This window comes from Neodiprion fabricii, chromosome 1 (assembly GCF_021155785.1).
Source record: "Neodiprion fabricii isolate iyNeoFabr1 chromosome 1, iyNeoFabr1.1, whole genome shotgun sequence".
Lineage (NCBI taxonomy): Eukaryota > Metazoa > Arthropoda > Insecta > Hymenoptera > Diprionidae > Neodiprion > Neodiprion fabricii.
The window spans coordinates 20,728,706-20,872,884 of NC_060239.1; the positions used below are offsets into that span (position 1 = coordinate 20,728,706).

Genomic DNA, 144,179 nt, shown 5'->3' on the forward strand with positions numbered 1-144,179 from the left:
AGCTACTACCTAACAGTGGATCATGTGTTTCATGATATGTATTCATTGATGAGAGCACGAACTCTTGCATCGTTTCTAGACCCGTGTTTAGGCTCTCATTGAGACGGCGAAGATCTCGCAGGTGTGAGCACTGATCTATTTTTTGTTGCTTTTGCATTTGTTGTACTATGTCCATTATTGATTGTAACGTGATGTTTTCTGTATCTACTGGAGAAGGGGAACCTGATACCTGAGAACGAGGACCGACGTTTGTTCTCCGCGGGTGTCGATCGTTCGCGAGTGTGGCATCGTTCCTTTCTCTGTTGCGGAGTGGCTCGATATTGCTCTCGTCGCATACCGCATCGTTGGTTTGATTATGGCTATCTATCTCGATCACTGGTTCGAGCGATGTAAGAACTGACGGCCCTATTGTTGACATGTTTTCAAAATTTTCGAAACACGCGTTATTGATATTTTGATACTTCGCAAGGTTGTCGTGTGATCATCGACGACCCTTTTTTTTTGCTTTTGGTACTGTTATCGTTTCTTATCTCGGGTTTTACCTTGAGAGGTACTTTGTTCATTTTTTTTCTCGAGAAGAATATTCTCGTTTTAACGGGAAAATTCTCCAGCCTAAACTCTCGCGGGTCCTGTCACGGTCGCCAATTGAAACGTTTCGAGTTTGTTCGCGGGCTTTATTTCGTCAGAACTTCATACGTGATGTGTGCTGTTTAGCGCAAACTCGAATGTAATATTAATTTTAATAGTCTCCTGTCTCTGGGATAGAGCTGCAGGATTAGGTCTCTGGACCCGGAAGGAAGGTGGAGAATGATTACTTGTCGATCGTATGATCAACTCCTGGAAAAGCTTGAACTGTTTGACCGTGTCACGTGCGGAGCGGTCTCGCACGCGACGACTTAACCCTCTAGGTATCTAGGTAGAGGTTTATATTTATTTTTTATGTGGGTTAGGAGGTGAACGTCCTCTACATGGCGTTCCCGGAAATAGGGTTGGAGGATTTCAATTTATCGAACCAAAATGTTTATGATGGAAAGCTAAATGAAAATGTTTAATAAAATCAAATGAAGTAAAAGCAGAGAATTTTGAGACAATGAAGCCTACAATATTCTTTATCTTAATGTTACTCTCTCTCTCTCTCTCTCTCTCTCTCTCACTTACTTTTCGGTGGTTCGCCTTCGAACTCGCTGAACAGCTCACACCTTCACACTCACATTCGCTTACAACTGCACTGTTCTAAGGAGTTCGTGGCTTGAAGTTCTGCACTTATTACTAGCTTCACAAGACTTAAATCGCGACGCGAGAAGCCTCTCCGGCCGTGTGTAGAATTAGAGTACTACACTCTAATCGTCGGTGTCGGAAAAAGGACTTATAGCTCTACACGCGGTAGCTTAGAAGGAGCCGGGTTCCGTTGATGTCGTTTATTAAGCGGTCTCAAACGGGACTTACCTCGCTTGCTCGTCCGACACCCCTTGGAACGTCGGGCGGCGAGCGAGGTTTTTGCTGAGTTTGCAATTTTGGAACAAAGGCTCGCCTCGCGACGGTCATCCTCGAAGCGCGTGATCTCGCGCTCGACTCATCCCGGTGTTGATTACACCCGGGATCTGGCGGGCTGACGCTGACGTTGCTGGCCGTCCAACTACGCCGTTGCGCTCGGTTGTTCCACGATGTTCGCTATTTGTTGTTAGCTAGTAGTTTGACCGAGCCGCGTGGAAGGAGTGGGTCGCTGTAGTCAAAGATGAGTTTTTGGTTTTATTATATGTACATCTTATTTATTAACTATTTTATTTACATATATACAAGATTTAACATAATGGTTGCCACGCGAGGGAAGGAGTGGTCTTCGTCCGGTTGTACCGCGGTGGAGGCGCGGCGATTCTCAGGCTCGGTGGTCTTTTTCGGAGACTCCCACTCGCTATCCGACTGGGTCGTCTGGGTGGCCGTCGAGACGTAGGAGCGCTGTGGTTCGGGGAACGGAGAGACCGCTGCCGGAATGCGGCGGAAGTAGCTAGGTGACATCGCTCTCGCTCTCCTCACGTCCCACAATGAGAGTAGCACCGCCGGGGGTCTGGTGAGAGGCTGTTGGGATTATGGATGTTGGTGTGATTAATTTTATTAAATAATTAAAGATTTATTATAGGAAGATTGTTACTTTATTCAAAATAGAGTATTGGAGGTATGTCTTGACAAACTGAAGGATCAGAGTGAACTGACTCCTTGGAGCCACATTACTGCAGCTGTATTGCTAAAAATATATTTAAGGGTCTATACCATGCCCAAAATTATACCTAGTTTTTATGACTCTATTCGAGTACTCTTATCCTTACTTCTAGAAAACTATAAAAGCAATCGCTACAGGGTTGACAATGTGTTCACCGGATTTTGCAAGAAAATGAAAACTTTCACTTTTAAAATAAATCAAAATAAAACTTAAATATGAGAAATATAATATCTCAAAAGAGAGAAACTTTTGTAGACGAACTCAATATTTCAACACGCCCCCTCAAAAGTTAATCTCTTTTACGATTTACAATAATAATGAAAATTATAATATATATATGATAACTTAAAATAAAAGTTGAATACAATACTTTTTAATAATGATCGACATACCTTCCGTTTACTCTTTGTCTGGGACGGTTGTTACTAACCGTGTACATAATGATCCGACATCTGTCTTTACGATAAGGGAAACCCAGAAAAACCTTATCAGATCATAAAACGGCACCCGCGACCCTCCTCTAGGAACGAATATTTTTAATAGCGCGCACCCGAGCTCCGCTTTCTCTGCGACGGCGGGACGCGGTCGCGAATTCGAATGCTCCCCGTGAGACTGCTCGCGACCTACACGAGAACGGAGGCTGTATCGGATGAAGTAAAATGACCCCGTGTAACGGATTTTAGTTACACTCAAACTCGAGGCAATAATGTCTCGGCTCAACCCGTGACTCGACTCGATCTCCTCGATTCCCCGAAATTAACGCTACTTCCTTACGCGTAAGTCAGGCTACGGTCACCAAGCAAATGTATCGGCTAAAGAATCTCGAGTACAGTCGTTAACGCTAATCCTCACTGGCTATCCGTCCTCGGCAAGCCTTTACTAATGATCCCTCGAGATTCCCTCGCAAGAAGGTTAACAGCGCTTACCGCTCCACATCCACGCGACAAAAGGGCCAACTCCCTCGTGGTCCCTTGCTGCCATTTTCCTCGCGATCACTCTCTTTCCTCTAAACTCTCAGAACCAAAAAAAAAACGCACGATCGCTGTGTTCGATAGTCCTCGTTAACTGCCAGAACTAGAGTGATCTCGAATGGTCGCAACGCGGATCTCGTCACGCTAATCCTTCGTGACGTCATCACCCTAAGAATGCGCAAAAATCGATCGGTCATCGATTTTGGGGATTGCGCAACTTGCCGCGCACCTGTCGTCGCTACGCGGCGCAGAACTTAAGGCTAGATCGCGATGTCGTCTCCCGCGCAGCTCTACGGAGTCCTGGGGTTGGGCGGGGTGGTGCTCCCTCGTCGCTAGCTGGTCTCTCGCGGTTGCCTTGGTTGGGCGTAGGCGGGGTGAGCGGGGAGGCTGCGGTGCGCCGGCCGCCAGCGGGAATCGCGTCCGCCTTGGATTCCCGCGCTGCAGGAATCTGCGTTGCCTCCCCCTCCGCAGCCTCGGTGTCCTTCCCGCGAGATCTCCGCGGTTTCGCCTTGCCTCGAAAGATGTTCGGCGTCGGAGTTGGTCGCTGGAGGGTAGCCGGTGAACTCACAAAAAAATAAAAAAAACCAAAGCTTGTCATATCTTGGTCGCAATGCGCTATTCCGTCCCTGTTGAAGCTCGGGTGCGTGACTCCAGTTCTGGCGCTCTCTAAGATTATTCCGCGACTCGATTTTCTAAACCCTGATTCCAGGATATCGACCAGGGTTCAGGGAGTCTCTTGTAACGGGCAGGCCTAACCGAACTGCCACGTTACAATGCATACTATGTATTACTATAGAGCCCAGTATGCGCAGTAGAGGTAAGGCGCATACGGCGCGTATTGGTATTAGTGAGATCGAGAATCGATGAGAGAGTCGGTACTGCCACTGCTCCTTGCTCGTCGTCGACTCTCGTGACAGAATGTAGTCGTTATTAAGTAAGTTTACAGTCAAAGCTATTGACTAATTAAATTCTTTGTTAATAATAATATGTAAAAGAGAGTATTTATTTACTAACCGATGCTGAAAATCTAACAATTGCTTTCTGCCATTGTTTAGCATCATTCCTATTCTTAATTTCCTCATATGAATTAGGAACAGGACATACAATGGATTGTGCACACAGCAAATAATCAAAAGACGTATCTTCATTATATGAGGTTTGGCTACGACCCTTGAGTCTATTACTCCGCCTAAGTTCTACACTGTCTTGAGATGAAGAATTATCGGTTTGTTTTTCAATACTGTCTGTCTGTGTGTCATTAAGTTCAGGTACTGTATTGTGTGAATTTTCAATACTACTATTACTATCCGTCTTATTGTTGTCAAATCTGGTACTTGGGTCGTCTACTGAGTTTAAGGGATCGTCTCAGTGTGACACTCCGAAAAATCACTGATTTTCGCGAATTTTTTTTTTAATGTTTACATAAACTAATCGGTCCGGTTTTTTTTTCATAAATAAATACGTTTATGAAGAATGCAAAATGATTTTTTTAAAGTTTATTTATTGAGTGCATCATTGTTGTACAAATTGTTGTAATTTCACGTGAAAAAAAAAGGTGCTGCATGGTTTCCACGATGACGGCCGCAATTTTGATCTGAAAAAAAAATTTCAAAAAGATTATTGATCTGTAGGAAAGTCGCTATCGCGCTATGGAGGGTTTTTTTTTTTTTTTCAAATTTGACAAAATGGCGGCGGTTTGAACAAAAAGTGTCGAATGTGGCCCTTTTTTTCGACAGTTTTTCGTAAAAAAAATAGGAAGTTTTCAAAAAAAAAAGAAAAGCTTCCATAGCGCGATAAAGAATGACGTTTAAAATGTTCTCCCGAAATTGGAACTAGATATCTTTAAAACTCTTCCTTTGAGAGTGGAAACCGTTTTGAAAAACACCATTCTGAGAAAAACGCGTTTAAAGATTGAAGTTGGAAAAGTTTATATAAATCGTTTACTTACGATCAATCGGCGATGCCAGGTCTTGATTTTTTTCTTGGGGGTTTCTCTCGTACGTCTATCCGTGGTGGATGTCAAAACGAACTGAAATGCTTGGACAGTTTATTCTGCAAGGTTATAGAACCTAAGCACCTTGGTACTCGCGCAGGTAGAAAACCCGTTCCCTTTCTACAAGAAACGCTGTAGCGACCGTAATAATTTGAATTTCGATTTAAAAATTTGAGAGAATGTTTAGAACAGTGTATACTATACGATAATGAAAAAAAAAAAAAAAATTTTTTTTGAAAATTTCACACTGAGACGATCCCTTAACGCGTCGTTAGGGACTACAGTTTTTCTACCTGAATCGACCTCACCAAGTACTTTTATTTTGGGTCTTGACTCAATAAGTTTTGTCTCATCTACAATTACATCTCTTACTACCACATATTTATCGTTCTCCACTTCATACACTCTATACCCATTTGGTTCGTAACCTACCAGTATTCCCTTTGATGACTTTTCATCAAATTTATTTTTACTGGTTTTAACATGCGCATAAACGGTTAAACCAAAAACCTTTAGGTATTTTAACTGTCATTTCTTATTATACCACATTTCATATGGTGTTTTATTCGCATTCAATGATTTTGTTGGTGTCATATTAATTAGATAAGATGCAGTTAAAACTGCATCACCCCAAAATACTTTATCTAATTTTGCACCAGATATCATTGTTCGCGCTTTCTCTGTGATGGTCCTGACCATCCTCTCAGATACACCATTTAATTGTGGAGTTCGTGGTACTGTGAGATGATAACTGATACCTTTTTGTATACAATAATCCTTCATCTCATTAGATAAATACTCTCTACCATTATCAGTATATAGATTTACTGTTTTTAAATTAAACCTAGATTCACTCTTTGCTACATAATCTTTAAACATCGTAAATACATCAGATTTATTTTTCATTAAATAAGTTACACAATAATGAGTGAATTCATCAACAAACAATACAAAATGATTTTTATTATTTATCGCAGATGGCGTAATAGGACCACAAACATCTGAATGTATATTAAATAATGGTCTTTCTATGTAATCTTTGTTCTTAAATTTATTAAATGACAGTCGCGCTTGTTTACCGTTAATACAAGCTTCACATAAATAATCGTCAGGTATTATTTTACTTACTCGTTCTACGTCATCTACTAATTGCTTATTTCTTATTTTATTAAACTTATCTTTTCCTATATGGCCTAATCGCCGATGCCATAATTTGTATTCGGAATTAGACGCATCATTTGAATAATTGATAAAGCTTTTACTTACAGAAAATTCTAGAGTAAATAGATTGTTCTTCGGCTTACCAGTCATTAATCCCCTCTTACCATTTCGGCTTACTATCACTCCAGGTTTACTGAAATTGACTGAGTATCCTACTTGCTGCATCTTGTATACTGATAACAAATTATACGGTACATCAGGACTGTACAGTACATTCTCGAGTTTCTCTCGAACTCCCATATTGCTTGTCACTACGATGGTTACCATCTTAGTTGCGGTGATGAAGGCTCCATTCTTCGCAATAGAAATTTTGATGGGTGTCTGTAAGTGAGCAAAGGTGTCGGCTAGGTCCTCTAGATTTATCAGATGGTCAGAGGCACCTGAATCCAGTAGGAAAGAAATTTTATTTCTTTCATTTAGTAACTGAAAGTTTCCAGCCATAAATGCAAATCCGTCTCCATTCAGTGGGTCAGCTTGGATGGACTGAACTGTCCTTGGTCTTTCTGCATTGGGTTTAGACTTTAAACTCTGCAGGTAGTAACGACATTCATTTTTATAATGTCCTCTCCTTCCGCAATGGTGACACTTAACATGCTTCTTATTATTTGCACCATTGTGCTTAGGCTTGACGATCCCACGATGATTTTTCCACGGCTTTCTGAACTCCTTATTATATCGTTTGACGTCATTGGTTTTCTGCTCCACATGGAGAACCTTTTTACTCATATCAAGATTTTCATTTACGAGTTTAACTTCATGATCTAGTAATCTGGTTTTCACGAAACTTAACGTGATATTATCTTCTGATAAAGTCTCGATGGCTGTTATAACACCATTGTACGAGGGTGGTAAAGTAAGTAATAATTGAGTCACTTTATCAACCTCCGAGATGGTTGCCCCGGCTGATGCTAACTCCAATATCAAAGAATCGAACTGCATAAAGTGTTTACATAAATCTGTATCACCTTCTAATTTTAAACTAAATAATTTCTTTCGAGCTCCTAGTTGTTTTGCCATACTTTTCCGTTCGAAGATATTGTCTAGTGCAGCAAAAATTTGTTTTGTCGACGATTCCGGTTTCACGTAACTCAAATACGAATCGGACAAATACTCGATTAGCGCATTTTTCGCGGTTGATTCCGATTTCTTCCACTTGCTGTCAGGATTCGCCGGTTCCGGTTTATCGATGACATGAATCACTTCAAGTTCATTGAAAAGACTACGGATTCTAAACTTCCATATATTATAATTTTCACCGTTGAAAGGTTGAATGTTTCTTTTAGATTTTATGTTTTCCATATTGTTTATTAAATAATAAACCATTTTGGTATTTGGAAATAATTGCTTTATTTACACTACGAAACACTAAACCACTTAGTTTTAGTTTACACTCACTAACTTTCAATCGCACTTTAAATGTTATTTTCTTCCTTTTAATAAAATTTGAATTTTGTTAATTTTAATTAATCAACAACGTAGCCTGGGCCCATAACCTGTTGGGATTATGGATGTTGGTGTGATTAATTTTATTAAATAATTAAAGATTTATTATAGGAAGATGGTTACTTTATTCAAAATAGAGTATCGGAGGTATGTCTTGACAAACTGAAAGATCAGAGTGAACCGACTCCGTGGAGCTATATTACTGTAGCTGTACTGTTAAAAATATATATTTAAGGGTCTATACTATGCTAAAATTATACCTAGTTTTTATGACTCTGTTCGAGTACTCTTATCCTTACTTCTGGAAAACTATAAAAGCAATCGCTACAGGGTTGACAATGTGTTTACCAGATGTTGCAAGAAAATGAAAACTTTCACTTTTAAAATAAATAAAATAAAACTTAAATATGAGAAATATAATATCTCAAAACAGAGAAACTTTTGTAGACGAACTCAATATTTCAACACTTCTCAGTTGTTTCGATTATCCTTAAAATTCATGATCGGGTGACTAACAAAATACGTATATCAACTACAAGCGATCATGGAGAAATCAGGAGTAATCATCCATTTGGCCGAATATAGACCCGTAACTCATAATATCATATTGAATTCGGTATGACTTGACCAAGAAAAGTGCTAGTTTGATTTTTCCGTACTGTTTCCAAATATTTAGCTGTGGAAAAAATCGTTGATATTCATGCTTTTTTTGACTGGGAAAATTTCTTTAAAGTTTTTTAACCTTTGGGTAATTTTTATTGCTATTTTTGGCTATTACATTGTATTTTTTTTATTTTATCTTTGTAAATGGTGGAGCAAAGGTACGGTTTTCTATTTGGGTTACGGAGAACGTCATCAGGATGGCGTGACGTATGGTGTTGGCTAGATTAATCTAAAACTAAATAAACAAAGATTTTTCTTTCAATAACATTGAGATGCAGAATATTAATCTATAAAAAGTGAGAAATCTTGAAAATTGATAAAATGTTACGTTTTGAAATAAGAGTGTTGAATTATTCTGACAAAAATGGCCTTATTTTCCAATAAAATAATACTTTTTTTTTAACTAATCTCACAAATGTTAAGGTTCATATTTCAGATAATAAAGTTAGAAAAATGTACACCAACTTTCATCAATATCAGTATATTATTTTTTTTAGCTAAGTGTCACACCAGTCTTTAAAATGGAGTTTCGAGCAAACGAAATCACGCGGCTACACTGACAGTTGCTACCAAGAACTGAACGATGTGAAGTATGCTCGTAAGCAAGGCCAAACATACTAGCTTAAAAACATATATTGCCCAACTTCGATGTTGTTTTTTCGTTTCCGTGGCAATTTAGATACCACGAAATCATCCCACTAATATACATACCCGTGATACATACGTACCTGTCAATACGATGAAAGATAGCGGTGGTGCGCTATTGTTAATGCGTCGGGCTATTGGCTTTTAATATTAGAAAGACTTCACATTTATTTATGGGCTTTGGAATTTACATTCCTGAGATGTTACACTAACATTTTATGGAATAAATAAATTTTAGATTTTTTGAAGCTGCTAAATATATCTACCTCTTTAGTATAAATTGCTGAGCAATTATAAGAAATCGGTACATCATTCGTTCCGTTGAAATAAAAGTTTCAATGTGCAAAAATTTAAATATCCCCGTCTCAAACCGAAAGAAGTACTCCATTGATATCGATCCTACTTGTACATCACGTGGTGTTCGCTTTCGTAAATGTAAACCTTTCTTCTCGGAAATGAACTCCCTGCAAAACCATCTTCGTAGCACTACGTGTAAAATTACTTTTCCTAATATGTGTCTTTTATTGTCTTTTTATTCCTGAAGAATTCAACTTCAATAACAAATAAAATAATTTACTAATCTCAACATTACGTTTCACATAATCAAATCAGAGGTTTATAAAACATCAACTGTATGAGGTATCTTCAACAGTATAATTATATGTATAAACGCTTCAACCAACCTGTCAGCGTCATTGATAACACCGATTCGTCTGCTCTGCTGGTACTAAAAGATAAGTGAATAATTGTTAACAAGATAATTGAAGACATTAAAACGACAAAGCTTCAATGAAACAAATATGAATTAAAGTGAAAGACTATTTGAAATGAATGAAGAAAAAGAGAATATTTAAAAAGAAATAAAGAAAAGTTGGAGAAACAATTTTAGTGAAAGAAAGACAATTTATATTTACAATTTTAATCTGTTTCATCTGTTGATCGATAATTTATGTACTTTGTGAGTGAGTAATTGAATGGATGAATAAATGAATATATAACATGTTTTTCGGCTATTGCTCTAAATTTATAGAAATAAAAATAAAAGGAATATTTACAATTTTCACATTCTATAACATAATATCTTTTTATAATTTATTTTGAAGTTTTAAACCTATATTTACAAATATGACGCTATTCGACTTCTAAAAAAGGATATTCAGTTTTAACTAATCTTTCTCGAAAACAATAAACGAGACATCAATAGTAATAACGGAACAATTGAGTCAATTAAGGAGTTATTATTTTGTACCACATGATTGCAAAATTTCGAAAGTTGCGCGCCATTTTTACATGGGTATGTTCTGCCCGTTTTTTCATGTGTACCGAAAAGATGGAGAATCTCCTATTATCAACCGGACACCACAGCAACGTCTTTGCTTACCGACGAACACTGCGAAGGAAAAATTGACGATGAACACTTAGTCCACTTGGCCTGCTGAAGCGGCAAGAAATGTTGCCCTTAGGGTATGGTTACTCGATAAAGTCCAAAAAATCTGCTCATCGAGTTACACAGTAACACGGGGCAGTAACCAGTAGAGAACAAGGGTGACAGAACACTAAAATAGTTCTTTCTATTTTCTACGTAGACGTTACTTGCTTCAAAAATTATTACAGAGCAAACTCTATACCGTTTAAACTACTCTGACTTCCATAATACTCGGAGATCCGAAGTTTGCAATACATAGTGCTGAGTGGCCTTACATAGAAATAAAATCAGGTGCTCTCCTGTAAAATGTTCTACTTAGTACATCGATCATATCAATAGTTTCAAATTTGTTACAACATTCTTATCATAAGTTTTTAATAATTTTATATGTATATTAAAACATCAATCTCAATAGGATTCGGCGAACTTCATCTCATGCGCAGTCTCTTCAATTTACCGGTGCCATCTCAGAAAAGGTAATATGTCTAGAACAAAAAAAATTACAGTTTATTCCAATGAATACATATATTGCACTTATGATATACCTATTACACACATTTCATACACAGGAAACGTGCTGTAAAAATATATTTAACACCCTGCGTAGTTTTGGTACACGAGTAACTTGATCCCAAGTACAAATGAAATGATACCCTAAAATTCATAATTCACTCAATTTATACTGTGTATGCGCTAAAATTAGTTTATCAATCACCTTTTGTGTACCAAGTTACTCTTATGTCAACTGAAATATTTTTTTGTACCGTATTACACGTATGTGTACCAAATTGTCATTAATTATTTATCAAGGTGTACGACTACACTGTATGCTTTGCGCATCCTTTCTGAAAATCTTCGATATATCCAGAGGTTTTGGCAAAATTCGCCACTCAACGTTAGCAGGTCCGCAAGTAAAACTACATTTTGAATTGCTCCGTTTTGAGAATGTAGCTAGGGATCTCTATCTGCTAATCTTGAGTGGCGAGTTGTACCTGAAAATTCCTAGTATGGACCAGACATTTTGGAACGAAAATTTCATATTGCAAACACGTGCTTGGTGCACAAGTTAGATATTAAAACTAAATATAAGTTTTATACAGAAACAGAACATTAGCCATTTCACGTAATACAACATTCCACGCAATAGGTGAATTACCATTTATCAGATATTTCTTCATATTTTAAGGTCAAAAAATTTCTCAAACTATGCAAAATTCATTTCAATAAGCAGTATTTCACGTGAAGTGTGGTATTTTTTTGAGTGATCATCTTCGATTTTGATCTGAACCAGGTATTTATACTAGTAATAGGGAGTTCCAAATACTTAACCATTCATTATCACCCAAATGAGTTGTTTTTTTTTTGTAAATCGCAGTTGGTCGTTTCTTAGTATGTGATAATGAGTTCTCGACGTTCGATAGTCTATAGTTTGGTCGGTAAAACAAATTCAGATAGGGAATTCAAGTGATGTTAGCCCTTCACGATTGTATTTTGGGGTTGAATTGACTTCTACTTGTGCGAAATCGGTTGTTGGTCATTCGTTGGTGTTTACTACTGCATGACCAACTTTTAATCCACGACGGGTCTGAAGCATGCTTGAACGACGAAAAAAAAGCGCAAACATTTTTTTTGCAGATTCATATTTTTTCAACCAAAACAAGTCGAAATTACGCATTTCAGCCTATTCCCTTGAGACGTTTTTGAGAAAATCCAATTTTAAGTTTGAAAATATCCAAAAGTCGATATCGGGATCGTATATCTAGTATCGATTTTTATGCAACGTGCATGAGAAATACTACTTCTCGGGCTTGCAGAGACTGGCGTCAGTGACGTTTTACACACAGAAATAGAATAAAAATGTCGCGCATACACAGATTGGCTCGATTTTACCTCTCGCACTAGTGCTTTTTTCTCGTTGACTTCTCGCACTAGTGCTTTTCACTTCTCGCACGCCCCTCTCGTATGCCCCCTTCGCGTGTCACGCTTGCGTACCTCGCAACAGTGTTGTTCAGCTTTCTACTTCTCCCGCGCTCTCTCACCCATCCCTCTCGTGCCTATCGCTCGCACGCTGTCACGTCAGTATTATAACCTTCAAAAGGTTGAATCATTTTTATACGTTTCCAACTTTGTGGGAAAATAGAATGTTGTTGTTTTCTTGTCGTTTTTGGGCTTTTTTTGGCTTCGCTCTCCAAACTCCCCAGCGGGATTGCATGATTGCTTCAATTGGTACACGCACTTAAGTGCATTTCTCATGCATTTGTTACAAAAAACAGTATGTAACACTCATGCAAGAGGCCGCTCATACGCATGCTGTGTGAAGTTGCTCGCCTTCTCGCACTTGTAACACAAAGTACTATTATGGGATTTTGTGTGGAAATTTTTAGGTTTGGGATGATTATGTTTGTTTTTCTAGGATATGAATCAAATGTATGTATACAATGCATATACATGTTCGTATATGTATTGTGACGTGGATTTTTCCCGCTCCTCGGTCACTCGGAGAAAATGACCGAGAACTTACCACTTGCACAATAATTTGGCGTCCACGATGTACCCTTGATCTAAAACAATATCGCAAAGTTTTTGTTGGGCGCCTGGCGTGATTAACACGCCTCGAAATCATTAATACGCTATTCCTCGGGCATATGCTCGATAGCTCAGTACCGCGGAGAGGGGAGGGGTAATTTTTGGAGAGAGAGAGAGACACTCGAAATATACATGCTATTTAACAAAAGTAAAATAAAATCTTATATTTCACAATAGCGGTGATACAAAACAAAAAAAAAAAAATATAATTCAAAAATCGCTCATCGCGAGTCTAAAACTAAATAGAAAATTACACGTAACCTACTCTATTTCTTACTCTAATGAGCTCGCGGCTCCCTAACTAAAACGTCACTCGACGATCGCAACATCCTCATACGCAATTCTCAATTCGCAAATTCGCCATTCGTTCTCCATGGCGATGATTGCTCGAAACGAAACTAAAACTAATTATTCGACGGTGCGCCGTCAGTTCTCGCAACTTAAAACACCATGCTCAAACTTCTCGTCTCAACTGCTACGCAACGCAACGGCAATTTCGACTATACATCGCCTAACCTCGACTAAACACTATCTTGACTAAACGTAAACTTAACTAAGCGCAAGCACCACTGCATTTAACTTCAACTATACACAAGCTCAAAGTAACTCAACTCAACCTACATTATCTTCACTAACGGGTACGGAACTCAATGCAGGCGCAACTAAACGTAACCTAAACTATACGCAATCGCAACGCATACGAGCTTAATTTTTTTCAAAATCCTCCAAAACGTTACCCGCTAATCCGAGCACTCCAATTCGGTGCTTCCCGACCTACTCGAGAGGTGACACAAAAAGAAAACGATAACGCGGCTCGACCCGGTACGGCGAAATTCGGCTATACTTGGTTTCAATAACGAGAAAGATTCAACTCAAACCCGTGACTCTACTCAACTTTTTCAGAAACTCAAAATTTACTTTACTCTAACTCGCGTACTCAGGCTACGGTCATCAAGCAGGAGAATCGGCAAAAGAATTTCGAGTACTTTTCTACAACGCAAATCCAAAACGGCTATCCGCTACTCGGCAAGCCTTTTCGCAATTATGCTCGAAATTCAATCGCGGGTATAGAAGCAGCGCTTACCTTCTACATCCTTGCCACCCCCTTTCCATTCCCCTCGCGATTTTTGGGCGACTCCATTGCTTCGCGGAACTCCCCCCAAAACGTGACTACTAATCACGACCGCCAGAACTAGAGTGGTTTCAAAAACCTACCACCTGCCGCAACACGGACCTCGATACGCCATCCCACACGTGACGTCATACCCCCAAGAATACGCAATAATCGATCCGTCATCGATTTCGTCGATCGCGCAACTCGACGCGCACCTTCGATCGCATCGCTGCGCAGAACTTAAAGCTAGCTCGCAATCTCGTCCTCCGCGCAGCTCCATGACGTCTTGGCGGTGAGCGTGGTGCTCCCTCGTCGCTAGTCGGTCCGTCGCAAGTTCGCCGGTCAATTGTTGACGGGGTGAAGGGGGAGAGGCTGCGGCGCGCCGGCCGCCAGCGGGAATCGCGTCCACCTTGGATTCCCGCGATGCGGGGATCTGCGTCGGTTCCCCCTCCGCAGCCTCGACATCCTTCCTTCGCAATTGTCGCTAGTCCGCCACTTCGCACTTTCCTCGAATTCGGTGTCGACTTCTTGCCTGATGCCGTTGTAGCTCGAAAAATAAAAAAAACAAAAAAACTGAAATATCTTAAGCTGGTCGCTAAAGTGTCCCCTCTGGTAGTTTCGGATGCGTGACTCTAGTCCTGGCGCTCTTTTCCAAAAACTTCGCGACTCAATTTCGAAAATTCCTAAATTTTTGGTATTATAACCATATATTCCGCCCAGGGTTCAAGGAGCCCCTTGTAACGGGCATCAAAAATGCCACGTTACAGTATATGTATGTATTGTAACGCAAAGGTGCGAAAACAAAGTAAGACCGAGTCCGCGAACCCCCGAAGACAAGGGAGCCGAGGTGGGGGAGACGGCCGTCGAGCCTTTTGCCGACGGGCCGTGACGTCAGTCAGCCAATCGGGCCAATTCGAAGTGGTGAATAGTCGAGTGTGTGGATAATAGTGTGAGTGTGCGCCAGCAAAGGAAGAAACGAAGGTCGGACCCCCCTGCAGAGCCTGCAGCAAACATGTAAAGGCAATAAATCAGTTGATAACCGTAACATCTCCGGCGTTCAGTTTATCTAATTCCTTCTGCTTCTCCTCGCGCCCGCCCCCCTTGAGATTATCCACCAGAACCTCGCTCGGTAGCCGTGCTCCAGTCCTAATCGCACGGCCCTCGGGCCACCGATTGCAGCTAGCAAGGTAAGCTGTCCTAGTTTGGTTCGGAGCTAGGAAAGAAAATTCTAATCCGACCTGGCGCTCAACAGGGAGAGGCAAGGTGAGAAAAAGCTTCGTGCCGGCGAGCCGTGGATCGCCGGTGCACGAGAAATCGGCCCGTTTGTGCCCCTGGACACATTCGGACATTTGCAGTCCGTTTGTCACTCTACCAGTTCTTGTGAGTATCTGAGCCTAGCCAGCCATACAACGGGTTCTCCAATTATCGATATCGTATCGTGTATTTATTTATAAATTGAGGTTGAAGCGTCTGGGGTCCAACAAATATTGTTTTATTATTGTTTGATAAATTTAGAGTAATCAGAGGGTCACTCCAAAGTGTGAACGGTAAGTCCTCTTCTGAGGGTAACAGAAATTAGCGTTACACTGCATATGAATTCATCCTTTTATAGAACGATCGTTAGTTGCTGCTCGACTCAGAAGACGTGCACTGATTAGTGAATTCACATGTCAGACGTGGCGGAGATTGTCAAGTAAAATCATAAATTATCTCCCCGTTGAATTGCACGTGCCTGGGTATCAGTATTGCGGACCGGGAACGAAAATGACAGGGAGGTTTGTTCGCGGTGATCCAGGTATCAATCTGCTGGACGCTGCATGTAAAGACCACGACATTGCATACGCAAAGAATCAAGATATTGTAGCGCGAAATCTGACTGACAAAGTGCTTGTTGAGAAAGCGTGGAATTAAGTCTTGGCCAAAGATGCTAGGGTGGGTGAAAAATCCGTAACCTGGGGATTCATCAACACATAAAAGCTAAATCTGAATTTGGAATGGGTATGGCTAGGCATCTGTCGAACTTGGAGCGGGTTAGACGACAGTAAAGAAATCCACAAAGGGTGGGAAAACTAAACTGCGGAAGAGGATAATAAATCTCAAATCCATCATCTGAGCTGCAAAAGCCTCCATGCAACCGGCTCATGAAACTATTGAGTCGGCGATGGTAGGTCAATGTACAGCTGCGCGTGGGGGAAGAACGTTCGAGTGCAACGCGTTATACCTGTACCTGATAAAATTAGCGGTACCATACCACTTCTCATTGCAATTCTGCTGGATCTAAGCGCTACTGGAGCTCCAGCAGGAGTTGCCGCAGGTATAGCTAATGCGGTCAACAAGGCGAGCGCCAATTAACAAACATCAGTTGAGCGAAACCAGACGACACAATACAACAATGCAAGCGATTGCTCTTAGCAAGGGATTATACCTCAAACCCTACTGCAGATGCATGGGTCTTTATATACGACTGGCAAAAAGCTAACATAGTTACCATGCTGAATTCTCACCAACATTGATTTACGCAAATGCGCTGAAGATATGAAAATTTCACATTTTCGTGGGGTTGTCATGCGGAATGATCTACCGAAATCTGGGCCGAAGATGCGAGAATCTGCAATTCATCTTGATGATAAAAATGGTTCGGGAACACGTTGGGTTGCATACATTAAAAATGGTGATCATGTTGTGTTCGGTCGAACGAATAGTCAGAGGTGCCCAGGCACAAACGGTCGCTCGCGCGTGTATACGAACACATGCGTCGTGCGGCCGACTATCTCTGTTTTGTCTTTGCATGTGCTTGGACGAGCATCAAGGTGGCGGGAATAGCGCGGGTCAGGCCGCGTCAGTCAAGTAGTCGGGCGACTCGGGGTCAGTCGTTCACTCTTTTTGGTTTTCTTTTCTCTGTGCGTTTCCGGAGAGATGGATAAGTCTAAGGGGTCTCACTGCAATTCGATCGGTACACGGATCTTGTGGTATCTTGTATCTTCAAATCCTTCCTGATTGTTGCATGCTGGGGAGCCGGAATAACCTCGTAAGTACACTAACAACAAGCGCGGTACGTCCCGCCAGGCACACTGGTGCAGCCCGGTTGTACCAATCAGCAAGTGCAATGCTTGACGCAAGTAATTTACGGATTGCTTGTATATACTTGGATTCACACAAGGTAATCCTTCCGGTACACCGAATCAAGCGGTGATGCCTGAGCACAAGCGCAATGCTTATACGGAGTCGCCAGCGACTTCATTTATCACAATTATACTGCACGAAATAGTCAAGACGCCCAGCGCAACTATGTATAAATATAGAGATTCAATTCGGATGTTTCAAACGAAACCAGCAACCAATACAACCACATATATATGTATATAATGTCTTCTAATCGTAGATTTCACCTCCTAAATAATTCATTGTGTGAAATATATTTGATATAATAAATATCCTATGCACGTTGTAAATCAACATTTGCGAGGGGTTTTTTCTCTGAGGTTCATACCTCAAAGATTTTCCTCTCTGAGCCATAATAAAATATGGAACTGATGGCTAAAAATACGTATTCATTTCATTTATTCCTATCCCTCAGATCCTTGTTTTCTAGAGTTGGAAATCGTGACCAAATTAAAAAATACGCGGTCTCTTTTTTGTTATAGAGGACGCGCCCCACGAAACATGTTGTGTATTTCGACAGTATCGGTGATTTGCAACCACCTAAGGATTGGAAGAAGTATCTTGGTGTTGGTAGCGTAAAATACAATCAGAAGGGGTATCGGGAATATGATACTCTGATTTGTGGCCACTTGTGTCTCAAATTTCTCAGCGGGTAGCTATAAAAAGAATAATGCCACATGCGCATGCATTAGTCACGACGGAATCATTGACGTTGACACTATCGGGCATATCCTTTGTGCTGGAGGTACAATATTTCTCCCCAATCGAGTTATCGTCGAAGAAAAACTGTTCTCGGATTCTTCGAGATTCTGACATTCAATTCAATACCCAATATTTAAGAGGGGTGTAATACATTTTACCTGGAGTGACCGGATAATAGTAGAGAAATCATCACGATACCTATGGTAAGCTATGAAATTGAGGATATTGAAAGTCTTCTGTATAAAGAGCTACTCTCCTACATCAGCCTCAGTCTGTGAGCCAATAAAAACGAGCTGAACAGTGAAATCACGTGCAATCAGGTAGTAGACTCCAAACCCGAGGATTCCATTGGCCGATTATTGAGACTTAAATCGGTTAAGCCAGTACGAGACGTTACTCAGAAATCTGAATCAACGTTAGCCATACTAAAGGTTAATACATGACGCATTGAGTGCAACATAACAACACGGGCGTACATAAACGAGCGTCGAGCTCACACGATTCATCAATTTTTCCCTACCGTACCATCAGGATATGAAATTGTTGAAGTGCCTGTCAACGTCATTTACCTCCCAATTGCCATACACTGGATACATCATATGCAGCTGAGAATATTTGACCAATTCAACGAGTTGATTAATTTTCGTTGAGAAACGATAATTGTCCGTTTACATATGAAATCTCTCAAATAATAGGGATTGTGTTTAAGGCGAAAAAGTCGGGCAAAATTTATAAAAGTGAGACGTCACGGCCTGAAATCATCAGTCGCTTAGCATTTCTGACAAACCTTACATCTCCGACGGCGCTGATACCTCTGAACGTTTGGTTTTTTTTAGAGGCTACGTCTTCGATTACGTGGAAATTTTGGGAAGAGAAAAATTTGCTGTATCCTGTGCATGTTACCATGGGAGAAATAATAAGAATACAGAAACCCGTAACATTCGACGGATCGATTACGCACTCTGAGATTCACGCTCGTCAACCGTTTGCGTCATCAACTTTCGGGGACAACGATGAAATTCGTATTTCTGTTCAAAATCAGAACAAGTGCATGCTACTGATGAAAAGCTCCCTATACATTCACGGGAAAGTGACGAAAGACGCTTATTCGATGGTAGCTGCTACGAAAGTGGTCAACTTGGCTGTTTGCCATATGTTTAAGGAAATACGTTACAAGTTGAACGGTGTGGAAATTGATCGGCATAAAAATGTGGGCATCACCAGCGTTATGAAGGGCTACTCATTCTTCACCCCCGGATAGCAGCATGGTTCGGAGAACACTGGTTGGTTAAGCGATGCCGATATCAACTTTACCGATGATGCTCGAAATTTTGATGTTGTTTTACCGCTGTATTATCTACTAGAATTTGCAGAGAATTATTGTCGAGTACTCGTTAACGCCAAACATGAATTGATTCTCACATGCACTAACATCGATTTAATTGCTGTAATTCAGACTAACTCTACCGAGAAGTTTAAAATTAGTCTGAAAAAATGTCGAGTGGCTGTTGCCCTGCATCAAACTAACCGTTAAGTCAAGAACTTAGTTACTCAACAACATCGCCAAGGTCCCCACCATATCTATTAGTTTTCGTTCTTGGGAAACGTATGTTTATTCGATGCTTCCGTCAACGCCTCGACATGCTGGGTGGTCAAGATATTGACGCAGCTAGAGAAGCCTAGATACGTCATAATGGAATTCCATACTGCAAAGAAAAACGATGCATTGAAAATGCTAGTGAATTTAATCAACGTAGAATAAGGCATATCAAACTCTTTCTCAACTCCGGTGTTCCTCCTATGGAAATTCAAATATAGATATTTACAATAATCAATATGGCATTCTCTACGATATATATGTAAAGTTTCAAAAATCCTACGACGACAAAGAACCCGAATCTTTGCTGCCGAAAAGCGAATTTATTAACCACACGCCCCTCTTCATTATCAATTGCTCAAAGAGAATGAATAGTTGAAAACCGGACCAGTGGATATTTGATTGGAATTTGAAGCGAGTATAGAATTTCCTTCAAACACATCAGCCTATTGCATGATGTTGAACGATCGTATTGTCGAGTACAGTCCGAGTAGTGGCACGGTGAAGAAATTAGTGTAAGTCAATTTTGGAACAAGATGTTCAATTAGGAATGTGCGGATATAGAAAATATGTATAGCGTTATTTGTCCAATTTAGAATAAGTGGTCTATTATTATTAGTACGTATAAACCGAAAACTGAATGTAAGTGCTGATGAATCTATGATATATCTATTTAAAGCATCCAACCGTTATTTTCAAACATTATATTTCTCCCACCACTACCACCATCACCACCCAATAAAATTGTTGATGTATGTACTATACATTTATGTATATTGTACACACATATATCTATACTTTGTATTGTATACTGACATTGAGGAAACAGAATTCAACCTACACGTATGTATCCTAATACCGAGTGAGTGTGTGAGAACCAAGAATGTTTTTCTGTACAGAGTCGAGTTCAGTCGAAAACAAGATCGCAGGCAAAGCGCCACGAATGTCTGGTATTGTCCTAAATAATCAATTATTAACTCTTAATGTATTTCTATACAATAAATGTAGCAACAGAATTATTGGAGCCTCATTTTTCCCAACCATTCTAACAAAAATAATATCCGTCTTGCGATGAATATTGGAAACGAGGCAGAGTCAATCAATATCGATAGAACAACGAATTATTGATAAAGAGGGCGCTATCTGTGGTACCAACTGCCGCTAAGGATGGGCGGTAACATTATCTTGCGATGTAAATTGGAAACAAAACAGGGCAGACCGATAGAACAGTGACCGATCGGTAAGGGGGATGCCATCGGTGATAACACTTCCATCGGTCAAATGTTTTGCCACCTGGCGATAAAAATTGAAAATGTTTGCTCAATTGACAGCACAGATTCTCATTATCGAACTCCCTGGCGGTAAAATCGAGTGGAAATACACGTCTTACCATCTGTGGTAAGTTTCTTGGCGGTAACACCTCCGCCCGTAAAGCAGGCATTCTTACCCTTCGAGGATAATACTGACTGTCGGTAATGTGGGTATCAGGGCTGATTCTGTCAATACGCTACTATTGTGATCCAGAACTCTCGTATCCTATCCACCTAGACCAGGAAGCTCTTCGTGGATGGCCTTATAGGAAACACAGCCAAGAATGTATAGCGGGAAATCGGGTATGGTGAGCCACCCGAGCCTTCGTTGAAAGTCGGAAATGTGCACAAGCCGCATGTGTTGAGAAACAGCGCACACAATTGTTAATCCGTTTCGGCAAAGTAACGATGCATAAGTTGAAACAAAAGTATTTGAAATCATCTTCACCTATGTTATCACACTCGCTTCTAATGTTTACCTGTCCGTCTCTACTTGAAATCTAGCCGCTTGCCCGTGTCGGGACTCAAAATAAATCTGCTCTGTATCTATGTCCTATTCTTTACACTGTTGCGAAATCATATCTCTATATCATCAATGTGCATTTCCGCTTGTAAGCGTCAGTTATCGTTCTCTTTTCTCGCAATACATATCGCATCACCTGTGTATCTTTCTCAAATAAAGAATCTTTACTTAACAATCAATTATTCTTATCATCCCGCTTCTTCGCTATAACCATCCAACAATAATTTGCGGATCCCACATCAACGATCCAGTATCTATTGTCATCTCTTCATAGATTAACGCTACAAAAATTTTACGATCCAGGACCTCAGAAATGTTAGTGAACACTCCCGCACAGTAGTCAGTTATTGATAAAACAAGGGACACAACTAGGCTCTTTTTAAGCGCAACATCCACATAATAGGTTGTCATTCTCAATCGATATAGAGTAGACGCCTTGCGCTTACACACTTCAGCAATGTGTTCGGTCCATGACAGTGTTCGATCTATTATAACCCCAAGATATCTGAGACTGGTTACAAAGATAATAGAATGATCCCTCAGACAAAGCGGAGGAAGCTGCACATCACAGACCGCGGTGACATATTTAGAACTGTCAATAACAATAGCTGTATTTTCATCCACATTAAGACTAAGACGGTTCCTTGCATTCCACAACCAAATACTCTCAATATCAGCGTTACCCAAGGCTTTATTCACATTAGACGACAACTGAGATAGCTCGCGAGGTCATCTGCGTAAAGCCAAATGCGATACCGCGCGAGGCACTGGGGGAGAAAACACAAAATCAGCGGCATCAGTAAATCTTTCAAAAGCCTGTATCGGAAGGTTATCGGCACCACATCCTTGAGTAGTAATCCATGTCAACACACTGTTGACACGTCTGTTCGTGATTGGTTAGAAGCTAAAGGATTGTATGTGCCTTTTGGCAGGATTCTGAATCGCTGGACTCCAGCGAGCAAAGCAGCCGGTAGCCTTTCACACTTGGCAAGAGCAAGGTTTTCCATCTCACGTTAAAAATATCGCGTATCACCACAAGTATTAAACCGCTCCGCTGTTTTATGTAAGCAGTCTTGGCGTTATGTCGCTACCATACGTGACATATTAGGCAAAAACTTTTGCTCTGCGAGATCTCTTGAAGGACCGATAGCAGGCGTTGCGATTTTTCATCAGATGTCTGATATCCAGCGATATTCAAGCCGCAGGTGAACGCCACACAGTAAATTCCGGTTCAGGCATGGCGCAATCCAGTGCATCCTTCATGAGGTTATAGAAGACTGATATCCGTTCATCGACCGAAGGCAGCGACGAAAGCTGCGAAAAGTCAAACGTAGATAGGGCAGCACAAGTAGCATCGAAATTGGCACGATCCTACGGTCGGTATCGAATAACGCGCAGCTCCTGCCTAAGTACACCATACCTTATAACAGTATACATGAGATCATGCTCTATGAGAAACGGCAGCGATGATTGCCCCAGGACTCTAGGAGATTAGTGTTGTTGACAGCACGTATATCGAGCCAGGTATCAGAAGTAGCCGTGTGAGGAATAGGTTACATTGACACGATATCATAACCCTGTGATGCAAAAAATTCACTGAGATGAACTTACAATGAGTCGTAAGCTGTAGATGACAAACCTGCATTGAAGTCATCGAGAACACCCGAGAACTTGCAGCGGAATTGCTGCCGAACAAGTTCATTCTCGAATACAGCGAGAAGATCAACTTTAGGAATACACGATCGCGAAGAAAATGTTCATTCCAGCATCAGCGCTGGCTTCTAACAGATTGGTATTCAGGATATCCATCCACTGGAAGAACACCGGACATAGCAACCGTTACAGAACAAAGCTCCTGGCGTACGAAGAAGGTAAGGCCATCTCTATGTCACCCTCGACGGTCAACTCTGTGCAGCCTGTAAGATGGCAACATCACCTGTACGTTCAATACTCGTTTGTTGAGGCAGGTTTCGGAAACATCAATCACGTAGTATGTATTTAGGCGAAAGAACTCGCGAAATTAATTAATATGGAAAGGCAGTGACTGAGTATTAAGATAGTAAACATTGGGGAATGCCGGGCGGATCAGTGAGCGCACGGATCTCGCGGCAGTCGCAGGCAAGAGTCATTGCAAGGCTTGGGTTAAGTTTTACAAGTCAGAAGAAGGCAGCAGGCACCACGATTTGATCCCCGGCCCAGGTCGAACATACAGCGCAGCATCAGTTATCCACGCTGATCTCGGGCTCAGTGAAGGATTCTTCTTCAAGATCTGACTCCAATATAAGTGTACCTGCACGGGGTGCCTTTTGTTAATGTAATCCTTTCGGTCCGAAAAAGCAGTATCGATATCTACTGCTCGGAGCTGAGGCTTGAGCTTCTTAGCTGCAATCACGCGATCGCACGAAGCATGAGACTTGAGGACTAATAAAAGAGGGTGCATCAGTGGCAAATCAGCATAGTTTTCCATCAACGTGCAATCAGAAACGGACTAAGAAAAAAGAAAATGAATCCAACCTCGTTTTTATTTGGCATCTTTGTTGAATAATCGTTTTTTTGAGGTTTAAATGCTCTGACGCAGAATTGATTCCTCAGGTACGATATTTAAAGATAGTTCGATGACGGAAATTTTGGTTCCGTACGGCGCAGATACTGATCTGAGTAGAAGAGATATTTAAAGACAAAGATAGCGCCGTTGAGCGTCAGACGTAGTAGCTTCAGTTTTGAGATACTTAGGATAGAGAAAAGAAAAGAAAAGATAACATCAATGGTAGAGGGGAGGGGTCGTATCCAGTAGATGAAACACAAGAAATGTAAGATGGTAATAATATACAGTGTATTAATAAAAAGCGTGAAAATAGTTACACTCAAGTAATTCAGAGAAATTTAGGTACAATTAAACAATTCAAGAAATTCAACTACAGCCAGAAAATTCAGTCTGTCAGGGAAGTAAATACAGTCAGAGAAAAAGGTAAAAGTGAAAATTAACAAATTAGCGAGACAGATATCGTGTGATAAGCGATGGATAGGTGTATGTATTCGCGATACTATTACTCGGAGCAACCATCAGCAAGGTTGACAATAGTCAGTTGTAAGGTAGTCTAGCATGCAATGCACAATCTAATATCCTCAAAGTAAACGTTAACAATTCAAGTGAAAGCAGAATAATATAGGGAAAGAATAGTATCATTACAATGCAGATAATTGGCAATGTAATATGCAAGTAAAACAGAAAGGAATTGGAATTAATACAGTAAGCAAGAAATACAAGGAAAAGGTAATAATGGAATTCAGGCAGCAATTTACAGAAATAAGATACTTAAAGAAATATTCAGAAAATGGATATTAAGATAAAAATTATAAAGAAAATACATAGTGTCTAGTTTACGATACATACGGTAAAAAAGAAGTAGCCAGAAGAAATAGAAAAGAAAATATAGATATTCTTAATGTATTAAGAAAAGAGAAAAGAGAATAGAGAAAATCCAACGCGATATATTAGAAACTAGACGGACTACGAACAAACTACGTAACATCTTACAGCGGCGCAATACTCCAAAGTCAAAGAACGACGAGTTATACCGCGTAGCAATATAAAATTCCGCACGCCGGTAGCTCAAGATATTAATTACTCAAAAAATATTAAGTAAGAAAGCAAGTTATAATCAAATTATAAAAGATACAGAAGAGATAAGTAAAACATATTAAGAGACAAAGGTAAATGGTGAGAATTTATGAGCTAATTAATTTGCCAATCGCTGCAGAGAAACAATGAATTATCAAATTCAAGTAAAGCAAGGTAATTAAAGATATTCTAATCAAACGTAAGCGAAGAAATAGTAAAATGCTGCTATTTAGCGATATCAGATAATTCATAAATTAAAATGAAACGAGATCGAGAAAATAGGCAATAGTCACTAAAAATTAAATAAGTAAGTGCTAACTAGTCGTGAAGTTACTTGCGGTATTAGATACGAAAAAGGAAAGATACGAGCCCACGTGGCTCACGCAGAGCAAACTACGAGAAAAGGTAAGAGAGAAAAGAAAGAACATACAGACAAGATATGATACACGTAACTTCGTGGCTTGACAAAATAATAAAAAAAATCTCACTTGCGTGGATACAAAAGAAGGTAGAGGGCAAATAGAAGAAACAGATATCGATAGGTCATAGAAAGTCAAGTTAATAAATGCGTAAGAGAACTACTGAACGGAAACACGTCTACAGGTGATATTAGCGAATTAACGAAGAGTATGTCGGGTCTACTGGTGCTACTGAGCTGTCACGTGATTCTCTCCTTATCTTGTATGATCGCTAATTGGGCCAGCAGGTCACGTGAGACGGGTTAACAGGTAAAACGGGCGGTAGTCTGTTGAGGCAAGTCTTCGCATTTGATGCGAACGCGGTGCGAGGAGGGCCGAGTGTAGCCGAGCGCCTTCGAGTCTCGAGCGAGGCAAGCGACGTACTAGAGGGAGTTAGTTGTAAGCAAACTGTCGTCAGAAAAGCATGCAGCGTATAATTAATGAAGAAATATTATTACGTTTCCAAAGATTAAACAAAGGTTATTATTCTACCGCGTCGTTTACCTCTCCTTTCCTCAAACCACCTACGGTCCTTAGCCTTAACATAGTCCATCTTTACTCGTATTCGCCTCTTTCGTTGACATACCTATATTATGCGATATGTGGAGGGGTTACAGTCAGCTGTTTCGTGCTATGCCTAAGAGGGAAAGGTTCACGGTATTGCGGTATCGATGTGTGAGTAGATTTTGCTGATAGACGACGATAATTGAAGACATAACGATCGTACTCAATATTGCGGTATCAATATCGAAAAAGTATAGATCCTGTGCCGACTCCTTGCTATGCTTGTACTCTCCGTGATGACGATTTCTCGGTGCTGCACTTCCGTACTCTTGCATGAGGGCCCTGATACCGAGACGTCCTGGTGGCGAGGGCCTCGCACCGGATCCCCATATTGCATTCTCTAGGTCAACGTGGTCCGCCGCTCTGTGTTTGTCCTCGCGCCGCAGCCCTGGATAAAACGTATGCATCAGGCAAACACGTTCTTCCTTAACAGTTGACGGCATCGTAGGCGGTATGGTCGGTTCAGCTTCAGGCTCATAAGAGTCGTCCACAGGAGGCTTCGTTGTGGTTTTGACGCATAGTCTTGTACGCCATCGGCGATGCATCTGAGCGGCATTAGCTTTATTCGATGATGCGGCTTCTGGTCGAGAAGTCTAAATAATTGGAGGCCTTCGTTGTACACTACGCACAGCTTTGTACGCAATTTAGGTAGGTATTCATCTGGAGTCGGATCGGCGGTATGCTGCGCTCACTGACTCCTCGTCTGACGCTATCGACCCGGTCCGTAACCTCTACGTTGCAATATCCGGTTCTGTCGAAGCGATGGTCTTCATAGTGGCTCTCGTAGTGTGGTACAAAAGGTAGAAAATAGACAGGTATTAGCTTAATACATAAATCTCATTTAACATTATCTAGTCTTTTTTTGGAGTATTGGCTTCAAATGTGCTTTCGTCGTGTTTCGCGTTATTCTTTGGATAAAGGAGTGCTTTATTATAGCCCATATGACGTAGTATAAAATACCACGTTACAGTACATATTTCTTATTTACTGTAGAAAATTTTTCAAAACACGTTGACTTTTATGTAGAGTAATCTTTTGCATTCTGAAGCTTTATTACTTTCCCTGGGGAAATTAATACTTGTTTTGGAGAAGCAGGAGATAATTTTGCTTTTCGGAGAATATCGAGAAAATTTCGCATCGTACATCGCGTCATGTTTTTGTCCTGATAGGGGCCTTGTCTACAACAAACGCATGTTGTTATTCTGATTTTCAACGTGTGTACTTACATGTCATCCAATCATCACAACACACAATTTTTTACAATCTTTGATCTCTTACTTCATAATGCTCCAAAATGTCAGCGTCGAGCTTTCCCGAAGTACCATCATATTTAAATTCAGACGACGCTTTTTCCCCCCCTGAAAGATGATTTCATACTTAAACAATATCTTACCAGTAATATTAGTTTAAAATTTGCAAGTATATACGATGTGTAACGTGGTGTTTTAGAACGACTCGGCACAACGGCACTCAATTGCAGGGAAATGCCGGAAAACGCGTCCCTGGACGGGTACTGCAAGCAAACTCTATACAAGTTAGCCGACAAACTACTAGAAACTAATTTTTTTTTTTTAAACTGTGTATTTCGCATTTCAGTGCAAGCAAACACAGTACCAGGACGATAATGATTCCTACTACTAAAAGACCATCATCTACTGATCACTATGAACTATTCTCCCGATTACCTCATCTGCCGACTGCCTGATGTGGCTGCCCCTGTTGTGCCTCAGAATGCGTCTGGGCTAGGATTTACCGTCTATCTGACCCTCTCTTACAACTTCGACTGTCAGCGTACAGGATGTAAAATCCTTTCGACAGATGAGTGATCACTTTTCCAGATGGAGCCAGCCGACCGCTTTTCCGGATGCCGTGGAGACGGCATACATGGATACGCGAGGAGCGCACTTTACTACCTCCCGGCTAGGCGCCAGACCAATCTTCAAGTACTACCATCCCAGTGGTTGTTATCGCCGTAGAGAGTATCTTTGAGACTCGATGCCAGATTCCTGTCAGTTAGGATCATAGTCATATCGTAGGCAGATGTACACTGCCAATACGACGCGAACGGTGGAAACGACTCTGACTTGCGGTAATACCGTTACTCTTCAGCCGAAAAACTTTGGTCGGGAGGCACCCTGCGTGTGCCTTTGCCGAAGGGTTCTCAACGATAGGTAACAAATTTGGGCAGTAAGATGCAGCGACTGTCAACATATGGAGTAGAAGGACACAAATCTCCGCCATATTTTACTAACAGAAATTTGTCCCATTTTTCGGGAACTAAGGTGGCGCTATTAACAGTGTGGATCCGCTGTTTTCCGGCTAGCGGGAAAATATAAATATATCGACTGCTACTCATCCATTTTTACGATTGTTGTAAAAAAAAGTTTCTTATTACGAAGCACACAAATTTATGCATGACCATCGTAAAATTTGTTATAATACGAGTAACATGCAACCGGTGTCACGTAAATTAGGAGCTAGCTGCAATGTGGATTTACTTTTTTTGGTGATACTCTGTGGGCTGTGGCACAAAATAAATAATGTGGCAAATGAAAATAAAGTTTTGATCAGAAAAATTAATTTACTTTACTATCGACAAATAAAAATATACTTGTGACAAAAGTATACGTTATTAGAGTATGCAATATGCTTTACTTTATATTTATATGCTAGGTGAGTCTGGACTGTTTTCGTAACATTCTGGCTTTTGCTTTCTTTATGTTGTGAATAGCATTAAAATAGTATCGGCCAATCAAACACATTTTACTCATTGTTTATTTTATTGGCAAAAAGTTTCGTTTATTAACACTTCATACCCAACTACGATGCTACCTTGTTTAGTGCCATTTAGTGCGGTTATGTTGCTCCGAGATAAGTATAGTTCGCGTAAGTGTAATGACTATAGTCAACTTGATTTGATTTTTTTAATCATGTGATCATCTTTTCTTACGTTGCATTTACAAGTGTGGATAACAATTACTTTCAGGCTTCTCTTTGCGAAGCGTTTTTCAGTCTTGTCACAGTAATAGTCTTGTTTGCTTCGTTTAGAAGACTCTCCACGTCTTTGTATTTTAAATGGACAATGGATCCAGTTCGAATTCTTGCATTCAAAGCAGACTTCAATTCTTTCCAGTTTACTCGATTGCTTCCTTTTTGCTTGCGCGTACTTTCACTTGTTTTTTGAAGCCATTTCAATTTTGTCGCCAGCAGAGTCTGATCGTTGTGATAATTCTTGTTTTTTCTCCGATGCCTTTCGTAAATTTTTTTTCCAGAGACCGGATACTTTGAGTTCCAAATTTAATCTATTTTCAAATTTAATCTATTTTCAAACATTGACGGTGACTTACCCAAGATTTAGTACGCAGGTTCTACAATGTTTATCAATTTTAAACATTTCTCGGATTTCACCTTTAGCTTTCTTCTTCTCATATACGTTTAACAAGTTGAAACTTGAATGATTGTTTGCCATTGTGAGAATCATTTTTAGAGGGCAAATCGTATGTGTCTGTGTGTGTGTCAATGCGTATGTTCCGACCTTGCATCCTATTGACTGTATACTACCTCAGCTGCTAGTCAACCTCGCGCTCTGTCCTCGACTGAGCCCACTCCAGCTTCATTGAATAGTTTACATTACAATTGCGACGTTCAAACGCAGCTTGACAATCATCATATTTTCTCGTTGATGTTCAGAATAACACTCTCATCAATATTTCTTAGATTTAAAACTCAATCAGAAGTTGAATAGATGTTTCACCTCTTCACTATTCTTTATCAAAAGTTCCAGTCGTTTTTTAACATCACGTTGTTGGGAAGTACTTTTCATGTGTAGGAAGAACAGCTTCAGACTGACGCTAAAATTTTCAGTTCTAACTATCATTTAAAGTATTTGATATCACACCGGCATCCGGGTTGACGAAAACAATTCACGGAACGATTAATCGTGGAATGTAGGGTGTTTCATATCACTTCGAAGCCAACAGTTTTCACAACTAATCATAAGGTACAGAATATCAAGACAAGGACAAGAATGTGGTGTAGTTCATTGTAGAACATTTCTCAGATTGGCAGGTTGATTGCACGATGAACGTTCCAGAGAGAAGGATTTGCGTCTCTTCTATACTTCGATTATCGGTAGGGGATGAGAATGATATTGTTGATAACCCAGCATGATTTTCACCTTCGGTTGATAAAATTGTTGGTAAGACAGCTTGGTTTTAACCTTCGGTAGATAAAATTGCTGGTATAGCCGCGCAATTTTGGCCTTCGGGTCGGTACAGCAAGAGTCGATAGCGGTGACGTCATCGTGGAGATAGGTTTGAGTCTGGGTATGATATCGCTAAGTGTCGGTAGTAGGAATCTGGACCCAGAACTCTCCTTGCATTAGTACTGAGACTGTTCCCTGGTGGTGATCCACAGTTCGAGTCCTACGCCGGAGCACGACTTGTGTGCTCTAAGGCTTCTCGTTATTGACAATTGTATAATTAGAGTATTAACGAAAGATGTCTCATTGTTATTTCCACACATCCTAGGTATCCTAATTTAATTTAGTGTATATAGTATCGGCGGTTTGTCTTAATTATTGATGAAAAATTTGGCTTATTAAGAGAGAGACTTTCAGGTGGAGCCGCTTATACCTAGCTCAGGGTTTCTCAGTTTGGTTCTTGGTGCTGGCTAATCTGATCGTTTATAAACCCTAATATTCGGAACTGTACATGACTTTACTAGAGAAATATGCTTGCTTGTATTAAGTGAAATAGAAATTCGAAGAAGGTACGGTACGTTGGAGCGTAACAGCGGTACGAGTTTTATCAGGGACCGCGAAGTTTCAAGCCCGAAAAACATGGTAAATTCTCTCGAATCGACAAAAAAGTGAAATTGTCTAAGTTAAGAGATGTGGCAAATAACTCGAAAAATTGTAAAAAATGTTAAAAATTCGGAAATGTTACTTTTTTTACCCCGAAAATAATTGTATAAGTTTCATCAGGGAACGCAAGAATATGCCTGTGAACAGCTGTGTTTAGTACTTCTGATACTCGAAGACCGCTAAATAGTCGTTGTTTCCCGGGAGCTCGTAAATGTCTTCCGTATATTTTCACCAATTTCTATATCTATTCGAGTATTGACACTACTTTACGTATGCTAGAACGTGAGAGTTGAAAATTTTAGGTCGGGGGCCCCAGGCCTCTATTCGTGTCTGGATTTCAGCATTTTACGTCTGAATCCTGCGGCTAACTTCAGCGTCAATATAATTCTGATTATATCATGCCAAAACGATTCCGCGCTAAAAAATTTCGTCGCGTTGAAATGTCTTCGCGCCAAGACATCTGCACGCCGAAACGCCGCCATGCCCAAAAGCCGTGCACCAAAATGTCCTCGCACCAATATGGCCGCACCAAAAAGTCCTGCGCCGAAACGTAGTGCACCCGTATTTTAAATATTGACGTCACTTCCGAATAGTTAGAATAACTTTAGCGTCTCTTTGTTGAATGTGTGACGGAGCTACAACATACTCATCCCCTATGAACAACCTGGTAGGTTACCATGGCACCCCGAATACTGAAAAAAATTCGGTTACCTATTTTCACAGGCATAACCGTAACCATTACACATTATCTCGTACGAACAACGCGAAAGTTGTATAATTTGCGCTGTAATTGCTTTTTCCCGGGATATGAATTGCATTGAATTGCTTCAAATTGATTCAAACTTACCCTTGGAGATCTTTCCGCATAGCATTTGTTGAATGTGTAGGCATACTGACAATTGTCACCACCGGCTGAAACAATTTATTTACACAAAATTCAACAAGTTGCCGAGCTGTGATAATTGTAAAAGAAAAACAGAGAAATAACGACACCCAAGATACCAAAGTATTTACCGATCCTCTTGCACTCGCGGATAGCTCTTTGAACTTCTGCCCGATACGCTGGCATTCGTTGGAAAAAAGTTAGCATTCCGTTCAAGCTGAGTTCTCGTTTGTCATCCACCAAGCCAAACTGCTCCCAAAGGCAGTACATGTAACACTGGAAAAAAATTTGGAATCTACATGATTCAATACTCTTTTTCAAGAGAGACATGAGCGTTTAAACAAGAATCATTTCATATATATCTAATGAATTCGACTCAACTATGCGGTGTCTTCTTTTGCGACAGTGGTGACTAATCAAATTGAATAGGATTACTTTCATACGCGATGGGGCCGCTAAAGAATATAAGAAGCAGGAAATAATTGTCCAGATGTTTGGAAGAAGAGCTTTGAAAAATTGAAAACTCTCAAATGACAGAAAAAACTGCAGCGCTGTTAAGGATTAATCGTAAATTTCTAAGAGTTCGCAAAGACAAAGAAAAGTCCATTATTGCAAATTTGAGGACGGTAGGAATACAAAAGGCAAATCATTAAAGGATAACGAAGTAGAGTATAATGGAGCCACTAAAATTAATCGTAATGGATAAAAAAAAAAAAATTACAGAATGAATTTTCTGAAAGCAAGGAAAATACAAATGATGGGATAGTGGCCAAACAAGAGGTAAAAAGAGGGAGAATAATAGGAAAGTAAAAAGGAAAAAGTGTCGTGAGATTCAGAAGCATGAAAAAACAAATCAAAAATGACGGGGCTAGGGGTGTGAAAGCTAGGCTAGGATAGAAAATTGGGCATTTGAAGAAGAAAATACATCAGTTAAATATAAATACAACGAATGCAGGATCTTGGAAAAGGGCTAGAGCAAATGAATTCAAAATTCAAAATTAACGAGAAAAAAGGAAGCGAAATAATTTGTTTGTAAGACGATCACGACTCGTTGGAATTAAGGCAACTAAAAAAAGGAAAGATATTCTTGTGGAAACGATGGTAGCGATGTAGAACACATAAAATACAAGGAAAAGAGGAGTAGGGGCAAAAATTATTTGGGTAGAAGAAAAGACTGAAAGTTGGAACGGAAAACTACGTCAAAATTATATTTCATTAAATATGGATAGCAGGCACACCACATTCTTATTACGGTGAGTACGCAAAATTCAGGTTTGATGGAAGATGGATAACACAAACAGTACATTAGAACAAGTAAACAGAATAACCAATAAAACAAATTTGCCCGGATTATATGAATATCAGTGCTAATCGGCGTGAGAAAAAAGGGAAATGCAATAGAAAAGACGTTAAACAGTCAGATATAGGTTGATAAAAAAGAAAAAAGTGAGAACCCTTAATAAGTCAAACAGAAAATCAGACTTAGCGAAAGGGGCTGGAGAATATTTACTGTATAATTACGTATAATATAACTAATATGGTACGGAAAGAGGTTAAGGTCAAAGTAAATGACATTGAAAAAGAGATACTAATTATAAAAGATGATTTTAACCCGACCGGAAAAATAAAAGGAAAGATCTTGCAACGGAGAGTTGATGCAAGGAAAAGCAAAAAGTGTCCAGAGATAAAGTAAGTTACAGAAACGGGGATCTCTTGATAAGGCTAGTTAAAGAACGGTGTTTGAATATTCTCAATGGTAATTGGAAAGATAATGAAGAAATTCCACGTATCTTGGACAAAAATGTACAATAATTATAGACTACACAAGTACCCTGTGTACGGAAGTATATAAAGTTATAATACAAGCCCCATTGAAAAGAAAAGTGTGGAGGAGGGGATATGAAATAAACATGGGCGGAAAATCTGAAAAAAACTACTAAACAAGTTTTACAAGAAAAGCGAGAGCCGAAAGATTCGAATTACGGGCCAGGGTAATGAACAGTTTGAATTAAAATAATTCTGTAGTTCATGAAAGAATATGGATCATGTTCAGAACGACGTACATGATAAAGATTGCAGTTGTTGGTACTATAGGTTGGCATGTTTAAAGAAAAAAAAATTATGTATAAAAAATTTCGTCTCTTCAAGCACCGTGTATATATAGGACTTTAATGTGTAGATGGTGTGTTTACCCTTTTGAATCCTTGCTTCGTGATGGGAAGCCACGTAAGACAAGCGAAGCCGTCTAATTAATGATTTTGAATTAATGATGAAAATTTGGTGATTTCGAAAAATTAACACAGTCAGGGCGGCTAGGTGGTCTAGAGGAGTAAGGCTCTGTTCAAGCATCTTTAGACGCCAGGTTCGATTCCTGGCTCCGTCGTTAATTTTTCGAAATCACCAAATTTTCGAATTTACACTCCTTCAAAAAAAAAAAAAAAATAGTACCGAATACGGCAATTTGTTCACACTGCGGATATCATGAGCGCAAACGCTACCAGAACAACTACCGGTAGAACAAAAATGTGAAGAATCAGTTTAGTAGAGCACAAAATTTTCAAACAAGACAGTCCGTAACGACACTTACCTATTTTCAACAGTTTAGCCGTGAGAACTATTCGAAAAAAACAGTACTCGGTGTTAAACTGATTTGAATCCGTCAATGTTGACGAAAAAAATCGCAAATATTTACGGTGCAATAAAACGTACGGAAAAAGAGGTTTGATACCTCATAAAGTTTTTATTTCAAGATTTCGAAATAAGCCGACCATTTGTTGTCCTTTTTTGTATAACATTTTTCCGCAGAGCTGCTGTAACTTTTGATCTAATAATCAAAACACGCTCGATGGTTTGCAATCACTTTTATTTTAGAAATGCCTCAGAAATTCGATCTTCTGATGTTTAGCACACATGTAAATGGATCGCCACTATTTGATAGTAAACAAATCAAAAAACTCTCGCGCAAATTTTTCATCAAAACTAAGAAAGTTGTTTTACTAAATTAAAAAACTCTTTTCTTTCATATGTTCTATCACACAAAAATGTTCATGATTTTTTTCATTAACATTGACACACTCAAAATGAATCTTACAATTAAAGCTGATTTTCGGGGATTTCGTAAATCCCAGCGTTTTCGAGGTTTTCTTTTCGGACCGCTCTCGCAGCCACACTATTGAAGACATAAAGGTGTCGTTAGTGACTATTTTTTTTTTTAATTTTGCTCTTTACGAGATTAATTCTGGGCATTTTTGCTCTGTCTATACCCGATCTCATAGTACTAGCGCTCAAAGTATTCGCGGTACGAAAAAATGGCCATTTTTTGGTGTTTTAATTTATTCATTTCTCGATGACATGCCAAACTGCAGTCCTAACCATCAAGATCATTATCGTGTATCTCGTTACAAACATGATGCATATTTGTTCAATAATTATCGAATTATTCCGATATGAGGCCCTAAATATCGCTTATCTGACTGGCTGCACAGCTGAACATCCTTATTGGAGGCAGGCCGTTTTGGCACTGCTGTCTCGGTGACACCATTTTAGTGGCAGGACTTTTCGGCGAGAGAACGTTTTGACACCAGGACGTTTCGGAGTTATCATTTTGAAGCAAGCTATTTCCGCGCTGGTACGTTTTAGAGAAACCCCTGTTGGCTCAGGATAAAACCTGACAGTGGATTCTTTCATTCAACGGTGTCATAATTAAATTTATAATACATCGTAACATGTGCGGTTGTTCTCGATGCCTGGGCTTGTGAGAACACTACGTTATTGTGAATGTCTTTGCCTAATTTGTGCTGTAATTAGAAAACAATAAGAAACATCAATAGGATTTCCTCTGGTGTGCTAAATGTTGGACCAGTCTCGTCGACCCGAAAACACCCTGATTAGTCTAAAGGCTTTCATTGGCTCGGGAATAACCGGCGCTGTCTTGATCGTAGACAAGGATTTTTCACCGTTGCTCCTATAGATAGACAAGGGCAATACAGCCGATACTTTCCTCCCGGAGACAAGGGTTTTTGATCGTTGCTACCTGATCGAAGACACGGGCAAAGACCAGTGCTTCGTTCCAACTACAGATTCAAGAAATTCAGAGCCCCGCTCTCGTCAGACTTGAACACAGAAGCCGAAGCTGATAAATCTTGATTAATTAAATCAACAGTTAAACTGCAGAGCAGGGCTGTAGCCGTCAGGCTGCGTTTTACCAAGTGTAGACTGTGGGCACGGCTATGCACTACCGTCCAACTACCCAAGATGAATGCACGCCGTCTGTTAATTCTATCCGATATCGATCTACCTGCAATGATAACGAACTAAAAGAAACAGATTTGTTGAAGTTTAACTATAACGATTCAGTTACACATAAAATGATCATCAAATTACAGAAATCATATGAAAAAAAATCATACAAATCAAAGTAAACTAAAGATAACATAAAATATTATAGAAATAAAATAATACAGAAATAAACTTTTTTGTTTTAAGGCTTTTTGATAATGATAGTGATAATTGACTAAAGGGATGGCCCTAGAACAAAAAAGTTGATTTTGTTGGAAATAATTACAAATTCTAACCCAGCCAAAAAGATATTTATTTTGATAATTTTAATCGTTCTCAGGCTTATCAATTGGGCATAAGTACCATAAAAGCGTTTACCAAATATGAGCGTCATTGGTCAAATAGTTTCTGAGTAATCGTGTACACCAATTTTCAACGTATGTAAAAAAAAAGTTTAGAGATAACCACGTTCAAAGTTTCGGCAAGGGCACCTTTCGGCACGTTTGATTCTGTAACTTACCAACTAGTTAGCTATTTCAGCACCATATAACAGTCCTTCATATTTCTCGTAATACCAATTTTGCCGATCCATCTTCTTTCTGTGTGACTTACGGGCCTCTTGTCACTATGAAGCTGCGCTTCTCTTGTCGTTCGATTCGTTGCCGATCGGAGTTTAACCCGTTGAGGACACATGGGGTCCAACGGACCCCAGACAAATTTCAATGCAATTTTAAATCTACAAAGACCCTTAGGAATTAGATATATAGCACCATTTGTTGTTGTTTGAAGTCTCCACAACAAGTTTTGACACGTTACGAAGGTCTCTTTGGCATTAGTCATCCTGCAGAGACATATTAGTGCGCACGTGTTTTTTTTTTGGGGTTCTGTAGACCCCGTGTGGCCGTACTGTGGCAAAATCTTGAAAAAATTCAATTTTTTTTTTATCGTTGATTGATGTTATATTGTTTCTGTAAACGTAAGTATTTATGCATGAATTGAATTTTTTTTTTTCAGCAATAAATAATGGTTATTAATTAAATATATATGTGTGTATATATACAGATGTCTTATAAGCTTCGACCTCGAACTATCGCCAACCGTCTAATGGAATAAAATTAAAGTTTCGCACCGGTTTTAAGTCGATACATAGCGTGAAACACAAATGAGAACTGTTTTTCTGCGTGGGGTGCGCTGGACCCCGTGTGTCCTCAACGTTATTTTTTCGATGTGTGTCCTCAACGGGTTAAAGGATCTGAATACGTCATTTTTGAGAATTCACCAAAATCACTAACTGCATCGTATTCTACAGGTTTTAAACTATAAACTTGAGCAATACAAAAAAAAAATGCATTTTTTGAAGGCTCTATAGTGAGTGGCCGTCTTAAGGGGGTATTCTAGTCTAGAGGCCCGAATTTCGAGCATTTTTTGACGGTGAATAAAATAAAAGCTATTGATATTTTTACCATCCATTTTTTTATCATTTATTTATTTATATATTAAGAGCACACAAAATGAATTTAAAAACAAAAAAATAAATTTTCATGGAATTATGCGTCCTTGAAGTGGAAGGGGAAAACAAAAGGCAGTATCCTCGTCGCCACGATTTCTACCCTTGTGGTCATCAGAAAAAAAAAAAAAAAAGATTATTAATCTACATAAATGCAGCTATCGTACTAACCAAAAAAAAGTCGAAAAAAAATTTTTTTTTGCCAAATTACGGCTGTCCGAAAAAAATAATACGTTTTTTTTTGACTTTTTTGGACGTTTCTGAATTTTTTAAAAATAGTAAAAATTATTATTTCGTTATAATAATGGTTCGTGCGATAGAGACATGTATTGAGAAGATTCTCACCAAATTTCAAGTAAATCGGTTCAATAGAACTTGAGAAATCATGGCAACCGTTTTGAAAAATGTAGTTTTGAGAAAAACGCGTTTAAAATATTCGTTCCAGCCGAGCCAGTATTGAAGACGTGTCACTAAAATAGCTATATCTCTGAAAATAATTGAAATTTTGACTTGTCCTTTCAAGGACACATTCTTAAAAGGTTAAGCTTTGAAAATATAAAAAAAAAAAAAAAATCGATTTTTTCAAATTTCTACACTAGAATACCCCCTTAATTCGTAATCCTACTAAACCGTAACTCTTACACTCTACTGAAACCGCACGTAATCGTAATCGCAATTCCGTATCGTAACAAATTAGTAAACTAAACCCGTAACCGAAACCCAACCAAATCGTAATCATACTCGTAACTCCTTTAAACACAGCGTAATCGTAGCCATAACTTGTATTCTCAAAACATAATCGTAAACGTAATCACAAAGTCCATAACGCTAAACGTAGTCGTTATAGCGAATTGTAGTAATCGTAATCGCAACCGTAACAAAATTCAACAACGTAATATAAATTATAACGTAAATCTAGCAAGTTGTAAACGCAATTCATCCAAAACTTGTAATTCTGTGAATTTAATCATAAACTCATCCGTAATTCGTAACATCAACCGTCATATCAAAACAACACAGACGCTACTTCGACCTCTCACACATGACTATCCGTGACACTATTCGAAAATCGACCTACCCAACGTACAGACGCGATTCGACCCAGAACAACCGAATTTTGGGTGTACGCAATTGACAGCAAATCAGAGGTTCACCAAAATCATAACTCCAGTCGTAATCTTTTGCAAACGAAATCAAATCAATTCTCTAACAGGCAGCTCAAGCTTCGGTCATCAAGCACAGAGATTGGCAAACGAATTTCGCGCACTTGCCGTAATCGTAATTGAAACGCTAACTGTTACTCAGCAAGCCGCTAATATTCGAAATACGAAATTCAATCGCAATAAGCAATACCTACCCTCCGAATATAGCCAACACAGAAAAGCTCCAACGCGACTGTAGCTTTTTCGGTCCAACAGAAATAATCATCTATTGCGCAAAAAAGTTAAAACAAAACTGGAAACTAGCGAAACTTTTTACAGCACGAAACGCCAAGACGACAGTGATTCAAAATCTATCGATCTCCCTCAACGTGAGATCTCTTTTCACCCCCTGTTACGTGATGTCATGTCTTACAGGAATTGATAACAATCGATTTCAAATCAATTTTGCTTATTGCGCAATCTGACGCGCACCCGACAGAACCTGAACACCGCGGAATTTTGTGATGGGCAACGTGCGAGAGGAAAGGCGGAGAGGCTGCAGCTCGTCGACCACTAGCAGGATTCTCTTCTGCCTTGGGCTCCCTATAGCTGCGGGGATCTATGTTGGCTCTCTTGCTGCGGCCTCGACAACCTTTGTTCGAAATTCGCGCCACACCGCTACTCCGTAACTTCTTCGAAATCGTCAGCAACTCCTTGCTTGATGCCGCCGAAACTCGACCAACACAAAGACATAAAAAGCCTGAAATAAATCTTATCCGATATCACGTGAACTGTCCCTTCACGGAACTTCGGATGCGTCACCACTGTTCTGGCGCTCTTTTCGAAATTTATCGTAATTAATTTCGCGAAAATGATAATTTTGCGTTCCGTTTAAGGTTCAGGAAGGTTCTTGTAATGTGCTTTCGAAATTCCACGTTACAATATATGTTACGGAGCTAGTGAACAGCCAATGAACGCGAGCCGTGATATCACTACAGCGTTAGAAAGAGTTAGGCCTCCAAAGTCGGGTGGAAAAAGTTTGGCCACCGGTAAAATTTTTTCAGATCCATCTGCGGATGCCGCTGCGGCGGACGTCACATTTAGTGGGTGTTGATGCCTGAAATTTAACCCTAAACGTGCGCACTTTGGTGCACATTTTGGAACGACAATTCAACACCGTAGTGTCACATTGTCTGGACGTTGAAACATCCTTACGCCGAAACGTTCCCGCGCCAAAACGTCGGACGCCCAAAGGTCCTCGCGCCGAATCGACTTCACATCGAAATGGTAGGGCCAAAACGTAACACACTTATCATTGTGAGTATTATAGAAAATGTAACAGAGAAAAACTAATCTGAGGTAAAATAGACTAGAACCAGTAAACGAAAAGCAATATACGGAAATGGTCAAAGATGATTATTAAAAGTATTGAAAGAGCTATAAAGCTTAAACTATATAAAAAAAAAAGAAAGTGCGAGAAGCATTGTGCAAGAAGAAAAAATAGGGAGAAGAAATAAAAGAAGTTGAAAAATTGATGGACCTAAAAGACCAGTCTTGGGACCTTCTGTTCTCCCATTATTCGCGGGAAATACCAATTTTCGACGAGAAGATTTTGGTTCTACCAAGAAAGACACTCGTAGCTGCTCGGTCGATTTTGTTCAAAATCTAATGAGTACTAATTGCAAGTATAACATAGCCAAATCAGTGGACTAGATTTTACACAAAACCGTTCAACTATTCTAGAATTTACTGGTCGAAAAATTTTGCGTTTCTGCAAATAACTCAGGTAACAGATTATTTCCTGCCAGTTGAATTCAAGTTTCACTTTCGAAATTGGGAGTTAATAATTTTTGTGATTTTTAACTTTGTTTCTATGACTATTTTTTTCATCAGACTTTATGCTTCATACATTACCTGATAAGACAATACCAGAAGGTTCGGGAAAGACTTCGGGAGAACGAAAGTGAAACGAGATAAGCGAAGCTTGGGTCTTGTAAGGAGAAAGAGGGCCAAAGGAAATGCTACTTACAACCATAGGTTCGAAAATTGTCATTAGACGTAAAAATGGAGATTGAGGAAAAAGGTTGAAATACTCAGAGTTAGATACAGTCCGCTCTCGTAATAGTGCCACTCCTAATAGTGCTGGTTCCCCTAATTCTCGCTCGAACGTAACCCCCACCACGAGCTCACTTCGGGTTTTATAATCGTCTCTCCCAACAGTGCCAAACGCTGGCTAAATCGCGTATAATTCTCTGCTTTAAATTCAAATTATAGTCATTATTTTTTTAATAATGTTATTTCGTCACAAAATTCATAATATAGTAATAATATCATTATAAATTTCGATTATTATCATTAAAATAATAATCGATTTTATTCAAAGAAATAGAGATCATATACATTTGATGATTTTACTATATCAAAGTGTATTTTTAACACATTTCGTGGAATAAATGGGAATACGTGTGAAAAGTTTTCGTTAAATAACGAAGTTCAGAAAAAGAAATTGAATTTCGAAAATCGAAATAATCCATGTTTATATGATAAGGAAAATGAATATAAATATACACGAGTAGTCATAGTTTACCCACTGCGGCGGCACTATTACGAGAGAGAGACGATAAATCCGACGGCGTGCACGCGCGTCAGTGGTGGGGGTACCTGAGTTCCAAGAAAAATACTCCCTACTCCCCCATCACCGGTACTATTATGAGAGCGGACTGTACGAAGCGTTGTGAACGAAATTCATTTTTGTCACCAAAAGGCAAAATGTAGAAATAAAATACGCATACATTATCTCTATGAAGAGTCATTGCAGAGTCAAAAGAAGACACTAATTATATCAAGGAGGAGAATGATGTACAATTTCGTACAACATTCGATCATTAAAAGTTGATTACCATTAAAGGCCTGCCTTCCAGCCACTGTCCATTTCTTACAGCTTCGATGTCAGCTGAAATGATATAATTAATCTTGATGAATGTGGGCTATGGCATTTTTGTTATGAGATTTTTTCAATTGCAGTTGTAAAATAATCATATAAAAAAAAAAAAAAAATCGCTTATGAACGTTTATAAGTGAAACACAATTTACTCCTGTTTTGTGTTACAAATCAAGTCCATAGCATGAAATGATTTTCAATAAAATTAACGTACGAAACATTTCAAATGTCGTTAGACACTGCGTTAATAGAATGTTTTGGCACACCCCAAGATTTGATGTAGGACTAAGGTGGTGTCCAGAGATTATGTCATCGAATTGTTAGGGTTTGTGACCCCCCCCCCCTCTCCAGCGCCGTCGTCATCCACTGTTAAATTTAAAGATCCCGCCTCCCTTCAAATGATATAAGTAAAAGTTAACGACCCCCCCGCCTCGCCTACTATTCCTATTTAGGTGTGTAATATAATTTGTCGGTGGCAAATTTTTTAAAACGAACATAATCAAAGGAAGCATAATATGCATTATAGAAACTTTATCTAATGCTCGAAATGTTCGTACAGAAAAATAATTTTTTTGTTATCGGGAATTACATAGATCTAAGCATAGCATAGTTAATTAAAACAGTATATTTTCTTCCTATAAATATTATATTTTTTCTATTATATTCTTTAACTATTTCTTTGGAAAATCTTGTAATGGAGATTCAAGCTATTTATATGCATATAGAATAATTACATGTATCAGGTCCAAGGTCTTCTACACATTACGAATAGGAAGTGGTGCTATTTTATAGTTTGGACGCCAAAGGGATTGATTTTTGATAAAATAAAACGTGACGATAAATTCTGGACCGAAAAAATGTAAAATTTTTTTTTAGCCTCCTTTTGGCAAAATTCAACTCCGACCAATTTTGAAATTAGTGACGTTGTAGCGTGAGAGTATGCATGTCGATTCAAAATCGCTTAATCGAAAAATCGATTATTTTGAATAATATAATCAATTCTTCAGATCGATTTTGAACCCTACATCGATTCAATGAATCGATCCATAAACCTCCCGAATCGGACCCATCAATTAATTTTTTGCTGTTATCGGACGCAAAAGCAACCGGTAGTACTTGGTCGATAAATTAAACGCATCATAGAGTACATTTTTATGAACACTCCCAGAGGTCGCGTTACTTGCGTTAACAAAACGCAACGTTAACAAAAAAAAAACATTTTATTTTTCCGGGCGCGTCTCTAAACGTCCAATACTCAAACCTAACCTAACTATTCTAACTAACCTATTCTTGTGAGTGAGTTTATTTATCAAAAATATACTATAAATAAATATTATTTTTACTATAAAAATTTATAGTAATGGAATAAATAGTACCGTGATCGTGTTCATATAGCATTCATTTTATGAGTAAGAATTTCTTCTCTGCATGCACGATGTAAGGAGACTGTAGTGTGTAGATGTTTATGTTTACCCTTTTCAATCCTTTGCTTCCGATGAGAAGCCCGTAAGACGGCAATGCCGTCTAATAAATGAAATGCGGGTGTGCAAATCATTAATCTACGAGAGAATTTTGTTGAGAATACTTGAGAATATGTAAATTTGAACAACTGGTGAATTTGAAAAATTAACGACGGAGCCAGGAATCGAACCTGGAATCTAGCGATGCTTTACCGGAGACTTACTCCACTAGACCACCTAGCCGCCCTGACTCTGTTGTCTTTAATTTCTCTCATAACCAGTGAGTTCAAATTTCTCTCGCAGATTAATGATTTGCACACCCGCATCTCATTTATTAGACGGCATTGTCGTCTTACGGGCTTCTCATCGGAAGCAAAGGAGAAGGGTAAACATAAACATCTACACACTACAGTCTCCTCACATCGTGCATGCAGAGAAGAAATTCTTACTCATACAAATCGGGCACATGAAAACAAATTTGAACTCACTGGTTATGAGAGAAATTAAAGACAACAGAGTCAGGGCGGCTAGGTGGTCTAGTGGAGTAAGTCTCCGGTAAAGCATCGCTAGATTCCAGGTTCGATTCCTGGCTCCGTCGCTAATTTTTCAAATTCACCAGTTGTTCAAATTTACATATTCTCAGCATTCATTTTAATTTGAAAAATAGTAAGTGATTAGATTGAAATTCATTTATCGAGGAACGTGCGTTGCAGTTTGCATTTTTGTTAAAGTATTGTTATTTTTTGTTAGCCTGAAATGTCAACTAAAAGTGATACATGGTATCACTTTGTAAAAAAGGGATCAAGTAGCGTATGCAAGTATTGTCATATCGAAGTCAAAACATGCGGGAATACAACAAACTTACGCAACCATTTATTACGAAGGCATCCATGTATTAAGTCCGTAAGTTAACGGAAACTGGTGGTGGCAACTGATGGTTCTGGTGTTGGTGTTAACAAAAAAGAAACTGGAGTGTCTACTGTGTGTACCTGCACCTTTTCCTTACAATATAACATATGCCTTTGCCTTTTTTTTAATGCATGCTTGTTTGAAAATGTACAATAGTATACAAAAACGTAATTCTTTTCAGACAAATGACGATATTGCTACTACGTCGACATCTCAGCAAAAATTTGGCATAAATGATGTTTTGAGTTTGACCAGTTCAAAAGAGTACTATGATTCTGACTTAGAAAGTACAGCGTCATCATCAGGATCAGTGAAAAAATCAAAACTTAATCAACTAACTATGGATTCATGTGTTAATAATATTAAAGCATTCAATGGTAAGATTTTTTGTTATCTACCTAATAAATTACTTACTTTGTTTATTATGGTCATTGTACATTTATGGGCGGTGATAATGTATGTCTTCAATTTTTTTTTTTTCAGTAAACGGACAGAAGTATGGACAACTGAGTAATGCTATCATGTTAATGATTTGCAAGGATACATTGCCATTAAATACAGTTGAAAAAGAAGGTTTCACATACTTAATGAAAACAGCAGTGCCTTTATATAAACTTCCTTCACGGTAGACAATTATACAAATGATAGATGACAAATATAATGTTCTTTCTTTGCAATTCAAAGAAAAGCTTTTAGAAGTAGAGTCAATATGTTTAACTACGGACATCTGGACAGATACACATAATACTATAAGCTACATGGGTTTACCTGGACATTTTATATGTGGAAATGAACTAATCAGTATAAATTTTGGTGTCTCCTATTTAACTGACAATCAGCCCCATAATGCTGAGTATTTATATCAAGTATTAATAAAAATGACTACAAAATGGGGTATAACTTCAGAAAAAGTTGCAGCAGTTGTTACTGATAATGGTGCGAATATCGTCATGGCCGTAACAATTGCTTTTGGCAAACAAAAACACTTATGGTGTTTTACCCACACTTTGAATATAACAGCTCAAAAACCTTTTGAAGAAAAAGGTCGTATTGAAAGTGCCGAACAGTTACTAAATACTGTAAAAGATATAACTAGATACTGTAAACAAAATGTAAATGTAGCTGATGTTCTTCGTGAAGCGCAAAATGATATAACAGTACCACTCAAATTAATTCAGTCAGTTTGCACACGCTGGAATTCAATTTACTATCAGCTAGTTCAGTTTGTAAGGTTATCGGAACTACTTGCCCCCATATTACTCAATTATCCGAAAGATCCACCTATGTTAACAGCCAGTCAACTAGATGGTATCAACGATCTTATAAATATTTTAAAACCTATGGAAGCTGTGACAAAAGAAGTATCCGTAGAGAAATTTGTAAAGTCAAGCAAAATTATACCAATAGTTTCCTGTCTTTTGAAAACATACAGTACAATGAAAACAGAAACAGATGTCGGCGCTGTGATCAAAAATTTAATATCGGAATAATTAAAGAAGAGATTTGGTATAGTGGAACAAGTACATGTGTTAGCTATCACCACACTGCTGGATCCAAGATTCAAGAAAATTCATTTTTCTGATAGAATAGCATGCGTCAGAGCTATTGATAAAATTAATAGTATGATTTTTAAATTAATAGTACTAACACATCTAAGCTGAGCACGTGCGTGAGTAGCCAAGCCAAAAGCGAGGCTTGGAAAAAAATGAAACTAGCGCGAAGCCTGAGAAACTCGCATATGACGTCACGCGACGAATTTTTTTTTTATGTTTTCAGGTTTTTTGCAGCAAAATAATTTATAATTAAATAATTTTAAGCATGAATATTAATAATTAATAATTATTATTATGGTAATTAAAAAGCCTTAAGCGCAACTTAAATATAAGATTACTTGATAATGTCTAAACTAGTCCCGATGGACGAGTAGTTAAATTTTTCCTCGCTTTTGGCTTGGCTACTCACGCACGTGCTCAGCTTAGATGTGTTAGTACACATGCTGGCCGGTCGACGGGAGAATATTAACGCGTGAGGAGAAGCGATCTTCGGCCGCTCTCGACTATTTTCGAGTAGCGTCGGCACCGCCTGTTCACGGACACACTAGTTGTGATTGTGTGCGCTGTGGGTAGAGAGTCGGAGAGGTGGTAACTTCTACTCACGATCTGGCTGCACTGTCTTGTACATGTATTAGGTAGGTGTAAAAATAGGCGCGATTAATCGGATATCAATCTTTTAATGCGCGATTTGAGCAAGAATTGATTCTAGTATGCTCGATTCGAATCGAACAGAAGATCGATTTTTTTAGAGAGAATCGACATGCCTACGTAACAGCCGGTGAGACCGAGTCCCCGAATGGGTGATTTCGTCGGCCTTCTATACCAGCTGTGGCTCGAACTTGCTTGCGAGAAACTCGGGGAGCCGGTAGTTCGTGGTTCTCCGCGGGAGGCGCGTGTGGCTGCGGTGGTGGCGCGTGTGACGTAATTGGTGACGCTCGCGGCGTCGCGCTGCTGGAGAACAAGCTCCGGAGCGGACGTATAAGTTTGCGGGCCGTGCGCAAGCCAAAGCCGAAGTTGTAAGGGATTCACGAGTTTGTCGTGAACTCTTGGATTATTCAAGATGACTCCGTGTATCACAGTGAATACTATTTAATAGCTACTAACATGCTCATTATGGCTAGCTACTTTACCACATTTTTTCTCCAGCACAATTACCGATCTGGTACAATTGCATCATCAGTCTGATAAATTTATAAGTCACACAACAGAACACTTATGTACCACCCATTTTGAACGTCAGTTAAGGAGTGCCGTAGACGATTTCGACGTCGACGTATTTATCTTCAAGTATCGAAATCCACGTATCTCAAACGCAAAAACGACGCAACAGCTCAATTCCTTATGTGATTCTGAACAAAAACATTTCATTTTACACAGAAGTAAAGAAATGGTATGAATTCTGCGAATTCATCTTTATTTGTATCTTGCGATTTCTTAGAATCCACCAAATTTCTTTATTTATGCCTCAAATAAAAATTTATTGAAATTTTTTGATCAGAATTGGGTGTAGAATGCGGATGTTATGCTTCTTTTGCGTTTTCACATATGTGGCCTTCGATATTTGAAGATATATACGTTAATTTCGAAATTGACCAGCGACCCCATTGAGGCGGTAAAAGACTATTCGGCGTCAATGAATTCATGAACCTGATGAATTGTTACAATTTGAAGAATGCATATTGTGACCATCAACTTCCCCTTCCTCCCGAAGTTTTGGGCGGCAGCAGCGAGAAGTTCTCACGATATTAATACAGTTAGCTTATTAATCCTCAAAAGGCGCACTATTGCGTTGCCCGATTCAGGAGCACATGATGGGTATGTCATACCCGTATATCATCATTTATATCTGACGATTAAATGAATCGATTTAAACGGTTTTTTTCCACTCGAAACCTCAGATGTTGTAAAAAAAGGTAGTGTTTGCGGAATCATTACGAAAAAAAGTATTCTTCACATAACAGAAAGAATAAAAAAACAATTCATTAAAAATTGTCAAAATATGACTTCACCCCTGAATATCTCACACCCAGTGCGCCTCTTATGGGTTAATAATATTTTTCATTCCTATGGTATTATTTTTGTGTACCCATGTCTCGCCCAACCTAACCTATTCTCAAGCGGGCAGCGAGAAGCTTACGTAGCCGACGAGGTCAACAGAAGAGAGGTCAAAAACATTATCGACATATGGGCACTCTACTGCCACAAGATTGCCACACTTGAATATTGCTAATTTGTACCGTCTAATAGTGAATCGCTACCCAAGCAGCAACGTTTGGCGATTTTCACTTTCCTATCAAATGCTACAACGTCTAACAGGAGTACCTGTGGGTGTCATGAATTCTAGATCATCTTTCCCTGTTATCTAGAGTACCGCTACCGTTTAATGCCAAACTTCGTAGTTCCTTTAGTACTCAACTGACCCGGTACTATTCAAATCACCAGCTGGGTAACTGGGATAATGAAATAGGCCAAGGCCTTACGTAATTTATTCAGTAGTCTCCTGTGAAGTCTCCGGTAAAGCATCTCTAGATACCAGGTTCGATTCCTGGCTCCGCCGTTAATTTTTCAACTCACCTGAAAATTTTGAAGTTGTTCTCTTCAATTAGCAAATTTTTCTTGCAAAATGGTTGCAAAATGGTATTTCATATCAACAAAAATGAACGGCCCGCCGCGCCGTTCAAAAATAGCTACATTAATGTAATTTCACATTAATAGCCACATACAAACGTCACATGTGTGCACATGTCAACAAGTTTCACACACAAAGTCAAAATATGTGCTATCGCGACGAACTTCAAAATATCTAATTGTTTCAGTGAACGTCACTTCTGGCAAAATGAACCATCAAAAAACACACCTTCTGTCAGGCCCATCGTGTCGCTCTATTGGTTGACGACGGGCCCAACTTCCACTTTGGAGAACCATGAGCTTAGCTTCATCTATAATACCTGCAACAGCGGACACAGAGATATTATAAATAAAGTAGGCAAGTGAACCATACAGGCGTTCAGGCGACAAAGAGAGAGAGAGAGTAAATCTAATGCTACGCTATTTTGTTTTATGAAGCATGCGCATGTTACTGCTGCTCTACCTCTCCGCAGTAACAGTCATTAGATTTTTTCTCTCTTTCTGTGCGTCCGACCTTTCCACTTAGCCTAACCCCTATACAATGCCTACTCTATGATATCTCTATGACAGCGGATAACCAGTCCTGCGTCAACGACACTCAACCGGGCGGCGTACGAAAGCTTCCGTTGATTTCTTGCCAACTCTATCTGGCTTTTATGGGTCTTTCACTTCATTTGTATTTGTTTTATTTTTGATCTAATATCGTGAGCTTTTGTTTAAATATCCAATAACTACAATTTTTTTTTATAAGGTGAGCGTCATGCCCACTCACGCGCGCGCGCGCGCGCGTGTGTGTGTGTGTTACATTCCAGCTTTATGTTTCCGTGCTGTATCATATAATTACTATTTTTTTGAGTTATTATTCTCACTATTATTCGCTTCCATAAATTTTCATTGGAAAATCTGCTGCACTATTTTTGTATTATGTTCTTCGTTTATACAAATTTTTAGTCGATTCTGCTCGTTTTTGCCTCTTTCTCTAGCAACCTTCTGCGACGCTGACCACCTGGCACTTCTGTAATCGGCATTACCCACTTTGCGAGGCATCATATTCGAAATTTGAATTATCCATATTGAAATGAATATCTTTTAAATTTATCTTTCAAATGTCTCTCGTCTTTTGTTTTTGCTTTTCTCTGGACCCTCGCATCATGTATTCTGTACAATTATCTTTCTTTCTCAATTCTAATAGAAATTTATTGGAATTAAAAATAATTGCGAAGAAAGAAAAAACAATCAATCTAACATTGTTTTGTCAATTTTGTTACGGAATTAAGATTCTTGTATTCCTCCAAATTTTTATTATCAAAGGTTCCATAAATTTTGAGATAATATTTTTGTTTGTGTGTGCTTTTTTTTACTGTTGGCAAATTTTGTATAATGAAACGTTTCTGAGGCCATTTCTACGTGACGTAATGTCATCGAGATCTGTCTTATCAGCTTCACATAAATTTCGTTTTGTTTCATCTGATTTCGTTCGTTCCGTTTTCATTTATTTTTTGTGTATCTTTTACTTCGTCTTCTACGTTTCCTTCTACCAAATCTATCCTACTACCCAGAATATTCTTGTTACGTGCTTAGTCCGTTTGCTCACTCATAGCTCATTCTTCGTCCCTCTTACCTAGAAGCCTCTTCATTACAATAGACTAAACAATCTCTCCCACTTCCTGTGCACACCTGACTATCTTCTCTGAGTTCTAGAATCCTGATCATGAACTCTGTTTTCTGCACTCATTTACCTTTCGTTCTGCTCATTCCAAGACACTTCATCTTTACCTCCCGACCTATGCCCTACTCACCTACCCCTCTGAACTACACTCTTCGTTTCTACCGTTTTATCAACTGCTTCACAGTAAACATATAACTGATATTCTAAACATACTTAAAGTTATTAAACCCTCATTCTAACCTCCAGTTATCCTATAATGTAAAAGCGAAGCCGAACCAGATTCCTTACCACTCGGAAATAAATGATCTTCAGGCCATTACACTCTTGATTTCAATATCGAGTTTTAATTTTTTTTTATTGTATTTCGTTTTGTTAATTTTATCTCATTATTGTTGGCACCTTGTGCCTATCGTTGAAAGCTATTTGTCCGTGTATTTTTCTTTATTTCTTCCATTCCTATTTGTGTTGTATTAGCATCTTACTTATAACTTCGGGTGTTTGATGGCATTCCTTGTCCGGGCCATAAGTCCCCGTAAGAGCGGCCACTATCAGATATATCATTGATATCTGCATTATCCAGCTTTTTAGGCGAATGAATATTTAGATACTGCATACCGATATCTCTAGGGTTGTCAAAATATCTTTAATAAATGCGATACCGTTAGTATGTTTTTACTCTACGGATGCGTAAAGTAAGATTCTAGGGTCTGTTTTGCCGGTGTAAGATGCTGTTTAACACAACGGTATGTCTAAAATGAAAAAGGACTTAAATTCTTCAAATTGTTATTTGTCGCACTCAAAGTGGAGGTTAGGTTGATTCATTGTAGTTCATTGGAATTTTTGAAAAATTCTGTTCGTTTGTTTGTTCAGGTGTATACCTTTCTGTGGCGAAACAACCAATTTATATTATCATCACTTCTAATAAACATGAATATTTTTTAACTATAAAGTATTGTTGCTCATTTGGGAGGGGGGGGGGCTCCACCTCCAACCCCCCGGACCCCTTCCATGCCCATGTACGCAACCTTCTTCTTCCTGCCTTTTTTTGCAATTTTGGTAGAATGTTTTCCAAATTGACGGCTCGTAGAGCAACAAATATTGTTCGCGTCACGAGCGTAACATTTTATACTTTCGTGCGATCTCTACGAGCACTCTGAGTGTGAATCCATGTTTCACGCTTTAGATACGAACTACTATTCTAGGCTCATATATGAGATGGCTGTGGATTAGTGTTGTGTACAACACGAAATCATCCGTCTAGGAGATTTAGAGGCAATGAAAACAGCGAGGTGTCAACGACGCGCGAAATTTGACGAATACAATTACACCATTAGTTGATATTAGTTTTAGGGAAGACTTATAAATAGGAAAAAATAAATCGAGTTCCGAAATACATATTACTTTATTTTGCTACTGATGAACAAATTATTTAATTTGTTTTTATTAACCCTATATTTCATGCCCACGTTTTATTGAGAGCACGTCATATGAATACTCTGTGTTTATTTGCGAAAGTGAAAAACTAACCTCTTCTCCCTGGGTGACTTCAATTGAAATTGCAACTATTTTGTCTCGCTTTTCTTACGCTTTTTGTTTCACGAATTTTCCTTTCATCTTTCCATGAGAGTTTCGCACATTGTTGCTTATCATATTGTATATTTTTTCAATAATTCTGCCGAAGTCACTTGACTAAAATTTCCGCGGTGTAAACAATACAGAGGTCCGACAATCAAAGTGAGATGCAAGATGGCAACATTGCCACAGTTGTCACGTCACAGTAACGTAAAAACTCCTCAAATATAAGACAATTTATCAGATTTCATTTAATTGAGCGTTTTTACAGCAATATTATTCATATCAATCCTATGATTTCATATACATTTAGTTTCCGTAGGAATTATTCGGTTGTTCGCAATTTCACGTAGAGCCCTAGCTTGGCACACATCCAATACGATACTTAGGTGGAGAACCACTTTAAGTGAAGTTCGATCGTGATTATGCTGGTCTTCTTGTGCGAATAGACGAATAGGTACTAACACCAGTTTTTCAATCCGCGACAGATTTTCGAATACTTTAAAACCAAATGCGCCTCTGCCCCTCGGGGCAGGGCAGATCCTCAACAACGCCATTAAATTTGAAAGCAAATTGCATGACCAATAATCACAGAGAGGTGGGAATAAAACTGTGGATTGGATCCATTCGGACAAGACGACACCATAATCACGATCAAATTTCATTTAAGGTAAGTTTGTTTGATCGTACACTCACGCTGCACCGTCTTGTCTTCTAGATCAATAGGTAGTTGGTCAAAGTTGAATGCAATTTTTATGTGGTACGGGCTTAATATTGACACCGCAGCTTCTACAATTTCAACCATTTTTAAACACCTGTTTTTAAGAAACATTCAAGACATATTTTGTCTTTTAGCAAACACTTAATACGCTAAATTGATAATAGACATATCTACACTAGCATTTTCGATTATAATTGGGTTATTGAGAGAACTTAATAAAAAAAATATATATACATAATTGGGTTATAAATACGAGCAAACATGCTCGATTTTGACTTCCAGCCTGCAGCTTTACGGATCGCCTCAATATCCACACCTCTACGATATGCTGCTGAAGTAGCAGCGTGTCTTGTACTATGGGATCCAAAAGTTGTAACATCGATGCCACTTTCGGTCGTTACACTTTTCAACTATCTACCAATTATTTGTGTTGACGCAACTTGATGCTGTTTTTTTGAACGTTAACAATAAAATGTCCTCGTTCTGAGGCCGTACTACTTTCAGGTGTTTAATATAATAGTCAAAATCCGTTGCGACACACAATCTCGGTTGTTTATGAAAAAACGTAGTTTTAACAACGGTTGATGTCTTCCCGGTCCGGAAGTTTTTTTACAATCTACTATCTTGATACTAATATCCGTTTCAGTCTTCTTAATATTACTTATTCCTATCTTAGACACAGCTTGAAGTTTGGGGATCGTAACTAGCGCTAATAACATGACTACTTTTAAGTAACTCGAACGACACAATTCATGAGGCTAAAGTGTTTTCAGATAACCGAATACTGGCTCAGGGTCCCAGATCTCTTCATATTCCGATGATTGGGGACGTAAGTGAGCCACACCCCGAAACAAAACCTCTTCATAAAAGGATGTTGTCCGATATTTTGTGTAACTATTAATGCCAGAGCTGGTCGGTACGAGTTTAATGTCCCGTACGTGTTTACGTATCGTAAGCAACTAGTTAAAAACTCGAAAACACTTGCGACGGGAGCTTCAAACGGACCGATTTTTTTTGCTCAACAAAACCTCCACCATAAATTTAACGGTTTTCGATACTGTTTGATCGTTCCCTTCAACAACGATGTCATCATTACTGATGTAGATTCTCGAGGAAAGCCCTTCAACTCAAACGCTTGCTCGATAATTTTCCGGCAACCAGAGAAAGTGACTCACGCAGTGGACAGTGTCGCCTATAATTATTAATTAAGAAATAATTTTCAGGTGAGAATTGAATTGGCTCAGTTACGAGTAATTTTCGAAATAAGGGATACCGTGACTGTGCAGACGAGAAAGGTACGATTAAAACGCCTTTTACCTGTTAAGAAATTATTTTTCGAATCGTTCTCAAGATCATGGCAAAAGGTGCAAAGCGTAGAAATAGAAACTCGTCCACGAAACGGTAAACGCGTCTATCGCCCAAGTCTGCGGGTTTTTGTGCTAAGAGACTAATTTGCTATACATCGCATTTACATTTATTGCAACCAAATCAATGTCGAAAATCCCAAAGGATAACTTCTTCCTTATATGCTCATTTGACTAACTCCCACTCGATTTCACTCTGTCTGACTCTTGATTCTTCGTCAGCTTCATTATTATCGCGAGAACTAATGTATGATGCAAAAATCCGCAGCTTGTGGACTTCGCACCACTGCAAAATTGCTTTTGCTAGTCTTGATAACTTCAGGAACTGAATACTATCCATACGGTTAACACACGATACTGCAGTAGTATTGTCAATGTGTAGTAATATTTCACACGAGTGTTTATCTTCACCAAAACATTTTAGCCCATGAAATACCGTTTTCAATTCTAGAAGGTTGATATGCTCATCGCGTTCGTAGCTACTCCAGAACCCCACGTGACCGGCTTCCGTCACAGGCTATTACCCAGCCAGTTGAAGATGCGTCGCTAAAGATTTCCATTTCAAAGCGATCTACTCGTATTGGGTTAACACGTGTCGTTACGTTGTATGTACACCAGTCCAAATCCGAGAAAACTTTTACAGAAATTGTCATTTTCATATCATAATTAGCATTTGTATTTTCGAGAGCTGAAAATTTTTCTTTTTCGAAATTTTTTGTGCACACAGTCCCATATCTCGTCGCTGGGTATACGGCTACCCATACGCCGATAAATTCAGTGAGAGTGTTCTGATTTGACAACAATGAATATTTATGAATTTTCTGGCGAGATTGTAAGTCTGCCTCCTTTTTTCTATTGTTAACGCGAGACAAAAATTCTTTTGAGTCGAAAAGGAATCCGAGAAATTTTATTTCTTCAGAAGGCTTGAGCTTGCATTTGTCTAAATTTAATATCAATATTACAGACCCTAGCAACTTTCTAGTTTCTCGAACATTTTTTCGACACTCTTGTGCTATATATCCAAACAAAACAATATCGTCCATATAAAATACTGATCGGAAATTTTTTGCTCTCAAAAACTGAGCTATCGGCTTCGTTAACTTAGTAAATACAAACGGTGCTGTATACAGACCAGACAACATAATTTGTCCAGGGACGGGTCTCCCATGGAAACCTCACGTGTCTGAGGACTCCTCGATGATTCTCTAGATGATGAACTCATTATGCATTTAGCAAATGCTGAAAAGCCCTAAAAGGATATTTTTCACCGCAATTTATTTATTTCGTAAAACGCGACTGTTACGGATCGCATAGCAAAGCGTAATGGCTTTGTTGGAGATCGACCCTGCCCTTGGGGTGGAGGCGCACTCGTTTTCAAAATATTTGAAAATCTATGATGGATTGAGCAACTGGCGTTACTACCTATTGATCTATTCGGACAAGACGACGCAGCATAATTAAAAGATAAAAAAGTCAGCTTATTGTAAATGGAAATAGTAACACTTCCGAGGTACAAGGTACAAGGTGAGCAAGATGTGCTGTAACGTGACATTTCGGATGCGTGTTTCAAACGGCTCCCTGAACCCTAGATGGAACTCGAAATTAGGGATCCCGCGGATCAGACCGCTAATCATTTCGGAAAAGAGCGCCAGGACAAAGGTCACGCATCCTAGGCTCTGAGAGGGGACCATTTTCGGTCAGCGAATACGACTTTTTCAAGATTTTTGTTTATTTTTTTTTGTTTCGAGTAAATGCGACATCGTACACAGGAGATCGGCGGCAAATTCGAAAAGGATTATCGGATCTCAGTCGCGACGGATCGCGACGAAAGGAGGGCCTCTCACGAGGCTACGGAGAGAGCGTCAACGTAGAGCTCTGCCGCGAGGGAACCCAAGGCGGACGAGATTCCCGTTGGTGGCCGGCGAGCCGTAGCCTCCCCTCACCTCGCTGACGTCACGCAACCTCGCGAAGTCGTCACCACGCCACTGTCAAACTACGGGATATCGGAGACTGGACAGCCAATCAGCACCTCTCCACAGCGGGATCCAACTATAGCGATAAGTTAGGCTATAAGAATTTCGGAAAGAAAACACTAATGAGAGCAGGAGAGTTTTTCACGACGGATAGCGCCTGTGTTCGAGGCATGTTCGAATTGCGGCTCCGAGTATAGCGGAGCTCGATATTTGAGTCCTGGCGACAGTTCGCGGTAGTCAAAATTTGCCAAGAAAGAAAAAGTTAATTAATTGTGTGTGTCATGGCCGAGACCGGGGTAGGCGACTTCTTGGTGTGGCTGCGAAGCGGTAAGCGCTATTAATTCCTTGCGAACGCATTTCGAGTGCAATTTAGATCGGCGCACCGGTCAACGGTTGGCCAGTTTCTCGTTGAGTTAGAGTAGCACTCGAAATTTGTTTGCCGATCTCCTTGTTGATGGCCGTAGCCTGAGTTCTAGCGATAACGCGGAGAGTCGCTTTTGTTACAAATTGAGTGCAGCCAAACTCCGCTGCATGGGTTCAAGTTGAGTCAGCTTAGGTAAAAGTGTCACCTCTCGTGTAGGTCGCGTATCATCGTGCGTGGACGCTCGGATTAGCGGGGCGGTTTGTGAACTTTTCGGGAATTGCGAGTACGAATTGAGTTCGGATGCGTTTCAATAAGAGCCATACGATTACCGTGGGTACTGGCGTAATTAAAAAGAACAGCTAGAGATGCGATTAGCGTGTCGAATCAGGATTGGCTGTGATTATTGCTCTTGTGGATGAGCATAGAAGCCTGGTAATTAACGCTTTATTTTGTAGAGGACGATAGCGGATAGCGCATCGAGTATGATTTTGGACCTACTTTTTTTGATCTAGTGGTTTATTGTTAAGCGGCGATTAGCGCTGTAAATAGTAGAGGACGGTCGCGGTTAGCGCGTCGGGTCAAATTCTGTTTTCGGTTTTTGAGTTATTGTTTATTGTTAAGGCAGCGGCTAGCGCACGTAGGCATTAGACGCCGTCTAGACTTAGTCATTTTTTTTCTCTTTCTGTTTTATTATTTTTTTTTTTTGTTAAATCTAAGTATTTGATTTTGAACTGCGAACAGCGAATTGTGAATTATTATTACTATTGTTTTGCATTTTGAATCGCGAAGAGTGACGGGTGAAATATTATTTTTTTATTTTTCTTTTGTATTATCGTTGGCTGGAAATATATTATTTTGATTCTATCACAGCTTGGTAAAATAACGTGTTGGTGTTGCACATCTCGCGTTCTCTCTCACTACCCAAAAATTACCCCTCCCTTCTCCGCGGTACTGAGCTACCGAGAATATTTTCGCATAGCGCGTTGACGATTTCGAGGTGTGTTTATCACGCCAGGCGCCCAACAAAATTTTGCTGTATTGTTTTATAGATCCAGGTAACATCGTGGACGCCAAATTATTGTGCACGCGGTAAGTTCTTGGTCATCGTCTCTGAGTGGCCGAGGTGCGGGAAAAGTACACGTCACAGTGCATATTCAGAGGTTGTGTTTACATCTCAGATAAATTTTATGGTATACTAATTAGGTATATATGTATATGTTATTCTGCCAATGTTTATTTTCAGACCTTACAATTTTGCGCTACGTCCTAGAAAATATCACTTTTTAAACTAAAGGTTATTTAAAGAAAAAATGATATACTCAAAACGGTTCAATGTAAAAACACTAAAAAAAAAAAAATCAGAGACTTCTTGTGGGCTAATAGAATTTTGAAACATATTAAGAACTGAATTTGAACAGATACGGCCGAAGGTCGGTCGATTTCAGCTGGAATACCTCATATGTAGGCCGCTCAACTAACAAATATACTACATCACTCTCAAATACTTGAATGAAAATGCTTAAGCTATAGTTTTTGAATTTTTTTTTCACTCCCAAAACTTAGTAATTAAGAATAAATTGTGATAAACTATCCATGATTGACAATGAATTATTAAAGCCCTATGTGTATAAGATTGGTGGCGCTTTGTTAACATGCAATTGTAATTTTAAAAAAAAGTGCCGATTGATTGATAATTTAAAAAATTGTTAGTTTTAAAACCAAAGCTCTAGGTAAATTTGTCTTGGTCTGGAAAATTCTGTTTTCTAATTCAGAATCTTTTGTCAAAATGGGATCCGAATCAGTTACGGTATTCCTGAGAAAGTTTTGATTGAGAACAGTTAGAAAGGTTGATTGGGCGAGAAAATTGCTTTTTATCTCATTCCTCCGCAAACTACCAACGAATATAGATATTTTCATAGTAATAAGTTCATGACATTTGAATTTCACATCCATTAGTGACGAATATTTGAAAAATTAAAGATTTAGGTAAATGATACTGTTTATAAAACCACATTTTTGCAGTTTTTCGAATAAAGAGTTAAAATTCACGGAGAACCTTTCTTTGCTAATACTGTGACATAATAAATTGAAAAATAAATGATGGCATAAGTTCCTTCAACTGGTTGAAATTAGCCGGAATGCCCCATAAGTGTAATACTTGGCGCGCGACGCTACTATGTCGCTTGAATACCCTATACAGGAACTAAAGAGTTGGCCGTTTACGTTTGACATAGTGAATTGGCATGAGTAGGGCGTACTTCGCTTGCTTAGTAGTAGATAATGTGCTTTAGCTGTAATTATTATTAATACCTGTGCCGTGAATAATTGTCAAATCGGACCCTAGGTGCAAAAACGAAGGCAAGTATAGCATGCGGCTTAGAATGACCTGCATCACCAGACAATATGCAGATGAAATTCGTCATGTTATTGTATGCGATCCATTTTACCAAAACTAATTACTCTGAAATTTCACTATTTCCTGAAGTTCAGTAAGCCATAATACAGCATTTACACACTTACATGTTACAGGATAATATTTTTTTTCCCAATCTTAGCTTCATCAAATATTCAAATAAAACACCTGAAGATGAGAAAAGTATTACAAATATTTAATGAAGAGGGGAAAAAATGAAAAAATGATTATAAACTAGCAAAACTACCACATTCATTCGCTGTAGAGTAACAAGTACGCTTTTTATGCATAACTACGTAAAGTGTGATTTCAATAAATATTTCGAAAAAATTGATGTCAGTATTTATGTTGCCAGTATATGATGTGATTTAAGTTAATGTATTGCTCTGGTCGGTTTTGACGTTGCCGTATATACTTATCACTATAGATCTAATAAATCGCAATATTATATTCCTAGAAAAAATGCCATTTTTTTATTTTGGCGTCAAATGAAAATGTGTTGGAACGTTTTTATTCAGAATGTCAAACCATTTTCACGTTTGCGATACGTGGACAATAGACATTTGGAGATATATACGTTAACGTCAAAATCGACTACGGCACCTTTTTAACATTAGTAAAATTTGATCAAAACTATCCAACTAAAATATTATATCACTCATCTGCATATTCTTTTTAGGAAATAACATAATACGCAAGTATATTGTGATATTAAATGATCACACTGTAACATTCTATATAGGTTCTTACTCGATCTATAACAAATTGAGTATACAAGTATTGATAAATTACGTACTGGTAGTCACTCCTGTCTGTGTTTGACAAGCGTTCACGACACTAGACGCCTTCGCTATCATGTCATCAGAGACAAAGCTCGGCCGCGTCTGCAAAGTATTGATTAATAATGTTTATTAACCTCCGTTAGCCTCTGTATGCGTGCCTCCCTCGACACAGACGCAGATTTACTTTTGCATTTAGCTTGCATGACAATTACGGGATCAAAAGAATTGCAAAAGTAGCGATAGAACACAATGTAATACGGTATAAAACATTTTTACTATTCAACCTATCTAGATACAAATTAGACTTAATCCTCTGGGTTTTTATTTAATGTTTTTACTACAAATAATCAATATTTTATACGCATGATTGTTTAATACAAATAATTTATCCAATTGAATATACAGTTGGATAAATTGTACCGTGAATTCAAACATAAATGAATTTAAAGAGAAGTAATACAAAAAAAATATTAAGAATTCCATATTCTTGAAATTCGCTTGGTTTGTATATGATGTGATTTTTTTTTGTGAAATTGTTCGCAAAAAGTAAATTCTAAGAAGCAACTATTCTAACTACAATAAAAATGTTCGAAACTCATAGTAAATGATGACAGAGGATTCAAAACTGCGCAAGGTATTCAGTGCCTTTACACACCGGATAAAATCATCCCTCATCTTTGGATTATATAAGGTCCATTTACCCCTTCGTACAATGGATACTATTGTCTTTAACATGTCAAATAAAAGGATCATATAAGACTTTAAGAGCTTACCCCCGCATCAACTGCAATCGTTGCCGAAAGCAAAATCACCGTCACCATTTCCATCGTTAAATGCTTCATCTTGTAATTTGTACGACGTCAGCAAAATTGAATTTATATGTAAAGAATTCAAACAGTTTTAAAAACTCGAGGGTCACCGTAGAATGACAGATTATAGATGTCACAATCGTCCTCGTCTTCAACTACTAGTAACGAGTAGTTACTAAGAAAATATTTCTATCTCAACTTGTTATGATACACAATTTGTGTCGTACGTATGTAGCTCACTAACTTTGGGCGGTCGATTGGTCCGTACTCTCAGTCGCGCAGGGTGCGACTAACGTCGATCCAGTTGAACGCATGGACTCAGCCAACACCTAACCCCCTGACCTAGCCTCCCGGGCAAAGCCGAGACATCGCGAGCAGATGCAGGAATGACAGAACAAGAGTAGGTAAGAAATAAATTTTGTCACAGTATACAGCTTAGAATCTTTTTCCTTCTGGTGTTGTTGGCTTCCCTAAAAATCTGAATGAAAATGTCTAGCGAATCTAACAATGACTTCGGATGGAGAATAATCAGCGCTAACTGATTCGATCATATATCAATGATATTTAATCATTGTAAAATAAATTTTTGGAGTAATCGTTTGAATAAGATCTGAAGTCGAATGCCCAAATTCCTCGGACAAAATATGTTTTATAGAAAAAACTTTTGGGACAAAAGATTAACAGCTTAAAGGAAGATGAAAGATGACGTTATTTTCAATGTTTTGAGTGACTACGGTAAGGAGAGGTCGAGGTGATTATCTTAGATTACTTGACAGATGTTTTGCAGTTTTTATATATTAAAAAAGTTTCTTTAACGGATAATACCACTTTGGCACTCGGAAAAATAAGTATTAAAATAATTTGTTTTTTCCGACGCCTATTTGATACATTAAATAATTTATATTTTTCACTAATACATTATAGTTTCATGAATAAATCATTAAAAAAAAAATCAATAATAAAAAAGCGGACAAGTGCGAGTAGAACTCACGCCCTGAGTGTTCCGTACAAAGGGCATAGCCGGATAAGCAGGTCGAATCGGCCCCCGCTGAATTTTTTGTCGGTACTTCAGGGATCAATTTGGACCCAAATGAAAATAATTCAGTGAAAATTTCAGCTATTAATCTTAAACGGTTTCCGGGTAATTGAAAAAAAACCTATTTTTTAGTATTTATTTTTTTTTTAATAGTAAAATTAAAAATTTTTTTTTGCTGATTTTTTTTTAAATACTTACGAGTAAAAGCTGTGAAGAAATTTTTTTTTTATGATTTCTAGACTAATAGCCGATTTTTAAACTAAAAAACAAAATTACAATTATTTTTTTTTATGCCTATTTTAAAACATGCAATCACCAAATTTGGACAGAATACGTCTTTTATACCCCTCTGTACTCAGGAATTTTTTCAATTTTTTTGGTTTGGTGCAACGTCATGAAAAAAATTAAAAACCAATTTTTTGTTAATTATTTTATATTTCAACTGCTTAGAACACTACTTACAACTAATTATAAAATGTATTTATTCATAAAAATATTCATCAAAAACGTAAGTGGTCATCAAAATATTTGTTAATATTTTCGTCAATCTTCATCACTGTCTTCATTAATAACTACACAGCGCCCGGTATTATTGAAAATGCGACTTAAAAGGATCATACCAGCTTTCTCAAGCAGTGTCATACTTAGCTGAGATGATGAATGAAGATAATAATGTAAGCCTTCAGTACGTAAGATCGGCTGAAAACATTCTTAGATTTCAAGTAAGATCTCGGCATATTAATGCAAAAACATATCGCTGCTTCATTGAGTATCATCGTGGCAAAAATGGAGTTAACGGAATTTCTCGATATTGCTGTGATTGTGCCAACAGTCGGCGTACAGTTGGTTGTTGTTCGCATGTAGCAGCTATTATTTATTACCTATCACATGCTAGATATTTATCGAGAATTGTAAGACCAGCAGAAATTTTAAGTCGCATTTTCAATAATACCGGGCGCTGTGTAGTTATTAATGAAGACAGTGATGAAGATTGACGAAAATATTAACAAATATTTTGATGACCACTTATGTTTTTGATAAATATTTTTATGAATAAATACATTTTATAATTAGTTGTAAGTAGTGTTCTAAGCAGTTGAATATAAAATAATTAACAAAAAATTAGTTTTTAATTTTTTTCATGACGTTGCACCAAACCAAAAAAATTGAAAAAATTCCTGAGTACAGAGGGGTATAAAAGGCGTATTCTGTCCAAATTTGGTGATTGCATGTTTTGAAATAGGCATAAAAAAAAATAATTGTAATTTTGTTTTTTAGTTTAAAAATCGGCTATTAGTCTAGAAATCATAAAAAAAATTTTTTTTCACAGCTTTTACTCGTAAGTATTCAAAAAAAAAATCAGCAAAAAAAAATTTTTAATTTTACTGTTAAAAAAAAAATAAATACTAAAAAATAGGTTTTTTTTCAATTACTCGGAAACCGTTTAAGATTAATAGCTGAAATTTTCACTAAATTATTTTCATTTGGGTCCAAATTGATCCCTGAAGTACCGTCAAAAAATTCAGCGGGGGCCGATTCGACCTGCTTATCCGGCTATGCCCTTTATCTATGTTTTTGTGTGATTTAATTGTTAAATGAACTATTTTCGGGCTTTCTCCGTTACTTGTGTTGTGAGACCTTACTTCTCTCCAAAGTGTACAGTCATAAAAATCCATATGGCTGATCGATTTCTAATGAAATAAAAAAATATCCTGAAAACTTCAGCGTCTAGAGCCAAAGCTTTACAACATAATAAAAAAAAAATGCATTTTTCAGTATTTATTTTATTGTAACTATTCTACTGAATATTTTTTAACAACACATTTTTTGGCAAGAATAACCGATAAAAACGATGAAACGTAATTCTTTGTAAGTGTCTAAAAATCTCTTTTTTTTTCGTGAAAAAAGTTTTAGTCGTTTTATTTAAATATGTTCCTTTTGAGTATCACTCACAAGTTTTTCACAGAAAACTCTTTTCTTACTTTTTTTTAGATGGTAAAATTTTCAACTTCATCCATTTGGTGCAACATAGTAAAAAGAAAAGATGGATTTTTTTTCATATTTTCTTCGAATATTATTCTCTATTTACTTGTTAATTTGTAATTTCGTATACTCATATATTTTGACTCTTAAATCATGAATATGACAGTAAAAATACCCGCAATTTTGATTTTCAAGCTCAAAACTCACGAAAACTGAATTTTAAAGAGTTTTTTAAATTTTATTTTGATAAGCGTTGATCTTAGAGAAAAGTGTTATTCAGAAAAACTTTATCCCATAAGAAGACTTATCTTTTATGGACTGCGCAGTTTTTATCTAAAATAATTTTTTTTTTTGACAAGAATGGAATAATACTCCAATAATTTTACCTATTACCTTTTTGCCAAAACTTCATGAATTTTGATATTGTCTACTTACGCAATTTACCGCAGAAAGGTCGAAGTTAGGTCAGCATTATGGATTTTTAAAAATCGCTGGTGGCAGGTTTTATATGGTTATCTGGCTATACCCTTTCACGATTCTACGTTAACGGGAAGTACTCTATAGGTTTTGATGAGTGTGGTTGCAAGTAACAAAATATTTGACATAAATGACCATATCTTTTGATTGCGATGACTTAGAAGTCTCAATTTCTTATATCTCCAAGGAATTGAAGGTCTTAATATTTGATATCAATTTCAACTTGATACCTCTATCCGTTTCTGAGAAAATGGATCTTGACAGACGGAAAGACAGACATATAGACAGACAGACAACGAAGTGATCTTATAAGGGTTCCGTTTTTTTCCTTTTGCGGTACGAAACTCTAAAAATGAACAAATAGCGGAGATATAAGTCGTATAGTAGAAGCCTCTTTTGAAAATCTTTGTCTATGGTGGAATTTTTTCATCTGTCAAGCATCATCGAAAAACAGTAAAAAAAATTTCCTGTAAAAAAAGATAATTGCTGAAGTGTAGCGTATCTGTTACGAGGTGGATGATTGTGATCACGACGAGCGGCTTTCGATGACCGCATTCTCACCTAGCCATGATGTTATTACGGCATATTTTGGGTTCGCAACCCACCAACAACGCGGACGTGCGAAGGATAAGGGGAAATGAAAAGATATGGAGAGTAGAATGAGAAGATTGAGTGAAGGAAGAAAAAGGGGAGAGAAGTGAATTTAAATGTTAGCCGAACGAAAGATGACCCGAGAGTGAATATACGAGAGGAAGGGTGCAACGGGGTAAGGTAACTGTAAGAGTATGGGAAGAAGATTTAAATAAATTTTTTGTAGAAATGACAGGTGTTGGAAAAAAGGTTTGATTATTACCAAAATTTCGAGATTTAAAAATTATTGAAAAATAAATGCCGCATCCAATCAAAAATCTTGTACTACATCCTAAATAATATCATAAAGAATACGTAGTATAAATTTCATCAAAATCGAGTAGATCTCGAGATATTTTGTTCCCTAGTTTGAAAAAAGTAGTTTCAAGCAAAACGCAAGGCTACCTGAGATGCGAGCCTTACTCTGTACCGCGCTCAATTGGAATTTTCACGTGTTTAAGGGCTTCAAATATTCCCAAAAGTATAAATAATAAATCTAACCAAAACAATTGTTTTGTCGAAATCTCAAGGTGGTGTAATCTTTCAACTTGGTAACACGTTTCATCATTCTCATAACCGTTTTTTAGTATTTTTTAACTTGCACGCGCATACGGAAAATGTGATCCTGAACTCTGGAAAACCGCTCTATTAATTGAAAAGACGAATAACAAAAGGCTGTAAGTGCCATTTAAAATAAAAAAAATTTGTTGAGAAATCAAGTATGAGCAAAGGCTAATGTTTTCTTAAAGAAATGTTTTTTTGTAAAAATAAAGGTACTTGCAGTCTTTTTCCACCCTTGTCTTCAATTTGGATAAGATTTAAGCGAAAACTCAAGTACTGGGCAGAGATAATCCATAAAACTTTCACAGCTTTTGCTACATCCAATTCAATATATCCGGGTTAAGAGAAACAAAAAATAGCTTGATCGATGCATATAAAATTTGGAAATAAAATCTAATATTATGAAAAAAAATATCTTTCGACTTGTGGTGGTAGTCCGAATTCAGAAAGGAACGTCATTTTTAGAATTCTCTGCCAGTTTTTGTACAGTTTATATTCTCTGAATGAGTCATTTCATGTCTAACCAAACAGTCTTGATACATTACTATTTTTGATTTGCCCGAAATTTATATTCATGTGTTCTACGAACGAAAATAAGAGATATTTGTTTGAGAAAAAAATTAGTATCCATATTTTCAATTCTAGAATGTAATTTCAGATTTCGTATAAGGCGCACGCACTCTCCTTCTGGTGGTTACATCTTCAAAAATAGAAAATATAATTAAACAAACAAGGAGGCATCGGAAAGGGTATGAAATATCTTTTAATCTGATGTCATTCATCATTTGTTTTTATATATAATCATTTGGCCAAGAATTTCATTGGTTGAATATTTTGCCATCGACTACCAATTTGATATCCTGAAAAATGTAGTTGTATTCGTTTGATAATTGTACAATAACCCAAAAATTCCTAAAATGTGTCGATGATGGAGTATAAAAAAAATAAAAAATGAACTTGCATTATGACGGTATGTACCGAGGTATAAGGTTCTTTTTTAAATTATTGTTCTGCAAATATTGAAAGATATGTATAGGTTTTCGTGATGTGATCCAATTTACGGGGAAAGGATTTGTTCGGTGCTGAAGGTTCAAATAATTGCAAATGAAATTTGGAGAAAATATTTATTATTATAAAGAACAAATGTCTAACTTCTTCAAATAATTTGAACTTTCGAGATCAAAACAATCGTTTTCCGTACTTATAGGTATATGAGTCCTTCCATGTCAAGTCAAACACTTTGCAGGTAAAAAATCGATCAAGGATTTCAATTTGAAGAAGAATTCAATTACTCGAATTTATTCGAATTTCAGTAGGGCTTTGCATTTTTATTGTGGAATTTGGGAATTTCACCGTTATTTACAAAATTTGGGAAAAAATTAATGTACTCGAGTACTTGTTATTACTTTCCTCTATTCGTGATTTTGGGGACAATAATGTGCGTGGGCGAGGTACTTTCCACGATGCTCGAAAAAATTAAGAGTATAATGATTGATCACAGCACTATTTTCATGCAATATTTGCGCTAGGAAAAGCTAAAGAAGAAAAGGAAAAGAAAACTACGGTTCCTGATAATTTTCGATAAAAAAAAAAACCCATTGCAGCCGGGAGACGGTGAATTTTGAGTTGGCAAGTGTCACGTGATAAGAAAACAAAACAAACAAATAAGGTACATACTTTGTGTTGTGATATCGAAGTGGTACGTGAGGAAAGGGTTATTAATTGGCATGTACAACGTGCTTGTGCTATGCGCCAGACACGAGTGCGTCTCTCACCGTCGCCCGCCCGCTTCCACCGTGAGACGTGGCGCTGCCTGTCGTCAAGCTCACTCAACACTATGACTTTCCATATTATAGGTATAGACCATGCGGTCTACAATCCATGTTCACAGAACTCAGGTTCATAAACCTCACTGACCGAACGCAAGGAACGTGAGAAAAGAAAAGAGAAGCAGTTCACAAAATATCACTCGGAATTCAAAAATGCATTTCTTCATCTAACTATCTTGTCAGTACTGAACCGATTGGCCTCTTCAATACCAATCGTCTTGCACTGACGTAGCTAAAGTGCAATCACAAGTCTTTCCAAGACTCCCACCTTTCAAACCAAACTGATGCAACAGAGAATTATAATCAGAACTACATTGAACATCAAAGAATACAGAACTAATGCAAGCTTTGAACCGTATAAATCATTCTTAATCACTAAACGCTTATATTCAGAACCTCCGAACTTTAGTGTAACGAAATGAGTGAACAACGTCATTGTGAAACCAAATTTCCAAATCGATTACAAGAACATCTGATTGTTAATAAATGTGTATTTAAATTAAAGTGTTGTGTACGAATAATTATTTCAATCACGCATAGTAATAGATGGTACGACTCACAACACAATTTTAGATCATGGTAAGCTGAACGAGAAATCTATACGAGCAGATCGTCGAAGTCCGTGGACCTGAGCATCACAAGGTTTGTGAATCCAGCTTGAGCCGACAAATACGCAGTAAATTAAAAATTTCTCGCGACGTTCTTTCCAGAACGTGACAGTCAAAAAAACTGTTTTCTTAATTTGCTCAAATTTTGAAAAATTAAAAAAAATTTTTTTCGAAAAGGTGAAAATATTTTACATAATATGCATCATTTTCGAGATAGCTTCTCCATAAACACACGGGAAATGAATCGATGAAAAAGAATGGAAGAAAATTTTCGAATCATTTTATGCTTTCAATAATTTTGTTTTTCCTTCTTTTGCCCTATTCACTCTCTTTTTCGCTCGAGAAATGACAAAAAGAACGGAAATTGAACGAAATTTCAAACTCATTTCATATGTTTTATGTTATAATGTAAAAATTATAAGAATTAGTTTAAAAAACTGTAGTTATTGAAGATAGTTTTATTTTTAATTCTAAATATTCAGTGTTTTCAACGAATTCGAAGTGAATATTCCGCAACGATTTCTTCGCTCATTGAAATAAATTATTTGGTGTGAGAAACTGAGCATTGGTTTTCATTTGTAGCGCGGATTTTCTAGCTAATCTTTAAAACTGAAAGTGGCACTGGACAGATGATCGGGTCTCTCAATCAAGAACATTCAAAAGGACTAAATGCAGATTTAATCCCAATCAGAAAAGTGTCTACTCCCCTATTATCTTCAGTAACTAAAGCTTTTTATTCTAATTCTCATACTTTTTACATTTATAACATAAAACATATGACATACGTTTGAAATTTTCTTCAATTTGTGTCCTTTTTTCAGTTCTCGAGCGGAAAAGAAAGTAGAAAGGAAAAAGAAGGGAAAAAAATAATTATTGAATGCATAAAGTGAAACAAAAATTTTCTTCAAAGTTTTGATTTTTAATTGATTTCTCGTGTGTTTATGGACAACTCATCTCGAAAATGACTTAACTTACGTAAAATTTTATCAACTTTTTGAACGAAATATTTTTAAAAATTTCCAGAATTGGGCAATGGCAAAAAAACAGATTCTTCGACTTCAAGCTCTATTTCGAGAGCGTTTCACAAGCATAAACAAAAAAAAAAATATAGTTTCTCGAAAATCAGAGTCTTTTTTACACAAATAACTTACTTAGAAAAAATTTTTTATATTGGCAAAGAAATGCAAAAAAATTAATAAACGAAAAATTGAAAAACTCTACCCTGTACAATAACTTCCAAAAAAGGAAGAAAATCTGAAATTTGGGTCATCGAGTCTTAATCGAGACTTGCAGCTCAAAAAATTGTAAGAAGACTGTGGAGATCAGGCTGAATCCTAACGTCTAGAAGTGATGGTCACGTTCATGGATTAAAGAGCACTGAATACACTCTCATGGTGCGTCAAAATATCATTAGGTGACCAAGGGATTATCTACGATGAATATCCCCTTAGAACTGGATAATTCATTGCATAAATTTGCTTACCTTATGCTTTGAAACACACTCCGAAAAACTAGTGCGCAGATGATTGGTGGGAATGTTTTTTGTTTGATTCAGGTTAATAATTCAACGAAAATGACATGGAAACAAGATAATGTCAGTATCGTAACCTACGAATTCTTCTTGGTTTCGCGTCATTTTCTATACTTATTTACCCATTTATTTTTATGAATAAATTCGCTACGATTTCATTAAGATCAGTTTGAAATAATATGTTTAAATTTTTTTAGTCAGCGCTAGACTGAAATGTACGGATTCGTTCCATTTTGACAGTTAAATTATCACTTAAAGTTTTGGGGATTTCAAGTCTACAGTTATTTTGAATCAATCTCGTTATGGAAGATCACGAAATACAACAGTGGACGTGTGGTAAACAGATAAATACAAAATTTTATAAAAAATGAATTTTTATAACATTTGTTTTGCCATACTTCACCACTATTTTCAAGTCCTTCTCATTTCACATTCATTACGTTATATCATTTTATAATATTATATATTATTGATATTATATCAAATGATTGATGAATTTCCACACAGCTAACTACTCACCATCAGTTGGATGCAATATCGGCTACCAGACTGATGTAAAGATACCTGGGCGCCGTCTAGATACAAGATTAACAGGTTATTTAGTTTTAAGATACATACCTACTACAAATACGTACTAGAAATGCATTTCTTGTTGTTGTCAAATCTCAGTTTATGGACGCAACGATGGTTTCATTCTGCAAGGAAATTTGAGTACTTGCCTGCAATTATTTGGTAAACCGTATTCTTCTGAATATAAGCCGAGGTTTTTTATCGTTGACAGCACCCGCCAAAATTGTCCACGTCTGCTACGTGTCTACCCGTCTTATGTGCGGGTAATTAAGAAAAATACCCTGAAATACTATCTCAGAATTGGGATTCGTCTTATATGTGGGGTCGGCTTATACTTTGAACAATACGGTATAACACAAAAAATCAATTCTCAATTTGAGAACTATTACATTTGTTGTACAAATAATGTTTTGCCTTAGATATTAATTATGTTATGGATCATATTGTCTCCATAGGTGATATGGACCGTCGAATATGTAACTTAAGTGAAATTATTTCGGTTCAAATTATATCGTATCGAATGAGAATTTTCTAATTTTATCATTTGGGAAACATCAATTTCTAAGTTATTATTCAAAATGAGTATCAGCATTACAAGATTATACCATACCTTTGAGCAGAAAACCTACCTCCCCACGCCCCTTGGAAACTCCCTTGCATACAAGTATCTTTGTATATCAGGGTGTCCCTTATTTTCCAAGCTCCCATACTTCAGGAGTGCCGGGCGGAAATCTTCCTCATTTGACTTAACCTTTCGAGGGCCGGCAGTTTTTCTGTGAAATTCGATATTTTTCAGAGGTATTTAGTTATTTATTAATTCCCATTGTTTATATAGTACACTACAAAAGAAAGTATATACCAGTAAACCGTGCAAAGATATAAAAATACCTGTACGTAGGATTGGGATGCTATAACTAAATTATATGCTAAGAAAAGAAAGAAAACATAGCTTGCTTCAATTTTATTGATCTTAAACATTCCTAAGAAAGCTATACGAGGGATTCTCCGTCAACTCGGCCACTTTTTTTTCGACCATCTCAAATCTGCCCCATAATTGGTATTATCAAAGTACTACTAAAAGGTACTCTATGTGAATTTTTTCAGATTTTTTAATTCACTATTTGAGAAATTGCCGTTTTTTTCAAATGAATATATTGTTACGGGGTAGATTGCGTAGGCTCCGATGAGCGGTAATCGGAGCTTACTCCACGCCCAGCCAAGGTGTTATTTGGCTATTGTAGGGTCCGTTTACGTCGACTATGCACTCGCGTGCTACTACTCCCAATGCAGAAAATGAATGGAATAGAAAGGGATCGGTATTAAGGGAAGGTAAACGATTTAAAGTATATGATTGTTTATTAGTGGTCAATGCAACAGAGTCGGTCGAGGGAAAAAGGTATGGTCTTGGTTTAGAGGGATAGGTGTCTTGCTTGAGCGCTGGGATAGATCTGCCCTGTTTTGCGGGATGTAGGAGGCAAGCTAGGCGCGAGTTACAGAAGAATCTGCGAACGATAAGAGTAGACTTGTGAATATACAGTGTTCTTCCTCTTCGAGCACAACTGTAAGAATGTCTGTAAGTGTGTTTACATTTTGGAATCTTACGCTTCTGATGCGAAGCCCGTAAGACAGTCAATGACCGTCTAATAATTGAAATGCGGATATGCATTATCAATATTAACATTAATCACGAGACCTTTTCATTGTTGAAGATATAAATTTGAAAAACTGGTAAATTCGAAAAATTAACGACGGAGCCAGGAATCGAACTTGGTATCTAGCGATGCTTTACCGGAGCCTTACTCCACTAGACCACCTAGCCGCCCTGACTCTGATGTCGTTAATTCCTCTCATCACCAGTAAGTTCAAATTTGTTTTCTTGTGCTGTTGTATGTGTGAATATAAAGTGTTTTTCCTCTTCGAGCACAACTGTAAGAATGTCTGTAAGTGTGTTTACATTTTGGAATCTTACGCTTCTGATGCGAAGCCCGTAAGACAGTCAATGACCGTCTAATAATTGAAATGCGGATATGCATTATCAATATTAACATTAATCACGAGGCCTTTTCATTGCTGAAGATATAAATTTGAAAAACCCTAGAACCTCGATCCGTGGCACTCTGGCGATTTTTTGGCGATATTTTCACACATATTGGAAGACTCCATAATTTTTGCAGCAAAAAAAAGGGTCCTTTTTGAATAAAAAAAAAAATTTCATCCTTTTCTTGGTAAAAAATCAGCGTTACCGGAACGTAAATTTTTTTTCAAAAATTCTCCTCGAAAGCTAACAAAAAACTACAACTTTTATGTAGAGTAATTTTTTTTCAGTTACTTCAAGTTTCCGAGATATATTCATTTGAAAAAAAACCGCAATTTCTCAAATAATGAATTGAAAAATCTGAAAAAATTCACATAGAGTACCTTTTAGTAGTACTTTGATGCAACCAATTATGGGGCAGATCTGAGATGGTCCAAAAAAAGTGGCCGAGTTGACGGAGAATCCCTCATATACGATTTAACAACAGAAATATATAAAATTTTGAAATGATAACCATATAGATTTCTTATACAATACGAGACTAGAGATTTCTGAAGAACTGTTCGATAAAAAACATTTTTTCAATTTAGTTTTCTCAGATTTAACCCTAAATAGTGTTTTTAAGGACGTTGCCTACCGAGCTCGCGCGGGAACTTTGGCTTCCCGCGCGACTCAAGCTAGGCGGCCAAGGGAAAGAGTGGGCGGGACTTAAGTCTATGCCCCTCGCGTGCTATGGCCCCCCACTCTGCACTCCGTGCGAGGAATATACCTGGAAGTCCGCATGAGTTTCGCGTGGTTGATGAGATTAGGATACGTTTATCCAAAGAGAGGTTGGCACGTATACATAGTATGCTGAGCTGAGTATTCTTCATTCCGGAATATGTGATATTTTTATTAAAAAAATAGTATACTCTTGATCCGAGAAATAGAATATTCTTGAATCAAGAATAGTTTTCTGTGTGTGACATTATTGTGAAATAGTTATAAATGAAAGGAAAAATATAGAAATATGTAGAAACGTCTGTATAGTTACTCATTAGTACTGTCGGTTGTCGTTTTCTTTTTCTTACGAGTGGTAATTAGTCGTTGAGTGTTTTGATTTGACCGCAGAATTTCTAGCTTCAATTATTTGAGGCGGGTCGCGAATCGGAAGTTGTCGAGCACGTCTGGAGTCTACTATTGCTGGCAAAAGGCAGAACTTTACGCTGCAACAATGTCTTCGATAGCACGTCATGTTTTCAATTCATTAGTGTATTCTGCATTGACCTTGGCAAGGAGATGTCAAATATCACAATCAAATAGTCGGTTAGGTAGATCAGTGCCTTCAAAATGCTTCTAATAGAAGTTCGATATCTTTATAAATGACGGAGAAAACTTGCATCGCGTGAACGTCTGCAAGCAGCAGTTCCGCCGGGAGTAGGCAACATCCTTAAATTATTGGGAAGAATATTATAGAGATTGATTGCTTTTAAATAACTGTTTTTACCGCCCTAAGCCTTACATATCTGAGGAAGTAAAATATTTTTCGTTCCATTCGCCCGCAAATTCGGCATTACGCGTCTGTTTTCAGACCAGATAAGGTTTGTTTTTAAGTGCCAGCTCAGAAACCTTATCCGGTCTGAAAACAGACGCGTAATGCCGAATTTGCGGGCAAATGGAACGAAAAATAGAATACGCGGTTCGCGTCGTAAAAAGGTCGAGCAGGACTTGCGTTTTATCGGGCTCGCCTTCGGCTCGCCTGGTAAAATCGCATGCTCTGCAACGACCTCTTTTCGGCGCTTGCCACGTAATATACTATACCTGTACATACAACGTAGATTTCTGAACGTTTATAATTTCTACTTATACTCGAATTAAACTACCGTTACGTATATTTGACGTATCATATACCACCGTGTGTTTATTGGGGAGTGTTCGGGTTAGGTTGGGGATAGATTATACCGGGACAATCTCTTGAAACTATACATATAATGCGCATGCGCGAGTTTTATCGGCTGCTCGGACAGGCTGGCCACTCCGAGTTTCAGCTGTCAAACTCTGTTTCTGGCGGCGATGTAGTTCATACGAATTTTTAAGGTTAGAATCTCAAACAGTCGAGGTAGTGACTCGGAAAGTTGATGCTAATGCTCTTTGAAAATTGGCTTTATTCGACTGAAATGAGAAATCTTTTTAAATGTTGGGTGCTTGGAAGAAACGCAGCAGGTAGGTGTGAACATTTTATTTGATCACTTTTATTATTTCGTACGTTAGAAATAACAATGAAATTTTTTTCTATCAACAAGTGATACGGCCAAAATAATTACATCTCTAATATTTACTATTATCTGCCTATTCAATTTATCACACGTACAAAGATCATCGCCACTTTCAAGCAACTAAGCAACTTTCTCACTCTCTTGTGATTTCAGGTGGTAATATTGAATTTTATCACTTTTGAAAATAAGACATTAAACCGAGCGTTCAAGAAATTTAAATATCTCACTATCTGTAACAGAATGGTGAATCTTTTTTTTTCTCGAAAATAGTTGAACAAAATTTACAAATAGTCGATAGTCAATGTATTTTTTCCGATCAATAAATTATTACTACTACTATTAAAAATTTTCTAATGATTATCAGAGTTCATTTCGCAAATTTTCAATGATGTTCGATTAAATAAATGAAGGGAACCTAATCCTCAAATTGAAAATTCAAGTAATATTAGATTTATTAAAATGATTTCTGTATTTCATGTTATTGCGGTTCGAAACAAAGAAAATCTAATCGGAAGCGTAGAAACCAGGAACGTAGCTCACATCCTATGACACAAGTTGAAAATCAACTTTCTCAAAATGCGCCTTAACGTCACAACTAGCTTCAAGGACAATCATGTTTTAGAGTAATGTCAGAAAATTATTACGAGGATATTGACTTATCGGATTCACGATTGTGTCCCTTATTCCATCAAAATAAATTAATATCTAATTTTTAACGAAGTTTATGAAGATTTTTTTCCAAATAATGTAATCCGATACAATATCTTGTTCATAGTCCTCCGAACATCACCTTGTAACAAGGATATTTGGAAAGAGTCCCTTTGTTGCAGGAACCATTATAAAATTCTTGGTTTTCAATTCGTGCTACTGAATAACTTCTGCGTTTCAGGTTCCGTTTCCAATCTCAAGATGAGATTTTTTTTGCTCCAGACAATGCTAACATGAAATGCAGATATAATTGCGGTAAATGGAGATTCACAAGCTTTCAGTCTTAGCGCAGGACCCTATAAAGAGTGTAAAGTTAAATTTGGTTTTAAGTCATCGTGCAACTAGCTAGCCTGATGACACCGTCAACTAAGATTAAATTTAAAGACATTTTTGACCGAAGTTATTTAACAATGCTAGATTTAGATTGATTTAGTTTGCCTAGCAAAATTCAACCCCACAATCTAATTGAGGACTTGAAAAACTATTCATCTGAATTTAATGCCAAAGAGAGTAAAAGAAAGCTTCAAAATAAGATACCAAATTAAATGGTATAAAGTTTGAAAAACAATGCTGGTCAATAATAATGCTTGAATTGCAATGGTGCACAGAATGATTCCTCGGTAGAATTGGCAGCAACGATTAAGTAACAAACTTATCGCTATTGGCTCGATCAAAGTAAAATGATGGGATATTCAGCCATTATCATCTTTAGTATATCCCGCTCTTCAACTTTGTCTCAACTGATGTTAAGAAGGTGGCGATGGCCTGATGAAATTCACTCTGGCACCTGATGTCTGACGGAACAACCAGGTTCGATGGTTATAATGATTGCACCGCTCGAGAAACCAGGGTCCTTGCCACCTAAACGTTTTGACCATCAGGTAAGGCATAATTTTCCTCGTGTTGATCAAAGTTGAAACTTTGAGCCTGCTGAAAAAAAAACTAATTTTATCATTGAATCCGTGTTAAAATATTGTAATAGTCAAAGATCACGTAATTAGAAATTTACCTACATGCTTCCATGCCTGACAAATTTAGTCCCGCTGTGACAATGAATTATTTCGTACCTGAAAATATTAGAAGCTATTATTATCAGACAGGATCTTTTGACATTTTTTGATACAACTAATTTCCAATAAAATGCACAAAACATAAATCGTTAATGAGACGCATTTTTAATATTATGTAAATGAAGAATCTGTTCACAATAAACTTTGTTTTTACTTACCTACCTCTGTTTGTCCAGACTCCCACTTTTTAATGACATTTCACATTGAATTTCAGATTTCTTCTTTCAATAAATAACACCCGATTTTTGTATCATTTGATATTTGCTTTTCCGTTAAATTCTTCATTGCATCGGTTGGATATCTTCCGATATCGACCGCGGTATTGCTGAACGATACTATTCTTCTTAAACAATTCACGTTACGTAAAAATAAACAGCGGCATAACCTCAATTCACGGCTTTACGCGCGAGAGATTTACAGCTTTAGTTTAATTTTGTGTACGTTGGCGCTCTGCTCAGCAGACGAAAACATCGCCGCAGAGCGATTTCACCGACCATTGAGATTGAATTATTTGGCGCATGCGCATTGTATGTATAGTTTCAAGATTGTCCCGGTATGTATGAAAATGAAAGCTTTGTATCTAAATTTGTTTATTGTCACGATATGTTCCGTACTGAAGTTCTCTGCGAACAGACGCTCTCGCTCCAGCACGATCGTTTATACAGTCAGAAAACCCCCCCCTTCCATCGCCAAGCGCGGAGCGGGGAGGGTTGCGCACGCACCTCATAATGTTCGACATCCCGAGAATCTTCATTTCAGTATGAATTAAATGTTGAGAAAGTGAGTTTATCAAACTCGTATCTCCCGCGCCTGCGTGCGCTGTAAGGGAGGTGCAGTGTGTGTGGTTGGCGAGAGTAGGGCTGGTGTGCGCGGATGTGCGTAGAGCGTTTTAGTCTTCCGGCGAAGGAGAGCGAGTAACCACGTCGTTTGCTCATGTATCAATAAAGTTTATTATCGAGTTTCATCCAAACATTATCGTCAACTAATTAATACGGAAACCTTTTCCTTCTCATCCGAAACATCCCAACAGGTTATGGGCCCAGGACGTTTCGAGAGGAATTGTGTATTAATCAGTTATTTTTCGTCGAGTTGCTAGGCGAAAATGTCGGACGATTTTTCGGTGAGACGCCTCGAGAAGCTCGATGGCTCGAATTTCCTAACGTGGAAATTTGAGATGAAGGCAGTGTTTTGAGTGGCGAAAGTGCATAGTGTCGTGGACGGTTCAGACGTGCCGGCGGCGGAGGCCACAGCGGCGGTAAAGAGCGCGTGGGAAGAGAAAGATGCGAAAGCGAAAGTGCTGATCTCGACGTCGATCGAGAGGTCGCAGTTGATTTTTCTTATAACGTGCGGAACCGCGAAAGAAATGTGGGACGCGTTGTCTGGACAGTACGAACAAACTTCGTCGTCGAGCAAGTTGCATTTGCTAAACAAGTTTCACGCGTATCGAATGTAATCGGGTGACACGGTGGTGCAACATGTTGCGAAAATTAAAAATATGGTGTTGCAACTAAGGAATGTCGGTGCAGTAGTGCCCGCCGACACCATGATGGCGAAAATTCTTTCGGGTTTGCCACCGAGTTACAACGGGTTTCAGACGGCGTGGGACAATATCGACAGTGCGAAACAGACGATTCAAAGCTTAACAGAGCGACTCGTGCGCGAGGAATCAAGGCACGTGACGAGTGGTGACGCAGTCGAGGTATTGGCCGCGATCAAGAGCGGCGGTACGAAGAAAAAAACGCAGAGCTCGAAACCGAAGAAGGACCTGAAAAACATAAAGTGTTTTAAGTGTCACGAAAAAGGCCATTTGCAACGTGACTGCCCTCGAAAGACCAGTGGTGGGGGAAAAGCCAAAGATGGAGATGAAACAAAGAAGTTTGTGCTCGTGGCAAACGTGAAAAATGGTGGATTGACGACGTCGAATGTACGCGTCGGTATCTCGGACGAACAAGTGCGACGCTTACTCGAGGTCGATGAGGCAGAAACCTGGATTGGCGACAGCGGGGCTTCTCGTCATCTTACTTATCGGCGTGAGTGGTTCGTAAATCTCCGCACGGGTGTTGGTGGCTCGGTCGTACTCGGTAACGGCTACGAGTGTAACATCGAGGGAGAGGGCGATATCGAACTCGAAGCTTTTGTCGATGGTCGATGGAATTCTGTGCGGTTCGAGAAAGTGTTGTTCCGGACATGAAGAAAAATCTGTTAGCGTTGGGAGCCTGTGCCAAGAAAGGTTGTTTCATCGGGATCGACGAGGAGACTGTAACAGTGACGTTGAAGGACGAAATGTGATGACTGGTATGGGTCTCGGCAACTCGATTTATCAAATGCTTGTTCGCGTGGTGTTACCGACAGAGTCGATGGAAGTAAATGTATTGACGGCCGATCTGAAAAAGTGGCATGAGCGTTTAGGACATGTTGGTGCGCGTGCTCTCGAGGATATGGTGAAAAATGAACGTGTGACTGGCGTGAAGCTAAAGAACGTCGGAAAATTTTTCTGTGAGCCCTGTCAGCTTGGAAAAGCACACCGAATTCACAGGGTGGCGCTAGCTATTTCGTTACGTTCATCGACGAAGCTTCGAATTTTTGTTATGTGGACTTTCTTCGTCACAAGGATGAAGTGCTCGAAAAATTCAAGGCTTACGATGAAATGGTCGAGAACAAGTTCGGTGCGAAGCTGAAGATCGTGAGGTCGGACAATGGCGGTGAATATAAGAACAAAATGTTTGCCGCGTACCTGAAAGAACGAGGGATAGTTATAGAAAATTCAGCATCACACACGCCGGAACAAAACGGGAAGGCCGAGAGAGCAAATCGTACGATTTTTGAGAGTGTGAGGACGATGCTTCGGGCGACGAATTTTCCCAGGGCACTGTGGGCTGAAGCCGTGAGTACGGCGGTCTATATTCTCAACAGGACGACCCATTCGAGCAGAGAAAATATAAAAACAGCGTTTGAAGAGTGGACCGAAAGGAAGCCAGAGCTGGGACACGTACGAGTTTTCGGGTCGATTGCGTATGCGCATATCCCGAAACAATCTCGCAAGAAGCTCGACGACAAGGCGAAAAAGTTGGTACTGGTGGGATACCAGGACGAATCCCCGAACTATCGATTGTACGATCTGAAGAAGAAATCGATAGTTGTGTCTCGCGATGTCGTGTTTAACGAAACTTTTGCTAACGAGAGTACGAGCTTGGGCGAGTCCGAAGAAGAGTCGCTGAAATTTAGTAAAGAAAACGAGGCGTCTGATGGATCGGACATGGAAGCTGAGTGCGACGAGCAGCGAGAGGGTCAAAGCAACGAACAGCCGAACGAGGAAGCAGAGGCCGAGGATCCTGGAGAACCTGTCGGACGTCAACTCAGGGGTCGGAGACTGATTCGAGCGCCCAACAGGTATCTATACGACATTGATTTTGCAGAGTGTCAGGCACCTACAACATTCCGAGAGGCTGTAAACGGACCTGATGGGGCAAAATGGTCGGAGGCCATTAATCAGGAGCTGCTCGCTCGCGATGATAACCGAACTTGGACCGTGGTCGACAAGAAGTCGAACAATAAACTGATAGACTCAAAATGGGTGTTCAAGGTCGTTCAGGGGTCAGCAACGGGTGAGTGTCGATACAAGGCAAGTCTGTGTGCCCGAGGTTTTTTGCAGCGAGAGGGTGTAGATTACAATGAGACGTTCGCGCCCGTCATTCGTTATGACTCTCTTCGGGCATTTCTGGCAAAGACGACGCAAGAGGTTTACGAGCTGGCACAGTTCGACGTCTGCAAGGCCTTTCTCTACGGCGAACTCGAAGAGGACATTTTTATGAAAATTCCCGAGGGCCTTATATGTGTGCAAATTAAACAAGTCGCTCTACGGATTGAAACAGGTACCCAGGTGCTGGAACTTCAAATTTACTGAATTTTCAAAGAAATTCAGTTTCTCTCGGGGTAGTGCGGATCAGTGCATATTTAAGGGGTGCGTCGAGAATGAGAATGTCTTCCTGGCATTGTTTGTCGACGATGGCCTCGTGGCTGCGAAAACGAATCAAGTGCTCGGTGTCGTGCTAGGCCACCTAAAGAGTGCGTTTAAGATAACAATCGGTGACGCGTCGCGATTCGTAGGCTTGCAGATCAAACGAAATCGTGTTAAGAAATCGATGTTCGTGCACCAGTCCGAGTATGCTGAAAAATGGTAGAAAAGTTTGGTATGCTGAATGCGAAAAGTGTGTGTGTGCCTGCTGATCCTAATGTCACGTTGTATCCGGTAGAGCATGAAAATGAGTGTGAGGATGTGCCGTATCGAGAAGCGGTCGGGTCGCTAATGTTTTTAGCGGTTGTATCTCGTCCCGATATCGCGTTTGCGGTTAATCTAGTCTCGAAGTACCTGAATAAACATAGTCGCGCGCACTGGATGGCTGCAAAGAGAATCTTCGCTTATCTAGTCGGTACACGGGGACGAGGTATACTTTACAAGAGTGGCGGAAATGAATCAGAGCTAATCGGGTATTGTGATGCTGATTTTACGGGCGACATAGAAACGCGTCGATCGACGACCGGGTACGCGTTTATGTTCGCAAACGGGTTAGTTTCGTGGTCGAGCCAGCGGCAGAAAATTGTAACGCTTAGCACCACAGAGTCGGAGTACGTGGCTGCGACAGCTGCTGCATGTGAGGCTGTTTGGCTAAGGAAATTATTCGAGGAGCTCGGTGTGCAAAATAGTAAACCGACGGTAATCTGGATCGACAATCAAAGCGCGATTAAGCTTGCGAAAAATCCAGAGTACCATAAGCGCACAACACACATAGACATTAAGTTTCATTATGTACGTGAGAAAGTAGCTAGTCGAGACATCGAAGTGAAATATGTTCCTACTGAGGGCCAAAGAGCCGATATATTTACTAAAGCGTTGCCGAGAAAGCAATTTCAGTTGTTGTCTAGTCTGTTAGCAATAACGAGTTCTCAAACGGTGAGTGTGTTGAGAAAGTGAGTTTATCAAACTCGTATCTCCCGCGCCTGCGTGCGCTGTAAGGGAGGTGCAGTGTGTGTGGTTGACGAGAGGAGCACTGGTGTGCACGGATGTGCGTAGAGCGTTTTAGTCTTCCGGTGAAGGAGAGCGAGTAACCACGTCGTTTGCTCATGTATCAATAAAGTTTATTATCGAGTTTCATCCAAACATTATCGTCAACTAATTAATACGGAAACCTTTTCCTTCTCATCCGAAATATCCCAACAGTTTTCCGGTGCCAGGTTCTAAGAAAGCCATTTAGAGCTTTTTGGGTTTGACCGGCTATTTTCGCAAGTTTATCCGAGATTACGCCAAGATCGCGAAGCCCCTTTCCGACGTACTGAAGAATTATCAACAATTCCGATTTGGAGACAAAGAAGAGCAGGCTTTCGAAGAGCTGAAACGACTGTTAACTAGTGAATCTGTGTTGCGGATATATCGTCCTGACGCGCAGACTGAAGTGAACACAGATGCCAGCAAAGACGGATATGGGGCGGCGTTGTTGCAAAAGACTGACGACGATGACCGTTTCTACGCAGTTTATTTCATGAGCCGAAAGACGTCAGACGCAGAAAAAAAATTGCACTCGTACGAACTCGAAACGCTAACTGTGATACAAGCCGTCAAGAAGTTCCGCGTTTATTTAATTGGCATTGAATTCAAACTGGTGACTGACTGTTCCGCGTTACAGAAGACGCTGAACAACAACGATATTTCTCCGAAGGTGGCCCGCTGGGCTCTGGCTCTCGAAGAATTTGAATACGAAGTCGAGCACCGCGTCAATTTTCGCCTTAAACATGTCGATGCTCTAAGTTGTTACCCCGTGATGACCGTCGTAGACAAAATAACTCCGATGATACGACAACAACAAGATGGTGAAGAAAGACTGCGAGTGATCAAGCAGATTTTGGAGAAGGGGCCTTGCAAGGATTATCTTTGCGAGGACGGTATTTTGAAGAAACAAGTAGACTATCGAAATCTCATCGTGTTACAGGCAAGCATGCAACAGGACGTGATAAGAAAGGCGCACGAGAATGGTCATTTTGGCGTTAAAAAAATGATGGAATCCATAAAATCCGAGTACTACATTCCTAGTTTGGCTCAAAAGCTCGACGAATACGTAAGTTGCTGCGTTCCCTGTATATTGGCGGAGGCAAAACACGGTAAAAAAGAAGGTTTCTTGAGGCCGATACCAAAAGCAGACGTCCCTCTAGCGGTCTATCATGTGGATCACCTCGGACCAATGGATGCGACCACGAATATGTATAAGCATCTCTTCGTAGTCGTCGACGGCTTCTCTAAATTTGTATGTGTTGAGAAATGTGTTAGTGTGCATGGATGGCTATTTGTATTTTGAGTGTTTGCACTAGTAAAAATCCCATGCCCTCTGACCGCTCGGAGCGTGCTGCCGACCGATGTCGCCAGATCGCAACAAACTTTTTTCCGGTATACTACTGTCGAAACATGCGATGAGCTGCAGACATCTGCAACTGCAGTTCCTAGTTCAGTCAGTTCAGTTTCAGCACTCAGCAGAGTAACAGCTCACCCCTGAGTAGCTCCGCGTTTCTATTTTCATACTCTGTACTCAAACTATTACTTTGTACCACTTTTTGTATATCAATAAATACTTTTCTGCTAAAGGATTGAGTTCATTTCTTATGCTAAGAGATTAAACTCAATAGTATGGATTTATCCAACGAAGTCGACGACGTCCAGAGAGGTCATTGACAAACTGAAGACGCAGCAGAAAATTTTTGGAAATCCTCGGTGTATCATCAGCGACCGCGGTTCAGCGTTTCCGTCGTCCGAATTCAATGACTATTGTGAAGAAGAAAACATCGAGCATATCCTGATCACGACGGATGTGCCGAGAGGAAATGGTCAGGTCGAACGTATCAACAGAATAATCATCCCGATACTCACGAAACTAGCTCAAGATTGTCCTAACAAGTGGTATCGCCACGTCGATACAGTGCAGCGTGCTATTAATAGCACGTATCAACGAAGCATTGGCACCAGTCCGTTCGAGGTTCTCGTGGGGGTACCCATGCGTCAGAAGAAGGATGTCGAGCTGCAGGCACTCATCGAACAAGAAGTCGTCAACGCTTTTGACGAAACAAGAGAAAAGTTAAGAGCAATCGCTAAAGAAAATATCGCGGCGATTCAGTTGGAAAATAAGAAGCAACACGACCGACGGTGCAAGCCAGCTGTGTCCTATCACGTAGGGGACCTTGTGGCCATCAAACGAACCCAATTCAATCCTGGATCGAAAATACGAGACGAATATCTGGGTCTGTATAAGATATCGCAAGTAAAAGGATGCGATAGATACGAAGTCATCTGCGAGACCGATGGAGAGGGTCCTAAAATGACCTTCACAGCAGCTGATCAGATGAAGCCCTACCGGTATTATTCTCCGGGGGCCGGAGGAACTTAGGAATGGCCGAATGTGGGGTCGGGTTCCGACGTACGAGGTGACGGCCCTGGTGGGACGTTAGAACAAAAGAAGGGGGGAGGGAGAAACGAGGCAGTGGGCACTCGGACACGGTCGCGAGCGAAGCAGTTATAACCACGTGATCTTTGAATCATTTTTGTTTGTTCAATTTAATAAAATCATTTGCTTTTCTCGATTAATTTGATCTTCATGATCATTACTCCCTTCTCTCCTGGTCCCTACATATATCAATCATCGAGCAAAATGAGGATATGCCGTCATTTCACGGTGAGTGCCACTCTCGATGCAAATGCACACTTTATCCCGACCACTTTTCCAGGAACGGGATGCAAAAATAAATTCATAGAAAACTTTATGCAAATCACAGGCACACATTTGGAGGAAATATGTTAATTTAAAAACCTTTTATCAATCCCAGAAGTCCAGAGAAATAATTTTGTCAATTTGACAGATCACGCTCTAAATTTTTTGGAGTGAAAAATTTCTTTTATAAAGAAACTGGTGTACTGAATCACATTAAACAGATTATATTCAAGAAACAACATATATTGGTTATGCATAGGAAGTATTCTTTATTTATTATCTATTATATGTGATGTTAGTGGCAAGGAAAATTCAACTACGGAATTCTTTTTCAAAAGTGATATTATTAAACTTTAAATTTACGTAGACTTAGTAAATTCGGTACAAAATTTGATCTTAGAATATAGTAGTATTACTTGATATCGTGCTTTCAAAATTTTCATGGATTACCTTATGTACAAGATTAATTGTAATGGATGTACATATTTTTTAAGAAGCCCCGAGTAAGAATGAGTATATTCACTCCAATTTGGATTCAGAATTCGGCTATGCATAAAGCGGAACTTCACTCTTACGGAGTGACAGTGACAGTCTGAAAAAGCAGATATGACACTTTAAGAGAGTGCAAACTATTAATTCGATATTATGTTCTTGCGAATAATAACATGAAATTTTTGTTAATTTTTTCATTCAAGTTGAAATGCTCGTTAATTAAAGCAAATTGTTAGACTTTCTCTCTAAATTTCCTTACAGTGAAAACTGCGCAACTAGCACCATAGGGTGAATATTTTACTCTTTAAGCGTGAACTTTACCACTCCAAACGCTTGTAGTGAATAATTAAATCATTCTAAGCTTTACTCGATTGGAATGAATTTATTTATTATAATATACTTTATTGCAGTGAAATATTCACTCGATTTAGAGTTGCGCAGTTTTTACTCTCGCTTAGTCATTTTTCACTCTATTGGAGTAAATTCTCACTCCAAGACATTTAGAGAATTCTTATTTTCCTTAAATTTTACGACAAATTAACATGTTTTAGCTGGTAAACTTCACATTAACACTATTCAGGATAACTGGTCTTCAAATCATTGTAATAATACAAAATTCTTATAACAATATGTAATGAAAATATTCTATCATAACATATTTTTTAAGACTAGTCAGTCTGACTGGTTTTGGTAAAAATAGCTTCGTCTTAATTTTGGAAGTTCTACTGTTAATAGCGAATGTGGCATGACGCTATTGCAATTGGAAGGATTCTAAAGAACAAAAAAAAAAATAGTAACCGGAATTCTTTTGACATTTAATGAGATTATTTCCAACCGCGCAGAAATAAAAATGCAAATTACGCTGCAAAATCAGACATCACTTCAAATTTAAAAAATAAAAATAGTAACGATCCAAGAATACTGTTTAGGATATGGTAATCCAAAATCCTAGTTGATCCAAGTTATCTTTTCACGGCGTATTAAATCCAGATGTTTGATTTTTCCTATACAATAAATATTTTATACATACATACTTATCTTTGCCATGTAGTATAGAACAAATGCTTATTGTTCATGTGAATACAGTTTGTTTAATAACGCCCAACTAGAAAATATTCGAGGCGTTCACTTTGCCATACCGTACATTTTGCCTAGCTTGACGCTCTTGCGTACCCTTAATAATTATAATTGGTGATTTTTCAGAGCTAGAAGAACAACTCGAGGTTGCGGAAACAAGATGTGGGTCCCTGAAGTCTCAATTAGATTATATGAAGATGTTATATCAAGGAGTATTGCCATGTTCTTCAGAGTCGATGGACACAGGAGAGGAAAACTTGCTACAGCAAACATACGATCAACTAAAGAATGCGATTCACCAATCACCGCGGAAGACGGGAAATTCTGCCACGGATATGAAAAATTGCAATGAAAACTCTGCTCCCGATGATGTTAAATATTATCAATTCCTGAAGGAGATCCACAAGATTCAAGAAATCGTCGAGAATGATCCTGGTGAATAGTTAAACTAAGTATCAATCTTTATTGTAATTTAAATCACGAAACAAGTCGCGATAATTCACGATTCACGTAGCAGATTGAATCTTAAAATGACGGCTCATATGTTTTTCAATTACTTCGCGGTAATATTAAATGAAGTACTTGAAAGAAATTTTGGAATTCTCCGAAAAATATGGAACGAAGTGTTACATAGTTACTCGTATTTTTCTTTATCGATCTTTGAACACGGGGTTGAACAATTTCAAGGAATTATAAGAATATCAAGCATGTATTTCTTAAAATTTCTCATGATTTTACTGCCACACAATAATTTGATGCAAAACTACGAGTTTTATGCAATATCACTGAGTTGATTTAGCTTGAATTCTGTGTTTTACAGAAAACTTGTCTTTTCGCTAAAACATTATATAACGAGGTGAGACATGCATGCATATGAAACATTCAATGTCAACTTGATCAGGTTCTAATTCGCATATTCTTAGTTTTCCCTAAATTTTAGTAGGTGTAGTAAAAAGAGTGTATCTTAAAACACTTGAAATAATTGTTTTTACATTTTTCTGAAAAATTGCCTTCGAGTGTTACGTCTGGCCTTTCAGTCACAGGTCTTCCTCATCTTTACTGCTACTTGCTAACTCTCCCGCACACTTTATACTCTCTTTCCTGTTCTCCTATTCCATTTAGCCTCGCACTCGTCGTTACGGCCGTATTCAGCTATTTTAATCCCTACTATTCTGACTTCCGCACTTACGATTTTAGATCTTCCATTACATACATTCCTATCAAATCTTCATCAAACTCCATCTTTATTGTAGACTTTGAATTCGACTTTCATCAAGAATACTACGAATCCATTTTCAACAAGTCAACTTCCATTCCATCCTTCAAATAACAACGGATTAACTTCCAGCCTATCATTCAACCGATTCACTTCTAATCCATTTTCCATCAAATACACCTCTATTCCAAATCTTAAAAAACCAACTCCTATATCATTCTCCAAGCATCAATTCCTACACTCATAACTTAGATTTACTTCGTTTACACATTTACACTTCATACCATTACGATAAACCATTATACCTTCGAATGCATCTTCTTTGCGGCCATTCTTCCACTTCCTCCGTTCCCTGACTCGAGAGCAATGACGAGATCGGACCCAAAGTTATCCAAAACAACATCTTGGGCCAGTGTAGTGACAGCCGGTCGTCAATAACTCTCCTCTATCCCGAACACATGGAAAGAATTTCCAAAGACGTGAAAAAACTTCCTAATTATAAGATCTGTAAAAATGCCAAAAATATATTTAATCCTATCGTTTTAGCCAAAAACCCATAATGCAAAACAATGGCGTTGTAAGAGTCTAGACACCTACGATACTTCATTCGAGCAAACGCGGGAAACTATTGTTTTTTGTTTACCTTAAGGTGGTTCGAATACGAACGGGTCGTGAACAGACGAAATTAGTTTTTCAGTATATTATAGATTAAGTACTCATTCTCAGCCATGCGAAATTTCAGACCAGGTCAATGACTAAATAAGAGAGATAAAAATAGTTGAAAATCGAATTTTTAATATAGGGATTATGGAAGAATTACCCTTTGAGACATGGGCCGAGTTATATCTCTGCATTCATGGAACAGATGTTGACGACAAACTAGAGTAATGTTAATTAGATCACGAGGATTGCAAATACAAGAATAAAGTGCAGGGTCAACGACTGCGATCAAAAGATAATTGGTTGTTGAAGTATCGAAAAATTGGTAGTTGAGAAAGGTTTGATAAGTGACTCTAGAATTGGCAGCATCGCAGATACCACGTGGTATGTGTTGTAACGTTAAGTCTTTTCTGCCCCTCGTCGAGCGCTAATTTGTAACGCTAGATTTTGTTATTTTCGGACGAGGACTCACCGTTGACACTTTGGCGCGATTCTCTACTCATCCGCAATATTAGAACACAACAAAATAATTAAGTTGGGCGCCAGACGCATTAGCGTCGATTCTCAAATAATAATATAAATCAATAAAATTAACACAAGATAGTACAAAAGGGATAAGTAGAGAACCCGTTGTATGGCTGGCTAGGCACAGGTACGATCGCGTACATCCCGGTAGAGTGGCGGAGGTCAAGGCAGCTAGCAGTAATTCCAGAATTAAAGAAGATAACCAAATAAAGAATAAACTCCAGTTAAAAGGAAAATGAATAAGTCAGTCGATCATGTATTCTCGAGAAGGTTACATAAGTGAGATGTTATCGGTAGCGGTAGTAAATAAAACAGGTAATCGTTGTTTATAAAAATATCGGTAGAAAAGCAGTAAACGGTAGCTGTAACACGAGAGACGGTAGTTAACAGAGAAAAATAGACGTAGGCCGAGAGATGCGATATAATGCAAGAGTTGACTTAGAGCTACACGTCACTGGGCGACGTGATCTTACCCAAGTTGCAAATGACACTACGAAAATTATTATTCTGTTAATTAGAACGAGAGAATTTTACTGCGATCGGTAGAAAACAACGAAACGGTAGTTCGGTAGAGGTACGACAAATTTACCCTAAATTATAACCAAGATGAGAGATTGATAGTTAGTAACAATTCACTAAGTTGGCAAACGATCGACTCGGTAGCCTTCGGTAGAGTTATTCATACGGTAGATTCGATAATTTACAATCATTACATAATTGAGGAATTAAATAGTGAATTCCTAAATATAACTTTTGAGAGAATACCAAAATACAGAGTTATGAGATTGAGAGAATTTCGGAGAATTTACAAAATAAAGAAATATACTAAAATACACCGCAATACAAAAGAATAAGTCACAGAACTTAATTTAACAAAATACAGGCAAATAAATAACAGGCAAAAATAATATAAAATGGTCAATAATAATGAAGAAAGATGCGGTAATATCAAAAGGGTGATTCTACGCTCGCTTGTACTCCAAGGAACTCGATTTACGATACAATAGGCACAAAAATAAATAAAAATATAATAAGCAATAACGAAAATAAAATATAAAGTACACTACTATTACAAGAAGAATATGGAATAAAATACGAAGCCAATAGGGCTCAAAATACGATAGAAAGTACGGAAGCAAAATAATAGAGATTCACAAATAATTAGAGAAGTCATAGATACAAGAGATAATTATTTGGCAGTTACGAGGTCGCTCAGATACGAAAATAATGTATTACTGAAATCATGCAGTCACACGGAAGTCGTGGACCATGATTCACACAAAATGGCATCACAAGATGCAATCAAGAAACAATAAATATAATATTAATGACCGGAATCATGCAGCCACACGGCAGCTTACAGAAACTTTAACCATGGACCATGATTCACGCAAAATCGATAAATATTACGAGAAAGAATAGGGATTGTGAGCAACTTCGTAACAGTACAATTCAAAGGCAAAAGCCTTACCTTAACGGTCGATCTCAGGCACACAAACTGACTCTAATTTAAATTATACTATAAAATAACAAAACTGGGAAGGAAAGGAAAAGAGAAGGAAAAGAATTTAGAAAGATAAAGGTAGCGGTAGGATAGACGGTAGAACGATAGCGGTAGGATAGACAGTAGAACGGTAGCTTAAAACGGTAGTAATGGTCGGGAGAAGAATCGGAAACGAAGCTGTTCCTCAACAGGTCGAGCGTAGAATAGCAGGTCGTAGTTCAGCTCGCCGATCTCGCGGTTGTCGTGAGGTGATTCTTCTACTTTGATTGGTCGCTTGACCCCCACCGCAAATAGGCCATCCCCCTGTGGCGAATATCGGTTACTGCGTGGTCGTACGTTTTCCAAAAATTACCGCTAGATGTTGTGCAATGTGCTGCTCGCGATTTCGTCGTTGACACCAACTCGTACGATTTCATAGTCGCTCCAGTTTGCAGTCCAGGCTGCCTATCCTCGGGGACTTCTTCGACAGAGGCATACAGAGGGTGCCTCTCGGTCAAAGTTAGCGGGTGGAGAGTGACGCCTCATTGTTCACCTCCACCGGCTGTTGTACAGGCAGTAGCTAGCTGCCTGTACCTGAGGTCGTGCAGTCAGACGGTTGGCCAAACCGTGGACCACGACCCACACAATCGGTCCTCGTCGATAGGGAGGCGGCTAGTTCCTCTTTGAAGAACGATGCCCCCGGCCGCCGGGAGGATTTTTATCTCCCTGTTCACCGGCAGTCGAGGCGATACGGAAGGTTCGGATGGCTGCTACCCCAGGTGTATATAAAGGTGCACCAAGGTAGCCAGTGTAGTCTGGTGAGACCGTCAGTAGGCGAAGTCGTCGAGAGCCGCAAACGGTAGATAGTGGTCCCTTGTTGATCGGGATCGTAGTCGTCCAGGTACCTTGTTAGCTTGCGCCGAAGCGCGAAATAAAGAATTTACAGAAAAGAATTAGTTAAAAGTAAATATTGCCTATTTTGTATCGAGTTCGTTTGGAGTACCCTGCTGAGGACGCGTAAATTAAAAATAATAGCGGTTGTGTGCCCTTGTGACGGGCGATTCTGAAACGCCACGTTACAGTGTATAACGCCAGGGACCATGCGTGAGCACAATCCGAACTACGGAGTTAGTCTAGTATCATGGTCACCATTGAGACCGACGAACAAACTGGCGGTGGGAATGAGATAGACATTTGCGACATTGCCGTCATTCTGTATGCAGTGCCGTAACCTGAACTTATTCCTATTCTCTGGTTTTTATTTATCCACATACAACGAGTAATTGTTACATCAAATTAGGAATAAACTGATGACGAGCCACTGTATGATAACAAACATGTATTTTACTGAAAAAATTGACCGCCTTGCTTGAATCCCCACGCAAATCGGCACTGAGTGTTAGAGACACCTTAATTAAAAAAATTAAATCTCGATAGTTTTTCGGTCGTCCAAAATGCTTTTAAATTCCTTCAAAACGTAAAGTGATTATTTTTTCAAGTTTTAAGAACAAGTTGATCGGATTTTCAAAGTATCTAAAAAAATTGAAAAAATAGTAACTCTACCCAAGCATGAAGTGAAATAAAATTTTTTTACGATTTGGTCGGGTAAAAACTGCTCTTCGTGTCTATAATCACTGTGAAATGGAATTTTCAATGTCTCTGGCCACCCTAAGAAGTGACCGAGAACTTACCGCGTTCACAATAATTTGGCAAGCCGTGATGAAAACTGGAAAAATCATCTTACAGAAGATATCGCAAAATTTTGTTGGCCAACTGGCACATGGCGTGATTAACATGCCTCTCAATTATTCTTAGCTTTGCAAATCCTCGGCTTTACCCTTCTGCACTAGATAGTTCACGATCAGTACCGTAGAGCGAGAAGGGGTCAGTTTAGAAAGAGAACGAACGAACACTCTCACGCTATGCAATTTAACAAAATAGAATGAAAAGAATATATTCTGTAACAAAAACGATAAAAAAAGTAAGAAAATACTCAATTCGCTCTCCGCGATTTCAAAAACAAAAGGTGAAGTAAATCTGAATACTAGTTGCACTAGTCACACTCTCAATGATAAACAAGATTAACTCAACAAAAACTGTTTAAACGCTCAACCCGTGATCGCTAAAAAGAAGAAAACTTAAGGTGAAATGAAGCAGAACGAAGGCGCTAATCGTCAATATTTTAAACTCAATACTACAGCAGCTCCATTCGCAAGTCAAAGAAAAAGAAACAGAATCAAACCTTACAATTAATTTGAATTTGACGCTACCATGGCGCTATTAACAGCTCGTATAGATTCTTTGCTTTGGATTTTAGTTGCATCTCTGATGACCAAACACTTTTGTAAGGTATAGCAGTACTAATTGTTCACATCTTTCGTTTCCTCATTTTCTCTCCTAAAAGTATTTTGTAGATCATCTCTTTTTGTTTGCAGGATCTAGATTTAGAATAAAATTTCATTTGCTCCTGTATCATTTGGTCAAATAATGCCTTCTTCATTCCTTCTTTTTTTGTGCCGGGATTTTCGATCATTTTTTGGAGTTTGGTTCTCGGTGTCAGCTCTTTTGACTTTTGCAAACGGGAACCCTTTTGTTTATAACAAGTCAATTTAGTTTTCAATGTTGCAATGATGGCTTCCTTTTCCTTATTTTTTGTGCAACATCTCTTCCATTATTTTTGTGCCCGTTTTCTTGTTGCTGCTGCTGCTGCTACATATGCGTTTTCTTACGGATTATTTTCTACTGCTAACAAAGGTATACGATTGTCTTGCATTTCATCACAAGAAGTCGGATGAGTCGTTTGTATAATGAAAGTATTCATTTTTTTTTTTTTGACATAAAAAGTCTTGTATAGTAGAATGCAGAGTGAGTCCACCATTTCTTCGTACTGCTCTCTGCTCTTGAGGTATCATTTCAGATATAGATTTGGTGCTTCCTTTTTCCATCTTTTTTTTTTAATATTTGAGATTTTTTACTTTTTGCTAAGCTAGTCCAACCGGATCATTCTTAATTTTTTCGTACCTAGCTCATTCAGCGACTCTTTTTTTTAGCCTTTCTGCTCTGGTCACTTGTCATTTCTGAGTTGGTACCATTTTTATTTCGCTTCTGTTTGTGAATACATATTATATAATCTGTAACCGGTAAACAAATATCAGTTATTGACTTTTATTCCTAGATAACATAATTTAGATAATTGCGAAGTTGGCAAATCCAGTTACCCTACGGCGTATGTACTGATCTGAATAATAAAATAATTAACGATAATTAAAGATAAAGATTCTATTGTTGGGCACCAGACGCAGTAGCGCCAGGTATCAGATAATTAGAGAACAGACAAGGAAAGAGAAGACGAGGTTTTTCGACGGTTTTGCACAGCCGGCTCAGTATAAACTATATAACAGTAGCGGGCAGGGGCCGTATCCAACAGATATAACATAATAAAATAGGTAAAGGTGATAGTGTCAAGTGTGGTAACAAAATGCGAGAGATATTGATTAACCCCTTGCCGTACCATTTAGCTCAACAAAACTCGGGCCCAAGTGGTAACTCGTGACTAACTCTCGTGGCGTACCGATAGGAACTGACATTCAATTGCGACCATTACATTGCCATGTTTACGTCCACGAGCCTGGCTCGTGATGTTTATGTTTGGTCCGACTATCTGTTCACGCGCCTGGCTCGTCATATTCATGTTTGGATCAAAATCTTCATCATGAGTCAGACTCATTAAAGCACGGGAAAGGGTTAAAGGCAAGCAATTCAAGATATTCAGGTACAATTAACCCTTTGTGGTCGTGTTAAATTTGGACATGGGTGTCGTATTGATCGGAATTAATTTCCATTGAAAGAGCAGTGATACATAACATGCAAGATTGTGAAGGATAAACAAGATTTATTAATTATTTTTTGTACATTAGATGTATGTTTAGGCAATAATGTCTTTCAATAACATGTTTTTATGTAAAAATTATATTCTATATTTCTTCATTGTGTGGTATTTTTGAAAGCAGTCGACAATATGCAGTCCTGGTTTTCGACTAGATGTATCGCAAAAATCATTAGCATGGCATCTTCCGCCCCTAATCTTTCTGTTCGAACATATAGAGCAATCTTTACTTTTCACACCTTCACAGTGCCGCAATATATGCAGCTTCCCATTAAGCCTTTCATATTGATCTGAGGCCGATGGTCTTCCTGGTTTTGAAGACGCTCCTTCACGAAAATCACCTACAAGTTATTCGACCAATTTGCGAACAAACATAAAATGTGACATAGGCGTCCTGTTTTCTGTTCTAGCTGATATCTTATACAAGATGTAGCTATTTATTGCACTGATCTCTAATCTCCAGAAAAAAATCTTTCTCCACCAGTTGGAAGATTTTCTCATGAAACAATATGAACTTGCTAATTGGTCAACTTTGTCGACGCCTCCCATATTCATATTGTAATTTGTAATAACATTCGGATTACTAATGTTGATGGTGCCACCTTGTTTCACCCTTTTTTTATAGTTGTCGTGCCCGAGGTATCGTAACTGCTTAGTATGGTAACTATTCTCTTATCTTTCCATGCTAATAATAAAATATTACCTGATCGATAGACAGCAACAGTATTACTTTTTGTTACAGCTGATTTTTTTTTTTTTTTGCGACAGCTGGTACATATTTTCTGTTTGTACTAAGTGTACCAGTTAAATAGCAGCTTAGTTTTAGAAGCTCCTGCGCTAATGGGATTCCTATAAAATATCTATCTGTAAAGATATGATATCCCCTTGCCTCAGGATTTGCGATCAAGAGCTTATGATATAATTGTAAAACAATCCTTGAACTGACAGGGTGGTTCGGATGGATGAGAACTTCTGTACTAATGCTTCCGTAGTAGGGAAGCATAGCATATATGTATCATGTACGTGTGTCTCATAAGACATAAATACGGATTCCTCATTTGGTGGGCTTTTTCGGATTGTACGTTATAAAACTAATTTTGCCCTTGAATTTGCGACAGGCTCATCGATTGATATTTCCCTATCCGGTGTAAAATGCTCTTGGAATTTGCCATTAAAATAATCGATAAAATTGCTCACTATTTGGATTATCGTCCTTACATTTGCAATTCTGGAAACATTTTCATTCAAATGTAACATCCAAAAAATTTCTGAAGAAATCTTTCCCTTCGAGATATATTTCTAAAAAATGATATATTTCCAACATGTTCCTTAGTCCAATAGATCCATGTTAAGGATTACACCCAAAAAAGCTACTAACTCTTCTTTCGTGACATCGATCCAGTTATGCCATGTTGAACGAAGAGATAAGCTCTGCTGTTTTATTTATTTTTAGCATATGTATTTATTTCTAGGACAAGTGTCTCAAGAAGTGTGTCTGTGAAAAAAAGTCGAAAAAAGACGATACGTTCCGTGCAATGAATCGGTACATTAGGTCCAACAATCTTAGATCCCGTCGAAAAATTAATTTATGATTGTGGCTGATCTCGGTGCGTAACGTCTCTCGAAGTAGTAAGCTCGTTTATATTACTGTTCTCATTTTTATCATTTTCTTCTGCTTCACTGTCGCTAGATATTACTAACTGCCTGAGTCGTCATTTCACTGGAACTACGTCACCACTAGTGGAATCACTACAAACGTTATCACTTTCTACGTGAGAATTGAGACACTTCAGCTGGTTGGTGTTTTTCTTGGTTGAGCGCCAATTGCGAAAAACAAGAAATATTTTAATCGGAGAGCAGAAACAAATCTCAAGGGGTTTAGAATTACTTCCTCGGGCCTAATTCAAATTTATTATTCAAATCTAAATTGAATGCAAAAAATACTTTGAATGATACAACTGGTTCTGGAGGTAACAACCTTTGGAGTTTCTATATGATCTCCGTTTATTTAATCGAAGAAACACAGGTACAGAAATATGGATATTTAATATTATAGAATTCGGGTCTCTTATGAATTATAATTCATGCCTGCGATTTATTGAATCTAAATCCCATTGATTTGCAAATCTAATTTTCTTTGAAAATATCGTTACATATACAACTTGTTTGAACGGGAGTCTGGAAGGAGACAGACAGGGACACTTAGGCACACCCTATACTGCTCGGAAAATATTACTTTTTACAGTATATAACAGGCTTGAAAACTATCGTATTACATCGTATCGCGGTTTATTATATACCAGTTTGGCTACAGCTGTGCATTGTTACGCGCTTCATTTATAATACTGCTTTATTACTACGCGTATCTACTTCAGCTCTCTGTGCATGAAATAGTTCCTTATATAGTATGTATAATACTATTAGAAACATTTATATGAATCCTTTTATTTATTATAATGCCCCATTATGTAAGCGCATGTTCTGACATGCTACAGAGTCAGTATTCAAGCTGCCAAAATAAAACTCTTCATCGTTACTTTCAGATTCGCAGTACACTTCTTTCGGTAACTTTCTTTTTGCCATTTTGGAGTATTATTTTGAAATATCTTAACAAGCGAGAATGCCTAATTACAGTTAAACGTAATTTGTAAAGCTTCATTTGAAATTCTGCGAAGCATCTCCGAAGAGACTGACTCGCCACGTTGTTTTGCATGGCGAGTGTGGAATGACCGCGTTTGTTTCTATTGAGTTTCGACATCTCCGATTTGTCGGAGCAATGTTTTGGTTCGTGACAAAGTCGTTTAGACACTTAAGAGCTTTCAGAGAAATTATGAACTGATACATGAATGAATAGAGTTAGGATTCGTACAGTTCTTTGCTGTGGTGGCTGAGAGCAGACATACGACCAGAACGGTAAAAAAGTTTTGGTGGCTGAGAGTAGACAAACGACCGCAAAGGGTTAAGCCATGTCAAAAATTCAGATACAACCAGTGACAAAGTTATGAGTAAGAATTAACAAATTAAAGAGGCAAGTGAAATATGATAAGCGACAGAAATATGTAGGTTCGCGATACTATTACTCGGACTAACAATCAGCAAGGTTTACAATAATCGGTCAAGGTAGGTTAACATGCAATCCACGATCTAAGGTTCTTCAATTAATTTAAAAGTGCAAGCGAAACTAGAATGATATAGCGAGAGAATAGTATTATCACAGTAAAGAACGACAGTCAAGATAATTTATAGGCAAAGCAGAACATATTACAAGTAATGATGAAAGCAGGAAATATTACAAATAATAAAGAAATTAAGAATTACTACACTTGCCGGAAGAAAGCAAGAAATACAAGCTGATCAGATAATATCAAAATTAAAACAGATATATCAATAGAAAGAAATAAAGTACTCGACGAAGTATTTAGGAATTAAATATCACAATAGAAAGTATAAAGAAATAACGGTAAGAGATAGAAAAGAGACAGGTATTCTTAAAGTATAAGGAAAAGAGATTCTAAGAAACGTATTATAATGCGATATATTACAAGCGAGATGGACTACGGGCAAACTACGTAACAGCGATAATAGAGAAGAGAATTAAATAGAAAGATGTTATTCAGTACGACGCAATACTCCAAATTCGAAGAACGACGTATTACACCGCGCAGTGATAGAAGATCGCACATGCGGTATACTTACGATATTAATTACTCAAAGATACTTAGTATTAAAGCAACTTATAAGCAAATCAGCAAAAATATGGACAGGATAATAGCAATTACAGTAAAAGATAGAGATGAGATAATAAGAATAAGGCAAACTGGAAGAATTTACAAGCTAATTAATTCACCGATCACTACAGAAAATGATAAGCCACTCAAATGAAGCAGGTAATTAGATAGTTTCTACTGAAGCATAAGCAAAGCGATAGTAAAGTGCTGCGATTCAGCGATATTAGATAAGTGCAGCGAAATTGAGAAAAGAAGCAATAGTCACTACAAATTAAATAAGTAAGTTAACTAGTTGCGAAGTTATTTGAGGTATTAGATAGAAAATAAGGTGAGGTACAAGCCCACGTGGCCCACGCAGAGTAAACTGCGAGAAAATATAAGAGAGAAAATAGAGAAAAGATATAGACAAGATACAATGCAAATAACTTCGTCGCTTCACAAAATAACAAAGAAAACCTTACTCAAGATGCGTGCAAAGAAAAACAAGTAGAGAACAGATAGAAGAGAGAAAGGTTTATGAAGGAGACGATAAAAGAAAACTAATGTTCAGCGAAAACACGTCTGTACGATCGATAGACTGGACATGGAATGACCTATGTGAACCCAGCACACGACTTGGAAAAACCTAACTATTTTTTGTTGATTATTGTAGGTTTTTGTAGGTAGTTGTTTGCAGTAACAATGATTTCGTTTGTAGTAGCGCCAAAAAAAAAATATAAGGGGTTGAAAAAATGTTAGATACTCATGTGTGATTCTAGTGTGTCCAATTCTCAATCCGGTGAGTAGAACTTGCTCTCTACGGGAGAATGAGTCTACTGGGTTGTCCTCTGTGGCCGATTCTCTGACCTCGCTTAAGCCGGTGTGTCTTTCGTTTCACCACCAGTCGTTCCATTGGGTCCAGATTGTTTGTTTAATAAGTTCATCTACGCTACAACTCAAAAAACAACCGAGTTATGAATTTTTGAAAAAACTCCATTTTCACCGGTTTTTTCCGATTTTCTCTTAAACTAAGAGTCCAATCGAGTTGACCGACCTCTCATTTTCTTGGTCTTTTCATTTTCTACAATTTTACTATTGACACCATCACGATTACTCTGATAGTTTCAATTTTATAAGCAAAAAACTAAAAAAACGCGATTTTTTGCATAAAATTGTTAATAAAAGTTATAAATAATAAAATCGAGTAAAAAACATCTCATTATATCATATGGAACTATTTTACAAACAAGGGCGCAGCTGGTTTTCTTCTAACACTTTTTACACAAAATGCCTACTCTAAATCTCTATAGCTTGGCCTAAAAGTTCCCGCGCGAGCTCGGTAGGCAACGTCCTGAAGGCTTGACTGTTATCTTGGGTGTTGAGCTGGCCTGTGGTTTCCTGAACTGTTTTATAAGCTCAAAATTCCTGTTCATAGTTTGATGTACATGAGTTTTCTGCAAGGGATTTGGCCAATATGTCGGCCGTTTCTTGTGGATGAGATGTTAGGGCTCCGTCATTTTTCAAGACTATAGCGTTGTGCTCTTTCCGTTTGTCAGTATTTAAACAATGAATTTTTTTCCAGACTTCAGAGATTGGTGTGTTGTTATTAATGGAGGTTACAAAGCTTCTTCAAGCATTTTTTCGACTCCCTTTTAGTGTTCTCCTTGCCACCGCTCTCTTCTTCGTGAAGTCGATCTTGAGTTGAAGGCTCTGGTCCGTTTTTGCGTTTTCTTCATCTAAGCGGTGAGCTATATTTTTGTCTTGTATGGCTCTTTCCCATTCCTCATTCCACCAGTATGGCTGCTGTCTCTTTCTGTTGGTATTGCTTTTATTATTTCTGTTTTTGATGGTTGTCTTCGGGATGGCAGCGTGAGCTGCCATAAGGATGATCTCAGTAAATTCTTCGGTGATTTCATCAATGGAGCTGCCAAAACTTGAGTTTATTTTAGGAAGTGCCTAGAGTAGGTTGTCTATTTCTTCTTGGTATGCGGCCCAGTCCGCTTTATCAAAGATTAACTTTTCTTTGGGTTCAGCTGTTTCGATATTGGTTAAAAGGAATTTAATTACAATGGGGAAGTGGTCACTATCAAATGTGTGGTCTATGGTGTACCATGAAAGCTCAGCTACTAGTGAGCTGTCTAGCATCGATAGGTCGATGCTGCTGGTGTTTCCGTTGCGTGCGTTGAAGTGTGCTGGTAGACCTGAATTCAAAAGTACCAGTTCGTCGTTGTCATCCAACCAATTTGCTACTAAATTTCCTCTAGAATCACTGTGGTTAGATCCCCAGTATTGGTGGTGTCCATTGAAGTCTCCAAGGATCATCATTGGTTTGGGTAGTTGGTTTATAATTGCTGGCAGCTCTTCAGTGGCCAGTGGATTGCTATTTGGGAGATAGATGTTGCATACGGAAAGTTTCTTGGGGAATTGTATTCTAATGGCTACTGCTTTTAATTCTGTGGTTAGTGGAATTCCCTCTGGTAGCATTGTAGGCTTAACATAGATGGCGACCCCACCGCTTGGCCTATTTGCCTCAGTTCTGTTTTTGAAAAATTTTTTGTAGCCTTTTAAATTAGCACAGTGATCTTTTACAAAATTAGTTTCTTGCAGGCATATACATATACATAGAGGGTTCTGTTGATGGGTAAGCATACTTAACTGTTCTATTTTTTTGTAGTATCCATTAACGTTCCATTGGCTTATTTCCATTGCTTTTCGTTCTGCCTAACCCAAGAATGAGTTTGAGTTTGTTAGTGAATTTAGTGGACTTAGTTTAGATGGTTCTAGTCATAAACGGTCTAATTTCACGGCACATTTCAATTAAGTCCTCAATGTTGTCTGTGTACTCTTTCACTAGCTCCTCGACATCGCTTCTGCCGGACGAATTTTCCATCAGGTGTCTTAGTTGATCTATATTTAAGACGTAGGTGCCTGATGTTCCTTGTTTTTCCACATTTACTTTTATACTTTCCCATGCCGCTTGACACGCTTCCTCTTTGGCTTCAGTTACTTTGCGCTTCTTGTTGGCGTTTTTGCTGAGCGGATCTTTGACTGGTTTGTCTAAAAGTAATGCTGGGAATTTGTTTAATTCATCTGCCTCGGAGGCTGTTGCTGTTTCGCTCTCTTGCTCTGTTTCCGTTTCCGTTTCTGTATCTAAGTCTAGGTCCAAGTTCAGTGAGTAGTTTGAAGAGACCGTTGTGTCAGTTTGAGGGTGCTGCCTCTTGCTGCCGACTTTAACAGGTTGAGGTACTCCTGGGTTGGTTTCCATTTGCCCATCCTTCGAGCCTCCTGGTGAGATTACCGGTGTTAGATTCATACTACTTTGACTCGGTGCGTCCAAAAAAAAAAAAACAAAAAAAAAACATCGCCCAAGATCGCACATTCGACCCCTCGAAAAGCCGCCCCAGTTGAGAAACAATCTACGGGTCTAGTTCCTGAATCTCTGACTTCGAGAATCGAAAGCGTATTTCATGAGGAAAGCTTAAATATCTCAGCACAAGTCGAGTCAGAGCAAGCGCGAGAATATGACCGTCATCTGGAACGTGATCTTGATTTCGGAAATGATATTGAAGGTAAAGGTGGACTTGTTCGCAAACGTGGATGTGAAGATGACGGTGTAGGTGAGAGTGAACAACGAGAGAGTGATCCGGAAGAAAAACAAGACGAACCAGATGGTACGCTTGTTATTAGTTCAGTGGATGATGTTTCAATGAACCCGAAAAAATTTTCCATGGCTTTTCTCAACGAGAACGAAGATTGGCGTGGCCTTACAAAAAAGACTGAACCGATCAAATCCAAAGTGCAAGGTCGACCGAAGAACCGAGGAAAATATCTAACACGGTGTCCTGCTATAGAGATAATTCGTCAGCGGCCTAAATTCAGTCTAACTTTGCCACTTCTCGTAAATGGTAACGGTTTGGGCCCTACGAAAATCGGCAAACGCGACATTGCTATGCGGAACACGTGCGCATTCGACTCCACCGTACAGAGCATGCTAGCCGCATACCATGACTTTACTCTGTACTACGAGCACATCGCAAGGTCGAAGATTGCTGTACATGATTTTGTAGAGACGTTGTCGAAATCTGGTGTAGGTTCGAAACTGTACAACAAACGAGGTGAGATTTTAAAACACACCAAGGAGATTAAGAATTGGGTGCTGGATTGCGAGATCAACGTCGCTACTTTGATAGAGCACATTTTACCGAACATTCCGTTCCTCGAAATAAAAATCCATTGCGGTGACTGTTCGTTCGAAAAAACGAGCTGCATCCCAGTCCTCGATCTCAATCCAGACCAAATTTTCAAAGAAGCCATGAAAGGCCTACAGGAATCCGTAGATCAATCCACTGGTCACTACGTAACAAAAACTCCATGCGAATGTAGCTTTTGCGGTGGAGCTAATGTTACTAAGACGTTTTCCAGAGGAAACCACATTTTTCTCAATATCGAGGCAGCCGAAATTGGTTTGATTGCCGCACGTTGAGGTTTAGCAAATTGTAGAAAGCAATTCACGCTTTCGGAAATCCCTGAAAAATTAGATTACTGCGATCGTCAGTACAAGATGGTTTCAGCGATCATTTTTGTCGGCGGACATTACTACGCTTGCGTAAAACGAGCGTATGGTGCATGGGAAGAGCACAACGATCTTTGTTCATCGCACCGAGTCATGGCGATTACGAAACGAGAGATGCTAAAGCAACGTCGAATTCCCTTGTTATTCTACGTCCGAATTTAGAATAAGAGTATCGCTAACTTTGTTTTTTTTTAATTTCAAAGTCTACTGCACAGCAACCATGAAAAAATAAATATAAAAACTGTGTCTAATAGCGATTTGTCTGTTAGTTACTGACAAGAGTTATAAAAAAAAGGAAAAACAATTGGGTAGGCGAGAGAAAACGAAAAATGGAAAATAGCAAAAAAAATTATGAAATCAAAAAACAAAAAAAAATTCAAAAGAAAATTTAGAAAATACAAAAATAAAAAACTTAAACCGGTTTTCCACTCGTCCTCGTCGTCGGTTTTGAGTGATGCCAAGAGTGGAATGAATGCTACGACAAAGAATTACGTATAAAAAAACCATTACAAACAAGTACATCCGAAAAAATACCATTCAAAATAACTTCGAACAATTCCGTTGCTATTTAAGGCAACTACAAACAAAACAACCGCTTTTTCAATCAACAATAAACGATTTTAGAATCACACCGTACACTGTTAAAAAAATGTATTTGAAACGAATAATTGGCTACTTGAGTATGATCCAGTAATTCGCGTATTGTAATGAGATAAATCAGATTTGATTCAAATAAATTCATCGGAATCAAAGATGATTAATTTCGGCAAAATAGATCAAATCTGATTTATTGCACGCTAATACGCGAATTACTGGATATACTCAAGTAACCAAATACTTGTTTCAAATGCATTTTTTTAACGGCGTGTACAATATAAACTTACTAATACTGTCCAAGGACTACCTACTGATTCAGGACTATTAGAAACAAACATATTCCATTATAAACAGCTACAAACGGAAAAAACACTACCACAAATGACGACAAACGAAACGAAGTTAGTACAAACGAAAAAAAAAAAACAAAGTTATTGAAAGCGGATAAAATGGTACTACGAACAACTACAAACGATTCCGAAGCGAGTGGGACGTTTGTAGTAAATTTTGCAGGAACTACAAACGAAAAAATCAGTACTACAAACGACTACAAACAATTCTGAAGGAGGTCGGACGTTTGTGGTAAATTTTGGAGGAACTACAATCGAAAAAAATGGTATTACAAACAACTACAAATGCTTCTGAAGCGAGTAGGACGTTTGTAGTAAATTTTTCAAGAACTACAAACGAAAAAAATGGTATAACAAACAACTACAAATGCTTCTGAAGCGAGTAGGACGTTTGTAGTAAATTTTTCAAGAACTACAAACGAAATAAATGGTACTACAAACAACTACAAACGATACTGAAGCGAGTAGAACGTTTGTAGTAAATCTTCCAGGAACCACAAACGAAAAAATTAGTACTACAAACGACTACAAACGATTTTGAAGCAAGTAGGACGTCTGCAGTAAATTTCGCTGGAACTACAAACGAAAAAATCAGTACTATAAACGACTACAAACGATTCTGAAGCGATTCGGACGTTTGTAGTAAATTTCCAAGGAACTACAAACGTAAAAATCAGTACCATAAACAACAGAAAACGATTCTAAAGCGAGTAGAACGTTTGTAGTAAATTTTGCAGGAACTACAAACTGAAAAAGTGGTACTAAAAACAACTATAAACGTTTCCAAAGCGAGTAGGACGTTTGTAGTAAATTTTGGAGGAATTTCAAACGAAAAAAATTGTGCTACAAACAACTACGAAAGATTCCGAATCATTAGTTGACAGCGCGGCCACAGAATAGAATTATAGCTGAAAAAAAAAATTAATTTATTCATTCTTTCTTTATCACTACAAACGAAAATATCTTCACTACAATCAACTACAAACGATTCTGTACGGAAAACCACCGATAAATTCGTTTTTTTTCAAAATGGGGTGTTGACATTTTTTCAACCCCTTATATTTTTCTTTCGGCACTACTACAAACGAAATCATTGTTACTAAAAACAAGTACCTACAAAAACCTTCAAGAATCTACAAAAAATAGTTAGGATTTTTGAAGTCGGGTGCTCGGTTCACATAGGTCATGGAATGGGTCGGGTCGAGTGGTGCTCCTCGCGATCCCGGCCGATTTTCGGTGCGTTGTTATCACGTGATTCTCTCCTTGTCCTGGGCGATCGCTCATTGGGCCAGCACGTCACGTGAGACGGGTCAATAGGTAAGACGGGCGGTAGCCCATCTTCTCCCTCGTTGACATATATTGGATTATCGACCGGCTGAGCGATAGATAGGAAGGTTGCCGTTGCTGCCTCGCGCTACGCGTGAGAGGGGAAGGTGAATCCCTCACGCTGTCGTGGTATCAATGCGTGAGTAGATCTTGCTGGTAGATGACGATAATGGGCGGTGTAAAGATCTTACTTAACGTTACAGTTTCGATATCAAAAAGTTACAGAGACGGTGGCGACTCCTCGCTATGCTAGTATTCCCCGTGCAGTCCATTTCTCCGGTATCGCAGCTTGGTATTCGCCCTATGGTACTACCGTATCGAGACATCCTGGTGGTGATGATTTCCACACGGGCCTCTCATCCAAAACCCACCAGTCTGACATGGTCCATCCCCTGCTACTCAGGTTTGGTGACCACACGGCGGTCCTTCGCTGAGACATGTACATCAGGCAACCATGCTCTTACTTGATGGCTGACGGCGAAATAGGCGCTAGTGTTGGTTCAGCACCTGGCTGATAAGTGTCGTCGACGGCTCGCGCGACCGTCGGCGACACACCCAAGCGGCTGTAGTGTTAATCTGGGTGGTTCGGCTCCTGGCCGATAAGCCTGATCATTGGAGGTCTGTATTGACACTTTGCGCTTAGTGCCAAACATGACCCTGTTCACAATTCTTGCAGGCATCCACCTAGAGTTAGTTTGCGATAGTCTCTCTTCTGGCTGACGGTTTGGCGCTGTTGACCCGAGCTGTGACCTCTGTCTTGCGATATCTCATTCTCTCAAAGCGATTTTCTGGGAGGTGGTTCTTGTAGTGCAGTACAAAAGATAGAAAATAGACAGGTAGTAGCTTAATATATAAATTTCTTTTAAATTTAGCTAGTCGTTCTTTTTGGAGTATTTGCCTCAGACGTGCTTTCGCCGTATTTCGCATTACTTTATGAAGGAAGGAATGCTTAATTACAGCCCATGTAATGGATGTAAAATACTACGTTACAAATCATTATCTTAGCATATTTAGTAAACGTACTTCCAAATAAACTTTATACGAATATAGGTGGTCAGCAAAGTACTAAAAATGGATTAGTTCTACAGTTTTGTCAGTCCCTTGGTAAAATTATCAGTCTCCTGTAACAGTTTCTTGCAGGGCACTGAGACCAGAAGGCTGAGATTCTTCACAAAAGTGTAAATAACCCTTAACTAAATTATTAATAAATCTCACCATTGTACATACAGTTCGGCACCATACTTCTAATTACATTGTATTCAACAAACATGAGAAAAATATGATCATTTAATCAATAACACATACCAGTGCCCTGATAAATTTACTGGTACCTCCACGTCTTCTTTTGATAGAGTCGTAATTGCTACTGAGCAAAACCGATGCACATTTGCGTTAATTTCAGTTGAAAGGATATTGGTAGGTGGAAGCACTTGATTCTCCGAAGTGAAGAATATCGAAATATTTAAAATTGTTTGAAGCCAGGGGGACTGAAATCTCGAAAGTGGTGCCAAAGTTCACGGTCGATTTTTACTTGAAAAACAGAATGTATAATCGCAAACCATATTATGAGCATCATCTACAATCTATGCAGTATAGATACCAAAAATAAAAATTCGTGAAAATATAATTTGGTGTTCTTGAATACGTTTAGTTGTTTGAATTTTGCGTCGGTGACATGCCAGGGGACTGAGACTTTGGCCGGATACGAGTAATTTTCATGAATGAAAGTTAAAAGTGACGCCATTTTTTTCATTGCCTACGTAGCTCAGTTTAGTTTCTTTCACCTTAGACAGAGAAGAATTTTTTTTTTGATTTTTTAAATACCTCTTTTTTTTTTTTTTCTCTTTGTCGATTTGAATACCTCTTCAATTGAGGAACGCAAATATTTGCACTTTCTGTAGAATTACCTTATCTCACGTTCAATAAATTCTAAATCGTTTGTAATTATTTGTAGTAAAGAAATTCTCGTTTGTAGGAAAAAACCAAAAAAGATATAGCGTTTCCTAAAACGGGGCTCACCTTACTTTAAAATTTTCAAAAATCGTAAAAAGCTATAGGTGCCGAGTCGTTTCTGGTTGATTATGGTGAAAGAATTTTTCAATTTCCCAGTTTCGAAAAATCAAAATTGACATTTTTTGAGGTACATCCGATATTAACGTGCCGATAAATGCAGAATCATTTGTAGTCTATTGCAGGAAAAGTTTCGTTTTTAAGGTGAGGAAGTATGGAATTTTCATGAATTATTGAGTTAAATTGTCGAATTATTGATTTATAATTGACCGAACTGCCCAGGCGGAATCGAGGGAGAAAGAGCCAGGCGTATACTTTAACTTCAGATCTTTATTTTGAGGTCTTCCTCGCAATTGCTCGTGGATTGTTGCTGCTGCTGCTGCCCCCGGAATCTTCTCCCCTCTACTTTCCCTAGAAGCGTGTGGCTATCGTCAGCGCATGCGCTCAATTGTCTGCTCTCGCTACGAGCCAATATCTCGACACGTTGAACTCCTTCCCATAGCCGTCTTATGCCGCAGGCCTGGTCTCTTACCCTTTTTAGCTACCTTATCTAATAGATCAAATATCACCGCCACCCTATATGGCAGATGACCCTTTCTAGTCACCCTATGTAACAGATCAGTCTTTGCGCTTGAGGACTTACATTTTCTTGTTATTTATCCATTTTACATACCCATATTTTTATGTTCCAATTGCGCATTTACGCGTGTAACACAGGACAATAATGATGAAGCAAGTAAATAAATAAATGAATATCACTACGCACATGTGACTAAAGCGAAAAGAAACTGATTCTCTGACCATTAATTAACAACTACATAAAGCGACTCTACAAGGACGTAAACAATACTACTATATTGATCTTGCGCAGGTTTGGTCAGTCAATTCCTTTAAACTGTTTTTTCGCCGGAAAGAATACGTGTGTTTTAGTTTTCAATGTTCTACAACATACATGAGTTGCAATGAAATCGGAGGGCGGCACCAACTGAGGTTTCTTGTTAGCCACTAACAAAAGTTACTGTAGCCTAGCAGATAACGTGTAGGATTCATGACTTCAAAATTTGGAATTGAGCTCCGCGCTTAAAAAATAAACGCAGTTTTTCCATTAATTGAAAAGTCTTTGTGTTACATTAGAAATATTTTATCGAAAATGAAATCCTCTTCTCGATTTTCTTACAAATATTCATTTCCATAAATTTTTTATTTCTGGCCAAGTAAAGGAAATGTTCCTGATATGATTCTGGAAATATTTACTGAAAATGTGACAGTAACATTTTGCAATTTATACATGCAGACATAGACACATGTCTAACATATTTCTCATACGTTATAGAAGAATATGAAATATTTCATGTTCCAAATGAAGCATTGCTGAAATATTTCTAAAATATTTTGCGCCGTGTGGAAAAGTCAAATTTCTATGAAAATATTATATTGTCTTACAATTGCGAAAAGTGTTCAATTTTCAATAGGTGTGTAGCTTGCCGCGTGAACTGCATAAGCAGGTGTTGCATAAACACGAATTCGAGTACGAAGTTGGCGTCACGAGCTAACCGGTGAGTGCTGCAATCACACGAGTAGTAATGTGAACGCAGCACGAACCAAGGCAATTGATGTATCACACAAGTCAGGTATGATCCATCTGCACATGTGACACATGTTATTTTTTCCAATACGTGTGAAGCAAACTCTGGTTTGAGAATTGACGCAAGTACCACTGACGGCTTAAAAAGAAATGAAGTTACGTAATTCACGGTCCCTAATACAGTGCATAAGATTGAGTTATTTGAAAGTACGCATGCGCCACAGGAAGCCCTAGTGTATAAAATCGAGCATTTCAGTTGTGCGCAGGCGACAACGTCATTTTAGTCGACTGTTTGGAAATGGCGCACTTTATCCACGCTTCATAAGATTTTAAAATCGAATTCCCCAAGCAGGTATTGGAAAAAATGAATTAATATGTGTTTCTAATTCGTTCTACTTTCGCTCTACCCACCGGTCCGATCTCGTTCTCCAAGTCCGGAATCTACTGACTGCGAACTTACTGTCTTGCTCAATCGCTATAACATCTCCGTTTTCCCGCGCTAACCTCTACAGTAAACATGCCCTTGGAAAGCTGACTCGAGCAACAGCCTCTGCCATACGTCACACATATGACGATAGGAATTCCTAATTATTTGACACATTCGTACAGAACAAAATTACGCTATGTTCTTGAAGGGATAAACAATATTATATTCTCTGCATCAAGCGGACCGACAAACAAAAGTTCACAAAAATTCTGGATTGTAATTATCTTATCGGCAACAGGCTACTATCGATATATCGCGGGCTAGTACGTAACTACTAACGAGCTAGTTATCTTGCCATAAGAGTGTAGCAGTATTTTTAACATTGAAGTTTCGTTAGACGAAAATTTATACGCATTCTGACAGAAGAGCGTAACCCACGGCGCATTTAGCCTAGTTTTGCAGCAAAGGCGACGGTCAAATATTATTCTGGTCGTAATAAATTTACAGAAATGTGAAAATTCGCAAATATTTGCGCCAGTTAATCGGAAACCACAAAAGTTGAAAAATTATGTTACGCCTTTCTAAAAGTGACAAAAGTTGCAAACAGTTGCCTACTGCCAGAAGAGATGCAAATCAATTTCAAACACTTTGATCTATACCTCATTTTTAATAGTACCACGCTAAAAAGTGTTATGGTGTACCATATTCCAGCAGAATACGTTCACATTTTCTACTAATGGAGCACCAATGCTAAAGTTGCTAATAAGTCCTTATGACAGCAAAGTTGTTTTTGATAGCAAAAGTGGTAGTTATGACCTTCTGGCTTGTAGAGCTCATCGTAGTCAATTCAACGACGACGCTAGATAGTTGTCACGAAATTGCATTGAACTTTCTTGTACTGTTAGAATATACATACTGCAACTAGATATTTTTTTCACAATCAGTGAACTGTAGAAGTCATAACAAATTTTCTGCTAACTCGAAATATTTGTACCCCATTGTTTACCTAAATTTAACATAGACCGAGCCTGCTTGATGAGTTTTATTGAGCTAGGCACGAGAAAATTAGAGTTCTTTAATACACTGTGAGAAATTTCTATAATGAGTCAATAATATTCATATAGTATCGAAATTGTTAAGTCATCATTGAATGCTCCTGTAACATATTTTTAATGAATTTCCTGTGTTTCGAAACAAATCACGCTTTACAGAATTTAGGGACTGATCATTGCAACTTACCATTCATTAGATCTAGAAGGAATCTCCTCAAGGCAGTCTCCAAGATCTCCCAAAACAATTTCAAGGCCTACCGAACAGTATCGTACAGAGCTTGAGAATGGGCATGAAAGTATATCATCGGAACGCAAGCATGTAAAACAGATCCGCGAAACTTGTACAGTGTCAGCATCAGCTGTAGATCAGGCAGCTCCAGATATTATGCCAATCCTGAGAGTTTCACCTCCGTCTCCAACATCTGTCCAAGTACCCAAAGTAATAAACACATATTATAACATGACGGATATTACATGAACGCGCGACATAAGGACTCCTGTTTATAGGCAATCCAGAATATACTTACACTGAGCAGAGCTTCAAATTTGAACCATATCAAGCTGGAACCGCCACATTCGAAAATCGAAAAATCTCCTATGGAATCATTACGGGCTAATTGAAGGCTAATTAAATGCTCTATTTTCGAATTAAAGGCTCCGCGTTTTTTAAAAGAAACCTGTGGCGGTGCCAGCTCGACATCAACCTGGAACCGCCACACGGAAAAAAACGGAAAACAGGTGAAATTTCGGAAAAGTGTTAGGGTCATGATTAAAGGCTAATTAAAGGCTCTTGGAATTCTTCATCTTTGAATTAATTGCTCGGCGATTTTTAAAAAGAAGCTGTGGCGGTGCCAGTTCGAGATAAACCTGAAACCGCCAGACTTAAAAAGAACGGGAACGACGTCAAATTTTAAAAAAGTGTGAAGGTCATAATTAAAGGCTCCCGGAATATCACCCGCTCGAATTAACTGCTCCACCCTCAAGGGGTGGAAACCACCACAAAACTCAAAAAATCGGTGTAACTCTTGGACGGAACAATTTGAGGGTTTTTAAAGGCGTTACATTAATCTCTTAATCATAGGCTCTTCGCTGCACAGTTCAAAAGTCTGTATTTCAGAAAATTGTGTTTCAGAAAATCCATACAAGTCGAAGTAATCCATTTTAATTTCCAGATTGCAACAACAAACAATGCATTATTAAATTGTCTATGGAAACAGAAGAATTTTCAACAAAACTAGCCCTACAAAAATCTGCAGAGAAATTTGAGTGAATTTCAGGGTACGCAAAATTTTTAAGTGTTCAGTTGATTTCATGTTTTGTCAACGATCAAACCGATTATTCTATTCTGTTAGTAGTACAAAATAATTCAAGTTTCACGGGACCGTTTTGCAATATAGTTCACTACTTCGTCGCTATCAGGAATCATGATACCACGTGTTAAATGATTACTTATTTATAGCTTTCTCTCACGTTCCCTTTTAATGACAAGACGATCGTGAAGGGCCAGACTCTCGCTACCTTGGCCAGGGCAGGAAAGACTGATTAAAGGGACAGGACGAATAAATGGTTCAGAGACCGATGACGTATGTTCGTGGTTATATTTACTTTATTAATGCGAAAAGGATGAAAGGCCTGAGGGGCTTAATGATTATAATTAAATTAATGACTCGCGTTCTAAACGTTACGACTTCTAACCGACTTGACTCGCCACGCGGCACACACACAAAGCGCAGAGAATAGAGAGAGAGCACTACGTCTGGCCTCTTCTCGTCTCGTTCAACTGATTAGCAAACGCCGGTAAGCCAAGATGGCTGAATACTCGGCGGAACGTTCTAGATCGTTCAGGTGGGCGTATCGTGGCGCCACCTGGGCTTTCTTCGTATGTTCGGGAAGTTCTCTCTCTCTCTCTCTCTCTTCCTTCTCTGTCTCTAACACCCGTTTTAATCCATGATTCCCGAGACTATTTTAAATAGAGTAATTTCTGGTTTTGTCGGTAACTTCGTGCTGGTGCATAAATATGGAGTGCTATTGGATCAGGTGTCAACATTATTGAAAATTGTTCATCGCTCACAAATTTGCTGCGATAATGTGTTCTGCCCGTATAAACCAGTCACGGTCATCCTAACCATGTTTCACTCTACGTTGACTCGGGTCATTTCCGACGTTCATCGTCCCTGATCCATTGAATTGAATCCACACATAAATCAGAATCGTAAATCAGTGATAATTAATAATAAAAATATTAATAATAAAATATGATTTAATCATGATCATAAAAATGCAGGCGAACAGAGGGTATTTCGACAATTAGCAAAAAAGCTTGTCGATGCCTGAGCGCTTGGAGTAAATTCAATTGAATGACCTGCGTTGGGGGGGGGGGGGGGGTAAGGTTTTGCATTTTCGAAAAATCGAAATTTTTCTTGTCTTATCTTAGCGTTAAACATTTCAAGAATATATTCCCAAACTTTTAAGTCGATATGAGCAAAACTCTTGAAGTTATTGTCTAATTAGTCTCCTGGCCTTTAACACTATAGCTCTGACAGCAGGTATACAGCTTATTCACTTCTATCGCTCTGATCCATTATCCTGTTTCAAGAATATTTTATTTAGTAAAGAGAGGTAAGTAAAGCCATAAAGACATATTTTATATTTGTATGTATACTATACACTGTACAATATTTTAAAACGAGAGATGAGCGTCAGTTTGTCGTTGTACGTTCGATCGTGCGCTTGTGATTTTTTCTCAAAACTACTTTTTCAAAGTCCGTATTCACTGCCATTTAAAAACTACTTGACCAATTCATTTCAAACTTGGTACACATTTTCTACATATAAAATACCTCCCCCCAACGTTTAGTTAAAATTTTTTTTTTCACATTAAGGGGGTTTCCCACCCACAAAATGGAGGAATGTTTCGTGGAAAATAGCAGTTTACACTTTAGATGGCCGGCAAAAATTTTTAAACGAAAAAAAAATAATAAACAAAATATTGTTAAAAGTATACTTAATAATGGACAAAAAGGTTTGACTAAATTTGCTCAATCCATAGTGTTAAAAAAAATTCACAACAAAGGTGTTTTTTATGCTGAAACCCTTACCTCCCCCCCACCCCCCTTAAATTCCACTATGTATCAAAAACTCATCAATTTTATTCGCCAGTAATTGGTTATAGTACACATTGTTAATATTAAATCTCATCGGTAGGAAAAAATCATTTTTATTCAACAAAATAGCTATTGGTACTCACAGCATGTATGATTTCAGTAGAATGAGGATTGTGTGTAGGCGACCGTGATGTTAGCCATCATGGCATCGCACAACTCGGGAATTATTTCAATTGCAAGAGTTTTTGAAATCAAATTTGCCATTTTTAACTTTTTTCTGTGTTGGGAACATCAATCGACAATATATCGACATGTATGCATTCACATCATGTGCTGTATAGCTTTGTAAGCCCTCACCCTGAAACCATACTCCGTTTTTTCGTACCTCACCACAGGTAAACATGAGCCGTTTGCATTCGCGGCACATTAAACCACTTAAAACTTTGTAATACCCAAAATACTGGAAAAATATCTTCTTGTTTCTTGAGGTCTTGACTATAAGTCAAATTCATAATAATATCGAACAATCAATTTTACAATTATTTTGAATGTACAGCTAGATAGTTTAAAAAAAGTAATTTTTTTTACTTCTAAACAAGTTGAGAAATTCCATTTCAGCACGAAAATACGCCTTTCAAAATTAGAGCTCTCAATCTTAATATTAAGAGGTTGCGCATCGCACTTTTCTATTTTCCATAAGGATTACATGGGGGAAAATTGTTTTTTGCTCATTCTGATTTTTATCACTAGCTAATGATGCGTCGTACAGAAAATTCATAGATACATTTTTGTAGAGAATTGAACGCTGTTCAAGAAAAGATATCTCATTATTTTCTGATAAAGCTAGTCTTTCAAAAGTTGTTCGACGTTCTTACATGACTTTTGACCTCTAGTAACTTTTCAACGAGTGAATTTATCAAAAAATAATAGGAAACCTTTTTTGTAGAGCGTTCAATTCTTTAGGAAAATTTGTCTGTGAATTTTCTGTACGACGCATCGTAAGCTAGTTATAAAAATAGAAAGGGGCAAGAAGCATTTAGCCCATGTTTTTCTAATGGAAAAAAGAAAAGTACGGTGCGCATCCTCATAATGTTAATAATAAGAGTTCAAATTTTAACAGGCGTATTTTTATACACAAATGGAATTTTTGAACCTGTTTGGAGGTAAATGTATATATATATATATATATGTATATATATATATTTTTCTATCCCTGGATAAATGCCTTATGTACATCCCGAGATCCGCGTAAGGGCTCTATCCTGATAGTAATATGAACAACCTCTAACGCACCCTCACGACTGGGAGTTACGGGAGGGTTACAATTACCGCAAAAATTGACAAACAATATTTATAGCCGTATACGCGAAACTTATTGTACGCATTAATTGGAACATAAGAAACTTAAAAAAATATCATCTTCCACCTGAATTCCACGACACACTCGTCTTCCACCCACATAAGTGGTGAAATTTTCGAATCTTACCAGTATATTTGAGTCTCGAGTCTTACGGTAAAAGATCTATTACAACTATCCGCCAGAGTTTGAACTTATTCACTGAATAAATGTATAACGTGGAAAAAACAGCTTCATGATAGGCATCCAATAATTCAGAACAACAACGGTCGTCTTTAAGGCAGGTAGAGATTCAGCGTTCTAGCCTCGTCGCTCACGTGCCGCATACCCAGCGCAGTTTCACAGTTCTGGACGACCGTTGTTGTATCTTATAGGTGAAACACTTTTCTTTTCGTGTTTGTTATTATAAAAAAAAACATCGCAATTAATTTCATCCTTGAAAATACAAGTTTTTAGACATTTTTTTACGCCTGCTTATATAGGTGGAAGACGAGTTCTGTCGTAAAATTCAGGCGGAAGACGATATTTTGTGAAATTTTTATTTTCCAATCAATGTGTACAAAAACTTTCGCATATGCGTCTATGAATTTTGTTTGTTAATTTTTGATCGTCACGGTGGTGCGTTGGAGGATGGTCATATTCCTATTATATGTTACACGGATGATTCATTAAATGAATTGATGTTGCCAAAACGACCCGGCTATCGTTGACTCCCAGGCCATAAAAAAGATTGGCAGCTTCTGAAGATGTGAAATTTGGAGTAGGACTTTTCTTTATATTACACACTCACTTTTGTCAAGCCTGTAGCACAATTTAGACCATTCTGTCTATCTTTCTAGATAGTGTCTGAAAAGAGAGGGAAGGGCTGAGTTCCTGTGATGGTGACGACGGTGGCGGTAACGAATAATTTTTATAGTGTGAAGAAAGGTACATAGAAAATAGTCTCCATTACTCACCTGTAATTCCGAAAAGTGATATCAATAACTGCAATAACAATGCTTTATTTGCGCTAGGATGACGTTCGTTGGTGACGATGCTGAAATCAAAGTACAAGACACAAAAATTGCGTAACGAATTCACGCGACACGAGCATTTTTTCGCATTGAAAATCCTGGTTCCTGTTCTATCCACCTGCTACGTTGATTCGTGAAGTTCGTGTGTCAATCACACCCTTGTGGGTGGACTATGAAGCATTTAATTTGTAGGGGTAGTGTATCGAGAGCCGTTGACTAAAGAGTGATTTTGACGCCTCTAGAAACCCTGTAACTTGTTCCGTCCGAGAGTTACACCGATTTTTCGAGTTTTGAGGTGGTTTCCACCCCTCGGTGGAGCAGTCAATTCGAGCGGGTGATATTCCGGGAGCCTTCAATTCTAGAATAATTTTGGCGCCTGTACGAACTCTGTAAGTTGTTGCGTCCAAAAATTACACCGATTTTTTGAGTTTTGTGGTGGTTTCCACCCCTCGGGGGTGAAGCAGTTACTTACGAGCGGGTGATATTCTGAGAGCCTTCAATTCTAGAGTAATTTTGGCGCCTGTATAAACTTTGTAAGTTGTTGCCTCCGTGAGTTACACCGATTCTTCTAGTTTTGAGGTGGTTTTCACCCCTCGGGGGCGGAGCAGTTAATTCGAGCAAATGGTTTTCCAGGAGCCTTTAATTCTAGAGTGATTTTGGCACCGGTACAAATTCTCTAAGTTGTTGCGTCCAAGAGTTACACCGATTTTTTGAATATTGTGGTGGTTTCCACCCCTCGGGGGTGGAGCAGTTAATTCGAGCGGGTGATATTCCGGGAGCCTTCAATTAGTCTTTAATTATGACTTTCACACTTTTTTGAAATTTGACCTCGTTCCCGTTTTTTTTAAGTCTGGCGGTTTCAGGTTTATCTCGAGCTGGGACCGCCACAAGTTTTTTTTTTAAAACACCGAGCAATTAATTCAAAGATGAGGAATTCCAAGAGCCTTCAATTAGCCTTTAATTACCCTAACACTTTTCCGAAATTTTACCTGTTTTCTGTTTTTTTCGGTGTGGCGCTTCCAGGTTTATGTCGAGCTGGCACTGCCACGGGTTTCTTTTAAAAAACGCGGGGCATTTAATTCGAAAATAGAGCATTTAATCAGCCTTCAATTAGCCCTTAATTATTCCATAGGAGATTCTTCGATTTTTGAATGTGGCGGTTCCAGCTTGATATGGCTCCAAATTTCATATAGTTAGATTGTTTGGATTGAAGCCGCTAGAGCGTGATTGACGTCGCCCCAGCAAAACTGGGAGCTGCTCAGAGTGGTTCTTACGTCGCCCATCCATCTACTGTTCAAATAAATTATCTCATACTCTCAGTACAGTCACTTCTTGTAATAAGGTCAGCGATGGGAGAGTAGAGGATTATTGTTCCTGGAACTCAGGTACCTCTACCACTGATTTGCGTTCCTGCCGCCGAAATGCACATCGCGCTCTTGTAATAAGGCCGCCAAGTAGCATGTGACATTTCTGTATATTTAGATTCAATAAGTATGCATTTTTAATTGAATGGCATACAATTTTAATTGATTGGCATGCGTTTCTATGAAATATCCTACACAAAACTGGATCACTTTAAAGTTTTCTCGAACAATGATGACAATCAATTGAATTTAAAGCAGGAAAGTGTACGCTATTTTTTGTGATTTTATTAAAAGAGACGAATATGAAATCCGAGGTGAGCCCGTAGTTGGGGTTGCGTTTGAGCGAGAATGAGGAAAAGCGGCTTGATTCCGCGCGACCTTATTACAAGAGCGGACTGTACTCTAGATTTAGTTGCGATATATTGCCGGAAGTTTAAGAAATAACAATTGGACTAATTTGATATTTCAATTATAAATTATTCAGTCAAAAATTCGCGAACAACCGTATCCAATATTCTTTTACGAAAATTTCAAGATATTTCTCAAACGAACCTGCAGCGCGTGTAACATGGTAGGGCAGTTCTTCGCGAAGAAGTTTCATACGCCTCACGTATGAGAGAGCTGTGGTAGTGAACTAATCGCCAGTGATACACGGAAGTATAGTAGTATTAATAGATGGGGATATCTTACTTTGCCTACGGGGGTCAGGTTCACGATTTCGAGGCCCACGCACTAGTGCAATAGGGCAGAGTGAAACAGAAATATTATACAAACGTAACCGACAAGTGTCAACCACTTTGCGATTTGATATAGGTTTAATTGTGAACCTAAACACATGAAGATGCTGTACGATGAGTGGGGTGCCCCATACGTCTGATGAAGTCATGCCGTTACGAACCATTGCAGCGTTCAGGTGGGTGATTGAAATCAGTGCAGTTATAAGGTTTTTACGTTTATTGTGCAACAACTTGAGGATTTTACTTGAGTGCATAGAAATAATTTAACGTGAGTGCGTTTTTTTCAGGTTATTTTCAAGAAAAAAACCTTTGAAAACATTTCGAACACATCGTGATTTCCATCGGTGAGTTGTACAAGAATATCAATTTTTGTCAATATTCTGTTATAAATAATTAAGATTTCAGCCGTGTATTACTATTTTTTTTTTCTTCAGAAAATGTGGTACATATACATTTTACCCAATGTGCGTGTGCCGCGAGAATGGGCCCACTACCTGCCCCGAGACTTCTTAAAGTGGTTCAACTCGCCATCACAGCCTACGGGGATGGGAGCCGGAACGATATTCCCATTTACCAAGAGAGGAAAATGGCAGTTGTCTATTCCAGAAAGTGTAAGATGAAGAGTAATATATATATATATATATATATATATATATATTCATTTTACATAATTTCTTCTTTGGTTGCTAACAATTCATGAGTTTCATGACTTTTATAACAAATTCGAGTAATTGGTTTCTTTACAACGAAAACTTACATGATTCTAGGTATACATTAAATTTCTACAAATTACATTATTTGTTATTGTGCGTTTCACATGCATATAAAAACAAGAAAAATGTATGTGTGTGTGTAAAAAATTACTAAATTTTGTGAAATACATTTTTTGAAAATTTATATAATGATTTTTCTTAAAGGATTAGATTTAGATTTAGATTTATTCTTGTAAATTATAAGACCATTGATTTCCCGTACGTCATTACAATAGGCTCTTGCTGAGCCCGTGGATATGTATACGGGTGTGGTTATAAAAAAAAAAAACATTAATGCGGGCTCCTGTCCCGTACATAATTATAACGTATTAAAGTATAAAGTATAAAATTTTAAAGTGATAGAATTGGTTTAACCAACGAAAGATGTATACGTATATGAATATATGGAGGATTGGCGATAGAATGATATAATATATGTAATTGTGATATCACGGTAGCAGCATATGGCTAGTTTTGGCTACTTTTGGTTTTAGCTAAAGAGGGCGAGTTTGTCGATTGCTCGTCTCCCGTAATTCTTTATCCATTGCACGGTTTGGGTGTTTTGCTTTTTTTTGCCCGATTTGGAGTCTACTTTTCCGCAGATGGTTCGCTTGAGGTCACCCGGCAGATCATTGAAAATTTTTACTGCTACGTAGTCGTAGCATCTTCTGCTTGCTTTTTTCTTTCACTTCGGAGCTTCGACCTCGTTGTTTGTTTTGGCTCTCGTCTGTCTTCCATGGTTGATCGGTTGGTATGGTTTTGTGTATGCAGAGTGTATTATTGCTTTTACACAGAATATTTCCCTTATATCGAGCAGATCCAGGCTTTTGTATAATTGTTCCGTGGGGTGTCTTGCTAGTTTGTTAAAAAGTATTTTTAGTGCTCTGTTCATGAGAGTCTTCAATTGGTTTATTGCCGCATTGGTCGCAGCTCCCCAGGCGAGTATTCCGTAGTTTAGTATGGATAGGTGTAGTGAGTGAAAAATCATGTTTTTCTGTTTGTCGTGGAGTATTCGTTTCAGTTTATTGAATACGAAGAGAGGGTAGCGAAGTTTTTTTGCCACCATAGTTGCAGGTACTTTCCATCTCAGGTTTGCTTCTACGATTACTTCTAAGTATCTGATACTGTTTACTACTTGTACTGCTCTCTCTCGCTCGTTTGTTTTTCTGGTGCTTGTATTCTGAAGTTTGATTTCATTCCAGTTTGGGGTGCTGTCTTCATAACAGCCGAAAGTTATACACTTTGTTTTTTCGATGTTAATTGTTAATGAGTTGTCTTGAAACCAATTTAAGTATTTCCCCATCTCTTGTTTCGTCTTTGCCCGTAAGGTCTGCCAGTCTTCTGCTTCGAAGAGGATACATGTGTCATCCGCGTATGCGAGGATCTTACTGTTCGTTTCTATTCCAAAAATGTCGTCTTTGTAGGTAAGGAATAAGATCGGCCCTAGGATGGTCCCTTGCGGGACTCCGTAGTCAATCTTTTCACTGTTGCTGAGCGTGGTTCCGAGTCTTACTCGTTGGCGTCTGTTGTACATGTAACTGTGTTGAGGCGAGTCATCGCATTTGATGCGAGCGCGTAGCGAGGGTACCCAGTGTGTACGAAGAAGGCCGAGTGTAGCCGAGCGCCTTCGAGTCTCGAGCGAGGCAAGCGTCGTTCTAGAGAGAGTCAGCTGCAAGCAAATTGTCGTTCATAGAGCACGCAATGTGTAATAAATAAAGATTTATATTATCACATTTCCAAAGACTAATATCAAAGGGTTATTATTCTCCCGCGTCGTTCACCTCTCCTGTCCTAAAGCTACCTACGATCCATAGCCTTAACAGGTTATGAGCCCAGGCAATGTAGCGGCTTAAAGAGTGCGGTTTTGCTGGAAAGCGAGAGAGTCACGGGATCGTGGAAGTGCGGGTATAGAAGCGTGCGGGCTTGTAGCTCAAGGCGGCCATTGCTGCGTGTCGAGAAAGGCACGTGGTCGAGAGACAAAAGAGACAAGTGTTCGCGAGGCAGGTGCTCGGAAAGAGATCGAAGCGCGTCAAATCTCGGGCATTGGGGAGAAAAAAAAAAAAACGAATCGGTGAGGATATACGCAGAGACTAGTAGAGAGATTGCCAATGCTCGCCCTAAGTATGCTCGACAAAAAAAAAAAAAAAAGGATGTGGTCTCGATCCGAGAATCGTTAGCTTACCAGCCACGAGCGCAACGCCCGCTGTTACGGACTGTATATAACAATTTTGGCGGTCCAGTGCATCTTTATCCACTGAAGGCTTAACAGCCAATTAAATACTTTTTACGTAGATTCAGTTCAATTAGATATAATATTATTCGAAAAAATTGTTGATGTGTACACGTGCTGGAATGAAAGAATAGTCTCTGACGTAGTCATGCACCTATTGACGAGCATACTTTTCCGCAACAGACCTAATTGAGGAGACCGTGATACAAATATATGCTTATCACAATTAAATATCAGTTACAGACTCATTCATCATCAGCAAAATACAATCGAGTGTGTGAATAAATGTGAACTCTCGCATTTGTTTATTTTTCCAACGAACGCGGAAGGCGCGGTTTCCAAACAAAAAGGTTCACCCGATAGATACGCTCGAGGCACGTGCACGCGCCGCTCAGTCAGCTCTGCAGTCACTCTGCATTACCCAGATAGCTGATGTGCACGCAGCTGCCGCAGCGATCTTCCAAAATCTGACGTATCGGTCAAGCCAATGTGCACGCGAACTACCCCCACTACCTCGGCCAGCGGAGACCCCCTCGAGCACGTACATTGGCAATCTCTCTACTAGTCTCTGATACACGTCATAGAGTTTCGTGCTGTATCGCGCGTCAGCATACGCGTAGTTTTCGTTTTTTTGGCTTCAGTGTTCACGCAATCCGAGTTCTCGTCGCCACTTGAAGATGTCGAGTGACGCGTTGGTACGATCAGTCAAGCGGTTCGACGGAAGAAACTTTCAAGCGTGGCAGTTTCAAATATCGGCAGTCCTGATGGCGAACGAGATATTTGATGGGGTCGACGGTACCAGAACGAGGCCAGTGGATACAATAGGTGAAAACGCTGCGCTTACGAAAGTGTAAATAAAAGACAATGCCTATGGCTATGGAGGGCGAACAAGTAGTGAGTGTACTAGTGTGTGTTAGCGCTAAGGAAATATGGGACAAGCTCATTACAGTACGTGAACAGAAATCAGCATCGAACATTGGCGCGTTAACACAGAGGTTCTATTCCTACAAGATGGGTCCGACCGACACGGCCATCCAGCACGTGAGTGCGGTTCAAAACATGGTGCGGCACTTCATCGATCTCGGAAAAAGGATTTCCGAGGCGGCCGTGATCGCGAAAATTCTGTCGAGCTTAACGCTGAAATTCAACATGTTCAGGACAGCGTGGGATAGCGTGGACCCGGCGCGTCAGACGATCACGTATTTGCTAGAGAGGCTCATACGGAAGATTCGAACAATAGTGAAGACGGTGACACAGCGAGTGCGTTGGCAGTCACCAAACAAAGCGGTTCGAGAGACGGTGCGCGTTCAAAAGAAAAGGACACAAAGAAGAAAAAGTCGAAAAAAAATATCGAGTGTTTTTGGTGCCAGGAAAAGGGACACTACGGAAATCAGTGCGAGAAGCGGAAGAAGGACGGTGCCAGTAAGGACAACAACAAAGTTCAGTCAAATCGCGGGTACGCGTTCGTTGTTCAGTCGCAGAAACAAAGCGCGGAAGCACTTGTAGTGGGGGATCGAGAAAAACAGCCTTCGGCCGAGCAGTCAAGACGGTTGCGGGATGCAGGACAAGAGGCACGTCTGGATTACTGACAACGGAGCGTCGGAGCACGTCACGTCGCGTCGCGACTGGTTTGAGGAGCTGCGGCCGGTAAAAGGGGAAACTGTCTTACTGGGTGATGATGGAGTATGCGAGGTGGCTGTCGTTGGGAGAATCCGCATCGAGAAGTTCGTCATCGACGGAATGAGTCGAGCAAAAAGGGTTTCCGTGCCGGCGGATCCTCACACAATTTTGTATCCGGTAGAGTCAGAAGCGACCGAAAGGCAAACGGTACCGTATCGCGAGGCAATAAGATCGCTAATGTTTCTCGCGGTAGTAACACGACCAGATATTGTATACGCTGTAAATTCGGTTAGCAAGTTTCAGAAAGAACACGACGAGAGTCATTTGGGAGCAGTGAAGCGAATCGTTGCCTATCTGATAGAGACCTCGAAAATGGGAATCGAGTACCGAGCGTTGAAATCGGGAATCGAACACGCGGGATATTCAGATGCGGAATTTGCGAGCGATATATCGACCAGAAGGTCGACGACGGGTTACGCGTTCTGCCTAAAAAACGAAATTGTAACGTGGTCGTCTCAGCGATAGACTCGTGTCGATGAGTACGACGGAATCGGAGTATATCGCGGCATCGACGGCGGCGAAAGAAGCTGTGTCGCTACGTGCGCTGTTGCGCGAAGTAGGGTATCTTTGAAACGAGTCGACGAATTCGCATGTCGATATCCAGAGCGTGATTCGGGTAATTCACAATCCGGAGTTTCACAAGCGCACGAAACATATTGATGTGAAGTTTCACTACATTCACGAGAAAGTTGAAAACGGCGAAATCAATATAATCTTTGTACCTACCGAAGTTCAATTGGCGGACATTTTCACCAAAGCGCTACCAAAGAGTAGATTTGTCGAATTATATACGAATCTCGGGCTGTGCATGAAACGCTCCGACGGCAGAAGTGTTGAGGCGAGTCATCGCATTTGATGCGAGCGCGTAGCGAGGGTACCCAGTGTGTACGAAGAAGGCCGAGTGTAGCCTTCGAGTCTCGAGCGCGGCAAGCGACGTTCTAGAGAGAGTCAGTTGCAAGCAAATTGTCGATCATAGAGCACGCAGTGTATAATAAATAAAGATTTATATTATTACATTTCCAAAGACTAACATCAAAGGGTTATTATTCTCCCGCGTTGTCACCTCTCCTGTCCTAAAGCTATCTACGATCCTTAGCCTCAACAAACTGGATAGTAGATTATGCGCTATTCCTCTAAATCCTTTCTTCTCCAGTTTATCTAGTAGCAGTGGGATATTCAGGGTATCAAACGCCTTCTTCAGGTCGATGAAAATACCTAGGCATGGCCGGGTTTTCTCCATTTTCGTCACAATGTATTTGACGAATTCAGCTAGCGGATCGTCTGTAGACAGTCCTTTCTTGAAGCCAAATTGCTCCGCTGATTGTTGGCCTGTGCCTTGTAAGAAGTCGGTGATCCTCGACTTCATGCATTTTTCCACAACTTTTGCTATGTTTGAGATTAGCGAGATTGGTCTGTAATTGCTCAGGGACTATTTAGTTTCTCCTTTGTGCAACGGGATGGCCGTCGCTTCTTTCAGCACATTCGGGAATATGCCTTTGTTGAATATTTTGTTAACCAGGTGCTGCAGTGGTTTTGTAATCCATGGTACCTAAAGTCTCAAGGCGTTGACCGTTACATTATTCATAAATGTTAATTATTATTCTAATTTATTCTTTTTGTATACATATATAATTTAAACAGAGATAAAGATTAGGTTTTTTATCTGATGAAACTTATTCGAGAGTTGACGTATCCACAAATTCCACTCGGTTGTACTGACCATCCAGGTATCGCACGAGCACTCGATCCTTCTCGGTAGCCTGCGCGATGTTCTGAAACAGAACGTCGTCCTCACAAAGGACTTTCGCTAACCGTGCTGGGAGGACCACGCTGAACGTACCGTCGGTGTCGACAGCCACCCGATATCCGAACCGTGTTTGTACTCTCCTAATGCTTGTAACTCGGTAATTTTTGAACATGTCCAAGTCTGCCAGCTTTCTCGTCGGTAGAAATTCCTCCAGCTTACCAATTTTATTGAGTTTGGTAAGATCCATGTTTTTAACAGTTTTTTTTCTCTTCGTGTTTTTACTCTTTATTAAAGTTCAGATACTCCAACTTTTTAATCACTTTGTTGAGTTGAGATTTTTGATCAATTATATTTTCCAAGTCTTCGATATCTTTCAAGAATATGTCAATTCGGTGTCCTAATTCTCTTTGTTTTGAAGTTCTCTTCATTAGCGGAGATGTAAGACCACACTCACGGAAAAAAAACCTCAATTTTTGGGGGTAAGTCTCAAAATTTAGGGGTTTACCCTGAAAGTTGAGGATAAATCCCTAAATTTATGGGTTTACCCCCAAAAATTGCAGGTAAACCATCATTAATGGAGGGTTTATCTCCAAGAGTTGGAGATTAACCCTCAGCAATTGAAGGTTCATCCCCAAGAGTTGAAGGTGAAGCTTCAATGTTGAAGGTACACCTCCAACGTTGAAGGTACACCTCCAACGTTGAAGGTAAACCCTTAACGATAAAGGTAATTCCTAACGATTGAGGGTTCAATCCCCAAGACATGAAAGTGAACCCTCGACGTTGAAGGTACACCTTCAATGATGAGGATAATTCATATCCCCAAAATTTAACTGATGGTAAATGTGAGGGTGAACTATCAACATTGCGGGATTGTCCCCTGCAACTCCAAGGGATACACCTAACTGTTGAGGGTAAACTCTAAAATTTGGGTGTCAACGCGAAAATATAATATGTAAAAGATTGGTGGTGAACTCTTGATTCCATTGCAGGGTAACATAACCCATGAAACTTCCAAGGTAATTCTTATGATATTCGTTGAAGTTCTATTATTCTCAATAACATCTGAAATGATCTATCTACATATATATTATTTATAGCAAAACCAATGATTCAATTATAATTCAACTTTCGAGCCGCTCGCTGGAATTAAGCCATCGCATCATATAGTATAAGGATCACTATTGATATTGCATTTTACTTAACCTGCATACCATTATGCAACGCTCCAAAAAAATACTACTCAGTTTATTCAGGATTGAAATTAGAAATCATAAACTACATTATATACGGGGATTCCTACGTCAACTCCGTAAATCAAAAACATTGACCCTCTTCGATTTTCTCATTTTTTTTTATATGATAGTTCTTGGAAATTATCTGAAAATTATTGAATCTGAATATTTTATATATTTTCATATAGTCTATGTACTGTAACGGACAGCTGATCGAGATCACCATCGACATCGACAGTGACCTACATAAACCCAAAATAATAAACAACGACGACGGACGCTGACCAACGCATACCAGGACGATGACACAGGCCAACACGAATTTTGACTTCAATAAGAGGGTATAAAATTTCGATAGATTTATCGACAGTTGGATGAAAAAAATGTATATGCCCTGAAAAAGTTTGCTTTTCTATCCAGGAGAACGGTTGAAGTATATTTTAGAAAATCCATAGTTAAAATTTTTATTTATTGATAACTCGAATCAAATATGTTTGTATGTAATTTTTATCAACTTTTACTATCATATCAAATTACAAAATAGTGGAAAAAAGTTTGAAAGTGAACCCTATTACTTTTTCTTTCATGTTCATAAATACTTTTTTCACTAAGCCCCAAATGTAGTCACCCATCATATTTTCGTTGTATTGACCCTGATAACGTTGTTCGAAGTTCATAATTTCTTGATGAAAACGTTCTCCCTGTTCTTCTGAGCACGCTTCCATGTTGTTTTTAAATTTATCTAAATGAGCATGCAGCATATGTACTTTTAGAGACATTCTGCAACACATGGTTATAAAGTTTTTTTTAACATATTTTCAACTAGAACTTGGTAATTTTCATCTTTGTTATTCCCTAAAAATCCAGCGACTACTGCTTTAAAACCATTCCAACCTTTTTTTTTTTTTGGCGGTATTTTTAAATGTACCAGAACTATTTAATATTTCTACGATAACTGAAAAGAATGTATTATTATCAAAACTACCACAAAAGCAAACTTTATATGGAATATGGGTACTTTTCCTTTATTTTGGAGCATAATGAAAAGAAAAACCATAAAATAAATTTTAGGAAAAATTTTTAATAGACCCATAACAGGACACACAAATAGGGAAATGACGTCGACAAGATAATCTGACAACAGCTCTGGGAGAGTATAAAACTGGAGGACCACGAAGAGCGGGCACCAGTTCTCCGGCAAAGCGACGAGCTGCGTCACATTTGTACGAAGTATTACTCGTCTAGAGTGCATTCTCGAATTTAGCTTCACGATTTTAGGAAAGAATTTCAAGCAAAGAGCTTAGTCCGAAATTGGAAAATTATTACAAAATTAGAGTCCACGATAGCTCAGGAGTTCTAAAGGGAATTAGTATAGGATAGATTAGAGCCGCGTACTCAGAAATGTTAGAGCTATAGGGACCATTATACGATAATTGTTTGTCGACCTAAAATTCGTTAAAGGCCAAAGCGGGTCTTTCTCATGGCTACAGAACCTTCCAGAATTCAGTATCGCACCGAAATCGTTTGACCGCAGGCTGCGCAACGTCAAGTCGAATTTCGTCGGACGATTCCGAGAATTGTTTTTCGACCTAAAATTCATTTAAGGCCATAGCATAAACCGCCCAACGTCGTACTTCTCAATCGTAGGAGAATCTTCTCAAAACTGGAACCTTGAGAACCTTCGAGAATCTCAACTTGACACGTGCGAAGATTTGCGGCCGAACGTCCGAGGGCTCGCGGTTGCGCTCAGCAATGCAATTACTCGATCCCGCTCAATGAGCATGGTAAAACAGAGCGCAACTTTCTGGTACGGATAAGAACTATGGTAATTTAGAGGATTTTTTTTTACCGACGAAGAGCGCAATTCATCCGAGGAGGGGTCAAACCATGGAAATTTGCAGGATATTTTTAACGACGATTAATAATCAAAGGACGAAAACGATGGTAACGATGCTAACGTAGAGCGCATTTTATCCGACGACGGTGGGGGTAACCTTCAAGGGTTTGGGTCTGGGGAGAGTTATGCCGGTAAGGTAGGTGTTTATATCCAGAATCCCCCCTGTATTACTACTGTAATAATTGACAATTGGCAGTAAACTAGTTTATAGTACAAAAAACGTGAGAAAGTGGTCAGACCGCAATGTTGTGGAACGCGGCGAGTTAGCACACCACATAAATTATCACCATAATGATGTCGGTGCAAGAGTTTTGTTATGGCTGAAAATTCATTTACTGTTTAATTATTGTATATAAATTAAGAAAAAATTAGTCAGACCACATATTAATGGAACAGATGTAATCAGCAGTCAATTAAAGTGCGGATATCGAGCGCGCACGGCTGTTCGGAGTGCGTAGGGATATATCAATTTCCTTTTTTATCAAATTACAAAACTGTAAAAGAAAAAATTCATTTAATATAAATCAATAAAATTAAACACTGAATAATAAATTTCGAAAAAATTGGATTTCATTTTTTAAAAGAAATCAGTATCGCTGTCGCTTCCTTCATCGCCCGTGTCCGAATGTGTTTCGTCGATGACTTCTTGTTGCTCAGACTCAGACTGAGTATCTATAACGAAATAATTTATTATTATAAACAAGATATTTGATAGTAAGATTAGAAATAAAATTTATTCCAATTAACGTAATCATTTGTGGTAGTGAACATTAACAATTTAAATTGACCCTCATTTTGATTTGTTTGAATGATCACGTCTTTCACAAACGATGGGAACTGATTCCTTTCGAACCAGTCAAAATCATACAGCTCATCAACATCTTTCCAATCATTATCCGTTGCTGATATGTCAATTAAAATTTTGTTGTGAGTATTCCTCCAAATATTACAAATGTAAGCGGCACGTTGCAAGTTTTTTTTAAGCTCCGCTTCGCATGGTGGTATATTTAAGGTATCCACACTCTTCGCTTTGATGTTAAATAAATCTTCAGCATCTTTGTATGTATACGTTTTTGTAAACAATGCGAATCGATTTTCATTGACGGTATTAACTTTTTTAAGGCTATATATATGGCAAACAAATTCCTGTATTTCAATGAATACTTGTGTAAAATTATTGTCCTTTATATTGCTCAATTCAGCGAAAGCTTGCTGAAATTCCAGTGATCCTTGTTGAATATTAAAAGGACGTTTCTTGCCTTTTTTAAAGAACGACGGATTATAATCACACCCGGTTAAGGAATGCAAACCTGGCACAGCAGCGCAAAGAGTATCTCCGAGATGGGAGTATAATTGTGTGACATTTATATAGTGTTTCTTATTCCCAACGCCGACTTTCATCCAAATTTTGCAATTATTGTTGACATTATTCATATTTGCAAGCATTGTAATCAAAATGTCAGTATCAGAGCATGTGATGCATACATTTAATTAATTTATGGTTTGTATGTTGCAAACGTGGTAGACAATTTTTGTGTCAGCTTCGTTGTGCGCTGTGTAATTGAATGTCTCATCTACAGTCTTCTTTACTATACCATTTAAAACTTCAAATTTGTATCAATTATCAAAATTTAAATAGATAATGTTTTCTCCAATGAAAGGGGCCACTTCATCTTTTTCCCAATCTGAAATTAGGAACTATACTAAAGCTTCTGTGAATTTCAAATTACGAAGCTCTTTCACAAAATCTCTTGGTCGATTTTGATCTGCTCCGGCAATGTGATAATCGCGGTTTTCAACTGTACCACGAAAAGTATGCTCACTGTCTTGTAGTGGCGGCGACTAACATCGATCAAAGATCATAACAATGTTTTTTGCATTTTGTCTAACTAAAGCTTGTAAAATTTGTTTCGAAATATTTCCAAACGTCAAAGTTATATCTTTCAGTAAGTACAAAAAAAAGGAACTATCACTTACAATTATAACTAGGTAAGGTGTGCTTTCAATTCGAATTTCCAGTATCTTTAACAAAGCCCCCTTATCTGTTTTGCAAATTGTATCGTCCAGGTAACATAACGATAATGGCATTGGCGTTAACGGGAATGATAGAACTTTTTCTATGTTCCATGTTTTCCATTTACCGTTTCCTGGCTGTACTCTTCATATTTTTGAATAAGATTTAGCAATGCCGAACAATCTATTTCGCCAGAAACATGTTTATTTTGCGCGTAGTTTTCAAGATATAATCTCATCCCTTCAGTAATTATTACATTATTCACAGCCACAAAATTATTGAAATGCAAAATTTGCATAGATAAGCTTAACATTGGGTGCAATCTTTTGCATCTATTAAAGTGCGTTTCCGCGATAAAGTCATTCATTGAGACAGCATCAAGTAATTGAGCGTTTGTCATAATATTTGGCCATCCACAATTATCTATGAATACACTGTGTGTTTATTGTATTAATATTTTATTCAGTGTGTATTATCGCTGTGTCATTGTGTATTATCACTATCTATACATGATGAAAACTTACTATGATTCAGAAGGCTGACTTCCCGAAACTGCGTTTCTGATTCGCTTTCCCAAAGCCGTGAATTTTTTGTATCACTGCACATGGTAACTTTCAATTTTGTTTGGGGTGATGATGATACTACATTACTATACATAATTTGAATTATTATCACAGCAAATATTCAGTACTTCATTGCATTTTGCAAGAGTTTTCTCAACAAAAAGTATAATATTTTTATTTTTTTGCAAGCAAATCACGCAAATAGGAAGCATTTTACACGCATGAAACAAGTACAGGGTACGTCTACGACTGACGCTTAGACACTACACTAAACGCTTCTTGAAGTGGGGAGACTTTTTAGTATATTCGACAATTTCTGATCCAGGTATAAAAACTAACCCAAAAGCTATCTCACTAACACCACCGGGATATACTGCTATAATGCTATCCCCCCGCTCTCATAAAGTATCCTTCGAGCAGATGTTTCGAGAAACGCATTTATTTTGTTTATGCCGCTATAGCGGCATTTCTAATATATTATAATTCATTTGAACGATACAAGCGAAATTATATTCATAGTTATACATATAATTTCACTACATGCATATATTAAAATATAAATGTATGTATGTATGTATGTATATGTTAGACGGGGGTAACCGGGTGCTCAGTCCTGGTAGATCATTGTGCCCGGGTCCGTCAGGGCACCCTAGTATATAGGAAACGACGTGAGGCTGACCAGCTTGGCGCATTGGAGAAGCCTGTCCACCCCTATTTCCTCAATTTTTTCCTTGCCAGTGTAGCCAGCTCCAAGGAACTGTTTACGCGGTACCCCGAGCATGCCACACCGGATGATGAGGTGGGGGGAGTCTCCTGCTCTTCCCCGCATCTCGGGCACAAGAACTCCGTTCTGAGCCCCAAGTGTATTACGACACTACCCGTGTACCAGTGACCGATAATGAGATCTATCACGTTTCTCAGCTCGGTCCTGTTTAGATTGATGTGCGTGGCTGTTAGTGCGTGCGATGGCCCTTGGAATAGGGCCCTCGTATGAGTCATGTCCGGCGTTCCGCCTCAAAGTTCCGCGAAGCGGTTCTCCGTCCATTGCTCAGATAGGCGTGTTACGTTTCCCGGAGATAGCTCGGCGAGGCAGTCTTCGTTACTCGCTTGGCGTAAGGCTCCCTCTGTGTGCGAGCTCGTTACCTTGGATGCCACTGTGTCCTGTCACGCATATAAGGCTTACGCGGATATTCTTTGCCAGCCGTGATGAAAGAGTGATACAGTCCCAAGTCAGCACTGACCTTACGACGTATGCGTCCAGGTGTCTAAGTGCTTCCCTGCTGCCACAGCAAATATATACAGGGACGATCTCTTGAAACTAAACAGTCAATGCGCATGCGCCAAATAATTCAATCTCATTGGTCGGTGAAATCGCCCCGCGGTGATGGTGTCGTCTGCTGAGCAGGGAGCCAACGTACACAAAATGAGACGAGACTCATGAGCTGTAAATCTTTCGCGCATAAAACCGCGGATTGAGGTTATGTTGTTGTTTCTTTTTACGCAGCGTGAATTGTCTAAGAAGAATACTATCGTTCAGCAATACCGTGGTCGATATCGGTAAATATTCAACCGACGCAAGTATCAAATGATACAGAAATTGGGTGTTATTTATTAAAAGAAAAAATCTGAAATTCAATGTGAAATTTCATTGACAAGTGGGAGTCTGGACAAACAGAGGTAGGTAAGTAAAAACAACGTTTATTATGAATAGATTCTTTATTTATATGAAATCAAAAATGCGTCTTATTAACGATTTATGTTTTGTGCATTTTATTGGAAATTCGTTGTATCCAAAAATACCAAAAGATCCTGTCTGATAATAATAGCGTCTAATATTTTCAGGTACGAAATAATTCATTGTCAAAGTGGGACTAAATTTGTCAGGCATGGAAGCATGTAGGTAAATTTCTAATTACGTGATCTTTGACTATGACAATATTTTAACATGGATTCAATGATAAAATTAGTTTTTTTTTCAGCAGGCTTGAAGTTTAAACTTTGATTAACACAAGGAAAATTATGCCTTACCTGATGGTCAAAACGTTTAGGTGCCAAGGATCTTGGTTTCTCGAGCAGTGCAATAATTATAACCATCTAACCTGGTTGTTCCATCAGACGTTAGGTTCCAGAGTGAATTTCATCAGGCCATCACCACCTTCTTAACATCAGTTGAGGCAAAATTGGAGAGCGGGATATACTACAAATCATAATGGCTGAATATCCCATCATTTCACTTTCATCGAGCCAATAGCGATAAGTTTCTTACCTAACCGTTGCCGCCAATTCATTCTACCGAGGAATCATTCTGTGCACTATTGTAATTCAAGCATTATTATTGACCAACATTGTTTCTCGAACTTTATGCCATTTAATTTGGTATCTCATTTTGAACCTTACTTTTACTCTCCTTGGCATTAAATTCAGATAAATATTTTTTTAAGTCCTGAATTAGATTGTAGGGTTGAATTTTGCTAAGCAAATAGAATCAATCTAAATCTAGAATTGTTAAATAACTTCAGTTAAAAATGTCTTTGAATTTAATCTTAGTTGACGGTGTCATCTGGCTAGCTGGTTGCACGATAACTTAAAACCAAATTCAATTTTACACTCTTTATAGGGTTCTACGCTAAGACTAAACGCTTGTGAATCTTCATTTACCGCGATTATTTCTGCATTTCATGTTAGCATTGTCTGGAGCAAAAAAAATCTCATTTTGAGATTGGAAATGGAACCTGTAACGCAGAAGTTATTCAGTAGCATGAATTGAAAACCAAGAATTTTATAATGGTTCCTGCAACAAAGGGACTTTTTCCAAATATCCTTGTTACAAGGTGATGTTCGGAGGACTATGAACAAGATATTGTATCGGATTACATTATTTGGAAAAAAATCTTCATGAACTTCGTTAAGAATTAGATATTCATTTATTTTGATGGAATAAGGGGCACAATCTTGAATCTGATAAGTCAATATCGTCGTAATAATTTTCTGACATTACTCGAAAACATGATTGTCCTTGAAGCTAATCGTGACGTTAAGGCGCGCTTTGAGAAAGTTGATTTTCAACTTTTGTCACAGGATGTGATATACTATCCTGAGTTCTACGCTTCCGATTAGATTTTCTTTGTTTCGAACCGCACTAACATGAAATACAGAAATCATTTTGATAAATCTAATATTACTTGAATTTCCAATTTGAGTATTAGGTCCCCTTTATTTATTCAATCGAACATCATTGAAAATTTGCGAAATGAACTCTGATAATCATTAGAAAATTTTTAATAGTAGTAGCAATAATTTATTGATCGGAAAAAATCCATTGACTATAGACTATCGGTAAATGGTGTTGAACTATTTTCGAGAAAAAAAATATTCACAGTTCTATTACAGATAGTGAGATGTTTAAATTTCTTGAACGCTCGGTTTAATGTCTCATTTTCAAAGGTGATAAAATTCAATATTACCGCCTGAAATTACAAGAGAGTGAGAAAGTTGCTTAGTTGCTTGAAAGTAGCGATGATCATTGTACGTGTGATGAATAGGCAGATAACAGTGAATATTACAGATGTAATCATTTTAGCCGTATCACCTGTTGATAGAAAAAAATTTCATTGTTATTTCTAATGTACGAAATAATAAAAGTGATCAAATAAAGTGTTCCCACCTACCAGCTGTGTTTCTTCCAAGCACCCAACATTCAAACAGATTTCACATTTCAGTCGAATAAAGCCAACTTTCAAAGAGCATTAGCATCAACTTTCCGAGTCACTATCTCGACTATTTGAGATTCGAACCTCAAAAATTCGTATGAACTACATCGCCGCCAGAAACAGAGTTTGACAGCTGAAACTCGGGGTGGCCAGCCTGCCCGAGCAGCCGATAAAACTCGCGCATGCGCATTGACTGTATAGTTTCAAGAGATTGTCCCGGTATATGTTTCCCTCTGTAGGACTTGCTTAGGATATGCGTAGCACAGGCCAGCAAGGCAAACATTTCAGCTTGTAGCACCGAGGCCGCGGGTCTCAGAGCGAGGAAAGTGCTCGGCCTTGGCCTCCCGCACCGGAAACCGGCCCCGGTGCCCATTTTAGTTTTAGACCTGTCTTTGTACCAAACAAGTCCTTTTGGTGAGAGTAAGTTATTTGGTTTGTTAACCCAGGTATCCCTGGGGGGAGAAGTTACCCTGAAGGTGTGGTCAAATTGGAATTTACTAGGGCAGTGGTCCACGCTTAGTTTCGGAGCGGTCTGCGGTGCCCCTATCTGGTTAAGTATCACTGTGCGTCCCAAACCGGTGCGCTTCCAGAGCCCTAGATGCCACAGGCGTAGCGCCGCCCTCCAGGCCTCCTTCTTCACCGTGATGTGTGGAGGCGGTAGGTCTAGAAGCGCCCCTATGGCAGTTGTCAGGGTGGTCCGAAGAGCCCCCATGATGCCCAGGATCGCCATTCTATAGATGCGGTCGTATGCCGTTCGGAATGTGGCCTTGCCCATTATGGGCCACCACACGAGCGAGGCATACGTGATTTGAGGCAGTAGTATGATGGCTGTGAATATCCATTGCACTACCCGTGGTTGTAGTCCTCAGGTTTGGCCCACCATTCTTCTGCAGGCCCAGTAAGTGATCGTAGCCTTCTGTACCTGGTGGCCGATGTGGACCCTCCATGTAAATTTACAGTCCAGCGTGACTCCCAGGTAGCGCACCCCGGTAGGCAGGGTTAATCTCGACCCAAAGATCTCGATGTGTCCCATCATGAGGTTCGGTTCCTGGTGAAAAGTAACATCTCGGTTTTGCCAGGACTGATCGTCAGTCCCTGAAATGGACACCAGTTCTGAACAAAGTCGAGTGCTGTCTGCACCTTGCTTGTCATAGAGGGAAGGTGGTCGCCTGCGACGATTAAGACCACGTCGTCGGCGTAACCCACCTCTGCTACCATCATCTTGTCGAGCCCTGTAAGTAGTCCGTCCACGACCATGGTCCACAGCTGGGGGGAGAGTACGCACCGCTGCGGGCAACCCCTACCAATTTGACTCCTGACCTCAGTAACTCGAAACCTGGCGGTAACAGTCCTGGTCTGTAGCATCTGCCTGATCCAGTCGACTAGTATAGCGCTTATGCAGAACTTAGTAGCAGCCTCACAAATTGCATCGAAGGAGGTATTGTCGAATGCCCCTTGAGTGTACGTAAACACGCAAAGCGCTACTTTCTTTCAGTGAAGTGGCCTCTCTACTTCCCTTACCAAGTCATGGAGTGCTGTCTCTGTTGACCTACTAGCTTGGTAACCATGCTGTGTCCTCGAAAGAGGGTTTACAGCTAGAGTTCCATCCCTTATAAATCTGTCCACCAGTCCTTCCAGTGTTTTCAGTAGGAACGGTCTCCGTGATTTGGCTCGGTCATAGCAGCTCTTTCCTGTTTTTGGGATGAATTCTACCCTGAGCTCTCTCCAGCTCATTGGTAAGTAGCGTAGCACTGGACACGCTGCAAAGATTCTGTTCCGCCTGGTGATCGGGGCCTCGCCACCTTCTTGGAGGAAGGCTGGGAAGATCCCATCCGCCCGCGGACTTTTAAACCTGTGAAAGGTGTCGATGGCCCACCTGATCCTCGCCGTTGTTACGATCTCTCCTGCCGATTTTCAGACCCGCGGTCCACGCCCGGTCGGGCCAGCCTATCGAGGTGGTCCCTGAGCTGCAGGCCCGCACCCCGGGAAGTGGACCTCCAGCATATGGGGCAGTATGTCCGACGGACTCTATGCCATGCTGCCGTTCGGCAGCGTGAGACAGTCCAACCTGATCGGTGGGCGTGATGAAAAGACTCTGCGGAGCTTAGCCACTAGTGGTAGGGCCTCGGTCCTGTTGCGCAACCCTTTTCAGGCTTACGTCTTTAATCTTTGGATTAGTTTCTTGTACTCCTTCTAGGCAGTCTTATTGGCTGCCCAGTTCGTGTCCTTGTTTGTCTTACGGGCCTGGTTTGGGAGTTTTCGGGGGGTCGACCTAAGTTTGGTCAGCTCTCCGTTTCATCAGGTGACCTTAGACCTATTTACTTTAAGCTTTGCGGGGCATGCTGCCTCAAAGGCCTGGATTATGGAGGATTGCAGGTGTATTACCGCGCTCTGCACCACGCTAGCACTGCTCAGATGATTGCAGGGTCCCTGAATCCTCCAACTAAGTACCTCTTTATAGGAGGGCCAGTCTGTGGCCCTGGGGTTCTTGCGGATTCCCGTCGATTCCAACTCGGCTTTCGCCACGAGGGAGAACGTGATGCGCCTGTGATCTAAGAGTGTATCTTCTTCTTGCACCTGCCAGTCGCTGATGAGTTCCAGAAGCCTGGGGATGCGGATTGTGAGGTCGATCACTTCTTGTCTGTGGGAGGTGATAAACGTTGGTCTTGAGCCCTTGTTTTAGTATGTCCAGCTCGACTGATGATAGGTACTCCAGCAGAGCTGTACCCCTCTTATTGGTGCCAGAGCTGTCTCAGATGGTGTGATGCGAATTCGGATCACAGCCCACCACTAGGTACAGCCCCTCGTCGGTGCAGTACCTGACCAGCTTTTTGAGTTCTTCCGTGGGAAGTGGTTCCACGGTGTCTTAGGGAAGATAGGCCGAGCACACGACTATGTCGATAGTTCCGCCCTTCTCCCATTTTAGCTTGATCAAGGCTGCTGCCAGGTCTTTTCTGCAGAACTGGCTGAGCCTTAGTGTCTGATACCTGCCATTGATGAAGACCGCTGCCCTCGGGCTGGATCTAGCCATGCTTTTCTCGAATACCAGCACGCCGATCCTTCTATCTAGTCCTGAAACAAGACCCTTGTTAATCCATGGTTCTTGAATGACTGATATGTCTGCTTTCTCCACCGCTTGGCTTTGGTTATGCATATCCGAGGCCACTTTGTAGTGTTGCAAGTTGATCTGCGAAAACTTGATCTTCCTCGCGGGCATTGGGCCGTCAGCCGTCAGCTTCGCTATTCCAGGAGGATGAGCGTATCCCGTTACCGAGTCCCCCCTCCCTCTTGTCCACCGGGTCCCCAGCTGACTGGTGCCGCTGTGGCAGCTCCTTCGGAGCGGGGATCGCACCCGGCAGTGTCCTTTGTGAACCTGCTTGCACGCTCTCCCACCTGGCTCTGCTGAGCTTGTGAGCCCTAGTAGGGCGACCCCTGGGCCTCACGACACAGCCTCCTCCTCCTCCTCTTGTGGCACTGCTCGTGCCCTGGACCGCGGAGCTCGTACCCCTCATCCTCGAGCTCAAGGGGGCCACGTCTTTCGTCGGGGCAGTGGCGCAGGAGGGCCCTATTGCCATTGCCGGTGCTGGTGCCCTTTCCTGCGGCGCTTTCCCAACCTCGTTGCCTGATGGGGGGTTCTTCGGTCCCTTTTCTGTCACAGGGCGACCGTCCCTGAAGGAGATACGCCCCAAGCCGAAATTTTTTTTTTTTATTGTTCGGTTTAGATTTATGAGGTACAGAGGGAAACCTTCAAAAGGTATTCGCCTAGGAACCTTCCAACCTGCCAGACACGTCATGTGGGATTTTTACCGCACTAAAACCTAATCTGCACCTCAAACCTTACTACTGGAACGGGTGTTCCTCAGCGGCACTCTTTGTAAATACTACTTCGCTGGGGCGTTCTGATGTTACTGCTGGTGAATGTTATGCCTCATGGCCTATTCTTCATGTGTTGCACGGAGATCTTTCATGACGATTTCCGCGTATTCTGCAATGCTGTTCCAAGCTGATTGGCTCTGCAGCATGCTTTGTAGCATGTTGCCTGGGCTAATCGGGTTGCCCAGACTTCTCCCCGGTTCTGTCCGTAGATCCTCATGGAAAGGGCAATGGAAGAAAATGTTTTCTGTGTCCTCGTTCATCTCACCGTAGTGATGGCAGTTTCGGGATTCCGTTCTCCTGAATCTGTGCAAGTATGCCCTAAAGCGCCCATGTCCAGTCAGGAGTTGGGTGATGTAATACCCTACCTCCCCGTGATGGCGAATTATCCAATTGGTGACATTTGGGATGAGTCGATGAGTCCACCGATCTTTTGACGAGGTGTCCCACCTTTCTTGACAGAGGCGTAGACTCTCCGGCCTCTCTTCTTCGCAGAGGACCTTTCTTTCCTCTTCATTGCTCCTGCGATGTTGGCGCCGTCACTCCAACGTCAGGATGTCGATGGGTGGGCACGATGCGACGATGTAAACCGCCTCGTATGATACAGTTCGGTATGCCGATGCTACTCTGATTGCTGCAAGCCGCTGGACAGATGAAATTGTCTTGCGGTAAGTTAGTACTTGCAACGATTTCGCCCACACCGATGAACCATAAAGCACGATCGAGGTGACCACCGTCGCCAGTAGCCGCCCCCTGATCTGCCTGGGACCACCAATATTGGGCATTATGCGAGAAGGGGCATCTGGTACAGCTGCTGCCTTCCTGCTAGCGGTGGCGATGTGCTCCTTGTATTTCAGTCTGGCGTCCAAGACTACTCCTAGATACCGGATGGAGGGTTGCGACTGGATCTCGTGGTCGCCTACCGTAATGATGATGGTCTCCATTTTCCTCTGGCTGCTCACAAGGAGCGCTTCAGTCTTGTGTTCCGCTAAAGGCAGGTCTGCCATACGCATCCACTGTCTTATTCTCCGGATGGTGGTGGAGAACGTGGGTTCCAGTTCCTCTAGGTGTTTGGCAACAAAGACAACCGCCACATCGTCTGCGAAAGCCACCAGAGTTGTTTCCGGTGGTAGCTCCACCCGGGTCGGAAAGACCCCTTGCTTCAGGCAGGCATCGTACATGCTGATGAACATGTCTGGCTGGCAGAAATTGCACTCTTTGGTGCGATGTTGGGTATGTCACCTGGGCCTGGTGCCTTGAAATTCTGCAATCTGGTGTTGGGATTCGTGAGCTCTTCTGAGGACACTCCGGGAATCTCTTTTTCTCCGTCCTCTGGATGGTAATCGGGGAGTTCGGGTTTCTCCGGAAACAGATGGGCTACTATTCTGCGCAGCATGTCAGGACAGGTTGGTGTTTTTGTGGGTATGCTCTTGATCTTATGCATGACCGTTTTATACGGTCTGCCCCACGGGTCCCGATCCACTTCTGCGCAGAGTTCCCTCCAGATTTTTCGCTTGCTCGAGTCATCGCGTTTCTGAGCAGGCGCCTCTTCTGTTCGTAATCGAGGTGCAGTTCCTCTGTTGGAGCCCTGCCTCGCTTACAGGCGCACTGGTTGGTGAAGCCTTCCTGCCAACTAGTTAATTTAAACGCGATAAACCAACTGCTTCAATAGCATCTACTTGGAGATACTCTCTCTCGGATGCGAACCGTTCCCCAGCCTGTGCTGATCTTACCTAGTGACACTGCTTTTCTTGCGTGAACAGCTGGTAGGCAAGCCACGGTAGTTTGCGTCAAAGCATAGCTTTTTCTTAGAGACTTTACCGCGTTAACGCTTAGTTCCTTCAGGTCTGGAATCCGACTCTTCAAGATAGTCACAACCCCTTCTTTGGTCGCCCAATCGTCCAAGTCCTTCACTTCTATTTCTAATAGGGGAGTTCTTATTTCAACGGTCGCCTCCTCCTTGAGAGACGCCATCTCTCTCTCTTTGGTGTTAGGAAACATGGTCAGCAGGTTTCCGCCTACTGTCTTCCTGATCTTCTCGACTTTCTCTCTAATTTCCTTCAAGGCGGGGTCGGCCTTCACCTTCTTGATGATGTCGGCGTAGCTCGCGTAATCCTCCACCTTGTAAAGTACTAACACGTTTGGCGGTAGTCTCTTCTTCCAAGGTTTGGCGATCGGGGTTTTCTTGCCCTTTCTTTTCTGTACCACGAACCACTCTTCTTTGCTTCCTGCAGCACCGGCTGTCTTTTCTGATGGTTTGCGCTGCCGATGGCCCAAGGGGACCTCTACTATCTCCATCCTGTCGATGGCTTCCCCCGACAAGCGGCCCGATTTACCGGGCGTTTCATCCCCAGGGTTTATGCGCCTCTGTGAAAGAATGATAGGTAGTGACGATGTCTTTCTCTTCTTCCTGTTGGGTCCGGAGTGGGCATCCTGGGCCTGCTTCGGCGTTCAGGTTTCCTGCAGCCAACGCTCTTGTATCGTTAGCGTGGTCTGCATTTCAATGGACGCCACTTCTAATTCTCCACCCAGTCTCTCATACACGATTTTCATGTCCGCCGCCATTTTCTTGATTTCCTTATGGACGTTGTTCTTCTGCACGATAAACTCCCTGAATGCCTTGTGCAGTTGGCCCATCTTCATGTAATTTGGCGCGTAGAGACGGAGGCCCATGTTGGGGAGATCTCCTTCACTACCACTTTTTTGCGAGCACATGGGTGCTGTCAGACCCCTCCTAATCACCTTGAGTTTCAGCTCCGCTAGCACGAGACTACTATTGTGCTTCTGCCTGGAGACAGTGCTGAAGGTCTGTCCCTAGAACGCCAGCGGGAGCGGGGTTTTTAGCCCGGTCCCACCAGTGTTGGATGTTGTTTGACTCTCCACTCTTACTCGTGATGATGATGATGATGCGCCCTCCCCGGAATCCGAGGGGCTTGCGTTCTCGATCCTACCCCGAGCGTCTTCGTTCATCTCTTCTATCCCCATCCCAGTAGCATTGTCCCGTCGAAGGGCCTTGGGGTCCACCCGTTCGACATCGTTCTTACAGGCGTCTGCTGACGAGGGGGGATGGCCTGCTTGGTCACCACCAGCACCCGCCGGCACTAGGGATCCGAACCCTTACACAGTAAGTTTCCTTCTGTTTTCCTCCTCCATAACGGGTGTTTTATCGGGGCCCCTCCCCTAGGCCATCGTTTGTCACCACTCGCCCCTCGTGGACCTTACCGGCTAGGTTGAACCTACAAGGATCCAAGGGTCCCGCCGGCGTTGCTCACACAATTCATTACAAGTGGCGTCAAGCCCCCACACCACGACAAGGTGATAGCCTGTGGGGGGGGGGGGGGGGGTGGTCCCCCAATCTCCCAACCACTGTGGTCGGCGAGACCGACAGGAGATGGCATGTCAAGGAGACTAATGTCTCCTCGTCCGCCCGCATCCCCCCAGTCCCATCGCTGGCTGCTGTCTGCGGCGAGCCGATCTCCATAGGGACCCCTCGCCAGGCGTTGTCTTTGCGTCCAAGTTTTTTTCTTCAATCATCTCCGTCGGTAACCCCCGAGTATGCCGGAAGGAACGGTCTACCCCCATAGAGCCTGTTATGGGAGGTAAGGCTAATACAATGGGGGGAGGGGGTTCTCCAAGGGCATCGTTCGAGACACTTGTGACCCCACAATAACTTACACCTTGGCGAGTTGGTCCGCGGTCGGGGCTGTAGTTTCCGTGGGCCGGTTTTTACACCAGCCGGGTCCCCTATAGCCCCAGCTAACCAAGTCGTCAACCACCCCCGGCCCATGGCCCGGTTGCCAGCCGGTATCCCGGTCTCGGGTACGAGAGTTGGGGTCTTCCCTGGCCGTCCTCCTATTCGCCACCTAAAGACGCGCTCGGCTGGCACTCAACCTGAACCCCCTTTCCTCATGAGGGGTGCGAGGTCCGAGAATATAAATATAAGTTTCAATTATTATTGTGAAATCACATAAACACTAACCATTTTTATTATTATTTAACTGTTTTTTGTTGAATACATTTGAATAAAAAGTGAAATTTAATGATAAAGTATATCACTATTTATATATATATTAGGGTGGACCAAAAAAATCGACTATTTTTTTTTTTCACTTTGTACTCCGAAAATTTGGTTGGTAGAGACCTCAAAAACATTCTCTCCAAGTATGAGCTCTTAGTTTTAATAGGAAGGTCCTCCGCCTCGCAGTTTTCTATTTTTTTCTTATGGTGAGGAAGAAAAATACACATCTCGGTATCTACTATTTATAAAAAAAAACATATATCATATTTTCGTAGGAAATTGAATTCTCTACAAAAAAGGTCTCTTACAATTTTTTTAACACATCATCTTGTGTGGGTATATAGGGGTATTAGAGCGGGAGCCCATAACACTGTTTTCATGTCTCATTTGTTCACACTCAGCAGTATAAGACTCACCCAAATCCTACCTTCCACCACACGGAGATGACTTCGCCGAACATAAATCGTGGACCAAAAGGTGGGGGCTGTGCCGGTGAAGCTATATTAAAAAATCCGGGATCTAGAATTATTACTTACCGTTCGGCGTTTGTCGCAAATTACTGTAAATGAAAAAAAAGTTTGGGCGGACGGCATTGCCGAACGTGTAGAGTGGATATAAGGCGAAGTGACTCTGTTTATTGTTGTAAAAAATTGTTAATAAAAAATCATAACTTCTTAACGTTCGGCATTTTGTTAATTCATCTAATTATATACTAAAACTCGAAATAATATGATCGCCGAATATTTAGGTTGGATCGGGGGCCAGCCACCTACGCGTACTTTCGTCGTAAGGGTGTAGAGCATGCGTGTATCACACATTAGTGTTCGGCTTTGATTTTATATTGTTTATCAAAAAAAATACATGCTGGACAAATTAATTGGATATTGAACTTTGTAGACCTTAAAATGCAAGTTTAGTCAAGAGTATTATTTGTTACCGTTCGGCGATGGTGTTTTATGATTAATAATAGTATAATAAACGTATCAATGTAACCCCCGAACAAAATAATGAGAAATATTTCATGTAACTAGGGAAAAAAGAATCCATAAATAATTCCTTAATACAACGGTATAAACGGCCGATTTTGTTATGTTGGGCTTGCAAAAATTCCGTAACAGATATTTTTCAATTAATTATGGTGTGCCAAACAAAAAAACGTAATCGCCGATCATTCATATTGCTAAGGGTCAATAGTTTTCGAAAAAAAAATTATGCAAATAGTAGAATATGTGAACTTTAATAATTTTTTTTTTCGGAAACTATGGAGTTCAGTAAAAAATGTTATATGATAAAAATATCTAAGAATCGATTAAAGAATATCCTCAATTTTTTTCAGAATATAAAAAAAAATTTGAAAATTTTAATGTTTTAGATATTTTGGAAAACCAAAAATCATCTCTGAAAATTTTCAAAAAAAATTGAGGGAATTCTTTGACTAATTCTAAGATATTTTGGTTCATAGATAATTTGTGCTGAACTCAATACTTTCCAAGAAAAAAATTACCTTCTATTTTTGTAGAATATTTAAGTTCTTGCCGCCACATTGTAAAAAGGAGTGGTTCAATGATTACATAAAAATTTCCTGTCAAATTTCAACTATCGTGAACACCCCTGATCATGATTACAGCATGAGTTCTTGGCGGTAGCATTGCAAGAAAAAATCCAGAAAACAAATTTTTTCAAAAATTTTCACGTTTTTCATGCTTAAATCAGCCATATTTTTTTTTTCTTGGTGTCTAATCGAAATTTTGAGCCCGTATTCTGACACAACAGTACCTCGTACCACCCGTTTTTTGTTTATTTCGGAGAGCACTTTGTAATTGAATTTATATATAAACCGCACCGCTGACCGCACTCGCACGTCCACGTGTTGCCTGAATCTGCCACCGAGCCCCGCCACTAAAGTTATCCAAGAGGCGTATACGTCTAAATTTTTCAATACTTGGCGTCGCGTGCCTTGATATTTTTTTTTTGGAATAACTTCCTTCTTTCCTAAATAACTTCCTTTGTATCCATCGTTTTAACGTGCAACTTGACAAATTGCTTACTATAATGGACATCTATAAAATGCAATGCATGCCGAACGGTAGGTAGTTACATGAGCATTGGGCCGACAATTTACAACTGTTTTTTACGTCATGCAGATCCATTCAAATTGTTCGGCAATAGTTAGTTTTTCATATTTTGCATTGTAATGAGTTGCTATAAAAATTCCAAAGGTAAATGTATGATACACGCATACTCTACACCCTTACGACAAAAGTACGCGTAGGTGGCTGGCCCCCGATCCAACCTAAATATTCGGCGATCATATTATTTCGAGTTTTAGTATATAATTAGATGAATTAACAAAATGCCGAACGTATTTTTTATTAACAATCTTTTACAACAATAAACAGAGTCACTTCGCGTCATATCCACTCTACACGTTCGGCAATGCCGTCCGCCCAAACTTTTTTTTCATTTACAGTAATTTGCGACAAACGCCGACCGGTAAGTAATAATTCTAGATCCCGGATTTTTTAATACAGCTTCACCGGCACAGCCCCCATCTTTTGGTCCACGATTTATGTTCGGCGAAGTCATATCCGTGTGGTGGAAGGTAGGATTTGGGTGAGTCTTATACTGCTGAGTGTGAACAAATGAGACATGAAAAAAGTGTTATGGGCTCCCGGTCTATATTGATACCATTCGTCAATACCAATCCCTCTCTCCCATAACACGGGCCTTAAGATTCAATATTTTTGAAAAATAAAGTGTGAACTGTGGAAAATACTTTAAAAAAGGACAGAACAAAAGATTAATACAAAAATTAAAAAAAAGAAAATGGAAAAAATAACTGTGTTATAGACTATCTCTAGCCCGTACGAGAAAAGAGGTGGGTTTTCATAAAGTCTGTGAAAATATATTTTCGTAGTTATGTTGATATTCCGAAAATTGTTAATGCTTTGATTATCAGATAGTCTCCAAAAGTGTCAGATAACGCATTTTTTCGGATTTCGCATTTTTATAACTTTGGAAATGAAAACTTCAAGGTGTCTGTCAGACCTAAAGATGTCGACTAAGGGTATGTTCGGATATTCGTTTGAAGCGCTACCAGCTAGCTTAACGTTACACGTGCCAAGCGAGAGAGAAGCGGGAACGCTACAACGGCTGAAGTGGGGACGCATCGGATGCCTCACCTCCGGAGCTGAGGCGTCCAACACATCCCCGCCATCCTATGATGATCCTATGGCACGACGCACTTGAATACGTTCCGATATATGGGCTTGAAGCGCTGTCAGGAATCAGTTGTTCCGTTATTCGTTGCGTTGAGCGCTGCTTGAAATATCGAAACGCCTTTTGCATATTCAACGTTTTCAGTGTTCAAAGCGATATCGAAACCCACCCTAAATACAGATTCCACGAAAATTTCTCATTTTCATACGTGTGTAAAGATTTTACACACTATAGAACGTCAATTTTCTAAAATTTTGCATTTTTACTCTTCTCTAATACTCAGAGAGTTATAAACCTGAACATGGGAAATATTCACAAAAGTCCGGGCTGCATGCTAAATGTTGGAGACTAAAATTTCCTAGGGTGAATTTGTATTGTATATAATATTTTTCAAGTCTTAGACACAGGTATTTTTTTATTAATGTATTCTTGCGCAGGTTAATCTACAGAAACGCACACTGTTCGATCGTTCTTCAAGTGTATTTTCTATTTTTTATTTCTTTCCCGCAAATGTACAGATACGAGTGTTTTATCTATACAGTTTGTATCATATGTCGTGTGTAAGTATGTAATAGCCTTTGTGCTACGTGGTATGATGCTCCGTAACGCCGTTACTTGTAACTCTGCTTTCATGGCTCTACTGTTCAATTTTCTTTCGATTTTTCAATATTATATTGATCGACAAGTGCGGAAAGTCAGCGATTTCCAGCGAGTGCTGGTACATCACGAGTACCGTTGTTAACGCAGCATGACCCAAGGTGAGCGTTGTGATTACACCCGTTAGATAACAGCCATCAGCATTTGTGCAATTTTTTTAAAAAACCTGTGAAAATTCGGTTAGAGAAGCGACGAAAGTGCCACTAATAATGCGTGAAATTAGGGTAAACAAATCACATCGAACGACAGAATAAGTAAAATTGAGCTATTCGAAAGTGCGCAAGCACAAAAAAAGCTCTAGTGTAAAGAGTATAGCAATCGAATTATGCGCATGCGCCAGGTTTGTCTTAGCGCTTAGGAATAGGGCACTTGACGCACGATCTACAATCTTCGAAAATCGGATATCCCAAGCAGGTGTTGGAAAAAAATGTTTTCAGGCATAACAGAAATGCTGTGCTTCACACACTGTGGTATTCTTTAGCACCTACGCACTTCCGAATAACTCAATTACACGCACTGTGTCATTAATCGTGAGTTACCTAACCCCAATTCTACTAGCTGTTACTGAAATCTCCGGTATTTTTCAAAATTAGAGTTCCCTTCACAGGTATCCGACGAAATAGCATGTGTCATACGTGCAGATGGACGATTATTGATTCGTTTGATAACATTGCTTGCTTTGTCTCATGCTGAGTTCATACTAGTAAGGTAAGTGTACCAATTATTGACACGTTTAGACCTAATTATTGGCATTTTTATTTTTCAAAATTATAAATTGTGAATTTCTCGTTGACTAAAACCAACTGCTAGAGGGTTAGATATTACAAATTCATATTTTGGTAATTGGATAACTAACGATCAAACGTATACAACTAGAAAAGATCAATAATTGGGAAAGGGTCAATAACTGGTACATTTACCTCAGTCTTGCAATTGTAATGCCAGCTTTCAGCCC

General features: G+C 39.3%; 1 protein-coding gene and 1 long non-coding RNA gene across 4 annotated transcripts; one reads left to right on the forward strand and one right to left on the reverse strand.

Annotated features, from left to right (window-relative positions):
• The first annotated feature begins 4,685 nt into the window (after nucleotides 1-4,685).
• Nucleotides 4,686-37,288, forward strand: LOC124180645. Its single transcript, XR_006870300.1, has 4 exons — nucleotides 4,686-4,721; nucleotides 12,046-12,049; nucleotides 36,026-36,031; nucleotides 36,916-37,288. It is a non-coding gene; the product is annotated as an uncharacterized LOC124180645 (long non-coding RNA).
• LOC124180612 (pheromone-binding protein-related protein 6-like) lies at nucleotides 10,233-60,403 on the reverse strand. 3 transcript variants are annotated; one of them, XM_046566368.1, is made up of 6 exons: nucleotides 60,295-60,403; nucleotides 59,256-59,343; nucleotides 41,793-41,845; nucleotides 32,085-32,241; nucleotides 31,930-31,994; nucleotides 10,233-11,065 (listed from the first exon to the last, which is right to left on the reverse strand). In XM_046566368.1, the coding sequence occupies exons 2-6, from the start codon at nucleotides 59,314-59,316 to the stop codon at nucleotides 11,048-11,050; spliced, it is 354 nt and encodes a 117-aa protein (XP_046422324.1). In that variant the 5' UTR covers nucleotides 59,317-59,343; nucleotides 60,295-60,403; the 3' UTR covers nucleotides 10,233-11,047. The 3 variants fall into 3 exon arrangements, with proteins under 3 accessions (XP_046422324.1, XP_046422315.1, XP_046422305.1); XM_046566359.1 differs by having other exon boundaries at nucleotides 32,097-32,241; nucleotides 60,015-60,349; XM_046566349.1 differs by having other exon boundaries at nucleotides 60,015-60,349.
• Between the last annotated feature and the right edge of the window lie 83,776 nt (nucleotides 60,404-144,179).

Coding starts and splice junctions, on each gene's coding strand:
- LOC124180612 (XM_046566349.1), bottom strand. CDS start 60,083: ATGAAGCATTTAACGATGGAAATGGTGACGGTGATTTTGCTTTCGGCA. Junction 59,344..60,014: donor CGATTGCAGTTGATGCGGGG/GTAAGCTCTTAA, acceptor AATACTTTGCAG/ACGCGGCCGAGCTTTGTCTC. Junction 41,846..59,255: donor ACAGACAGGAGTGACTACCA/GTACGTAATTTA, acceptor ATATCATTTCAG/CTGACATCGAAGCTGTAAGA.